The following is a 144,179-nucleotide window of genomic DNA, read 5'->3' as shown; positions in this document are numbered from 1 at the left end:
GTCACCGGAGCTCAGTATCCTGTTAGAATGCCTTGGGTCCAGAAGCATCTTAGATCTTGAGATATTAAAATTGTAAACATCATAATTGGTTAATCTTGTTCAATTCAGCTACTCGATTAAATGAAAATAAATGCATGCTTGAATGGCTTACTTAACTTAATCAAACTTTTGAAATAATGGGTCAAATTGTACAAGCTTCACATTATTTCAAAGCTTATTATCATTTAACGTGTACGTGCGTGTATTGTGCAGTAACAAAAATAAAGAACAAAATCTTTTTAAAAAACGGATTTTTTATGCTATGTGTGCGCAATACTTAAAATTACCTGAAATGTATGATTACAGATTGATTTTTTTAGCGTTTTTTAAATTTGTTCACGCATGTAACCATTACAGAAAGCTGACCATTAATATGAAAAAAATACTTGTCAAGTTTCATTTAAAACTGTTTAAGGTTTAAATTCTAGTTAACTTACAAAATGTTATACCTACACATTTTTTAGATACGCTGACAACACCAATTGAGGAAAGAAAGTAGAATAACACAATGGTTATCCGTAACTCAAAAGTTACGGATAACAAATAATACAGATTTTGTACAATATCAATAGTTGATCTTCTTTCTTAAAGATCATCTAATAAGCGTGTAAACTGTAGAAAATTATGTTATGACTTAAATGACCTCTAAAATATATGTTCCACTAAACCGATTTTAGTATATTTTTAAAATAAAACACTCCAATAAATGCAAAATCAGAAAAAAAAAAGTTTTGAAACTATTGCAATTTGTTTTGGGTCAATCCACAGATTGCCTGGACTTTTGTCAGACCACAGCATAATTCCTTTTTTTTAAAAATACAATAATACTCATACAATAATATACTCCACTAACAATATCGTAAACAAAAAGAATAAACGCTTTTAATTTATTTTGGTTTTCTGTTCTTCCATGGTATTAATCATCTTGTCTTTTTGTGCTTTGCTGTCCTCTTTTGTTTCTGTATGTTAAATCAAATATCAATATTATTACAAAATATCTTTTTTTCTTAACTGGCTAGCTGTCACAAGTTTTTTTTTTTAGATTTAAATTTGTATTTTTGTTTACATTGTTAGAGAAAAAGAAAATAAATTTATGTTTTTTACTTTTTCTCTTATTTATTTTTATTTATTCAAAAATCTAATATTTTCAAGCAGTCGATTTACAGTTATTAGTAATTATTCAAATTGTCCAAACTAACAAGTTACGTTAAAATGACTCTCCTAGAAATTGTCATGTAAAACGTTCCAAAATATAATTTATAATACAACAAGGCCAACAGCCATAAGTCGCGTGCTAAGCATAGTGATACCAGACTGACCGACCGACCGACATAGTGAACTATAGAGTCGCGTCCACGCGACTAAAAAGCATAGGTTTAAAAACTCAACTCTTCTGTTGACGATCTTGCTGGTTCTTTGATGGATCGTGGATCAAGATTTCAATCTTAGTGAATCTGCTTGTACCATTTGATACCTGACACTGGGATTCCTTTCGTATATATGTATTGGCTACCGTTAATAAAATTAAATGTCAGGCGTGAGTAAACTTTATCTTTAATTTGTTGTCGAGTGATGGAGATGATTTCTAGATTAGCCTTTAGATGTAAGGCTTTAGATTTATATATCTTGTGATTTTTGCATAGAAAATAAGTATGTTCTTTCATTATTCCATTTCTGAACCATGGTTTGTCTCTTACAATAAAGGTTTGTCTTTTTGGCAGAATAGGTGGCTGTGGGATTATTAAAATCAGTGACTACTGCCAAATTGTCAGACGGACAGATCATAACAAGCTTTTCGATATCTAAGAAATAGACTAATTGCTCGATTTAGATGCACGTTATCCATTAAATAAAAAGCATGGTTTGTAAAGAAAAATTATGGTTTCTCTTTTTATCGAAAGACAAAATAATGGTTTTTAGACAAACCATGTAAAATACGAACTATGATTTGTTAAAAAACTATGGTTTGTCTTTTGATCAAACTATGGTTTGTCTTTTGATCAAACTATGGTTTGTCTTTTACAAATCACAGTTTGTCTTTTTATTATAGACACAAACCATTTTTTTGTGTCTTTTTATCAAACTATGATTTGTTGTTTACAAACCATAATTGTTTTTTAAAAACTATTTTTTTCTTTAACAAACTTTATTATTTACAAACCATTGTTTGTCATTTTATTAGAGACAAACCATTGTTTGTCTTTATTATAGACAAATCATTGTTTGTCATTTTATTATAGACAAACCAATGTTTGTCTTTTACAAACAATAGTTTGTAGGATAGGATAGGTAGTAAACGTTACGTCCGTTTTAAATATATGCGCCGTTGGATTTCACGCGAGGTTGTTCACAGAATATTCTTAAAATGGACCTGAAATGGAATTTCGATTTTCAAGAAATTCACACATGTTATTTAAATGTATCAAATTAACACAAACCCACACAAATAAAAACAAAATGTATAGTATTTTGAGTAAAAACGAAATTTTAAGATACCATGGTAAATTAGCGAAAATTACTCACGCCATTGCAATATTCTATTTCAACGGCCGTCGGAAGCCTCTATATTCACGACGTCACATATACATACGATGATATCGAGAGCGTGTATGCCGCCCGATAGTCAGTGAATGATCGACGGCCTGGAATGATACGCGACGCGTTGACACTAATACTAATTTATTCAATATCTAATGTTGTTGAAATATAGGTCCCTAAAATGTACTTCGTTTGTTCTAAAACCCGAATTTAGAAGGCCTACCTCCCAAACCTTTACTAGGCCTAGGCCCCCAATCCAGAGCGCGGAGTCGATCCACCACCCACATCATGCGGCGAGGCTCCGTTTCATGTGTATCCAAGGACCAAAGCGATATCAACAATTTGCTGCGCTCATTGTCAAGCCAAAGTAAAATATGAATAAAATTCGTTTTCGAACTGCCTGATTCGTGACAAATAAATTATCATCTCATATTACTAATTTAATTCTGCTAAACTAAAAACTAAAGAATCTAACAAATTTTAGCAGTATAAATTACGAACGATAATACAAAATACACGAACGGAAAATATGGATACGCATCATTGCGCACGGAGCTGTATCCCGGACAACGTTGCCAGGTCAACTTCGGTATTGCCAGAAAAAAACCGTTGATTTTAAGATTTTAAATCGTCATTTACTCGATGAATAACCGTTTATACGGTAATAATTTTATCTAAAAAAATTCTAAATACGTTTCTGCAAATGCACAAGCATTTTTTAGAAAATACTCCATAGATTTCAAGAGTTATAGCCAAAAAACTGCAAATTTTCCATTGGAGGGATAGGAATATATTCGCAAAGTGACGTCACCCGCGATTTTTTTTTATTTTCAAATGGGGCTTTCCCCAAAAGGGCCAATTTATATTTTGTAACAATATACATTCTAGCAACACCTAATAGCCCCCAAAACATCATTCTAAAATGAAAAAAATCGAAAATCCATTTCAGGTCCATTTTAAGAGTTTTTCGTACCGTACGCGAGAAGATTTGTCTTCGAACACGGAAAAATGAAAATAATTAATATTTAACGATCGTTGAATAGTTAGAATTAATTAACATATATGGATGCGCAGGTTTGTATTATTAGTACGAATAACATAATCTATTCTTTTATCTTATTTTCCTCTATTTTTAGTCGCGTGGAAGCGACTCTATAGTTCACTATGTCGGTCGGTCAGTCGGTCTGTCGGTCTGTCGGTCTGTCGGTCCGGTATCACTATGCGTTTATCGCTTTCTGACCTTATCTTGATATCAGTTTAATCTAGCTAGGTCAATTTTTCACAGTATATTCCTTATGGCCAGGAATCAATGTGGTCAAACCATCTATTTAAACTCTCATCAACTGCTAGTCAATTTGACGACATCGACCCGGACAATAATTTTTTTAATGATCAAAATATTTCTAATTACTATTTACCAAATGAATTCACAAAGAAATTCAATAACAATGAATTTGAAAATCGTTTCTCTTGTATACATTTTAATGCTAGAAGCTTACAAAAAAACTTTGAATCTATTTCAAGTTGCATTCAATCTCTTAATTTTGACTTTGATGTCATTTCGGTAACTGAAACTTGGATGGACTCTGTTAGTCCACTTATTCATTTACCATTTTATTCACTAGTTTTCAAACCCCGTTCATATAAATGCGGAGGTATCAGTATTTTTTATCAATAATAAGTGTCATTATAAAATTAGAGATGACTTAACTCCTTTAACCTATTTTTGTGAATCTCAGTTTATTGAAGTTAAAACCGGAAAAGAAGATATAATAATCGGAACTATAATATATAGACCTCATGACATTTCTATTCCTTTCTTTACGCAGAACTTTGAACTCCTTATTAAAAACTTAACGAAAGAAAATAAAAAAATATTTCTCCTCGGTGATTTTAACATTGACTTACTCAAATTTGAATCTGATAACAATATTAATGATTTTGTTCATTGTCTTTTCAACAATTCTCTCATTTCGCTTATTCATAGACCGACACGCATCACCGAACATTCCGCTACCCTAATTGACAACATTTTCACTAATGATCTTGAATCGTCTGTTAGTGGTATCATTATTAATGATGCTACAGATCATCTTCCTGTTTTTAACATCAGTTCAAATAAACCGAGTAAGCGAGAAATCAATACCAATCTTAAATTTAGAAATACTAGTGAACACAATATCCTTAATTTTCGTAATGATTTATCAAATTTTCCATGGAATGATGTCGTGAGTACGCAAGACACAAATCTGGCATATGACACATTTATTAATAATTTTACCACCTTATATAATAAACACTTTCCTTTAATTGAACCATCCAAAGCTAAAGTTAAACTTAAACCATGGATGACCGATGGACTTTTGACCTCGATTTTGTACAAACAGAAACTTTATTCTAAAAGTCTACGCCATCCAACACTTTCTAATATATCCAAATATAAGCGTTATCGAAATAAATTAAACAACCTTTTAAAAACTGCTAAATTGGATTACTTTTGTGAAACTTTTACTAAGCTTAAGTTCAATATCAAGGCCACCTGGCGTGTCATCAATTCTCTTCTTAAGTCAAATAAAAATGCACCTGCCGATATTGAACTTTTAGCTGATGGAAAATTAATAAAAGAACCTTTAATAGTAGCAAATCTATTCAATGACTACTTTACAAATATTGGACCCAACCTTGCTGGAAAAATAAACAATGACTCTGATAAAACTTTTCATCACTTCTTACATCCCCCTATTCCTAACTCAATTTTTCTTTCACCTGTAACCGAACAAGAAGTGCACAAAATCACAAATTCATTTAAAAGCAACAAGGCCTCTGGCATCGATGACATTTGTGCTAAAGTTATTAAAAAATCCATTGACACTATTCTCTCTCCTCTCACTTACATTTTTAATTTATCTCTTACATCTGGTGTTTTTCCCAACTCCCTAAAAATTGGTAAAGTTATTCCAATTTTCAAGAAAGGTAGCAAGTCCGATCCAAATAACTATCGTCCAATCTCCATCCTTCCCTTTTTTTCAAAGATTCTTGAAAAGATTATTTATAACCGCGTCTATGATTTTATAAGCAAGCACAATATTCTTTATAATAAACAATTCGGATTTGGGAAAAACTATTCTACGTCTTTTGCGCTAATTGATTTAACCAACAACATTATTGATGCAATTCAAAACAATTCTTTTCCCTCTGGCTTGTTTATTGACCTGTCGAAAGCTTTTGATACTATTGACCATCATATTCTGATTACTAAACTTTCAAATTATGGTATCCGTGGTGTTGCTCTTAAACTTTTAAACATTTACTTATCAAATAGATTTCAATGTACTTCTGTTAACAATCATACTTCTGATCTTAAGCCCATTACCTGTGGTGTTCCCCAAGGGTCCTTGCTTGGCCCTCTTTTATTTCTAATTTACATCAATGATTTACCAAACGCCTCAGATATCCTTACCTTTTATCTTTATGCAGATGACACGACTTTATTTTATAAAAGTGTTAACTTTCAATCAATTTTTCATACTTTTAACCAAGAATTAATTAATATTAACGATTATTTTAATGTGAATAAACTTTCAATAAACCTAAGTAAATGCAACTTTATGTTGTTTGGAATACGTCATCAAAAACTGACCGACGAGTCTCATAAAATTCTGATTGGTGATCAAGTAATTCCCCATGTTAAGCAAACCAAATGTCTAGGTGTTTTAATTGACCAAGAGCTAAATTTTAAAAATCATATAAAAGAAATTGAATTAAAAATTTCTAAAAACATTGGCATACTTTATCGTCTGTCTTCCTTTTTGCCGTCTCAAATTTTACGCAATATTTACTGTTCCTTTATTCTGCCTTTTATTAGTTACTGTAACATTGTATGGGCCAATAATTACCCTTCAAATCTTAATAAAATACACGTTCTTCAAAAGAAAGCTGTCTTATCTCGGGTAACTCACGTCTTGCTCATACTAATATCCTTTTTTATAACCTTAAACTCTTAACTGTGCACGATATTAATAAACTCCAACAATGCATTTTCGTTTATGAACATATTAATTCCAAACTGCCTTCTAACTTTTCCTGTAATTTTTTAACTAACTCTGAAATCCATTCGTATAACACAAGAGCATCACGGGACCTTCATCTTCCTCAACCTAAACTAACTAAAATGAAACATAACATTCGCTATAGTGGTTCTAAACTATTCAATAATCTACCTCCCGAAATTTCATCATCGTCTTCTAGCAAAATGTTCTCTTTTAAACTTAAAGAATATCTTATTTCAAATTATAACTAATTGTTTTCTCTATTTTGTAATATTTTTTTAACTTTAGAAACTTTTTCGAAATTGCTTCCTTTACTGTTGGTGTTTGTGTGTGTGTCTGTTGATCTATATGTGTTTGTGTAGTTATATGTTTACATTTATATATATAAGTATATTATCTTCTTACATGGCTTCCCAACATACAAGTTTCAATTGGATTTTTTTTTTCCAATTGATCGATACTTTCTTGATGTTTTTTGCCTCTTTCATTTTGTATATAACTGAATCATCTTTTTATACATTATGATTTACTGTATTATATCTCTAAAAAAAAAAAAAAAAATATTTATTTATAAAATATCAGAAATTATAATGTTTTTTACTCAAATATGAATGAAAGAAATAAATGTTTATTTGAATTGAATTGAATTATGTTTTCACGGTGCGCAATAAAAAATTACGCGGTCTACGCACGATTTAACGAAATCACGTTTGTAATTATATCTTCACAACCATGAATCACAATTAAATAAAATTTGGTACTCATAAATTTCAGGGCATAAATCATCATATATGGCAATAAAATTACGTGCGTAGCGCATGTAACGCATGCGTACGCGCGCTTAAAATTTTAAAAATTTATTTTCGATGAAATAAGAGTACGTTTCAGGCAATTTTAAGCGTTTACAAAATTGCCATGAGTGCGCATATTTTTGCGCACGCACTGCGCGTTAAATGTTATTGCGCACTCTTTTTGCCCGATTTATGTTTTCTTGACTTACTTTTCAACTCGAAATTACGTTATACGAGCACGTCAAAAGTGACAGGCTACGCACGTGTAAATTAAAAAAATATAAATGCATTTAACATTTTTAAACATGTTCAGTAATTTCGGTCAGTATAGTTCACTATGTCGGTCGGTCGGTCTGTCTGTCTGTCGGTCTGTCTGTCGGTCCAGTATCACTATGCATTGTAGCACGCGACTTAATGGCTGTTGGCCTTGTTTTTTCTCTTTTCGATAGTGTGTGAGTGAGACAATGAGATACTTTAGCTTCTATTATATTTAAGATTATGACATATGAATGTTCATGTGTGTATTATTATTAGTACGCATAACATCATCTCTTCTTTTATCCTATTTCATATATTTTTTTCCTATTTTTGGTAGTACGTGAGTGAGACATGTTAAGAATATGATATATGCCAGTGAGGGGGAGGGTGGTGGTGTTGATGGTGGTTTAACTGCAATAATATAGTTGATTGTACATAATAGACGGCGACTGGAAAGGCTAGCTCATTATGCGTTAAAAAAAAAGATTCCACAGATTGGAAAAAAATGGATCGAATTTCTGTTATGACTGTACTTGTCTTTACGACGCCTGAGGGAATAGACATTTGTGGAACAGAGATTGGAATGTTCCATTTATCACAGATCAAAACATTTGTATAAACGTATATTAAATCTATCAAAATAGTATTTTTTAAAGACAATCGGCCTGTCTTCAACATTATGATGCTGTACTCGAGCTGTTCAACCGGTTTTCAGCTATTAAAAACAATTATCGTAGGAAGAGATAGGAAAATGCGAAGCATCCTCGCATTATTGTCTGCGGGTATTTTTCAAGTTGGACATCCATTGGACAGGGTATACTATTTGGAGCAAATCGTTGAACCTAAATTCGTTTTAAATGTCAATAACTAATTATCTAACTCAATTTAATTAATTAATCACACAGATCTGATAATGGACGTCGCGGTGGTGGTGTAGCCTTTTATACACATAATGAAGTTAATATTATAAGTAAGTGATGTTTCTATGGATATCCATGATAATTGTGAATTTGAATGTTTGTGGAAAAAATTTGACTTCCGTAGTGTTGGTGTAGCAATTAAAACTATGTTCGTTGGCGTCATTTATTACCCTCCCAATTCGGCTAATGCCACTGAGCTTCTCAGTCACATTACGAGTAGGCCTACCGTTGATAGCATTAGAACTAGTGATTTTTCAGCAGGAATTATGGCATGTTGTGATTTCAATTATCTCAATACATCAGAATTAGAGTCTAAGTTGTTTTTGAAACTGGTGGTTAACTTTCCTACTAGACAAAATGCGCAGCTCGATAAGATATTTGTTAACATTCCTAATATCTTTAATGAACCTATGGAACTACCACCAGTTGGTCGAAGTGACCATTGTTGTATTTTGTTGGAATTATCAACCAATCTTGCAGATGTAAATCACAAGCCAGCACATTTGCTGTTTCGCCCACTAGGAGACTCCTCGATCAGATCATTTGAACAATGGATGACTTTGCATGATTGGAATCATCTTAGTGCTTATGAAAACTCTTCAGATTTTTTGGAAATTTTTTATCAGGAGCTCAACAGTGCTTTTGAAGAGCACTTTCCTCAAATTTTCACTAACAAGAGATGGAATGACAAGCCCTGGTTTACAACTAAATTAAGAAAATTCATTTTGAAACGCCATGTGGCTTACCGAAATGGACAGGATATCCAGTGGAAAATCTTACGTCGTAAGATACAGCAGGAAGTCAAACGAGCGAAGGCTTCATTCTATGAAAAGTCTATTGCTACCTTGAAAGGGAACCGACCTGGGAAATGGCACCGCAGTGTCCAGAAGCTCTGTAATATGAGGAAGAAGTCGTATTCCTGGCTCTGATGTTGACCCTATAAACACCGTTGAATGCATCAATAGCCATTTTGCACTTGTATGTAATCAGCTTCCGGCTTTGACTATCAACAAGCTACCAGCCTTCCTTCCAGCAAGTGAACCACCAGTTATACATGAATGGGAAGTTCGTAAGGATTTGACTAAAGTGAACTGTAATAAATCAAGCCACCCATCACACTTACCAATTAAAATAATTAAGGAATTTGCTATTGAACTTGCTAACCCGCTAACTAAATTATTTGATACGTGTCTCAATGAGGGAAACTTTCCACGTCAGTGGAAAACTGCTTCAATAGTTCTTTCCAGCTCCAAAACAAAACAAGATCCGCTCTTTTGATGATCTTCATCCAATATCATTGACGCCGGTCTTTGCTAAGATTTTTTTGTGTTTTATCAATGTTTGCATACATAATGCGACTAACATGTCTGTAGAGACTCAAATGACTCGGATACAGGTTTCTTATAGTCGGCATAGGATCGCTTTGTAATTCCCAAAATAACATCATTGCCACACACCTCGAAAGTATGCAAATTAGTAGTACAAATTACATAAAATATGCAAATAAGAGGGTGAAATTACAGTCTTTCTATATCTCGAAAACCATTAATGCTAGAGAGTTGATTTTTTCAAAGCATTATTCAGAATGTACATATTTATATTCGCTATAATGAAACATTGTACCCAAAAATTATCAGAAGTTTGACATTTGACCCTCGACCCTATTTATTATTTGCATATAATGCAACTAAAATGTCTGTACAGACTTTGTTTTAGCCTTGATACCTATAAATATATATTTTGTTAAAGCTGACAATACGCTATAAATTTTTAAGAAGTGGCAAAAAAGAGAGAAAACATTGATAACATAATTTCAACATATTCCCTGGATAACATTCAAAATGAGAAATTAAAAAAAATATCAGGCTTAAAATTAAATATAGGCAAATCGCAGGCTATATGGCTTGGTTCAAATAGGCGATGTAAAAACAAACCAATACATATGCAATGGCCACAACAACCAGTAAAAGCATTAGGAGTTTATTTTTCTTATAATGAAAGACAACGGGAACAATGTAATTTCGAAACGAAAATTAAACAACTAAAATTAATATTAAACATATGGAGAACCAGACAACTAACTTTAGCAGGAAGAATTAAAACATTCGCAATATCCCAATTTATATATTTAGCATCTGTCATACATATATACCGCCGCATGTACAGTAGTTAAATCAATTGAAACAATTCTATTACATTTCTTATGGAACGGTGGTAAAGGTATGATAAAAAGAACAACATTAATTGGGAATTTTGAAGAAGGCGGTTTAAAAATGGTAGATATCAAAAGTATGTTTAAGGCATTAAAGATAAAATGGATACAAAATTATAACATAAATGTTAATGCAGCATGGAGATCTCTACTACATAGTTTTTTGAATAAGCAAGGAGGCGACATTATTTTTTATTGTAATGTAAGCGCGGACTGTGGCCGTCGTTGGAAAATATTCCTTTGTTTTATAAGGATATGTTAAACGCTTACTTCGAATTAATACATCCTGATACAGTAACGAAGGGTCCCAATATATATGGTTTAATAGGCACATGCATATACATGACAAGCCATTTTATTACAAGAGCCTTAGAGATGTTGGGATGTGTTTAGTAAGCGACCTTTTTTATGAAAACGGTAATGTCATTCCCTTTAATATGTGGATAGAGAGAGGCTTATCGACAAGTAATTTCATGCACTGGAGAATGACGATATCTGCAATACCCCCACAGTGGAAAGCAAACATGAAGCTAGGGTTTTTACGAAAAAATTAAAAAAATATATATACAAACCTTAATTGAAACATTTTTTTAAAATACCAACATCTCAAAATAAATTGCAGGATGAATTAGGTGTAGATAGCGATAAATGGGAAAATATCTATGTATTACCGTTTTAATGTTCTCAGGAGGTAAGAACCAGAATATTTCAGTATAAAATTAATATGAAACTATGACCCATCTTTTGGTTGAATGTATCATTGCAACCAAACTATGGGATGAATTCACGACTTGGTGGGAAAATATTTCAAAAACAAAGATTAACCTTGATAAGACATCCATATTATTTGGTTACAATACAGAAAATCATGATATGCTATTACATTTATGAATTTTGTTGATTAAGAAAATTATATTTAGCCAAAAAAGTCAGTCTTCCAGGTTTTCTTCAATTTGTTAAAATTTAATTATAATATAGAATAAAAATTGCTTCTAAAAGAAGTAAATTGTATAATTTTAGACAAAAGTGGAGATTAATAGAAGATTATATTTAATAATTTTCTGATACTTTTACTCGAGGATATGACTTTTTTGTGTAATATTATTATGTCTGCTATTTATTGTATTTAATTACATTGAAACCAAGAAATTATTATTTGCACTTATTAGATATTTTTAATTATTAACTATACCATTAGTTCCTTGGTTACAATACATATAATTAAAATATATGTATATAGGCCTATATATTATTTTAAATAAAAAAAAAGGATTAATAATCTATATTTTTTGTAATTGTTTGACCACTGAAAGTTACTTATATTCAGTTAGATTGGTTACAGCATTTACCAAATTAATTATTGATTAATAATTAATAATTAATTATTATTTACATAAAAAAAATGGAATTAATAATTTATAGTTTTTAATATTGTTTGATCACTGTAAGTTACTTTATTTAAACGTTCATATTTCTTTGATATCTATTACTTTATTTTAAAGTGATTTTGTGTTACGATTGTATTTTTTTAAATGAATAAAAAAAAATGTTTATTTTTTTTTTCAAATTGTGTCAACCTTCAACCTTTTAAAGAATGTTTTATAGAAGCATGTGTTGAAATTAAATTATTATTATTATATTTTCCGATTTGAACTAAAATCTAGAATCAATATGTTTGTAACATAAACATGGCTAAAAATAAATGTGATAACGTGAACGAAAATTTGTTATTAAAATCACACATATTAATTGTTTTATAATACATTATAAGAGAGAGAAAATTGTAAATTATATGTTATAGATCTGCTATATTACACTCTTAAATTTTGATTCTACATGTAAAATTGAAAGATCTTACAATTTGAAATAAAAGTGGCTGTCACCACTCCCCCCACACCCTGAAAGAGAAACAAAACCCCATGTAACATACATGAATGATTGTGGAAAAATAAAAATACAAAACTTACCAGAAGTAGGCCTATCACTACCAGTAGTTTCCTCTCTGTTGGCTCTGATTACCACCAACAAACAGAACATAAGTGCGATTTTCTTCCATAAAACCATTGCAATTGACTTCGGATAAACAGTAAAAAGGCCTATTTGGCTAAACACTAGGCATATATAGAAGATCTAATTTAGTCCTCTAAACCGGCTGTTGCTCAGTAGACCTACTAAATGAAATTAGATAGAGAATGTTTTGTCGACGATTAAATAGTAGTATAGCGTGACGAAATTTAAATTGAAATATTGGCAAGTACAGTCGACCAATAACGTTCCCTTAATGTGAATACATCACAGCAAGGCTATCAGAGTGTTATCTGATTGGTCCGTTTGTTAGTTGGTCTTTCTCCTATGAACATTTTCGACTACCAACCACGATTACGTAATAGAAATACACCCAAAAAGGACCAATCACATTTCACTTGAGTTCAATTGTATGCAATTATAGTTAGGTTTAATACAATTCAAAGAAGTGAGAACGTGACTTTTTACATAAATAATTAAAAGAAATTGTTGGTAGTCAAATATTGTTTTTCCTACAAAACAAACATTTACTATTACCGTGAAAAACAGCTGTTTTAAATGTTTACTTTGACATTTTATAGATTGAAATTGCTAGCTTACTTTTAATAAACTGGAGATATATAAATATTTTATTTAGTTTAGAAAAATCATCATATTAGTATGTAGCTTTAACTTTTAAAAACAGTATTTACATCATAGAAAATATTGTCGTGGATCGAACTAATATAACATTAAATATGTAATAATATTATTCGCCTAAAGTGTTGTTTTTTTTTCTTGATTGTTAAAAAGACTACAGGGAGGTAATGTTTATAATCACAAGGGAGGGTATACGAATTCGTAAATTTCAAAAGAAAATTATGGATGAATTACTTTTGTTTATTTGCCTAGGTTCTTAATTATCACACACTAAAGCTTGGTTTCCACTAGAACGTAACGCAAGGACGTAAACGCAACGCAAGCGTTTTAGCCAATGACAAGCGAAGTCATAGACAGTTAGCAATTACAAGCGAATAAGCCATCGCTTGTGATTGGTCAATTCACTTGCGTTGCGTTACGTCCTTGTGTTGCGTCGCTAGTGGGAACCACGCTTAACGTAATAATCAACCACTAACGTAATACAAATCAACCACTAATGGTTCTCTCTAGACACAACACAAGGACGTAACGCAACGTAGATGAGTTGACCTATCACAAGTGATGGATTATTCGAAGTGTCACTTGTCATTGGTCAACACGCTCTTGCGTTGCGTTTACGTCCTTGTGTTACGTCCTAGCTTAACCACTATCGTGTAACAACGTAACACAATGTAACCACTAACGTACTAACAACAGAATGTTAAGAAATTTTAGACTTTAAAAACTTTATGTAATATTTTTAAGTTGGAAACCTAGGAATGTAGTTCTGTCTGTTTGTCTGTCAGTGTCAACTGTCTATTTTTAACTGCTATTTTTAAATGGATAAATGGTGTTAAATTTAACTAAAATTAAACTTTACTAAAATCTTTGACTTTTTATTGTTAATACAGACAACGTTTGTCTGTTTATCCTTCAATGTTTAATCCTTTAGACGTAGAGACCTATTTCCAGCTTGAAATATAAATTTTAATCTTAAAACTTTAGCCTATTATTCCTATTTTTATTCATTAGTCTGCCTGAGTGCACATCCGGCCATCAATGTTATAAGCGTAAGACATAACCCATTATTGTCTATATGTTGGAGTCTGCAACAACATTATTGTGATGAAAGCATATCCATTCCTATCCGTTTGTCCAACACTGAACACTAATGTCAATGACTGGACACGGTGTCCCCATTGTTGGCATACACTTTTAGGCTTGATGGAACTTAGGTTTTCTGTCAATGTTATGCATATCCAATATTAAATGGTTTAACTACGGGTTAAAGTTATGCTTTTGGACTAGTGAAAATAGCATTCGTTTCTTCAAGAGTCGGTTACTTTTCTCGGCAACAGTATGATTAGGATAATACAGCCTAAACAAGACTAAGTTTGCAGTTTGCTAATTGAATACTAGTTATGAGTCGAGTGGCTCAGCGGTAAAGACATGGGCGCCGCCGCAAACCATAGCTGCAGCAGCAGCTTTGCAATCGGCACAGGCTGCTCGACCATTCTTTCGGTGATAGAACAAGTCTTCTCGGTTAAGGACTTACAACTGGAGGTCTAGACTAGTGAACACATCTAGCTCATAGGCACTTTAAAGAACCTATTATATCTTTCGGAAGAGTAGGGGGTTACCTCGGTGTACTGGTCCATTCATTCCCTGTCGTTGTGGACAGACGAACGAGCGCCGTTTGGTGGCAGCACTCGACACGAAGGGACTCTTAGGGGAATATAATAGAAAGTTATGGTATGTGTTGTCCACACATGTACGCAATATAGCCCAGTAGACTACAAGTAACAGGTTATTCCCCCAATTACAAACATGTGGTTTTTTTGGGTTGAAGTTCTGTTGCACTCTTTTCCAACGTTACTTGATTTGGTATAATTAAGTTTTTTTTCTTGGCGTCTGCCCGATATGTTTAGTATTGTACGGCTTTCACTCGAAAATCAACGTTGCCTTCTATTTTCTTAATGCTCTAAATTATAGGTTTCTATGCTGTGTTTCTTCAAAAACCGAATTGTCAATTTTCGCTTTCAGGCTTTATACCAGCACCATTTTATTTATAAGCAGTTCTCAAATTTGTGGTTGTTGGATTCGTGATTTCTCGTGCGAGAAAGAAGGCGATTGTCTGCTGTACGATGCTGAACGGTATCGGTATATACATCGGTATTTTCCTGTGTTTGAAGTTCTTAGCCCTTCTTGCATATACCATCACCAACTGCGTTGTGCGAAAGGAAGCGGACCAAGAGCGTTACAAAAAGGTAATTATTACAGTTATTATTATCCACTAGACGACTTTATTCGCTCAAATCGAGTTTTCACTAATGAGCATGCGTATTAACATTTTAATTATTGTGACGTGGAAAAATGCGCAACCATAATATCATAACTCAGGAATGTTCTATTCGCGAGAATATATTCGTTAATGGAAAACATTTTGTAAAGATCAGAATATCGTTTATCTTGTCTTGAATCTACTCTATTAAACTAGTTTTACAAAAAAAAGTATAATGTGCCCAATATAAAGGTAGTGATATGGCCAAATATGGTAGTGATATGACATCATCATATCCATTTATGAGCACATTACATTTTGTTGTCACATAAAGTTTAATAGTGTAGACAGAGCTTAAGTTGTAGCAGAATGTCAATTCACTATTAATAAATATATAAACATTGTGTTTAGGTGTTAGGTGTTTAGATTCCCATGACACATATCAGCGATAGTCATTCGGAAGATCGCATGTGACGTATCATGAAGGGGTCCCCAACTTATGTACGAAAAGAAATATTGCGGCCGAGTGACAGGAACATTTCTTTAACAACTTTTTCTGATGCAGTTTGTACAGGTTATAAAATATGATATTATGTTTTTGATCAAACAATCGAGGTAAATTCGAACGTAATTTTTATCTATTGGCAAGTGCAATATTATTGTTGATATAAATGTTCTCACTCTAGAGAACGATCAAAGCATATTGATCGGAACGTCGACAAAATCAACAATTCTTTTCACAACTAAAATACGTGGTGTACCGCAAACTTATATCAACATTTGATTTCGCCATGCAAACCTTCAAACATATACAATATTATTTCTACGTTCTTATTGAAATGAAACGCATGACAGGAACGATTAACATGGATGTAAGAATTAAGTTTATTTATCAACATTTAAATTGAATAAGTACAAAAAGATTTAAAACTTTGATGTCTAAATAGCATATTTAATACGCAGTGTATAAGATATAGTGGTCACCATATCACTAATAAAACACCAAAAAGGGTTGTATTGAGGGAAAATATAAAGAACCATTGTGTAGAATATCACATTCCAGCATTCAAACGATCAAACTGCAAAAATCAACGATTTAAAGCCAAACCTCAATTATATACTGTAAAGGCTTGATAATGTAAATTTACATACTACTACGCAATATGAGCACGTGACACGTACGCTTTCGAATTCATTTATCAACTGATTTATAATATTTTTTACACAGAATAGTGAATAATAAAAGGTTGTGGCGGTTACATAACATTTTATACAAAACATACATTTACTACTAATAATTACCATAAAAATATTTTTTAAAATGCTTACTTTAATATTTTACAGATTGTAATAATTGTAATAAATATTTTATTTAGACGATGTTAGGTTTAGTGTTACTAATGTAACTTTAAAATTAAAAAAATGGTATTACGTCATAGAAAATATTGACGTCAGTGTGACGCTTTAAAAGAATATGCATTGATGCATTATGGTACGCCTTTTGTACCCATGCGTCGAACGATGTGTTATAAAATAATATTTTTATTAAAAGTATAGAGATGTAAATGTTATATTAAGGTGAAGTGTATACAGTGCTTAAGACTCGTAATACCGAAAAATAATAATTATATATTATCACTTAATTGTGTTTATAGGCATACACTGTATCCTATTCTATGAGTTTTTGCCTGAAATGTTGTTGCTTTCTTTACTTCGTTAAAAGGAAATCGTTAAACGGCAAAGTTTATCACATTATTAAGAAGAACAAACAATTAATTAATTAATTAATTGTTATATTGATTGCTTATACCAGGGTTTAAGGTTCACATGTAGAAAGCTAGCACAGTTATTTTCTTGTTAACAGTCCTTGTTGGTTGTTTTTGTAATTCATAAGTATGTTAAATATTCTTATTTACTATAATATACTTTATTATTATTATCATTTATTTATACTTAATAGTTTTTGTAAATTATAATTTATATATTGAAATTTGTTAAGCTTCCCAAACCTTGAATTACACAGACTTTACAAAGACGCTTAGTTAGATTAAATTAAAAATTAGTATTAGCTAGCTTGATTAATAAAATAAATGTTTATACTTAAGTATAACAGACTATTATTAGTTTCGGAGTTTCTGTTGAGTTATTTTTTCAATAAACCAACGGCACTGCCATTGCTTAAAATACAGAATAGCTCTATGTGGTTTATTCTGCAAACATTTGAAAAAAAAAACCCCCGTATAACTGGTTTTTTTTTTGTCTTAATGAAAATAATAATATATCATGGAGAAGTTCAATGACATCAATAAATGACACAACACTCTCTCGCGTACAAAATTAAACATAAAAAATCGTATTGAACAAAAAAATTGTTTATTGTTCCCTCTCTACCCAGAAAATTGGCCCGACATAATTTTCTTTTCTACATTTTTGCAATAATGACTATACTACCAAAAATAATAATAAAACCGCTCCCCCCCCCCCCAAAAAAAAACCCACAAAAAAACCTGACAAATGAAATGAATAATGGTAGTTAAAAGTAATACAATAATAATAATGATGATAATCTTTCTTCTGTCATATTGTATTTTTTGCTGTGTTGATATATTCCCACCTTAAAGATGTTGTAAAGTTCATAAGATACATATAGATGAGGGCGCTAGATAATTATTTTAGATTAGCCCTCTAGCGATAACCTTCGACATGATCGGAGGATGATGGCAAAAAAAAACCATGTGTTAAAGATGGTTTCGCAGTTCTATAGGGGAACTAAACATCCAAAGTGTAGTTTAAAGTATAGTTTCATAGGAAAACTAGATAGATACTTTAAGATATTGTTAATAGATAAAGGAAGATTTCAAGTGTACTAGGAAGGTTCAGAAGTTTCGAAACCTCTTAATCCTCGACCATACTCAAATTAAAGAAAGAAAGAGAAAAGAATAAAGATACTTTGACAGATTTATTACTGAGCATCGTGATTGTTGTTATCTGCCTGACTTATCCTGTACACCTGTTAACAGATGTATTGTCCCAAAAAAAAACATGAAAAATGAAGATTAATTAAATCAGACTTTGAATAGATTATTTTGTAGTTTTAATAAAGTTAATCACTTCCGTAGAAAAAAAAAAACTGAAAAAAATTATGTTTTCACTTATAAACTAACATGATAAATGATTAAATTCAACCAAAAATCCATCGGCTGGCAGCCAATTTGAAAATGTTTTGCTTTAAATTCCATTTTTTCAGGTAAATACATTTTTTTTCGATTCAATTTTTGGTCGAAGTCAATAACTATTATGTGACATTAAAATGGCATATTCAAAAAAAAAAAAAATGTAAACAAATTATTTCCAGGGGGACAATACATCTTTAATACTACCTTAGAAAAAGAACCGCCCCCTACCGACGCTTTTGAAAAAATAGGACGATAAACAATTTTTACCAATAGGACTTTATTTAAGCATTTATTGGGCACGTGCGTTGACTCCTTCTCGGTTTTCATTGAACAAAGTTTCCCAAACAATTTTATTTAAAAATTTAACAAAACATTTTTGATTATAATCAGTCACGTCTGTTTGTTTGAGCGCGAAACGCTTTAGTTTTTTTTAGTAATAATAATAATGTATTTGAACATACAGTAACAGTGGCAGACTTCGTTATGAAGGTGCGTTCTAAAATCAAAATTTACTAAAAACACATTACAATGCTAACTATAAGATTTACAACAATAATAATACAAATGTAATAATAATGAAACCAAAGAGTACCCTGATATTTACGAATCCACAACCCCCCCCCCCCACCCCCAATCATCTAGCCTCTACAAATCCCCATTTGTCTTCAATCAACATAACATTAATAACATATGCATTTAAATACAAATAATATACAGTAATAATCAAAGCTTTACACAACAACACAGTCATACAGTTTTAATATAAGAGATCAGTTTAAGAGTATTAGTATTTCTGTTATCATTTTTTTCTTCCAGCTGGATAATTGAAACCAATTCAAACCATTTAGTCTTTAGTCTTCAATTCCAATTAATTAAAAAACATCAACAAATATGCTGACAAAAATTACTTTATTTATTTTACACATTGCATTGTCTCTTTATGTTACAGACGATTTTAATGTAGAACTTACTACAATTCTCTTATTCACGAATTTTTAAAACCTTTTCGGCAATGATTATCATTTGCAACCGATGTGTCCATGAATACTGATCTAAATAAAAACAATATATATAAGCAACTGTGTAGAAGTGAAGAAAAAAAAAACGGGCTATACCTTACAATTGAGGAATGATACATTTGCAGCTGTTTAATTTAAATGTATGTTTGATATTGATAATAAAGGTAATGATTTGTTCAAAATGAACTGCCGATGTAGGCCTAATGCTTGCGTAATAGCGACCTTTCGTTGCCAATGCAGCAGCTATTTGAGTGTAAGCGTTACGCGAAGAATGATTTACACTGTAACCCCATAGTGTTTGCTACTTTCGTAGTATTTCTTGCTAGGATCTTCATTACTGATATATCTACCGCTCCCAACGAGGCTGTACTTCTCACATGTACCCATTTCATTAAAACTAATAGACACGCAGGCTGGATCCAGCAGGCAGAAGGCGGTGCATCGAATCGCAGAACGAGAATTAACAACATGAGCAATTCGTAAATCAATGTTGATTTTTTCATTATGAACCATCATATCCGACAAATGACCGTTCTGTCCTTGACGTGTATCAATCCAGGTTGATTCTAATATTAAATTAATTAATTGAACAAAGCAATGATTTATAACAACACTTGTGAAAACAGAAAATAAAGTTATGTCGAGAACAGAAATAAAATATGAATAAAGAAAAAAGGACTCCTAAGGATGTTGTTAGACCTGAAGAAGACGAGCAGTTGATAGGGGAAAGAGAAGGAGGCCTATCGTTTTCATTTAATACCCCAGAATACAAACACTACATGTAGTTATACCTAAGTGGACCAGCGAGTATTGCGTAATTAATATGGTCGACTTCTGTCGATCGTAAGCGACAATGTCAATTAGTCTTACATTCATCTGAATGATGACTAAGCCAGGATTGTTTAAATCACCATTGGCTGGTCCCAAAATTTACCAAGGGCTTCTCTCGTGATCCAGTGCCCACCTTAACCGGAGGAGATTTATAAGCCAATACGTCTGAGGCAGATATTAGATGCAGGAGCTGCTTTAAGAGTCAGCAGTGCTGATTTCAAATGCATAATGGGACCCCAGCTCCATATACAGCACCCGGTATTCCCAGATGGTCTCCCATCCAAGCTTTAACCCCCAGCGTTGCTACACAAACAGATTAAATAATCGCCACATCTTGGGCTACATATACCAGAATTCTGACAGGGATTTGGGTCGCATGTTTACTGGGTCAGAAACTGAAACACAAAAAATGCCCTTATAAATTTGTTTTCTGATATACTGTATTATCCTTACAGCTGACAGCATAAAAAAATTTTGGTATACCCGCAAGGGTATTTAAAAACTTCAAAACTAAATACAAGCATGATGAATGATGATGCGACAATTGTTTTATTTTCTGAATATCGATGTGCAAAGCTTCTTTTAATTGAAGGGTAAGAGTGTATTTAAAGTCCAGAATTGTGAAACAACTTTTGAAAAGACTTTTTATGAGAGTATTCTGCGGTTTTCAAATGTTGAAAATGTGAGAGGACTTGTGACGGACTAACATGTACTATACTAGTCGATGTCTGGCATTAGTGGTTGATGGATTGTAACATTGGATGTTTATTTTGGTTATATTAGTGGTTAATGTTACATTAGTGGTTGTTTTTTACGTTAGTGGTTATTGTTACATTAATAGCTGATTGTTACGTTAGTAGGTGATACAGGCTCTATATAACATGATCAACGTTTCCAAGTTTCATTGAATTGCCTCATTGCAGGGGGAAAATCATCCTATTGGCTTTCGTTAAAAGAAGATGTCTTTAATGTTTACCTGCATATAATTGTACTTCGCATAGAGTGAGGGGTTCATTTCCAGGAAGATATACACTGACGTATTGTCCTGTAATTGGTTGGTTACATACCATTTTGATTGGATTTGAAAGAACTATAGATGGTGTTAAAGTAGCTACACATTGTGCATTTCCAGTAAAAGGTGAAACTTTGTTGTTCCCAACACGAACTTCAGCACCTACCAGCCTATCACCTAGTTACAATAAAGTTACACAAAATGAACAGATTAGGTACAATTATGTATATTGATGTACTAATGTGTTATTTCCAACACGAACATCAGTACATAGCAATCACCTAATAATATAATGTATATACATATAACATTGCACCGTACGACCTCATCCAAGTGTCAACCAGTTCATCCTTGAATTTCACACTATTTTTTCTGCGTACCATGACATCTTATTCATCGAGCTTTACTTATGAATCAACAACAGAGGAAATATTTATTTGGAAATCTACACTCATTTTTTTCATCATCATTCATTTCCCGATTGATTATAAAATCTACATTACTGCATTGAATTAAAAGACTTCTTACCACAGCAGTCTTGTCTGTTATATATTACAATCTTTGAAATAGATGTCTGTGATTGTAGATCAACATACCACCAAGGATTGTTAAGTTCTTCAGCTTAAATAGATAAAAAAAGAACTTGAACTCAGGGGAAGGGCATTCTCATATATTTCAGAAAATACAATGCAAGAAATAGACACATAGAGCAGGTCTAGTACTTTATTTTACAAGTTCAGCGCAAGATCGATGTTCTAAAGTCTAACCTGAGAATGTTCTCGATAACGTACTTAAGGATAAATACAATCAAGTCAGAGTAGAGGGCAAACAATATTACTTATCTCTTCCACTCGACACAAAGCTACTTCGCAGTAGTTAAGCAATTCGTTTGTTGTTTATTTCAATAGTAATGAAGTATAGGCCTACTGTGGAATAGACACAGTACTTTACCAGCAACTGCTATAATTCGTTAATAAATAATAAATGTAAAAAAATTTACCTGTATGGGTACATGAATTTCTTAAAAAAAATCCATCTGTATTTCCATCAATAGCTTTATATGCATTAGCACCAGAACCATGCGTCGAACTTTGTTTAGCATCGGCAAATTGTGTCACTAAAATGTAAATGATTTAGTAACATCCATTATCAATTTTATTATTTTATTACACGAAGTTCTTAAAAGTTCTTAAAATATGTGACAACATGTTTTGTTTTTATTACAATGTATGATGTATGATATGGATTATATTTTGTACTATAATTTCACCATTTGATTCATCTTCATTTATTTCGTTGTTTTGACGAATATTATAACCCTATTTGCTTTAAAATAGATTACGTCTTTCTAGGACTTTATCCAGAGGATGATGTGCAAGGTACTAAGGTTTAATTACCAACTGATAGTCCAGCAGCCAAATGAAAGCACAAAACGATTTCAATCGATGGACGGAAAATTTACATTCAGTATTACTGGGTATACGCACCGCAGTGAAGATAGATCTAGGACACAGCGTCGCTGGACGAATTTATGGTACACAAATATCCGTACCCGGTGAATTTTATACCGCTTCTAAGAATTTACGACAAACGATTACAATTTTTAACCGAGCAACTTCACGACAACTATATCAACGCCCTTTTTATATGCCACGAGACACGTTTTTGTAAGGAAAGACGCAATCAGGAAACCGCTCGAACCCCCATATAAAGGACCCTTTAAAGTTTTATCACGGACACCTAAACATTTCAAAATTGATCTTGGTGATCGCACAGAAAATATTTCAATAGATCGCCTTAAATGTGTGCTTATGTTGACAGTTACACTAATGATAGCACAACTATTATTAATTCAGACTTCACACAAACTACAGCGGACGCTACTGTCACGAACTCCCTTTACGTATGTTTCCGAGTGGTTGAAAATACTTTAGGAAATCCACAAAGTTGTAAAATAAATTAAAAAACAAAGCTTTAATTTCAATCAATTTCAACTTACAACAATCCAGTAAGCACTTTAAACAACAGCTTCACAATAACTTTTACAATCTAATATCCAACAACTTTACAATAGTTTTACATCCATTTATATACAAGATGATCCTATCCTTCTAGATCATTCTTTATACTTCTTATTCTATTGGATTACAGTTTCTATTAATAGCACTTCTGGAATGTTCCTGATTGTTCTTATATTAATTATACATGGTTTTTAAAATCTAAACATACTTTTATTCTAGAATGTTTATGTAGTTACTATGTTACTGTCTATGTTAAGGAATGGTAATTTATTACACCCCCCCCCCCTCTTTCTAATCTCAAAACTCTTTGTTTGAGTTTTTGGGGGCTAGTATACACGGATGTGGCAAAAGTTAACCCACTCTTAGTCTATACAACTTTTAAATACGGCATAATAAAATAGAACATAATCTATATATATAAATTACGTAAGGCCAAAATTTGGTAAATCGCGCGTTATTTCTAGAATGTTTACTCGATGGTATATAAAGTTGGTTAGAATATCGGTACTGATTTTAACCACCTGATGTAACTCTGTTTAATAATTAAATTGAGTTAGATAATTAGTTATTGACCATTAAAACGAATTTAGGTTCAACGATTTGCCCCAAATAGGGGTGTTTTCCGATCGTGGAATACACTGTCTAATGGATGTCCTCTTGAAAAATACCTCCACACAATAATACGAAGATGCCTCGCATTTTCCTATTTCCTTCTACGATAATTGTTTTTAATAGCTGAAAATCGGTTGAACAGCTCGAATACAGTATCATAATGTTGAAGACAGGCAGATTTTCTTTAAAAAATACTATTTTGATTTAATATAGGCCTACGTTAGTACAAATGTATTGACTTGCGATGAATGGAACATTCCAATCTCTCAAACTCCCAGTTTGTAGGTAAATTTATGAGCCCTTGAAGAATAAACTTATTGCAATACTTTATTATTGAAAATATTGTATATATACGTATTAACCATTTTTGGTCGCCATTTGAATAGAAATTTTCTTACTGAGAATGTGGTTTCTATTAGACATATAAACACATTATACAAAGAACATTTATTACTGTGACTGTGGGTAGGCTCTACTGATGGATATATAAACACACAATATACAAATAAAAACTTTATTACTGACAGTTGCTTCTCAACGTTTGTATTAGTTAATAATTATACAAAATATAAACGTCGTAGTGGTGTATCGTTACATATACTTTACCGTTTCAATCGACTATAACAGGAACAGTTTAAAAAAAAGTATTAAATCGTAAATGTTTTACTGTGTTTAGTGGTATATTATTGATAGACCTATAAAACATTTGAAACAATATTTCGTTACTGAGTGGATAAAGAATATATTTAAACATTGTTCTTCCCATCCTCTTCCCCATCCCTCAACTCTAATGTTATTATAAAAATTGGACTCAAGTTTCACCTTCAGAAGTAGGCCTAATTCCCAGGGTGCTAATTTCAGTTGACTACATTAATCATCGTTTCTATTTATTCGTTTCTGAAGACAATGTATTTATAGTCCTGCGGTACGCACATTTAAAATCGCTATTTTTTTTACGCTGACATTTCTGTGTATTCGAGAACCATCTGTGGACACGACCTAGATGGTAGGCGAGCGAAACGTAAACGTTCTTGTTTTTCCATATCTTCTTGACGTAAACGTTCTTGTCTTTCCATATCTTCCTTATACTTACACAACGTTTTCTTTATCATTAGTTGTCTAATTTTGTTTCACGCCTTTGCCACCATGTTTCGTGTGTCATACCCATATGAAAGAAACGAGAATAGACTCTAGTGCTTGTGATTACTCAAGTGTTTATTAAAGCACATATAATAACACGTTCGCTAACATCTACGATGATCGAGAGAGAGCGAGCCATGTGTACATTAGATATGGTAGTGCGCCCTCAGGCGTAGCATCACGTAACATCGGCTGAGAGGGCGTTCGATTTATCTATGCGAGCTATAGACTACGGGATCGAGTCCGGTAGCCTAGAAAAATGTTCAGTGATTTGCAAAGGTTTGAAGCAGGGCCGTAGCCAGGATCTGACTAGGTGGGGGGGGGGGGTTCGGACCCAAAATATTTAAGCAATGACCACCAACCCCCTCATCCCCCCCAAAATTGTAGGGCCTGTGGCGAAGCGAATTTTAATGACACCCTTAGATGGCCGGAAATGGTATTCTCGCTCTCGCACATACAATTCAAGATATGGAACTATTTGGCCGGAAATAACACTTCCGTGTAGCATGCTAGCAGTACGCAAAACTATTTGTATTACTTTATTTCCGGTAAAAACACGTGAATAACTATAACATTTTTTTGGAAATTGCCGTATGTTAGATGCGCGTGTTTTGTGGGATTGTTTGATCATTATTCACTCGGAATTTTATGTTGCTTCGACGATAGGTGAGCGGAAGCCGGTGCACTTCCAGTGTAAGAAGGAAAAAATCAAATATATTATAGATTTGAATAAAAACAATTTCGTGAAAGCAATCAGGAAGCTTTTTGATTTGCGACGATTGGTCAATTCATTGTGCGCACGGCGGAGAGGTAGAATGCGCTGTTTTGCAGGTTCTCTCGACGACGACTGACGACACAGAACTTGAAATCTAGTAACGGTCGTGTCGCAATTATTCGAAATCTATTTATATGCTTTTATGACATCAGTTTGAACCTTTATATCTAAAACAATACAAACAATATTCTTTTAATTCTTTTATTCTTTTAAGAATGAAACAAATGTAAATTTTCCAGTTCAATGAATGACATTGAAAACTAAATCATTTTCCATAACATATACGGACCCTGTTTATACTCATGAATGATGTTTTTTAATTGCATCCTTCGTGGATTTAGCTGACTAAAGATATTGACTGTCTCTGAGACATCGATATCAATGTCGTAGTGGATATGCATGAGGGCTAATGCTGACAATCGATCCTCATTCATGGTACACCGAGTATACGTATTAAGTCTTCTTAACACACTTGCGCTTCGTTCACATTCACATGACGTTACTGGAAATGTACACGCCAGTTTTAAAAGAACAAAAATGTTCGGAAACATTTCACTATCGCAATGTTTTATTGCTGTAGCACCAGAGGATGGTAAGGCCGCTTTCTCCATGTTTTTGAACTTAGCCTTCCATCTGACCATTTCTGCAGAGACCAGTTCCGGTGATGGCAGATCATCCTCGTACAGAGCTACTGTTGCAGAAATATCTACTTGCTTTTCTATTATCACTGATGGAATTAAACCAAGCAGCTTTGAACTGTTAATTTCCAGCTCTGAAAAATATTGATGGCCATAAATATGAAATAACAACGGTAACAACTTTTGCTGATATTTTTGTACTTAATGTGATATATACATAGCTGAAAACTTAGCCTCTAGTTCACTTATAACGTGGTCAAGGAATGGTATGACCAAATTACGCCTGTAGTACTCCTCTGGGGAGCTCGCTGGCGCATTGGATCTGTGGGTTTGCCGTGCAACACATCTTGGCAATGATGGTTCTATGTTCACTGACCTAGCCATTCTGCACGCGGATTCATAACACTCCTTAAACATGAAATCACAGTCATCTCGTATCTGCTTGTACAGATTTTTTATATCCGTTACCTGTAATAATAATAAACGAATCTAAAATTGACATACGTCAATAATTTGAGCATCTGTATCCGCAATATACCTCTCAACACCAGTAGTTTTAATTATAAATAATGTTATGATAGATAATAATCGTAATGTTAGTACAAATAATATTTAGTTAACAAGTCCAAGAGTTTTTCAATGTAGATTTAATATACAATCTAAACATTGAATTGATCTTACCATTTCATGGGCTTCTAGGATGTCTAAAGACCGTTTCTGGAGTTTTATTGTAATGCCATGCAAATGGGCCAAGCCATGGTAAGCAAGTTTAAACGAGACAATAAAATTAAAATCAGTCATCCCTCTCAGAAGTGCTCCTGCTCTATTTCTGGACTCTGAACTCCATGGTCTTGTGTATTCAGCATACCTTTCTACATGCATTCTATGAGCTAGCTATGACCTCTAGAGATGTAACAAGATGAATAAATATGGAATTGAAATGTTGGTATGCTTCGTGGCGCTCACTCCATCGCGTCTTGCAGAGATTAAGCAGGGGCTTCTTTACCTTTGTTTTGGCATCTGTTTGAATTACCTGTATGTATAAAATAATTAGATTAAGACAATGATGACATGATAGTACAATCATGGAGGAAAAATTCAAATCAATGGTACGATTACCTCTTTGAGCAGACCTTCTCTCTTTGGACTATAGTTAAAAAAGAGGCAGCACTCTTTTAATGTGTCAAGCATGTTTCGTTATGCTACAACCGAACATGCCTTCGCAACAACCAAATTCAGACAGTGTCCTGCACAATGAGTAAAGGTCGCAAGTGGAGCATCCTGCTTTAAACGTGCTTGAACTCCAACTCGATCACTGGACATCGCAGCCGCCCCATCGTAGCCCTGTCCTCGTAAATTGGTAATTTGTAATCCTAATGACGCTATCATGTCCTTGATAGTGTTTGCAATAGATGCACCGCTGGTGTCTTGCAGCGGGTGGAAGGCCAGAAATTCTTCTCTGATTTGTTTGTCAATGTCTACGAAGCGAACACATAATGCCAACTGTTCTACATTATGGGAGGACACTTCGTCTGCCATGATTGTGAATATGCCACTCTGACGCACCTGAAAATGTTAAAGAAACATCGATGACTACAAAAATGTTTTTGTTGAATTAGCTGTATCAATGAAACATCATCTTATATTCTAATTGGGGAAGGAAAAACTAATTGTGACGATACATACAGTATGTTAAAAAACAATCATTTTTCTTTAGCACTTATCAATTATTCATCAACATTACTATTATTTTTCATAATATCTTACCTCTTCAAGAATGTTTTCTCTAATCTGTTTGAATCCGATAATGTTTATCAGTTCATTCTGCGACATGGGCGACATGTATGTTGCATTCTTTCTTAGTGGCATTTCTAAATGTTTCTTTAGCAGTGGGTCTGTTTTTGCAAGTTCTCGAAGAAATGCAATGACATTTCCTATTCAAAATTATCAAAATAAAAATCAATCATAGTACGTGCAAATTAATAATTAAGGCATTTCAAATTTTAGTTTTTAATCAATGCGAGAAGGCCTAATCTTTACTTAATTTTTGTTCATGTCAATATATGTTTTAATCAAATTTGAAAACACATTTATCCATCATTACCCGGATTTCCAGAGCTTTGATGCTCACAGTCTCCACGCAGTGGAATACACTGACGAGCACAAAACAGCACAGCTTGAATAATTCTTAATAAGATTTTGCGGTTAACTCTAATGGTCTCTGCTACTGTATCATTAAAGCGACATGGTAAGGTTGTTTGAGGGCTTTTGCTACTCCGGATGAAAGTTGACATGGTAGCCACAGAATCATTATGATATTTCTTGTGAATATATCCATTTTTGCCATTAAGTATGTCTGAGGTTTTAACGCATTTGCTAAACCGAAAGTTCACCAGTTGTCCCTTAGAATCTCTTTCAGTGCAAAATAAACTACAAGGTAAACAGAATAACCCATCGAGTTTAGGACTATAAACCAGCCAATTAGGATATTTGTTAAGCCATGTTGGTTGAAATCGTCTACGGTATCCATTCATGTAAGATACAGGAAACCTGAAATTGGCAGGAGGCTTGAAGTGATTTAAACAAAGATGCAACCTTTGGGCATGGCTGAAACCGTTCACCTTTGCCGTGACCTCTTCTGCGTTCATGGCACTGTCAATTGCATGTCCGATATCATTGATCAGAACTATGTCTTCTTCTAATGCTGCTGCGCGTCCTTCTTCAGCCTCGTTCTCTGATCTTTCTTCTCCAAAATCATCCCTTTCTTGTTGCTCTACCTCTTTTTCTCCAAAATCATCCCTGTCTTGTTGCTCCACCTCTTCTTCTCCAAAATCATCCCTGTCTTGTAGCTCCACCTCTTCTTCTCCAAAATCATCCCTGTCTTGTTTCTCCACCTCTTCTTCTCCAAAATCATCCCTTTCTTGTAGCTCCACCTCTTCACCAAAATCATCCCTGTCTTGTTGCTCCACCTCTTCTTCTCCAAAATCATCCCTGTCTTGTAGCTCCACCTCTTCTCCAAAATCATCTCTGTTTTGTTGTTCCACCTCTTCTTCTCCAAAATCATCCCTGTCTTGTTTCTCCACCTCTTCTCCAAAATCATCTCTGTTTTGTTGCTCCACCTCTTCTTCTCCAAAATCATCCCTGTCTTGTTTCTCCACCTCTTCTTCTCCAAAATCATCCCTGTCTTGTTTCTCCACCTCTTCTTCTCCAAAATCATCCCTGTCTTGTTGCTCCACCTCTTCTTCTCCAAAATCATCCCTGTCTTGTAGCTCCACCTCTTCACCAAAATCATCCCCGTCTTGTTGCTCCACCTCTTCTTCTCCAAAATCATCCCTGTCTTGTTGCTCCACCTCTTCTTCTCCAAAATCATCCCTGTCTTGTAGCTCAACCTCTTCTCCAAAATCATCTCTGTTTTGTTGCTCCACCTCTTCTTCTCCAAAATCATCCCTGTCTTGTTTCTCCACCTCTTCTTCTCCAAAATTATCCCTGTCTTGTTGCTCCACCTTTTCTTCTCTTGCCGGTAATTTTACTTCTGGGTTGTGAGTCTCATCATCATTTTCGCTGGTATAATAATAATTAAATAAACAATATTATGATATATAATAGTAATAATATATTTAATCCTCCAAAAATAAAAGTATAATAAAATATTACTTATTAATTATTACACCCTAAACATACTCCTTGTCAAACAATGTCAGCTCTACCAAATATACCATGGTACCACCGTAAGAACTTCCGGCGGCTGTGCGTCATTTTGTGCGGAATCTATCCCAGTATAGCTACCTCCTATATTAGTCTAGGAAGCTAGAGAAGTAGGCCTACGTAACTTGTATTTAATTACAATCAATTGATGCAACTAATACTAATTTTATATACTTACTTCGTATTGTTAACTCTTTTTTTCGTAAAAAAATCTGTTATTCGACGTCGACGTTTCATATTTATTATTTTTTTTAATCCCTTTATTCAAAAACGTTTTTCAATGAATGACGTGCGCAACGACGATATGAAAACGTTTCAACGCAATACGTCCGCTGATGTAGCCTACATAACACCAGTCACTGATTTTGACTTAATTTTAGTATATCTTTGAAATTATAAAGTTGTAAAAAGTATCATATTGAGTGACGACGTAGGCTCATACAGCAAGAAGGTACCATTAGTGGCATTCAGGGGATTGGGAGGTTTGGGGGTTCGCTGTAGTTCAAGGGGGGTTCGCTGTAAAGGGGGGGGGGAGGGTTCGCCCGAACCATAAAACTCCCCCTGGCTACGGGCCTGTGAAGAGTCTCTGTCTTCTGTTTATTGAAGCGATTTCGCGGTAGTGGGTAATGCGCTGCCACCACGGCAATAAAGACTAATCAACTTCATGTTTATTAATTAATTAATTAATTTTGGAGAAGAAGATTAATTAAACGAAAGTACTATCAATCGACACTAGGCCTACTGGAACCAACTAACACAACACAACCAACCACAATGTCGCTCGATAGGACGCAAGGTGGTGCACTGCAACAACAACAACGTACATACGAGGGCGTGCGAGTGTGATGGCGCAAACACTATTACAGTTATTAAAACATATTTACACTGGCTGCAAAATCCTTAGGTACAACTTCATTATTGCTATTTATTTAAATTGTTAGGATTTCTTCTGTCAAAATGAAAAGTAGAGCTGTCGAATTCCATTATTCATATTAGGCCCTACATTTCTGAGGATTTTTTTTATTAACAAAAGGCTTCACCTAAATTGAAGGTTTAAAGGGTGTGTATCATAAAATGTCTAGATACAATCGAAAACTATACAAAATATGATAAAAACTAAAGGACTAAAAAATTTAATAACATATTCTGCAATCTTTTACATAAATAAATAAAACAGATTCGATTTTGTAAAAATACCGCGCGGTAATTAGGAATTCTGATCAACCAAAGACGACATATTGAAATGACGTCATCTATCAACAACTTTTTGTGCGTGAGTGTCAGGTCAGTCAAAACATCTGGACTGCTATCGGTCAAGCTGTATTCCGATACAACCTGTATCAGCTACAATACTACCAAAGGTCTAGTTGTCATCAAGTCCGAAAGCTAAACTGGCGGGGACCTTGTCCCTAGTAGGTTTAACCAAGTCAGGCAGGCTCCAGGCTCTTCAGGCCTATGGTAGTATGAGCTCCGGAAATAAGTCGTACAGGGCCAGTTCCCCGTAAAGACTGCTAGGACCGGAGAAAACAATTCCTAGCAAACTTATGTTGACTACGAAAACTACAAGAAGAATCCGAAAACAATGGAAAGCAGCTGGGCGGCAGTCTACTATTAACTTCATGACGGGCCAACGGGAACTCGGCACACCATCACAAACTACTGGTCCTGATTATTGTCGCTTGTCTGCCTTCAAACCCCTTGTGATCTCAAAATATAACGTACGTACACTGTACCAGACTGGGAAACTGCATCAGCTCTTTACCGGCTGCGCAGATGCTGGTATCGACATTATCGGCATTCAGGAACACAGACTCATTACCACCAGCCAAACAGAAGAACACTGGTCAGATGATAGAAATTATGTATTTGTTTATGGATGATCTGCAACTAGCCTGAGAATAGGTGGTGTTGGTCTTGTCATGTCCAAATTAATCTACAAGTGCATCAAGAAGATTGAAAGCATCAGAAAGAACTTTTTACGTCACCTTCAATGGAAATCCCCAGCTTTGCATAACTTTTGTGTATGCTCCTACTGAATGTGGCCTTCATCAACAAAGGAAGACTTCTATGTTTCCCTTGCAGAACATCTGGAGCAAGTCAAGAGACATAACATCAACCTTGTTATTGGCGACTTCAACGCCAGATTATTGGTGCTGACAGCCATCTTACACATCCTGATGTTGTTGGGAGATGCTGTTATCATGACGAGACTAACGATAACGGTAAGAGACTGGTAAAGCTGTGTGTAGAAAACAAACTTTGTTCTGCACAGTCAAGATTTCCCCATCCACGTGGGAGGCAATGGACTTGAACTCACCCAGCAGGATCAAAACATCAGCTCCATCACATCCTTATAAACTTCAAGTGGGTAAACTCCCTGCGAAATTGTCGAGCCTACAACTCTGTCGAAAGTCTTAAATGATTTAGACTTTGCAGATGACATCGCCCTGCTTGAGTCTTCAATACCTCGTGCCCAATCACAGCTAACCAGAACTGCTAATGCTGCCGCTGACCTAGGGCTTATCATTAGTGCCCCTAAAACTGAGTATATGGTATTCAACTGCTGTTCACAGCCCCCACTTGAAGTTTATGGAAATGCAATCAACCATGCAACCAACTTCAAATACCTCGGCTCCATGATGGCATCTAGCAGTGGGGATTTTAAAAGAAGAAATGTTCTTGCCTGGATAGCAGTTTTGAAGCTAGAACATTTGTGGAGATGTTTTAACATCCCAATCTCCACCAAAGTAAAGCTGTACAATACAGCCTGTGTTACTGTCTTTGTGTATGGCTGCGAGTCTTGGGTCCTCTCTAAGGTGATGGAAAGTGAAATCAACGCCTTTGCACTTCATGCTATAGAATCATGCTAAATATCAAGAGAACAGATAGGGTGCCAAATGCTTCTATCTATGACCTAACCAAGACCAGACCGCTAGTGGAAAATATTAGATCCCGTCAATTAAAGTTCCTGGGCCACGCGCTTCGAATGCCTGATGACGAACCATGCAAAGAGTACGCTCTGTATGTTCCTCAACATGAGAAAAGAAAACGAGGAAGGCAGAAAACCAACTTTCTGAGATACATCCAACAGCTTTTAGGGGATGAAGGAGGTATGATTACAACTGATAAGCTGTCAGAGTTAGCCAAGGACCGTTGTGGCTGGAGAAAGCTTGTAGTCGCCTGCTCCGCAGCCGACTGATGATGATGATGATGATGTGCGTGATTGTTTGTATAAGGATAGTAAAAAGAAAATATATATTTAGGACGTTGCTCGAACAGGCTATTGAGTCGTGATTATCTTATTATGATGCATAAAATGTACGACAGTGTAATATGAAACATGCTGTGTGGTATTGCACAGAAAATTCCAAAGACAAAAGATATTTAAATGTAATTCGGCAATCTGATTCGCATTTGTAAATTGGTGAACTGTGAAATTTTGTTTTTGGATTTTGATGTGCTACGTTGCAAGATGATTCCCGTTTGAGGTTAGTTTTTTTGTGGACGTGCTTTTTGATCGTGACGTGCTCTACATGCTCTAATCTGATATTTTGAGTACTTGAGTTTACCCAGAACGTTAATTTCTTTGCCGTAAACGCCACCAAATACCGGAGTGGAGTGTCACCTGCCTCATTTAAATATCTTTTGTCTTTGAAAGAATATGAAATCATCTACACATGCATCACAACGATATAATTTTCATTATCAATTTCGTGGTTAAAAATCAATAGTCTACAAAATAGTGCATGCAAATAGAGAAGTGCCATTCTTCGTAGGGTCGTGCATGCCTTTGTGGTGGATCGAGTGTGGGTTGGACGGTCTAGGCTAGCTTTCGAAATAGTCCTGGCTGTTAACTTCTGGTTCGTTCTCCCGGTTTCGATATTTCATTCTTTAATCGTCTAACTAACTTGATGTATGATATAAGCAATTTAGCTATCAAAGTAAAAACAACTTGTTAAAGCTAGCGGTCAAAGAAAAAAAAAAAAAAAATCAAGATCACGTCAACGACCTCCAATCGCCTCTCCTTGGAGTTAATTGCATCTCTCCGGTTATTGTTCCTCGGCTTCACGATGACTGGTGTATTCAGGCACATATAGGCCTACAACGAGACAACCTTATTCACCAATCGCACCTATTGATATGTTATTTGGTTCAAGTGCCTCAAGATACTTGGTAGCCAAGATAATCAACTCGGAACATCCCATTACTCTGAGTTTGCTAATCATAATATCCGGTGATGTATCTCTAAACCCAAGACCAAACAACGTAACTAAATGTCTAAAATGCAAAAAAGGCTTCAATAAAAGAAGTAAAATAGCTGTTTGCAATATGTGCTGAACCACATACTATTGTAGATGTTAAACAAACTGCCTACAAACGCAGCTTCCTTTTCGCAATTTGCGTCCAGAAGATGTACAAGCACATGATACAGGAGGCTTGGAATTAAACGACCCGTTCCTTCGAACGCGAAAACCGAGAATTTTGATTGCATTAAATGTAAGGGCCTACATTTTGTACATGAACATTTGAAACGGAAACGTGGCTTCATGAAACTATTTTGGATCCAAAGGTGAATATAGATGGATACACAATACAGCGAAAGGACAGAAATAGACATGGTGGAGGAGTATGCTTATTATGTGAAAGAAGACTTTGCATTTAATTGTAGAAACGATGTGTCTGATGATACCGAAGCTATGCTGGTTGATATTCTCCTTCCAAAATCTAAACCAATCACTATCGGAAGTATTTACAGACCTCCTGAGGATAGTAAATTCTTGGAAAAATTAGAAAATATTTTTTCTCTTCTGAGGTCCGACTGCGAGTTATACCTATTGGGTGACTTCGATATAAATTTCAACCAGCCTAGCTCCGGTTTCTTAAATGGCGCAAAGCACAATTAAAAAAAAATCAACTCTAAGTTAAAATTTCTTTACCGTAATTTAAAATGCTTAAATAATCATACTAGAAAAATTCTCGGTAACGCTCTCATCCAAAGTTACCACGATTAGGGATCCACGTCATGGTTTGATGGACTTACTAAGGCACAATTTAATTACAAACAGCACAAAATAAAGCTGTAAGATTTATTTTAGAAAGAGGTAATCGATCACACGTTGGTGAATATGAACTAAATACTGTTGGCTATTTGAATGTTACAAACAGAGTAAAATTGTTACAACTTGTACATGTACATAAACTATATTATGAAACGTCCATTCCATATGTATACTCATTTTGTCAAATTAAGTACCGCCCATAAACATGAAACCAGATCCAGAAAACATAACTTTCAAATTCCTCGCCTAAATGATGTTGGACAAACCAGCTTCTATTATAACGGAATAACAAAAATTCTCTTCCAGATTGTATGCATTAAACCCACAACCTATACTAAGCTTTTTAAACACAAAGTCAAAGAATACTTTAAGAATGCGATGTAAGATTTATCAAAATGTTCATATATGTATTTTTTGCTTAAAGATATATAGTCCCCCTAAACAAATATTTTTTTAATTTTTTTTGTTGAATATGTTATTTTAATGTCACATAATAGTTATTCACTCTCACAAAAAATTGGGTCTGAAAAAAATTTATTTACCTGAGAAAAATGTAATTTAAAGCAAAAAAATGGTCAAATTGTCTGGAAGACAATGAGTTTTTGAGTAATTTAACTGTTTATTTTGTCTTTTTATAGGTGAAATAATTTTTTTCCCCTGTTTTTTTTTCTTATGGATGTGAACAACTTCATTAAAACTGCAAAATGGCCTATTCAAAGTCCGATTTTAAAAATCTTTATTTTTCATGATTTTGGGGGACAATACATCTTTAACATAATTGTGTTTATTATATTTTTAAATTAACTATAATTTAAGATGTCTAAAATGTTATCTCAGTTAAATGTACGTAAGGACTTAGATGGAAATAAGTTACACTGAAAATGTGAAACTTTATCTAATTATCTTTGGTTGATTTTGTTCTGTTTCCCTTGCTTGACGTCTTCTGTTTTGTGATATTTTTTCTGGTGTTGTATATTTTTGAAAATGATGTATTTGTATGTTTTTTACCATTTTAAAATGTATTTTATGTATGAACCGAATAAATTAAATCAATCAATCGTTATTAGGCATCAAGTCCCTTTAAAACCTAGGCCTGTGTGTGCGCCTACTGAGTCAGTCACATCCATGCCAGCAGTGACTGTAACATGCATTAGCCTCGAGGCCTACAAGCACCTACTTTTCGCCACACCGCTCGCGAATTCAGCGCGCTGTGTAAATTGGACAAGTCACGCGGTTTTCCGCTTACAATTACCGCTTAACGATACCGCTCGTCTGTGTAAATTGGCCTTAAGGATGTACAATAAAAGGTTAAATTCTTGTCACGTAACAATCTTTTTGAAATAACATAGCCTAATGCAACTTCGTTAATACATACTTTTAATAAATTTACATTTTGTCTATTTCTATGTATTATTTATTTATTTAAAGAAATTATTTGTTATGAAATGCGACTTTCTCTAGCTTAGCAAATACCCGTTTTCGAGTGGCATGCATACATTTAGTTTTGCTGGTATTAAAAATCATTTGGTTATCAGCCCATGTATTAAGGTGATCAAGATCATCTTGTAATGCCACTCCATCGCACACAGAATTAATTAGTTGGTAAATCAGGGAATCATCAGCAAAAAACACAATGAGATTTTAACAAAAGCAGCAATATAGTAAAGATGTATTGTCCATTAAAACACAAAAAAATGAAAACAAATATTCTAAATTTATATAGGCCATATCAAAGTAATATTAAAGTTATTCACTTTAAGTCGAAAATTCAAGGCAAAAACAACAAGTTTACGTAATTAACAGGTAAATTAATTTGATTACATTTTGTCTGGAAAATCGTCACAAGCGAAAGTAAACAAAGATTTCAAACCACGAGCATTATGCATGATGCTATTATTAGGATTGTTTACAACTCGTCGTGGTTGAGAAGGTGTTTTCACACGAATCGCAAGGAAGTTTTATGATTATGCATACAGAGTAGCGAAACAAGAAGCGCGTTACATTATGAGATATGTTTTGACTGGAAGTCAAAGTTATTTTTTGAAGAAAAAAAAATCCGTAGGCCTATTTCGGTTAAATTATTTTGTTTTCAACTAATTTTTGGTGAAAGTTAATACCTATTATGATACTTCAAAATGACCCACTTTTTTTCGAAATATTTTTTTATTATTTAAAGGGACATTACATCTTTAACAACAAGGTCATATACGTGGTTGCAGTCGCGTGCTCAAATTTGAGTTAGACCGATCGACCAACCGACCAAATAAAAAAACATAAAAAAGCAGAAAATGTTAAAAGAATTGTATTTACATGATATAAAAATATAAAAAAGGTAGCACAAAAAAACACAGTACAATATTATAGCAATAAAAAAAACATTATTGCCATTAAAAATTTACGTTCTGGGTCGTCGTCGTCGTCGTTTTTTTCGTCCTTTTTATTTTCCTTGTTATTCTTCTATTTCATTTTCTTTTCTTCTTCTTTTTTTCTTTTCTTCTTTTTTATTTATTTATTTATTTATTTTTTCTTTTCTTCTTATCTTGGTTTTCTCCTTATATTGGTCTTCATTCGGGATTTTTACATAGGATTATTATTATATTGACTCAATTTCATTAACAAAAGCAATAGGGTACAAGGTTTGAAAAAATAGCGCCGAAATGTAGTGGTTTTTTGTTTACCCTTGACTCGAAACTCATTAAACATACTGTTAAAATGTTCTTATCAACTACGTTTCATTTTAAACACTTTCTTTCTTCTACAACCATTAGAAAAAGTGTTGATTTCGATTAACTTACTTAAACGTTTATATTACTGTATAACAATTGCATCTGAATGGTGAATTTGCTCTATCTGTAAAACCCACGACTATTATTAATCTAAAATAGGTGTTGTAGGTATATCTGTCCTCATTTCATTATAGTTTAGTCGATATAATGAGCAGTCAATGTTGCAAAAAATGCATGGTTGTTGGGGGTGATAGCCCGTTAATTGCTGCTGCAAACATTAAATGTAATAATGAGAACATTTGAGTATCTGTAGTGAGAATAAATTATTGTGACGTCTGTATTATTATAATGATTAAGGTTAACCTAAGACCTATCATCCCCACAGTGAATAAATATGACGTAGGCCTAACGTTCATCGTCGGTCGTGTCGCAAACCGAAAACTCCATATACTTCTATACTTTTGCTACGTAAACAAGTTTGACACTTGAATATTAGTACAGGCAATCTATGGATTGACCCAAAAAAAATTGCAATAGTTTTAAAACTTTTTTTTTCTGATTCTGCAGTTATTGGAATGTTTTATTTTCAAAATCTACTAACATCGGTTTAGTGGAACATATTTGAGACAAATATGTCTAAAATTGGTAATAATCAATATTTACCGAGATAAACTAAACACCTAGACATCTACTACTGGATTTACTCCACAGAAATTTCCTCTGGGGTCTAATGTTAAGGGAGAAACCAGCATAGAACCTACAGTAGAATAATGTAGTCTCTCTCTCAAGATTTCTTGAAGGCAACGACTCTATTAACATTTTTCTAGTGTGTTCTAGAGGGAGAGGTCTCGTCTCTTCCTGCGATGAATTGTAAAAGCCCTACACAATATTGTGTTCTAGGTGGTTTCTGTTTTTTTTTATATAAATCTTGAATTGAAATATATTATTTTAAATGTGTGTTTGTGGACTTTTCACTATATCATCGTCATTCATATTAAGAGGAGGCGTACGCATGCTTCTAGCCTATCGACGACGAAAGTTAACCTTAATCATATATAATAATACAGACGTCGCATATGATACTGGAAACAATAATTTATTCTCACTACAGATACTCAAATGTTCTCATTATTACATTTAATGTTTGCAGCAGCAATTAACGGGCTATCACCCCCAACAACCATGCATTTTTTGCAACATTGACTGCTCATTATATCGATTAAACTATAATGAAATGAGGACAAATACACCTCTTTAGATTAATGATAGTCGTGGGTTTTAGAGATAGAGCACATTCGTCATTCAGATGCAATTGTTATACAGTAATATAAACGTTTAAGTAAGTTAATCGAAATATAAACACTTTTTCTAATGGTTGTAGAAGAAAGAAAGTGTTTATAATGAAACGTAGTTGAAAAGCACATTTTAACAGTATGTGTAATGAGTTTCGCGTCAAGGGTAATCGAAAAACCACTACATGTCGGCGCTATCTTTTCAAACCTCGTACCCTTATTGTTGTTGTTGATGAAATTGAGTAAATATAATAATTACCCTTTGTAAAAAACGCGAAAGAAGACCAATATAAGGAGAAGACCAAGATAAGAAGAAAAGAAAAAGGAAAAAAAAGAAGAAAAATGGAAGAAAAAGAAGACAAATAGAAAGGACGAAAACACATACGAAGACCCGCAAAGTAAATTTGTTAATGGCATTAAAGTTTGTTTTATTGCTATACTATTGTATTGTATTTTTTTGTGCTACCTCTTTTATATATTTATATCATGTAAATACATTTCTGTTAACATTTGCTGCTTTTTTATATTGTTTTGTCGGTTGGTTGGTCGATCGCGACTGCACTCATGTATATGGCCTTGCTGTTAATGAATTGCTGCTATTGTTAAAATCTCATTGTGTTTTTTGCCGATGATGCCCTGGTTTACCAACCAATTAATTCTGCATGTGATGGAGTGGCATTACAAGATGATCTTGATCACCTCAATACATGGGCTGATAACCAAATGATTTTTAATACCAGCAAAACTAAAGTTATGCACGCCACTTGAAAACGGGTATAAGCTAAAGAAAGTCGCTTTTCATAACAAATAATTTCTTTAAATAAATAAATAATACATAAAAATAGACAAAATGTAAATTTATTAAAAGTATGTATTATCGAAGTTGCATTAGGCTATGTTATTTCAAAAAGATAGTTACGTGACAAGAATTTAACCTTTTATTGTACATCCTTAAGGCCAATTTACACAGACGAGCGGTAACGTTAAGCGATAATTGTAAGCGGAAACCGCGTGACTTGTCTCATTTACACAGCGCGCTGAATTCGCGAGCGGTGTGGCGAAAAGTAGGTGCTTGTAGGCCTCGAAGCTAATGCATGTTACAGTCACTGCTGGCCGGGATGTGACTGACTGTCAGTAGGCCTAGCACACACAGGCCTAGGGACTTGATGCCTAATAACGTCCTAATATTTTCTTTTCACTATCCTTATACAAACAATCAGTCACGTTGTAGTTTTATTTCTGAATAATATGGAAAACTAGGATAGGCCTAAAACGGCACTCGAATTTATTGTCATCTTTGCTCGACATTAAGTCGTCGTTGGTTGACCAAAATCCATAATTACTAGACATTTTATGATACACACCCTTTATTGTTAATAATGAAAATACTCAGAATGTAGGGCCTAATATGAATAATGGAATTCGACAGCTCTACTTTTGATTCTGACTAAAGAACTTTAAGTTAATTCAGTTATTGATACCTGAAAATGTATTTTTCGAAAGCTGACAATAAGCTATACATTTTTAAGAAGCGGCAAAAAAGAGAGAGAAACATTGTTATCGGCGAAAAAATATAGTCTTAAGATAAGAAAGATAAGAGACATATTCCCTGGATAACATTAAACATTTTAATTTTTTTTTTAAATTGTTTCTGTAATGTAAAAACATTCATCCTTGTTTGAGCTGTGCTGTGCGGCTATTTTGTTGCTATTTCCGGGATTTACTGTATATTCTTTTTCTCCAAATCAAGAACTTTGAAATGACACCAAACACGGGTATGTTACGACGAAAATCGTGGCACCAAGGTACCATCTTCGAGACGTCATATAGCTGCATCAGGGTTGAAATAAAAATCGGGTTCTATAGCTTTGAGGAAATGTCACTGTAGTATATTCATGCCAAATTCCAGCTCCATACTACAACGAATAAGAGAGTAGTAGTACTTTATAAATTACTTTTTTCGATTGGTACCAGGTTTATGACGTCATAATTCTGCATCCCTGCGAACATTTTTTCTCTATTATATAGCTTTGTTCACCTATTACCCTAGTATTTGCATGCCACGTTTCAGAGCCGTCAGACGACGCGTAAATAACTACCGTAGTATGACTTGGTTGGCTCAATAGTGTCCAGATGGAAGAGGAGAAGATGAGAAAGTCACTCGAGGTGTGCCCCGAGTAAATAAATGGGGTAACGTGAACGAAAATTTGTTATTAAAATTACACGTATTAATTGTTTATTATTACTATTATTTTTTGTACTGAAAATATTCAAACGAACATCTTAATATTGACGTTTTAATTTAGTTTAACTTCTTTTTATCATATAATACATTATAAGAGAGAACAAATTGTAAACTATATTAGGCTTATAGATCTGCTATATTATACTCGTACATTTTGATTCTAGGCCTACATGTAAAATTGAAAGATCGTACAATATAAAATAAAAGTGGGTTCCCCCCACGAAAGAGAAAACAAAACCCCATACAGTAACATGAATGACACTGTGGAAAAATAAAAATACAAAACTTACCAGAATAATAAGTAGTTTCGTCGGCTCTGATTACCACCAACAAACAGAACATATGTGCGATGTTATTCAATAAAATCATTGCAATTGACTTCGGATACACAGAAAAAAAAGAGTTATATATAATTATACGCATGGTTTTCAAAAACTTCGATTCTTACTGAACGCATTAAAAAACAAATTACATAAGGAAACAGTATAAATATCATAATAAATACCATAAACGAAATAAATTCTCAAAAAGAACGCCACGAAGAAGCGTACGTAGAAAATTGAAAAACAATAATTGATGTAGGCCTATTTAGCAAAACACTAGGCCTATATATAGAAGGTCTGGATTGGTCCTCTAAACCGGCTGTTGCTCAGTAGACCTACTACATGAAATTGTATAGCGAATGTTTTGTCGACGACTAGCGTGACGATATTTAAGTTGAAATGTTGGAAAGTAGGCTACAGTCGACCAGTAACGTTGCATGGATTAACAAATAGAAGGATATGCATCAGTTTGAGATCAAAGCTTCCATAACTCCAGCCGACAGAAAGCGGACCGCCCATAATGCTACATAAACACAGTGTATTAACCGTCGTTAACAACGAAAGGGTCGCGTGCGTTATATATTATTTACTGCATATGCTCAACAAACTTTAACCTTGTTGGCTATGCTTTTGCACGCTCTTATCTTGGTGGCATGATTAATATTTTATATTTTTAGTGCTGGCTGCTATGGCGACTAACAAAACTTTATGCGAATTTATATAAATTTTCCGAATTCAAATTAAACGGTCTCCTAGAAATATTACAAGATTATTAATAAATGTAATTACAAGATCAAATACAAATTGTTTGTAAATTGTAGTAGGTTTTGGTTTAAAAACATTAAATTTGCCATGTTCGAAATCTGCCGCTATTGATCTACGCTAATGTTTTATGACCTTAAAGGCCAGGTATGGGCAAAACATTTCTATTGATCATACATTCCAATAATTATCGATATATAGTTTCCCCTATGTTTCATCATTTTTGGGATTTTATTTGTGTTACACGAGCTTGTTGAAAATAAGCACTTTCTTATCAGTGGGGGGATAGTTCAAATTACACAGTAAAATATCTATTCTTTTTTACACAAATGTTGTAAATAGAGAGGCATTTTAAAAAGCTATCAAAAATAAACGGTGTGGTAAAAAATGTTATCAGATGACTAAATAGAGGTAATATAACTTGAATTTTACATTTCGGGTATTTTTATTCAGATTTTGATTTTCATGCTATAGCAAAAATTATCCACCGTATATCCATCTTTTTTCACCTACTAGGGAGTCACCAGGAATGTTATTGCATTAGATTAAACTACCCAACTACTGAAAAAAAGTCTTCCTGTTTTTTATGGCAGAATTTTGCCAAATTTTGTATTTGACCATATTAAGGGAAATTCATGTTTTTTCGTCTTGATTTCTGTTACAAATATTTGATTTATGTACAATTAACCGGATATTATATTTAAAATTCATGCCTGTACCTGAGCTTTAAAGTAGCATGTTATGACCAGTAGTAGCCCTACATCAACTACCGGTAGTTGTTGTCTCAGCCTACGTGAAACTACTTCTAGGCTTACTAGTAAACCCTATGATTTGCCGACGTTGATAGGCCTAGGTAGGCCTATTGTTAGGCAAATCTTAAGTGTAGTAGCTACAACGTGTAATCATGATCTATATACTCATCGTTGTCTACTTCTTGTGGGAATAAAAATACAGTAATAGACAATGTACTTTTCGTTTGTTCATGGTTAAGTTTGCCTTGCGTCTACTAACTTTCAAAACGAAACGAGCGCTAGTAGTAGAGTCAGTGGTGACGTATCGAAACTATACATAGCCAGCCAATCCATGGAAATACCATTCTGATATTTTCATACAGCATTTATAGTATAACATTCTAGGAGGTACGAGGGTGGGAAAAATGCATGCAATATCTTCTATATCTGAAAGCACAGCTACAACCATCAGGAAATATAAATGTTTTAAATTAAAATACAGAACTGTATGCCTACTGTGATTGGTTTGGAAACATACGTACAGATATAACCTTAATCACACTAACCAATTTTAATTTTCTAAAACAAAACATTTGTAAATGTTTTGTTTTAAAAAATTGTTATCTAGAATACGAAATCCTTAGGTCTCTCATAGGATTTATAGATCGACCACAGAAGAGCGAGAAAAATGCCGTGAAGTGGGCAGAGGGTCCCATTTAAGAAATAATAAAATAAATGTTTTACATAGCATTATGTTTTACATAGCATTAATTGGATACGCGTCAGCTGCCATGAGTACGAGTTGGTATGGGTATAGGACGGGGTTGACCTGTATGGGGTGGGGGGAGGCATACTGGCTCACCCGTAACCAAACAAACTCGTACCCAATATACGAACATTATACTAGGCCTATTATATACATCTCTAGATATTAAAAATTAAATGGCTGTTATTTTTTGTCCGGCATAGCATAGGCTAGGGCCTATAGGCCCATGGAGTAAAGATTTAATTCTTATTCTTTACTTCCTGGTAGGAGTAAATGTAAATATATATATCAAACTGCAATATAGAATGTACTTTATTATATAGCATTTGATTAAACTTGGATATGAATTATATATAAAATGTGTTATAATGTGTATAATGAGGCCTGGCATAGCTAGAGCAATCAGCTAGAGCATCTTGAGGCGTATATATGGGTAAACAATCACGGCTAGTCTAGACTACTAGATAAGGCCTAGGCCACCACTAGGCTAGGCCTTGCCTACATAAAAAGAAATCTAGGTATTTATTTATAAACCGTGGCTAAAGATACGGTACCGTATCCTAACTTCCGTTTAAAGGTACGGTAAAATTGCATTACGTTATAATCAGCCAATGGGGTGCTGGTACGTGTATGACGTCATCGTATAAGGACTTTTTTTTAGCATGGCGTCTGTAAAGAATGCTATCAGCGGCCTCAGGCTTAGAAATATCTATGCCATGTCGTTATTTAGATGAGAAAAACATGTCAAAGGTTAAAATTACACAACAATTGATGGCAATGGCAATTTTCAATCACTTTTTGAAAAAACGTTGCATTATGGCAAGTTTAAACATAAATATTGTGAACAATTTGACACAAAAATTGGCACCCTACGACAAATATGTATTAATTTATGTTATTACCTCCGCCAAGGAGGTTATATTATTTATAATATAAAATAACATTATTAAATTATGTCAAAAGTCAATAACCACATTTCCAAGCAATATCATCTGTTAAACTGAATATAAATGTATATATTGGGAACAATTTTCTCCTAAATTTTAATGCTCTCCGACCTGCCGTTATATGATATAGCGAAAAGAGGTCAAATGTCAAAATTGTTAAAATTGTGTTTCCGGTCAATTTTACAAAACAATTTCTGTTAGAGCTAATAAACATATACATTTGAACAATTTGACAACAAAATTATCTCACTACGTCATGTTTTATGAAAATAGCGGCCATTTTGTTTATGCTAATTATACAAATTCTGACCGCCGTCCAGTAAAAAAAATCTTCATTCTGATGGTATCGAGAATCAAAATCCATAAAAAATAACTATAGAAAACATTGCAAGGTTATGGAAAAATAGGCATTTGGCTGCCGGACTACAATCACTTATTAAACACCAACGTAACACAATTTAACCACTAACGTACTGACAACAGTAGAACTAGTCCAGTAAAGATAAGTCAAAAATAGGGTGAACCTAGAACAAATTGCAGAATTTTTTTTTGTCTGGTAAATATGGTTCAAATGAATATCATATCCAAAGTTTACTAAAATTGGACATCAGGAAGTGGGTTAATTAGCATAAATTCAAAATGGCCGCCATTGCTATTTTGAAGCCTTATATCTCTCTAACGGTTGGATTTAGACCACCGTAAGTGCATTACGAGTAGATGTAAATGTGATATCAAACATTCTAATTAGCATATTTAAATTTCTATATGACGTGCCTATGGTAGTTATGACGTCATATATTAAGTTATAACTGTTTTAATGACATTATACTATGCGACCAATTTAGGAACTGCAAGAAAACATGTTTTTTGACATTATCCTTGTTGAAATGAACATTATTTCCAAAGTTGACCAAAAACGGACGTCGGAAAGTGGGTTAATTAGCATACATTTAAAATGGCATACCATTTTGAAGCTCTATATCTCCTTAACGCTTGGTTTTAGACCACCTAAGTGCATTGCGAGTAGATATAAATGTGATATTAAACTTTCGAATTAGCATATTTAAATTGCCATATAACGTACCTATGATGTCATAAGACATATGACGTCATATTATGTCACAATAATGCTCAATTGGCATTATTCTAAGGGAAAAATATAGAAAACGAAAGGAAAAAATGTTTTTAATCTCATGAAAATAGTACAACATTTACCACATCCAGGTTAAGATCATGGGTATCAGAAGTTATTCGGCAACCCTTCACAACATGCAATAGAACATTCCAGTTAATTTTCTGCAACTGCAACTTTTTATAACTGCATATATATCTCATATATTTAAAGAAACAGGATTCTTAATTCTGTAATGACTCCATCCTAAATATGAAGTTGGATCACAGTAAGTTTCCCATCCAAATTACATACATAGAAAATGTAATGTTGGCGCCGTCAAAATACTTCCACCATACATGTAGGCACAGCATGTCTACTTCATTGGCTTTTCTGATGTCTTTTTAAATTTTGGACTGAACAGTTCTTGCTTCGAATATAATGCATCCGCCTGTTTCTTTGCAAGTGCAGAGCATTACAAAGATGTTGCAAATTTGCTCCTTAAAATGGACCTGAAATGGATTTTCGATTTTTTTCATTTTAGAATGATGTTTTGGGGGCTATTAGGTGTTGCTAGAATGTATATTGTTACAAAATATAAATTGGCCCTTTTGGGGAAAGCCCCATTTGAAAATCAAAAAAATTCGCGGGTGACGTCACTTTGCGAATATATTCCTATCCCTCCAATGGACAATTTGCAGTTTTTTGGCTATAACTCTTGAAATCTATGGAGTATTTTCTAAAAAATGCTTGTGCATTTGCAGAAACGTATTTAGAATTTTTTTAGATAAAATTATTACCGTATAAACGGTTATTCATGGAGTAAATGACGATTTAAAATCTTAAAATCAACGGTTTTTTTCTGGCAATACCGAAGTTGGCCTGGCAACGTTGTCCGGGATACAGCTCCGTGCGCAATGATGCGTATCCATATTTTCCGTTCGTGTATTTTGTATCGTTCGTAATTTATACTGCTAAAATGTGTTAGTTTCTTTAGTTTTTAGTTTAGCAAAATTAAATTAGTAATATGAGATGATAATTTATTTGTCACGAATCAGGCAGTTCGAAAACGAATTTTATTCATATTTTACTTTGGCTTGACAATGAGCGCAGCAAGTTGTTGATATCGCTTTGGTCCTTGGATGCACATGAAACGGAGCCTCGCCGCATGATGTGGGTGGTGGATCGACTCCGCGCACTGGATTGGGGGCCTAGGCCTAGTAAAGGTTTGGGAGGTAGGCCTTCTAAATTCGGGTTTTAGAACAAACGAAGTACATTTTAGGGACCTATATTTCAACAACATTAGATATTGAATAAATTAGTATTAGTGTCAACGCTTCGCGTATCTTTCCAGGCCGTCGATCATTCACTGACTATCGGGCGGCATACACGCTCTCGATATTATCGTGTGTATATGTGACGTCGTGAATATAGAGGCTTCCGACGGCCGTTGAAATAGAATATTGCAATGGCGTGAGTAATTTTCGCTAATTTACCATGGTATCTTAAAATTTCGTTTTTACTCAAAATACTATACATTTTGTTTTTATTTGTATGGGTTTGTGTTAATTTGATACATTTAAATAACATGTGTGAATTTCTTGAAAATCGAAATTCCATTTCAGGTCCATTTTAAGATGTTTTCTTTAAGTACCAATTATTCCACTATTTTTTGCTTCGTCTGTCTTAAAACGCAATCGCTTTTTTTAATTATGGCAATATAATATATTTAATAGATCCCCATCTGCATTCAAAATTACTATTACATTTTTTGACATTTTCTGTCAAGGAAGTTGAATACTGTCTGTTGTCGAAACATTAAATACTGTAATTACTAGTGGTTTGAAAATTACTTTATTACCTTAACAACCTCTTTTGGATTCCGTTGATGTGTATCTTTAACTAATGGTTCTTCATCCTAGTTGACACTAGGATGAAGTACATGTCCTTGTTATATGCTCATTGAATCTTGGAAACAGCATTCAAAAGATAAACATTATATAAAACATCATAAAAAGTTGTTGTCTCATAAATGATCGACACCAAACAGATGCAATTTCTGGCAATGAAATAGCAACTTTAAAAGAGCAGAATGGAGATGCTGACTATACCGAAAACTACAGTATGACATTTATCATTTTATGTATCCCAGTTGGGGAATTGAGATGAGTTTGTGGAAATGATGGGTTTGAATAGCCTGACCCACAGACAATCGCCTCATTACAATATTTTTTTATTCCTTTACCAATTTAAAAAGATGAAGTTCTAAAAGATGTAGTTTTAGGAAACACAAAACAAGATGTGCGCGTGAGTACAAATCAGTTTCGGAAATACAGTTGATGATCACCTTTCATACGGTTCTGTAGAATAACTATTTTCATAAGATTTTGTAAATGGAAACTTAATGATAAATTTCAACGATTTTTACATATATATATCTACTCGTAATGCACATAGGCTGTCTAAACCCAACTGTTAAGGAGATACAGGGATTCAAAATGGTATAGTAAATAACAGCCATTTTCAATTTATGCTAATTGACCCCCTTCTTGAAGTCTGATTTTGTTGAACTTAGGATATCATGTTCATTTCAACAGGAAATTGTTAGATAATTGTTTTCCTGCAGTTTCTACATTTTTTAGCATGGGATAATGTCATTTAAGCAGTTATAGCATAATATATGACGTCATATGGTAATTTAAATGTGCTAATCGGGAAGTTTTATGTCACATTTATATCTACTCGCAATGCACTTTGGTGGTCTAAAACCAACCATTAAGGAGATAATAGGGCTTCAAAATGATATAGTAAATAGCGGCCATTTGGAATTTATGCTTCCTGACGTCCGATTTTGGTAAACTTTGGAAATTATGTTCATTTCAACAAGGAAAATGTTAGGAAACTGGTTTTTCAGCAGTTTCTAAATTGTTCTCATAGTATAATGTCATTTAAGCATTTATAACATAATTTATGACGTCACAACTACCATATGACGTCATATGAAAATTTAAATATGCTAATTAGAATGTTTAAAACAAAATTCTGTTGCAATTTGTTCTAGGTTCAACCATATTTTTACTGGACTAAACATTTTAAGAAATCTTAGACTTTAAAAACTGGTTTTTATTTTTGAAAGTTGGAAATCAAGGAATAGAGTTTGTCTGTTTGTTTCTTTTTTAACTGTTATTTTTAACTGGATAAATAATGGTTTTAAACTTGACTAAAATATTTTAATCATCAGTCTGCCTGACTGCTTGTCCGTCCGGCGATCAATGTTTTAACCGTAAGACATAACACATTATTTTCTGTATGTTGGAGTCTGCAACAACCTTATTGTGATGAAAGCATATCCATTCCTATCTGTCTGTCCAACCACTGTTCTCTAAATGTCAATATGAACTTTACAAAACACGACGGTTAGGGGAGGACGACGATCATTATACAGTCGACATAGTAGTTTTATTAGTTACGCACACTTGCGCCAAGATGACGAAAACCACCGGCAGAGTAGGCTATCTCTCTTCCTCCCCTCCCTGTCTCGCGGCGCGGGGCCCTTCTGAATCGCTTGGCTCTCTGGTGATACAGCATAGCCATAGCCTTTTAAACGCCGCTTTTAACACAGCCAATTTAACCCAATAAAAATGATATTTATTAAACAATTAAATTAGAAGTTAAAATATTATTTAGAGTTTTGAAAATTCCAGGTAAGTGTAATTTGAACTACTAGATGGTACGCTCGCTTCGCTCGCGTACCATCTAGGTCGTGCCCACAGATGGTTCTCGAATACATAATAATTTCAGCGTTAAAAAACTGGCGATTTCAAATGTACGTACCGCAGGACAATAATACATGTCGTTTACAGGAACGAATAAATAGACACTGTGATTTATGTACTCAACTAAAATTAGCACCCTATTACTTCCGAAAGAGAAACTTGTCACAAAATAAGACCAATTGTTTAAGTCAAATTTAAACAAACTTAATTTGTGTTTTGTATGTAACATTAGGGTTGAGGGATGGGGAAGAGGATGGGTGCAAAGAGGAACAATGTTAAAATATATTCTTTATCCATTTAGTAACGAAATATTAATTGCTTTCATGTTTTACAAATAATATACCACTAAACACAGTAAAACATTGCGATGTAATACTTTGTTGAAACTATCACCGTCCTAGTCGATTGAAATAGTACAGCACATGTAACGATACATCACTACGACGTGTATATGTTTATAATATAATGTAAAACAATTTGTGAAAACCACCTCTATTCGGGGAAAATCATAAATTCGATTTAATCGTCATAAATATTAAATTATCTAACTCAACTTAATTAGTAGGCCTAATGGTTTTCAATTGTTTCTTAGAGCCAATTCATACTTAAGTTGGTTCCTACCCTACCCACCAAAGTTGTTCTGCGTTTAAGGCATGTGATGTACCGTAGGCCTATTCTCTACTGGTTTTACAACGCTACTCATGCCAGTGAGGGAAAGGTGATGATGTGGGTGGTTTAACTGCAATAATAAAGATTTGTACATAATATACGGCGAGTGAAAACGCTAGCTCATTATCCGTTTACGACGCCTGAGGGAATAGACACTTGTGAAACAGAGATTGGAATGTTCAATTCATCGCAAATCAATACATTTGTATAATCGTATATTAAATCTATCAAAATAGTATTTTGTTAAGAAAATCGGCCTGTCTTCAACATTATGATGATGTACTCTAGCTGTTCAACCAGTTTTCAGCTATTAAAAACAATTATCGTAGGAGGAGATAGGAAAATGCGAAGCCTCCTCGTATTTTTGTGGCGGGTATTTTTCAAGATGGACATCCATTAGACGGTGTATACCACGATCGGAAAACACCCCTATTTGGGGCAAATCGTTGAACCTAAATTCGTTTTAATCGTCAATAACTAATTACCTAACTCAATTTAATTAGTAAACAGGGTTACATCAGATGGTTAAAATCAGTACCGAAAGTATGAACCAACTTTATATACCATCGAGTAAAAATTCTAGAAATAAACCGAGATTTACCGAATTTTGCCCTTACCTAAATTTATATATAGATTTAAGGTTATACATTATTTCTATTTCTTCGTAAACGGGAAAATGGCAACTTTTGTCCTCAAAAATTTTAAGCCGACGAAATTTTACGCTAAACTCCGCCCACTTTGTTAAAGCTCATGCATAAATTATTCATGAGCACCGTCGTGTGGCTTCCCGTCGTGTTTCGTAAAGTCCCTAATAATAATGACTGGACACGGTGTCCCAATTGTTGGCATTATACGCTTGTATAGGCTTGATGGAACTTTGGTTTTCTGTAAATGTTTTGCATATCCAACAATATTTAAGTTGTTTATCTATGGTTTAACTTTATGCTTTTGGGCTAGTGAAAAAAGCATTCGTTTAGCTCTCTCTCGGCAGCAGAATGATCAAGAAATACAGTCTGAACAAGACTAAACATGGACACTGTCGATTTGTAGTTGTATTAGGCACACATTGTTAAAATCACCTGCTTTAATGACAACATTTAAATAATCCTCCGCTTCCATACCCAGTTGTGAATCCAATGTAGTTCACCTCCAGTGGATCTGGATCCTGCCATTCCATGAATGGATCCTCGTCTACCAAGCCAACACCGATTAATCCATTTTTAAATGATATCCAGAATTTGGTAAACTCATACGGAGATAAGAGTCCAACATGGTAGTAAGATGCTTTATCAGTACAGTGCTGGCATCCAGTGGTGGCGCCAGGATTTCCCCGACGGGGGGGGGGGGGGGGCGAATTCCCCGACGGGGGCCGAATTCCCCCACGGTGGGCCGTACGCGTGAAAGCGGGGGTGGGTTTGGGATTTTCAAGAGCCTCAGAAAATTTTGAAAAAATAGATGCTTACACATTGTTAATAGGCTAGAGCAACTGTTTCCATTACATTTAATAACAATGTCACATAATCTATATATAAATTTACGTAAGGGCAAAATTCGGTAAATCTCGGTTTATTTCTAGAATTTTTACTCGATGGTATATAAAGTTGGTTCATACTTTCGGTACTGATTTTAACCATCTGATGTAACCCTGTTTACTAATTAAATTGAGTTAGGTAATTAGTTATTGACGATTAAAACGAATTTAGGTTCAACGATTTGCCCCAAATAGGGGTGTTTTCCGATCGTGGTATACACCGTCTAATGGATGTCCATCTTGAAAAATACCCGCCACAAAAATACGAGGAGGCTTCGCATTTTCCTATCTCCTCCTACGATAATTGTTTTTAATAGCTGAAAACTGGTTGAACAGCTAGAGTACATCATCATAATGTTGAAGACAGGCCGATTTTCTTAACAAAATACTATTTTGATAGATTTAATATACGATTATACAAATGTATTGATTTGCGATGAATTGAACATTCCAATCTCTGTTTCACAAGTGTCTATTCCCTCAGGCGTCGTAAAGGCAAGTACAGTACTGTATACTCGAAATTCGATCCATTTTTGTTTTTAATCTGTGCTGCAGAGGTTGGATATAATTTTTTTTTAAACGGATAATGAGCTAGCGTTTTCACTCGCCGTATATTATGTACAAATCTTTATTATTGCAGTTAAACCACCCACATCATCACCTTTCCCTCACTGGCATGAGTAGCGTTGTAAAACCAGTAGAGAATAGGCCTACGGTACATCACATGCCTTAAACGCAGAACAACTTTGGTGGGTAGGGTAGGAACCAACTTAAGTATGAATTGGCTCTAAGAAACAATTGAAAACCATTAGGCCTACTAATTAAGTTGAGTTAGATAATTTAATATTTATGACGATTAAATCGAATTTATGATTTTCCCCGAATAGAGGTGGTTTTCACAAATTGTTTTACATTATATTATAAACATATACACGTCGTAGTGATGTATCGTTACATGTGCTGTACTATTTCAATCGACTAGGACGGTGATAGTTTCAACAAAGTATTACATCGCAATGTTTTACTGTGTTTAGTTGTATATTATTTGTAAAACATGAAAGCAATTAATATTTCGTTACTAAATGGATAAAGAATATATTTTAACATTGTTCCTCTTTGCACCCATCCTCTTCCCCATCCCTCAACCCTAATTTTACATACAAAACACAAATTAAGTTTGTTTAAATTTGACTTAAACAATTGGTCTTATTTTGTGACAAGTTTCTCTTTCGGAAGTAATAGGGTGCTAATTTTAGTTGAGTACATAAATCACAGTGTCTATTTATTCGTTCCTGTAAACGACATGTATTATTGTCCTGCGGTACGTACATTTGAAATCGCCAGTTTTTTAACGCTGAAATTATTATGTATTCGAGAACCATCTGTGGGCACGACCTAGATGGTACGCGAGCGAAGCGAGCGTACCATCTAGTAATGTAAATTTAAATAAATCCTTCCTAAATACTCTAATAATACGGATCTTTTTCGACGAACTAATAATAAACTTTGATCCGAAAATGCCTCGATAGTGCATGTGTTTAGTGTACGACTGTGCTTTGGTGGTCTGTTAACCTCAGATATATACCCTATAGCCGGGTGAATAACTCAATGTAATTTAGTATACAGTACAATGATGATTGCCGTAATCGCCGTGTCTATAACACAAATCAATAAAATGCCAAATACGCCACACACGTTTTTTCGGCCGTGTACAATAGAACAAGACATTTCATGTTTATGCTATGCCTATGAAATAACAATAAAAGAAAAGCATGTTTATCGTTTTTTTTATCGTTATACTGCATACCATTATATAAAAAACCTTCATACGCGAGGAAAAAGTTCACGATATTACACTCTAATCTGTACAGGGGTGTAAATATACAGGTCCACGCTAACGCTTGCACACGGACCAGGGCGGAAAATGGTGTATTTTTGGAGAGTGATGACGTCAGCATTCACACGAACAGCAAGCTAAGACAACGTGATGCTGGTAGTGGGAGTGCATGTGTTTTGAAAATAACTCAGTTGTGGGTATTTTCCGAAGATTTCAAATCGCTTTTTCTTTTTAAACTCTTGAATTCATAAATAGTAATTAAACTCTTAGCTCTTTCACTATGTAGGCCTATTTACACAACTATAGCTCTAGCCTACTCTTCTTAATTAAAAGAGTCAAGTGCGTCGAATCCGCGTCTAGCGACGGTCACGGGTTTGGTGCGTCTTTTTTTCCCCTTTAGAATTAAGGGAGGTGGCTAGCCACCCTATTCATCCTCCTACCCTAGATCGAGATTTATGCGCGAAAAGAAACGTGACCAGACCCTCTTTTATGGTTCTGGCCAACCGCTTCCTTTTCCCAATCGAACCCCCACCCAAACCCCTTTAATCGACAGCGAACATATACGCGGTACACCAAGGGTTATTGGTAAATTGAAACAATTCGTAAACTCAACCGTGAGAACATAACTCGTACCTTTATCCCTGTATGAACGTACGTCGATGCGTAGTTGCAAATGAATTTTCGATTTTCGCCTCGAATCTGAAGAATACACATTTTGGTCCCTGGATGTAATATGATACAGCCCAGATATGTCGACGCGTATACCGCAGTGAGCCATGAAAGATTCGTGCAAAGAGACACCGCCAGACAAATGCGTACCACATACTGTTTACTTCGCTCTCAGTATATCGTACGTACGTCAAAAATGGAATGCCGCAGTTACTTAAAATATATAGTAGTACACTTAATATGGTTTTATTTTTTACCAGAAAAGAAATGATCATATTTTTCTCCCAAATATGGCCAATACTCCCCGACGGGGGGGGGGGGGGGGGGGGGGGGGGCAGCTTTGCCCTGGCCCCCCCCCCCCCGGCCCCCCGCTGGCGCCACCACTGCTGGCATCGGCGGATTACAGATTTAACATTTCCCCAACCACCTATGGCGATCATACTATTCTGAGCCTCTGGACTTGACGTTAAGACGAGGACAGCATCGTTGTATGCAATGACACCGAATTCTATTCTCGTCATTCCTTCAAGGAGTTAGTAATCAAACTGATAATTGTAATTTGTTTCCGATGTAACGTATTCTTCGAAAACTACATAAAATAAATAGTGATAATTAATATACTTCCCAGCTAGCAATCACACGTTGTACCGACGTTGGCGTAAGGTCAACAGTTACGTTGGGCCAACAACTTTAGGCGACGTAGGCCCGACGTAATTTTTTCCATCGGCCCTTAGTGGGCCCAACGCGTTGTACAGACATCGGAACAACGTGTTGGGGCGACGTCGGCCAAACGTCGTCGTTTATGGTTGGCTTGACATCTTTTACCGACGTAGGCCCGACGTTACTGTTACCAACGTAGGCCCGACGTAATTTTTTCCATCGGCCCTTAGTGGGCCCAACGCGTTGAACAGACATTGGAACAACGTGTTGGGGCGACGTCGGCCAAACGTCGTCGTTTATGGTTGGCTCGACATCTTATACCGCGACATAGGCCCGACGTAATATTTTCCGTCGGCCCTTAGTGGGCCCAACGCGTTGGACAGACATCGGAACAACGTGTTGGGGCGACGTCGGACAAACGTCGTTATTTATGGTTGGCTTAACAACTTTTACCGACGTAGGCCCGACGTTACTTTTACCAACGTAGGCCCAACGTTATTTTTTACATCGGCCCTTAGTGGGCCCAACGCGTTGGACAGACATTGCAACAACGTGTTCGGGCAACGTCGGACAAACGTCGTCATTTATGGTTGGCTTAACATCTTTTAACGATGTTGGCCCGACATGTGTTTGGTTGACGTCGGCTTAACGTCATATACATTACGTTGGTCTAATAACTTTTGATGACGTTGGTTCAACGTATTTTTTTATTTGTCGTGTCTAGGTTGGCTCAACGTGTTGGGTTGATGTCGGCTTAACGTCATTTATATTACATTGGTCTAACAACTTTTGATGACGTTGGTTTAACGTAATTGTTCTTCGTTGGGCATTAGTTCGCCCAATGTGTTGGGTCAACGTCGGCTTAAAGTCATAGATTACGTCGGTCATCGTATTTTGTATTCGTCGGTTATGCGTGAGCACAACGTGTTGGAGTAGCTGTGTTAATTTACATCGATTCACCGTAGTAAATAGATTGTACCATCGAATGAATATGAATGAAACTTAACAATTAAATAATGCCGGTACTCTGCAAATATTGGATTGGAAATTGTTTTTATTAAAGGTATAATTATTTAATGATAAACAATTTAAGTAAAACATTTAAAAACTAGACAATTAAAAATCAAATAAACTATATAGATTTGAACTCGTCTCTTAAGAATGTAAAAATGTATAATTAATTGCAACGTTTGATTACATTTTAATCAAGTTTTTAACATTTCATCAATTCGGAAGTTAATTTGAGCACACATTTAATCATGAGGGCCACTTTTCATCCTGAGGGGCTATAGATTACAATTTACTATATAGATTAAATTAATTAACCCATGTTGTTCAAATGTTGAGACATAATGAGGTCATCAAAATTAAAAAGTTTACTACTCATGCGAGGAATGATTTATTGAATAAGAAAATATTTAAAGCTGGGAGAAATGGGGTATCGATAAGCGAGATGCGCTCTTTTAAATATGAATAATAGTACCAAAGAAAAAACAAATCCTATTTTACAAAATCTACTGGCAATATGATGCCGTAAAAGCATCCAGTATACGGATAACCAACAATTCAAATAAAAAGTTCATCATCATCATCTATGGTATCTTCGGCTTCGTCGGTGTTTGCTGCTGCTGCAGCTGCTACAAAGAGAAAAGAAAAGCAAGTTATTGTCAATTAACTGTAAATTATATACGTTTACTAAATACACACATAGTGATTACAAACCATAAGCTATAGTAGAAAGCTTATCGCATTGCAATTTATTTAACACAATGTTAGTTTTTAGTAAAAGTTGTACAAATTTCAAAAAGCGCGCACCGCCGCCCTTTTACGTGCCCAATTAATTTTATTCCAAATCTTTTATCTTTTTGCTCAATTCATCATCTTCATGTTTACTTTGATAACGCCATCATACCAAAAAAAATAGAACATAATGTGGGTCCCGTAATTTCACCTATGCTACATTGTATATAGATGTACATATGCTGTAGATAATTATAACTCAGCACTATAAGCGTAAATGCATCAGGTCAAAAGATGCCATAATTATACAGTATCAACATTTTGCGATGGTATTTTAACGTAAGTGCATGATTTGTTTTAAAATAAATGTCAGTAAAATTATAAAATGACATCACTTATAATTCGTTAAAGAGACGAATTAAATTCTAGTTTGAAAATTAGTAGTCGTAATAAATAACCACCAGCATGGATTATTGTTGTTGCCGTCATGATGGTGGTTTAAAATGACTTGATACCTGATTTACAAGTAAAGTACAAACATCTTTAAATACTAAATTTAACTATTGAACTGACCTTTCTTCTTTTGTTCCCTAAGTTTTCTTCCCCCAGCTCTGTCCTTGCTGTATTTCAGCCAAGATTTTATTTTATTTTCACATGTGGCCTCCGTCATTCCGGTCCATGATCTTCTAGCTGAAACTGCAAAGTGTACAAACATTGTGCATCAACAGAATACTTTATCTCATGTGAAAAATATATAATCAAAAGCCTCTTGCTTCCCTATTAGCAAGATAAAACAAGCAATTATGCATTTGAAATAATTATTTTAATAATACTAAATAAGATTTTTAAAATATTATTTTGAAAACGAGGAAGAGACATCCAATTTTATGTGTGCATCTCCGTCCAAAATCAGTCAGACGGTAATTCATATACACACTTTGAAACACCAGTTCTCGTCAAATCACCGAAGCAATGTTAGGACCAGTGTATATCTTGGAATGGCGGGTGCTGTTTATTAGAGTATTTACCTTTTACAATTTTTGAAAGCTTTAGTCCTCTGAATCCCTTCTTATCCCCTCTTCCCATCCAATTAAATTCTGAGGCAAGTGTGTTTGAAAGCAGATGACCCATTATCCTATTGAGGACATCTGTTTCATTGTGGCCACCAAGACTGCATAATCGCAAAATCTAAAATATAAAAATAAAGAAATTGTTAAAACAAGACATTTTCAACATAACGTAGATGAAAAACATTAGTTAATATTGTTGATTAAAGTTTGCGGCACACCACGTAAATTAGTTCTTTTTTTAGTTAGGCTACAACTGGAAGTAACACTACTACTACTTGCTTTATTAAGACTACTAACACTCTGGTCATCATGACTAGTAGTACTAGTAGTGACATTGTCAGTTTGGCTATTATCAGAAGGAGGTAGAGACGGAGTAATATTGACACTTCCGTCGTCAACGTGTTCATCATTATAATAACGTGGATTAATAGGCCTAATTACATTATCCGTATCAAAATTCACATTAGGCCTAGGCCTACCAATTTGCCCTACAATCTCATTAGCCCTTCTTTTGGCTCTATTGCGGAGAGTTCTTTTACAGTAAATTTTACTATTTACATTCATAGTTACAGTAATACAGTACTGTTTTAATAATTGTAAAATGTTGTTCAAATTAATATAATACAAATGTTCTATTATTACTCACTGTATTTGAAGAAGTCGAACAATTGATGAAACAGAAAAGGTCAATCAGGAACTTTTAAATAATATTTCAGTAGGCCTACAGTTTCGATGACAAAAAGTTTTTGAGCAGCAAGTTCTGAGCGTGATACAGGGACGACAGCGTGTGCTAGAATGTTTTTTGGTCTTTTCAATGGTAAGCTACCGTCAAAATCAATCACGCTTGTAAATCAAATTCCAACAGGCAAGGACATTCGCGGACTGGAAAGTCAATCACAATCCGTTCATGATAAACGAATGCAATGTAAAGTAGTTTGACAGTAAGGTACCCATGTTACCCACATCATAGAATTTTGAAGAATGTTGGATTTGTATTCTATATATTATTATACTGTACTAGGCTCATCAACTAGATGACACGTACAAATAATATAGGCACTCAGTACTAAAAGTGTATATACTGTATATGCATCAGATATGCATCAGGTCATATCATAGTATATCGCAAACATTCAATTCAACATTTATTTCTACCAAAATCAAACATCAACATATGTATATTTAATAAACAAAAATATAGTAATAAAAATAAAAACAAAAACAAAAAGCATCATTTGGTCGAGGCAGAGATTCCATACAAAAAAGTATTACATCAAGTACACATAGACCCTGATGATTAAAGATTAAACGAACTGTTTGACAAAAATCCTAGCCGAATGAGAGAACGGAATAAGAGCAGTATGTATAGATACAAAATAGAATCAAATTAAATTACTGCAGTTCCATCACCACCACCTTGTCCCAATTCTTCTCAATTATTTTCTTGAGTCCAGATAAATTATGATTCATTGTAGTATAGGCTTACAGTATTCGTTTTTCCCGCGATAACTCCTATTAGGAGTTGCGGGTCGGAAAGTGTGAGTTGCGAGTCGGAAAGTGCGAATTGCGAGTCAGAAAGTGCGAGTTGCGGGTCGGAAAGTGCGAATTGTGAGTCAGAAAGTGCGAGTTGCGGGTCAGAAACTGCGAGTTGCTAGTCGGAAAGTGCGAGTTGCGAGTCGGAAAGTGCGAGTTGCGAGTCGGAAACTGCGAGTAGATATCGGGGTTGACAACATGCAGAATAAACACAAATACATGCTTTGTTCAAGTACACGTACAGTACATGATTGTAGGCATATGTCAAATGTATTACGTGTATTTAAAGTAACTTTAGCAGAGTACAGGGCCCACAACTACAATGTAGAAGGGATTATTATTACTTATACAGTATTGTTTGATGAATGTGTGATACAGTTGTATTTTAGTTGTTGTTCAACTCGATGATAAAATGTACACAAACTAAGATTGTAAAATGGGTGTAGCAATTATGACCTCATCGCATAACTTTGATATATATGAGTTAGTTTTTGATCAAACTGAAATAACTCATCATCTTTAAGAAGAAATTTAGATTATTATATTTTATTTTATTAATTTCGGCAAAAACAATTATACAAACATAACAATACAAAAAATAGCTAGATTTTGCGCCATGGAGCAACAAAAGAGGCTAACACAGCTTCTGTCGCCAATTAGGCGTGCCACAAAAAAGATGACATCTTACTTTAAGTCACAATCCCTTAATTGGTATAGCACACAACAAGTGTCCATGACAGGTAAATTTATTGGCCCTTTGGTTGGGAGAACCTAGTACAAAAGTCTGCATATAGACTTATTTATTTATTATGATTTATGAAAATGATTGTACAATAATAAAGTTAAAAGTAAAGTATAAAATAAAAATGCATTAAAATCATCTGGTATGCTAAACTGTCAGACTTCTTATATTTATTAGAAGGTAGCAGACACAAATACCTGCCCCAGGGTGGGAGTTATTTGCTTCATGGAGACCATGCATGATTGCAATGATTGAAATCACAGGTTAAATCCTTCACAGAAGAATTCATTTTGATTCATTATCTCTGAATCCCCATCTAACCACCAACCCCACCTCAGCTCATCCTCTCATTCTCAACCAACATCCACATACCATACATCCTTGAGATGGTTCAAATGTACACTTTAAATCAGATTATTTTGATACAACATTACCCCTAAATGCCAGTTTTTCCTTATTTTTGTACATGAACCTTTAAACAAAGAAAAATCTGCGAGATCTATCTTTTTGTATGGATGATGGTTATTTCTTTACCATGAAAGAGTTCGTCGTTTTTTTAATATTTACGGTTTAAAAACAAGAGTATATCCAATAACAATAAGCAATACAGCAGACGGAATTGTAATTTATAAACCGGGTTGGGGTAAGAGTCTCCACCAAGTCACATATAATTATACACCATCATTATCGTCGGTATAATGTTAATGTGAAATGTAAAAGAATATTTATATCAAGCACCTTGATTGAATTTGTTGTATTAAAAATCATTGTCAATTCAATGCAAGGTTTCGATTTTACATGAGATTATCATTCTTCATTGATCATCACATTATATATTGTTTATCTATCTATACATTCAAATCTACGAGTAGTGGTGTTCACAGAATGTCTACCCAGGGAGTTGTATACCTATGTACATTCTCCTTTGTGTTTAAATTAAGCATTTTGTAATCAAAATGTTGAGCTATTTGCTAGTTCACCATTCATATCATAACCTTGAATGATCTGTCTTCTGGGACTGTTTAGTGACCTTTGAGATATAAACACAGGATTTTATGAGAATTCTATGCAAATCATGCTTATTACAGTGTATTCTGTTTTCGTAAATGACCGATTGGACTCCAGGACATTCATATCGGCATGTGAATAAAGTAAAAAACAGAGAGCTATGGAAAGTTACAAATACCCAAATCAATTACAAAAAATAGACCCTTTTATCATTCATCATTGCAAAGTGTTAAAACAAAAATCAGTACATTGTTTATTGGAAAACATATCAAATAATTTACATAAATACATAGTCAAATATCGTATGCGGATAAAAAGGTATACATTCTGAACTCATTAAATTATTATTAACCAAATAGGTTTGATTGAATTTCAAACGGGCTAAACGGATGTTCACTGGTATTTGATATGGCCTAATTTTCTATTTATAATTAAATAAATAATTTCTATGTATAATATTAATGACCATTTATTACACTATCCAATACTGATAAAGAACCAAACTATTATGTATAAGAAAATCCTAAAATTGATTGTATTTGTAAAATAAAATATCACTGTATTATTTTACGAAACCTCATTAGGGCTTTTGTTTGTTGATTATGCCCAGTCGAATTTGAAAAACACTATGAAAGCACCAGCATATCAAGCGAGGGTTCCTAAATTTTTCTTATTCTCACAGATTTCCTCATTACATGATCGTTTTAAAATAATTAGTTAATTAAATTAAAGAATGCCTACAGTAATGCATTTTTGCACGCTGGTAGGAGTTTTTTTTTTATTTGATTTGAGTATTTAAAAACTTTAATTACTCTCTGTTTTTGCATACGCTGTTTTTGATACTTTATTCACATGCCGATGCGAATGTCCTTCAATCCTGTCGGTTGTTTACGATATAAGCATTGGCATTCGGTTTTCGTAAACAACCGACAGGATTGAAGGACATTTACATTGGCATGTGAATAAAGTATCAAAAACAGCGTATGCAAAAACAGAGAGTAATTAAAGTTTTTAAATACTCAAATCAAATAAAAAAAAAATCAAATTATTTTATCATTCATCCTTAAAACACTATATGTTTATTTGGAAATGAAGTAAAAAACATGATGGGCCAATGTCGTGGAGACTTTTTCGCACCTCCAAATATGTTCAGTTACATCCATCAAAACTTAACATCCGCGTTTTCGAAACGGCCACCCGCACACACTTTTTATGTATCTTAACTGAAGGGGTATACGAATGTAATTTAAATAAAATGTTCTGCTGAATGAAATACATTAATAGCTAAAACGAAAACTAAAGAGCATCTCATCAATTATTTTTTAGAATTAATATGGTGTGAACTTTTAATTCGCTACTGCCCACAGTCCCACGTATCCCTCCAATTTACTGCGGACTGTAGCACCCCACACACCATTCCCTATTGTCAAACTATAATATCAGCTCACAGAGTTTTAACACGTCACGGGTCTCGCATTTTTAATGAAACACACATTTCGCACAAACACTGTGTAGGCCTACGCGCATCTTTTGTTGAACTTACGCATTACAGTATCTGTTGCTCCGATATTGTAATAAACGTCAGGTTGGTAATTCCCCCTCCTCCCCCAACCGGAGCCAATGCGTATATGTAATGTTGCATACAGCGCAAACAGAGAGCAATTTAAGTTTTTAAACACAATGTTTATTTGGAGAAATGATTTAGTACAAATATCGTACAGTACATATGGATAAAAGTAGTATAATTCGTATTTAATAATTTCAAAATCCAAACAAAATAAATAGTGAAATTAGTACATTTTAAAGAGAAGTACCAATTACGAAATCATTTTTTAATATATCCCCGCAACATGTGTAGGCCTAAATATTTTTTCATTCAGCTTTTTTTTTTATCATTTTCAATTTCGGTTTTTGACATAGGCCTAATAATAAGTGAAAATATGCTCAAAATGGTCTAAATGTACTTCATTTCATTTTCTATATATATGTTTTTTGTTTATAATATTTACAAATAGTATACATGTATTAAGATACGCGCCTGTTGTTTATTTATTTTGCTGTCAATCACCGATTTAAATGTGTGTTGAAATAAATAAATGAAATTGATTATTGAATTGAAAATGCAGAATTATTAATATGGGTGAAAACATGGTAATGCTATACAATAATAGGTGTACTATTATCGGTATAAATTATAAATGTATCGATCAAAGTAAATGGCTAAATATTTATGTTAAAAAAGTATGAACCATATATTTCTATGAATGTGTAAATTAATGTATTCCCAATAAAATAGTATAATAATACAGTATGTTGAATAAACTCGGGCGGAATAATACCGTACATAAAAAACATAATCATTTTCTTATCGAAATGTTTACATTTATAATGTAAGTAAATATTTATTCATTTTTTTACATTTTTTAAAACAAAAAAGTGCACTTTTCTGTTGTTTTTTGTTTAATCAATTTTAATTAAAAATTATTACAACAAACCTATCTAACCTTTCTATTATTGTCCCTGATAATATGTTTTGAGTCAGATTGTTTTCAATAAAAAAAGTTAAAACAATTCATTTGACTTTCAATGTACTATGTTGGTTCAGGAAGTGTGTGTGCACATTTAAGACCTAAATCAGATGTTGAATCTGAAGAAAAGAAGTATAAGCGGATACTCTTTCAAAGAACTCCAAGAAGATTCACACAAAAATATTTACTTTCCAATAAAATAGTATATTACTGTAGTATACAATACAGTATGTTGAATAAACTCGAGCGGAATAATAACGTACATAAAAAACATAATCATTTTCTTATCGAAAAGTGCCCTCTCTAGTTTTCTATTGATTTATTAATTATTTATAATTAATTAATGGGTAAGGTTAACATGTTTTTAACATTTAATGTAGGAAGTTGGATCTACTCCTAACAAAATTTCATATCTCCAAATTTCAACAACGTTGTCTAATTACTTCAATAAATATCATATTTAACATCACAAATTAGGGTTATTGAAGGAATTTTTGCCTAAAAACATATATAAAAAACGTCGATAAAAAATACTTTTCGTATTTAAAAACAATTGAAACTCGTTTTATATGTTCAATATAGGTTGCTCTATTCACAGAAACAAAATTGCTTTCATAACCCTTTTCTGTTGGTTTTTTTTTTTTAAATCGTTATTAGGTTGAAAAAATGAGTTGGAATTGTATGGTCGTTCATAAGTGTAAATTTTGTAAAAACGTAAATCACAACAATCAGTGAATTATGGTTTGATATTTATTTTTCTTTAGCAATATGGATAGAGCAACTTATATTGAATATTCACACCAAGTATCAAATGTTTTTAAATACGAAAAGTATTTTTTATCGAAAATTATTAGCAAAAATTCAATCCATAATCCTAATTTGTGATGTTAAATGTGATATTTATTGAAGTGCTTTGTCTACCTTGTTGAAATTTGGAGATATGAAACTTTGTTAGGAGTAGAACCAACTTCTAACATTAAAAGTTAAAAATATTTTAATATTACCCATTAATTAATTATTAATAATTATTAAATCAATAGAAAACTAGAGAGGGCACTTTTCGACAAGAAAATGAATGTTTTTTTATGTGCGTTAATATTCCGCTCGAGTTTATTCAATGCTCTGTAATGTATACCATTATACAATTTTATTAGGAAGTAATTGTTTTTGTGTGAATCTAGGTTAGATAGGAATTGTTGTCATAATTTTAATTAAAATTAATTAAACAAAAACAACAGAAAAAGTGCACCGATTTGTTTTAAAAAAATGAATAAATGTTTACATACATTATAAATGAAACATAATATAACTATTTTAGTAATGCATACACAAGTACAGAATATTATATCAGAAATCAATGAATCATGTGTCTAAAAGTGTCTTTAATTTGCTTTGAGACAAATTTGATGCCATTGGCCTATACACAAAATCAAGGCAATTAGACAAAATATTTACTTAAACAATATTAATACTATTAATAGGCATAAAATAATAGGGTATATCAACTTTCCTTAAAGAATAACAGTATAGGGCCTTACAAATTTATTTAACAAGACAAATAATATATAACATATGAACTATATTAATACTTTGTTCAACAATTTATACACTGCTTACATAATAATGTATTATTTTAATTTTATGTCTTGCGCATTATTTCTTTCTTTATCCACATTTTTGTATCTCATCATTTTTTGTTTTACGTTCGGTAATTTAGAACATAACATAACATAAGTTTATAAGCCCAAATAGTTCATTAACATTCATGTACAATTTTTATTTTTACATAAATTAAATTTGAAGCCTCTGTAGAATTTAGTTACTTTGGAGTATATAATATAATACACACATATATCTTACTACGAATTAAACTTAACCTATGCCTACTTTTTAGTTTTTATAATATCAGCGAACATTACAGATCATGAACGTTATAACATCGTTTTCTGAGACCGTTTATTGTTTGACCATTTGTCAATTCGTTATTAGCTTCTCTTATATTGCGAAAAAATGGAGGTGTATTCCCAATATCTATCTTGACAAATGTTTTTAAATAAATTTAATGTTAGGCTGTTGAAATGAAAATGCAATTAAACGTATTATCAGTGGAATGAACTTAATCGTTTTTCTTTATTTTGCATTTATGATGTATGGTGGTATGGTTGCATTTTTCCGTTTAGAAAAATAGCCAAGTACATATTTCAATATTTATCTTTTAATACCAATAATTGGTTCCTTGTAAATTGTAGATTTTGTATTTTCATTAATTTTATAAGATCTTTGATTACATTCAGTTTCTTGAATGGGGGCGCCATTTATTTTAAATGGAACCATAATTAGGATGACCATCATTAAATCAATCATTCCATTTCAATAGCTGCATTCAAACGATAAGTGTAAAGACATTCTCTTAATATATAAAGTTAGATGTCCTAATTAATGTTCAAAAATATTTAGAAACAATCTAAAGAAGAATATAGGCCTACTTTTCTTTAATATCCATATCAAAACATAATATTGCATTTTGTTTGAATCAACTTTTCTATGTGGGGTATTGTATTATTTAGTAAGTTGTCAATCAGTTACTCTATCAAGTTTGGAATAAACACGATATGTTTGTAATATTTAAGCGTTGGTACGACGTTTAAAATCCGACTTAACCAGTAATACAATTGTTACTATAAAGTCAATGTGAAACAAGTCAATGTAATGTCGTTGACAATTGCTGACGTTGGCTTAACAAACTTTTATTTGACGTTAAACTGACGCTAGAATAGTGACCATAAATGATTGTATTTTGCATCAATTTCAAGCGTTGGCACGACGTTTGATATCAGACTTAACGTATACAACTATAAGCCAACGTCTGCATGACGTGGAACAAGTCAATGTAATGTTGTTGACAATTGCTGACGTTGGCTTAACAACTTTTATTTGACGTTAAACTGACGCTAGAATAGTGACCATAAATGATTGTATTTTGCGTCAATTTCAAGCGTTGGTATGACGTTTGATATCAGACTTAACGTATACAACTATTAGCCAACGTCTGCATGACGTGGAACAAGTCAATGTAATATTTTTGACAATTGCTGACGTTGGCTTAACAACTTTCATTTGACGTTAAACTGACGCTAGAATAGTGACCATAAATGCTAGTATTTTGCGTCAATTTCAAGCGTTGGCACGACGTTTGATATCAGACTTAACGTATACAACTATTAGCCAACGTCTGCATGACGTGGAACAAGTCAATGTAATGTTGTTGACAATTGCTGACGTTGGCTTAACAACTTTTATTTGACGTTAAACTGACGCTAGAATAGTGACCATAAATGATTGTATTTTGCGTCAATTTCAAGCGTTGGCACGACGTTTGATATCAGACTTAACGTATACAACTATTAGCCAACGTCTGTATGACGTGGAACAAGTCAATGTAATGTTGTTGACAATTGCTGACGTTGGCTTAACAACTTTTATTTGACGTTAAACTGACGCTAGAATAGTGACCATAAATGATTGTATTTTGCGTCAATTTCAAGCGTTGGTATGACGTTTGATATCAGACTTAACGTATACAACTATTAGCCAACGTCTGCATGACGTGGAACAAGTCAATGTAATATTTTTGACAATTGCTGACGTTGGCTTAACAACTTTTATTTGACGTTAAACTGACGCTAGAATAGTGACCATAAATGCTAGTATTTTGCGTCAATTTCAAGCGTTGGCACGACGTTTGATATCAGACTTAACGTATACAACTATTAGCCAACGTCTGCATGACGTGGAACAAGTCAATGTAATGTTGTTGACAATTGCTGACGTTGGCTTAACAACTTTTATTTGACGTTAAACTGACGCTAGAATAGTGACCATAAATGATTGTATTTTGCGTCAATTTCAAGCGTTGGTATGACGTTTGATATCAGACTTAACGTATACAACTATAAGCCAACGTCTGTATGACGTGGAACAAGTCAATGTAATATTTTTGACAATTGCTGACGTTGGCTTAACAACTTTTATTTGACGTTAAACTGACGCTAGAATAGTGACCATAAATGATAGTATTTTGCGTCAATTTCAAGCGTTGGCACGACGTTTGATATCAGACTTAACGTATACAACTATTAGCCAACGTCTGCATGACGTGGAACAAGTCAATGTAATATTTTTGACAATTGCTGACGTTGGCTTAACAACTTTTATTTGACGTTAAACTGACGCTAGAATAGTGACCATAAATGATAGTATTTTGCGTCAATTTCAAGCGTTGGCACGACGTTTGATGTCCGACTTAACGTATACAACTATAAGCCAACGTCTGTATGACGTGGAACAAGTCAATGTAATGTTGTTGACAATTGCTGACGTTGGCTTAACAACTTTTATTTGACGTTGAATCGACATAAATGAACAACCCAAATGCTTAAAGTCTTGTATCCAATTTCAAACGTTGGTTAGACGTTAAAATGCCTACATAAATTTTACAACCATTAGCCGATGTCGGTGCAACGTGAGGAAAATGACTTTAGTGTGTCGACATTCGCTAACGGTGAACCAACGACTAATGGCGACGTTAAACCAACAATAATTTGCCGACTTGATAAGTTGTCATATATTGGCAAATTGTCAACGTTGTGACGACGTTTGATTGTTGACAACTCTTTACAACGTTTTGCCAACGTTGATGCGACGTGTCAAAATTACTTTAATATGTTGACGTTTGCAGACGTTGTGCCAACCAATGATAACGACGTCAAACTGACGTTGGATTTATGTAATCGCAAGGCACATTTTTTTGTCAATTTTTCAACGTAAATACGACGTCGGCAGGACGTTAGGTTAACAACCATTAAATTCACGACTTATAGTACACGTTGTAATAACGTTGTAATAACGTCGGCAATTTGCCCGCGACTTTGTCAACGTCTGCCGACGCTTGCCGACGTCGGGCCAATGTCAAATTGCTAGCTGGGTTTAAACATCACGTTGGGTTTTTATAAGTGCTAATGAACTCTCAAAAACTCAAGAAATAGAAACTATTCGTATTACTAATTTCGCTGAAGCGAAAAACTCAAGGAACTCTGTTAGCTTACGAAGAAGGGGATTTGAAAGATAGAAATATGAAAACGCATGAGCATAACATAAAGAAAGTTTACCAGCATATTATTGTTGTATTCTTCTATCTAAAAAACAACAATTGATCATAGACATATTCATCAGTCGTGTCAGAAAGAAGTAGACTGTTTATGATGACAAGGTTATTGTACATGAGACCAACTAACCAATCTCTGATTGTACACGTCATAATCTCTGGTTCATCGTGATTGCCAATTGAAACTTACTAAGATTTTGGCATTCAGGAATCTCGTTAACATTTTCGGCAATCTTGCAGCAGACGTGTCGTTGTTGGCACGAGTACCCAACCTGCTGATTTTCATTGCAACCAGTGTGTCCATGAATAGCGATCTAAATAATAATAATAATAATACCGAAAAATAATAAAAGATAAATTTAACGCAAGCAACGGCGCAGATCCATTTGTAATAGTGGGTGGGTGGGGGGGGGGGGGGTGGCGTATAAAAATGAAATACATTGCGAGCGAAGCGAGCAAGCTTAGGCTGAGGGCCGTGGTCGTGGTGGAAGCTCGGCTCTTTGAGTAATTTATAGGTGGTTTCAATCGATTTCTGAGCACATAAAAATCCCGCCCAGAAAAATATTATAATAATAATTATTTTGAGCTACGCATTTTTGGCACTGGTCCTGATGCGTCACTGGTTATATTCACGCAATATATATATATATTCTTTATCGTTTCAAATTAAATAATTAAATTTCAGTATATCACCGGGGCGGTTTAGAATTAATGTTCTTTGCCTACTGTGTTTATATATATATATATATATAAACACAACAGGCATAGAAATAAATTCCAAACCGCCCGGTGATACACTGAACATTATTTAATTAATTTTTGAAACGATAAAGATGAGGAAATCTGTGAGAATGAGAAAAAGTCACCCCAACCGAGACTCGAACTCGGACCGTCTGCTTGATATGCAGTTGCCCTAACCATTAGACCACTCGGGCTTTCATGGTATTGTTCTTTAACTCGATCGGATAACGACCCTTTAACATTCTCGGCGTGGTACGGTTGGAACACAACTAGTCCTCAGTTGTACGCACGCGCACCAGAGATCAAATTGATACGCCCTCATCTATAATTCAGTATATTTATTCACTAAGCGGGATCTCGAGAGATACTTTTATATATATATAAACACAACAGGCATAGAAATAAATTCCAAACCACCCGGTGATACACTGAAAATTATTTAATTAATTTTTGAAACGATAAAGATGAGGAAATCTGGGAGAATGAGAAAAAGTCGCCCCAACCGAGACTCGAACTCGGACCGTCTGCTTGATATGTAGTTGCCCTAACCATTAGACCACTCGGGCTTTCATGGTATTGTTCTTTAACTCGATCGGATAACGACCCTTTAACATTCTCGGCGTGGTACGGTTGGAACACAACTAGTCCTCAGTTGTACGCACGCGCACCAGAGATCAAATTGATACGCCCTCATCTATAATTCAGTATATTTATTCACTAAGCGGGATCTCGTATATACGGTGGCCCACAACTGTCACGCACACTATAAATCATATTCACACAATTAAAGAAGAAATCACACAATTAAAGAAGAAATCACACAATTAAAGAAGGAATCGCATATAAACAAAAGAAAGCATGAAAATATAAAACGAAATGCACAAATAAAGAAGAAACGCGCAATTAAAGAAGAGCTAAGCACAATTAAAGAAGTCCGCAACAAATTCGAAAGCTCCTCGCACAATTAAAGAAGTCCGCAACAAATTCGAAAGCTCCTCGCACAATTAAAGAATTCCGCAACAAATTCGAAAGTACTTCACACACAATTAAAGTACAGTAGTCCGTATGGAACGCCATTGCTGTAGTCCGTATGGAACGCCATTGCTGCCTCCGGCAGCAAATTTTTATTCTATTCGGCTTTTTTACCATTACGTTCGGCTCTTTTAGCATTCGGCGCATTTCTATTCGGCCCATTTACCATTTCATTCGGCTCTTTCAGCATTCGGCGCATTTCTATTTGGCCCATTTACCATTACGTTCGGCTCTTTCAGCATTCGGCTCTTTTTTATTCGGCCCATTTACCATTACGTTCGGCTCTTTTTAATTCGGCCCTTTTTTATTCGGCTCTTTCTGCATTACGTTCGGCTCTTTTTGATTTGGCCCTTTTTTATACGGCGCAATTCAATTCTAACCTTTTACATGGGATCAAATGGAAGAAAAACAACGGCTGGAAATGAGTCTATGAAAAGTTTACAAAACATATAGATGCAGCATGTAGATTGTTGGTTGAATTAAATGAATTTGAAGGCTATTTCAATATAACTAATCATTTTATTGACATGATTTACCATCATAATTACAATCGCATCAAACATTTTTATATTACATGCATTAAACGTTTACCTCGTTTATTAGTGAATATTAATATTTCGAACGTTTCAAATCCATACAATAGGCCCAATTTCTAGATTCACACCAATGTAAACCTATAACTTTAAAGTCTAGTCGCTGTCGGAGATAGTGGCACGGTAGGCCTATATAGGGCCTACATAGGTTTAATGTAAAAACAATCAAGATTTAGACAAATTTATCTCACATCGATTAAACAAAAAAGGACCCGGGAAAATAGGTGAATGTGTAGGCTTTTTATTTAGGATGTTTCCATTAAAAATGTATGCTTGCTTATCGGTATAAGCCCGAGAGCGTCTTATAGCACAGCATACGGCTGAAAGGAAAAAATCAAGGGACCTATAAATGATTTCATTTTTACGCATGGAATGTTTGCGGCTGTCGTTGAGAGTCTAGAGGTCGCATTTCTAAATCAGCTGATGACCTAACTTCAAAACAAAAACAAACGACGCAACATTGAAAGACAAAAGGTGAGTTTGAATGAATGAATTTATATCTCATAAAATTGTGCATGTTGAAATCATAATAACATAAACAGGTACAATCTTAATTTGTTTTTCAGAGTTCCTGGAATAGCTGGAAGCTGTAAATGGCTCAACAAAAGACTTTTGTCGACGCTTTGCGGTCAAAATATTGTGATGATTTTGACTTGGATAGCAGCGACTTCGTAGTGGACATCGTCATATTCGGTAGCCGTCCGAATCGCCGTTCTTTGAAGTCTACTAGGAGCATCAGCGGCGGCCTAGGAGACCAGGAAGATAAAGGTGTTGTTATAGATGAACCAGAGTTTCCGTATCTTACAAATGTGGTATGTACCGTGGCTAGGCCTAGGCATATTATTAATAATAATATGACTACTAAAATTAACTTTTTTCTCTATTTGTTTTTTTGTTTTAACCCTGCTTGGCCTTTCTGACTGTTTTGTGCACTTGTGACTTGTGTTGTGTAATTAACAGGAATTGCCAATTTATAGACAAAGTTAATCGTTCTGTTTCAATACTAACTAGGCCTATTACATAACGAATTTGTGATTTCCTGCTTTCCAATTAAGTAAAACAAAAGTTTATTTCTCAGTAACCTAATAAATTGAATTTACTTTACTTGAACCAATTAATGAATGGAAATGTTGTCTTCCTGTGGTGGAGTAACTGTAAAGCAGCAAAACAGCGATATCTGTGCAACCTTAATAACTTAAATATTATTTACGCATAATTAAGTTTTTAAATAATTAATCCAATGGTCAGGCACCATGATAAATTATGTTCTAGAAAACAGATACATTTGAATTAATACAGTATATGATCACAAACAAATTATGGGAGCGAATTAATGTTTTATAAAATGTTGTGTTATCCCTCCAGAAACAAAAAAGCAGACTTTAAATCTAGGCCAGTTTGTTATTTTATTAATTGTTGTTAATCACTTCCGTAGAAAAAGAAGTGTATTTCAAAATAAATTCAACCAAAAAACCAGTTATTGTTGTTTCAGGTAAATAATGTTTTTTCAATCAAATTTTTGGTCAAAGTGAATAACTATTTTACTATTCGAGACATTATAATGGTATATTCAACAACAAAAAATGTTAAGAAATATTTTTTTTTAAAGATATGTGGGATTGGTCACTATTCCATACTAAAATAAGACTAATTCTTTTTCTTATATTATTTCTACTTCCATTTGACCTTTCCATATTAACTACAGTATACTGTACATCACTTGACAAAGCTTTATTAACAAATTTTTAAAAGTGAAGGTATTATAGTACTGTAGCTTACCAGCCAAGGCTGCTTAGTTGAATTTGTAATACACCTATTGTAAAATCACGGAAATTGTACTTTACTTTAAGTTAATACTGCTGTCAAGGAAGTTATGTACTTTAAATAAATCCATTTAATAGTGACAGATCCAGATTTTGGTAAAGGGTATTTATAAGTGTCCTACACAAAACTATCTACATACAATATTGTACAGTGTGGCACATTTAAATTTGTTAGTATGGATGTTGGAATCACATAACATTTTATAGTATTTTTCATAAATTTGTATACGGTATATGTTAGCAAGGACAATTATCTGAAATAAGAAATGAAAACAAGTTTTTTTATGAATATTTATTGTTTGATTTTAAATTGGTTTTTGATCTGCCCATCTCTATTCTACATCGACTAATTCTGCTGTTAAACTTACAGTTACAGTCTTACTGTACTTTAGCATTGTTCTTTTGTTGATTGTCCACGTCACAATGTATTCTTGACGTCTGTTTCTACATGAATTTCCCTCATCAAATGCTTTAATAAACAATAATAAAGGCAAATTCATCGCAAAGACCTTTATTGCAGGTTATTGTTGTAAAAAACCTTCAGGTCATTGTTAACACATTGTTGTTCTGTACAGCTTTATGATTGTATGTTTAAAATATTTTAAAAAAGCCTTCGCTGAAGATTCATAATTATTATTATTAAAAAGTTGAATTACTGTATCATTAATATAAAAACAAGTTAAAAAGAAATAAAAAGTTATATAGATAGAGGTGAAATTGTCTGTATGAATGTAAAGGCTTGTCTACAAAGAGATGTGATGTGCCCATATATGGATGATTAAAAGCTTTAAGCTTAAAACAATTAAATGTAGATGACTACAGTCTGTTACTATTATTAAAACAACTATCCAATTTTATGTGACAAAAATATGATGTGCCCATATATGGACATGATGATGTCATACCACTACCATATTTGGGCATATCACTACCATAATTGGGCAGATCACGTATTTTTTGGCAAACTAGTTTGATAGTGTAGACATAGCTTAAAACCATTCAAAGTAAAGTATTTAGTCCTTTTCCTGTGTTTTCCATGACATAATAGTTATTTTTAGCTTTTACAAATCTTGTGCCAATGAATAATTGTATGGCCTTCCACGTCAGCCTATTGTTTTCAACCCAATGAGCACTGACAGCTAAAAGATGTGAATTAAAATACATTGTATATTTTTTACTTGTAATGTTTTTATGTCGTCTGTATTGTTAAGGGCCCCATTAAAATCAGCTTACAGTTTGCTGGCTGGGTCACCCTCTTGGAAATATTGTTGAATAAATAAAAATGAATAAATATTATGACTAAAAATTATCACTTAATATACTTATCTTTGTTAATTGTAAGTGAGCCTATAATTTAGAAAACTTTTCTCAAGATTATAAGTTTGTATGTGTTTGCTGGTGAGATTGAGATTTCATTTTCACCATTTTTTAAGCACAATAAGTAATTAATACAATAAACCAGAAGGAAATAAAGTAAGTTATTTGTGGTACTATGAAGGTTACAGAACTTTAAGATTTAGTTAATTTTATTACTATGAAATAGTATTTATTTATATATTTTGCATTGCAGATAAATTAAAATTAATATAATTTAGCCACAATTTTGTTTTGTACCCTGTAGGTGTTAATGAACTACCAAATTAGTTCCTGCGGATTTCCAACTATTGAAAATCAGAAAATCTGTCCGAATGTCGTTGACCTTGACCTTTCCGAAAACTTCATTGATTCTTGGTCAGAAGTAATATGCTTATTGGATAATCTACCAAAGTTGGAATTCTTAAATATCAGCTCAAACAGACTTCGACACAACCAGGTTGGTATTGCGGTAACAGTGGCGTAATGTAGAGGCCAGAGGCCCCTCCAATGCTAAAGGCCTTGGGCGTTTTTAGCCCTTTTTAATATATTTTCTTCTTGGCACTGCTCAGGGGCCCCCATAAGTTGCGGGGCCCCTGGGTTTAGCCAGTGAGTCTTCATAGCCGTCTATGTCACTGTGCTGTAACTGATACATTAGGTCATACTTTATTTTGGTTGTGATGTAATGCCCTTTTTGGTTGCCATACTGTTCATGCTTCCTATGTAAATTAGCTGTTTGTAGCAGTGTTGTTTAAATATGTTTTATGTGTACTGTATGTGCCTAATTTTTTGTGTGAGTTCTAATATGAACTGCAGATCAAGTTCTGTTTTTTTTTTTATGAATAATTAGTACCGAATAAATGGTACGAGTATAATCCTAGGTTGAATATAAATCCCACCTTACCTCACCACCTTACTCCTAATTTATGCTAAAATTAAAAATATGACTTTGGTAAATTCCATTGTTAATGAAATCTGAGTATGATCCCAGCCTAATTGTCCTTAAATTTCATACCCAGACCCACTTCTTGACCATTGTTCTGGTGGTGGGAGTTTTCCCGGCGGATAAGGACTTAAAACTAAATGTCCTGTGTACACATCTGGCTTGTGTGCACTTTTAAAAACCCGGTACATCTTTCGGAAGAGTGGGGGTTACCCCGGTATACTGGTCCATTCAGTTCCTGTCGTTGTGAACAGGCGCCATTTGGTGGCAGCACTCGACACGAAGGGACCCCTAGGGAGTAGAAAGTTGTGGTACGTGTCGTCCACACCTGTGTGTGCAATTCAGCCAAGTAGGCTGCAATTCACAGGTTATTTCTCTATTTATATTAAAGCTCATTTTTGAAACATTCTGTTGACAGCGTTGTCTGCAGAATCTTGACCATGATCATTGTAAGCTGAACTCAATCGTTTTGAACAACACAGGAGTACGTTGGCAAGAAGTTGTAAACTTAGCGCACCACCTACCTGCCTTACGAGATATTCATTTGTTCTATAATAGTAAGCAGTTATTATTTTGTACATGCCTTTCTTTTTATGCTAAATTGCATTATTGAGGAGAGGATGATCAAAGCATATTGATCGAAACTCAACAGTTCAGAACTAATATACGTGGTGTACCACAAACTTTATATCAACATTTGATTTCGCCATGCAAACCTTCAAACAATATAATAATGCCCTCTTTGTAGTTTTGTGGTGGTTAAGGTGCTAGGCTACCAATTCCAGGTTCCTAGATTCAAATCCTATCCTACAGTATGTCTTCTCATGACAAAAAAACTCCCAATAACTTAGTGTAAAGCTTGTCTACACTATCAAAGCTTATGTTACAAAAACATTTGATGTGCCCATATTATATGGACATGATTATGTCATATCACTACCATATTTGGGCCATAACACTTTCTTTTTGTCAAACTAGTTTGGTAGTGTAGACAGAGCTTAAGATTTGTATAGGAGCATCTTACTGTATGTTTTTCATGTGAACAGGATGTCACTGAGGATATTTGAATGAATTCTACTTTGGTTATTCTTGGAAATTTGACTAAATACAAACACTTTTCTTGTGACTATTGTTTCGTCACAACACGGATGTTGGACATGACAGGTGCCTGCATATTAAAGTGGTGTTATATCTTTTTTCTACACATTTTAAACTTCCCTGAATTTTCCGATAAGCATTTTCTTTTAATTTATTAAAGTATACAATTTAATTATTTTTGTTTACATTGTTTTGTAGATTATCATTCTATTAATATCGAACCAAATGAGCTTGCAAGTTGTTTTAAAGGACTGGAGTGTATGAGACTCAACCACAACTGTTTAAAACGGTAACTACAATAGACTCACTACAGCATACAAAATATATTTAATACTAGAGAGGTCGAGTACTACTAATAATAATTGTTATTTTCTATATTAGTGGGGGTCACATTGACAAATTATCAATCAAGTCAATTTTATTGAACCATGTTTCATGAGGGTAGCCTATCCAGCAAAGCTGATTATTGAGGCCCTCGACAATACAAATAGTACAAAAATACATACATTACAACATTTATAAAAACTACTATAAAGATACAGTAAAAAAATTGCAATAAAATTTCAAGTTCTATAAAATTAAAAAATAACTATAAAATGTATTGTCCTCCTGAAAAAATAATTCCTAAAAAAAACTTTGTTGAATATTCCATTTTAATGTGACGTAATAGTTATCCACTTTGACCAAAAATTGGGTCTAAAAAAAATGTATTTACCTGAAAAAAATGTAATTTAAAGCAAAAAATTGTCAAATTGGCAGCCAGCCAATGGATTTTTTATTGAATTTAACCATTTATTTTGTCAGTTTACAAGTGAAAACATTATTTTTTTTCCGTTTTTTTTCTATGGAAGTGATAACTTTATATTAACTACAAAATAAGGTATTCAAAGTCTGATTTAATTAATCTTTATTTTTCATTTTTTTACATCTTTAATTTATATCAATATACAAACAGGTTCAAATGCTAATGTATGTACAATTATAAAAATACAAACAATTTAGTAAAGTTCTTAAGTGAAACCCGAGGCTTTATTTATCAAACCTTTTATCTTATAGCATGGACTTCATCGTCTAGGATTAAAGAAAAGAAATATGCAAAAATATTTGCTTAGCTTATTTTGAAAACTGACTTGAGCAAAGTCATTTGCTTAAAACAAAGTTAAGATGAATTCTTTACTAAGCTCCTTTGATAAATCAGGTCCCTCCTAAAATAAATTGTGTAATAAAGTGTTTCAGAGCTTGGTTCCCACCAATGCAATGTCGTAGGAGCAACGCAAGTGAGTTGACTAATCACAAGCGACAGTTTGGATGATCCATTGCGTCATGATTGGTCAAACTTGTGATGGATGTTGACATTTGGAACCAAGGTTTACGAGAACGAAAAATATGATTTGTTTATATTGTAATTTTATTTGTTTTTTTTAGATGGGAGGAAATTTCAAAACTGTCTGGTATTGCCTCACTACAAACTTTGATTTTGTCTGGAAATCCTGTTCAAAACATTGTCTACAGCCCTGTCAAAAAAGTACAATCTCCAAGGAGGCTGACAGCTATAGTAAAACCCAAACAGATTGAACAAAAGCAGACCAGGAATATTCCATTTGCATTACAGAGGAAACAAACATTATTTAAAAATGTTTCGGACTCGGATTCATGTTACGGAAGTGCAGGGTCAGATTACGATGAAAAAGATTTGGAAATTGGTCAGCTTGTAGATGACCTTATAACAAAATGTGCTGCAGATTTTCAGGATGCCCTGGCTCACCAATGGTCTAGTCCCGAGACATGGATAGGAGAGCAAACATGTCCGAATCACTCCCTTTCACTTGATAAACACGTATGCATATGCCAGCAAACCACTGATAATTCGAGGTACCTACCAAACACGATTTTCACTGAAAGTTCTGTTGACTCTCAAGTAGACAATCCAGCTTCTTCTGAAAGAGCTATTCCTTTAGAGGATGACAAAGATGATGACCCACCCCCATTTCCAGGTCTCAAAGTTTTATGCATGAGTGAGACAAAAATAGCTAACTGGGTGGATTTGGAGGAAGCAAATAAGTTTCCAAACTTGTATTCTTTCAAGATACAGGTAAATAACTTAACTTTTTTACAATTTTTATTCAGTTTTTATCTACACTTTTATGACAGCGTCATTTTGTCTTAACATTTAATTAAGTTTTGTATACACTTTTCAGAATGTACCGCTGGGCAGTGAATTCACTTCCATGGAGGACAGAAGGAGAATGATTTTAGCCAGGTTTGTATCATTTTAACCTAATTTAAACCTAAGTATAGTTATTTGGAACCCTTAGGTAGTATAGGCCTACTGTAATTGAGGAATTTCTGATTAGTTTTTTACTATGTGTATTGCAAAATAGTGGTAGTGTAGAATAGAAAGTCACATATCAAGCAAACAATGTACACAATTAAGGAACTATAAAGTATCACAGAGCTGCCACTTTTACTTTCTTAGTCTTCCAAAAATCAAGTTACTCAATGGTAGTGAAGTCGGCCCAGAAGAACATGAAGAATCGGAACGGTTTTATATCAGGTACTTTAACGATAAAGCTGAACCTCCAAGTCGATATTACAAGCTTATTGAAAAGTATGGTAAGAAGCTATAATCTAATTAAAAAAATGTTTTTTGTTGTGTGATTGATACGTTACCTCACCTTAGTGTCTTGTTTAAAAATATTATTTGGTGTACATACATACATGGTGTACAGCAAACTCTATATCAACACATTGATTTTCCCATGCAAAACTTCAATATGTTCAATATGTATTTTTCCTGTTCAGGGGTTGTGGCCACAAATATATTATGTAGGATTTTTCAAACAGAGGGTGCATTATAACATAATATTAATAGTTTTTCAAAAAATATAAAAAATCAATATCATTCAATTTTGCCAAAACTAGAATGTTCTATTATTATTAAATATTATTATTCATTCTGACAGACTTTAATATTACGAATTCATTCTGACAGTCTTTCCAAAAGTGTACAGTATTTCTTATTTCATTGAAGTTGAGTTGGAACTTCTTTTACAAATCCTGAAACTACATTATCACATTGTTGTGTATTATTTTTCAGGTAAAGTAGTTCCAGCAAAAGACCTAGATCTCGCTAAGGGTTTCCAGTCGTCAGCCAGACTTTCTTTAATGATGAATGATAAATGTATCAAAACTATAGAAATGCAAACAAAAGATTCGGTTGGGAAACTGAAAAAAATCTGTGCAGGTACACTGCGAATGCCACCAAAGTAAGTTTGTAGAACTTAAAATTTGACCCTTTTTCTTTTCACTTGTACTATGAAGCACAAGTTTCTGGAGGTCATTGACCCTGTATACCTCATTTATATAAATGCTTAGTATAGGTTCTATATGGTGATTAAAATTAATATTTATAAAAAAAATATTATTGCACACATGGCGTGTCATACAGTACCTACAGTATATTACGCTTACATTCAGTTTTACGAATAAAAATAATATACCGGGTAATAGAATACTAAACAAAGAAACAATAACTGTAAATTTATGTATTTTTTTTTAGTATGATGCGTCTCTTCCACATTTCCAAGAAGAATTCTGCAGCAATGGAAGACGATGATTATGAGGAACTGTTTTTAGAGTCTCTTCCACTGAGCCGATACAATATGGTGGATGGCGATGAGATTCATATCGACATTGAGCTCAACTAAATAGATGGCTGTGTGTGGGAAATTTGTTTAGGCTCAAAGCAAACAATTGACTTGGAATGCCAATACAGATAGGAAGAAGTGTTTTTTTAGCCTGTATCTGAAACAAATATGAGTTCCAAACATCAGTGCATGCTAGTTCTCACATAAACTTATAAATCAGTTTGTAATTATGTTATCCCCTTCACATTATCTAGCAAAACTCTGGAGTTTACACATGCCGAGATGTCAACAGTGATTTGTGGGTGCACCTAGAGTATTGCTAGATTATGTGAAAGAGGTAGGCGATGTCAAGACCAGTGATCTGTATGGTTGGTGTGCGCCCAGTGTTTTGCTAGATTATGTGAAAGAGGTAGGCGATGTCAAGACCAGTGATCTGTATGGTTGGTGTGCACCTAGAGTTTTGCAAGATGATGTGAAAGAGGTAGACAATGTCAACACCAGTGATTTGTATGGTTGGTGTGCATCTAGAGTTTTGCAAGATGATGTGAAAGAGGTAGGCGATGTCAACACCAGTGATTTGTATGGTTGGTGTACACCTAGAGTTTTGCAAGATGATGTGAAAGAGGTAGACAATGTCAACACCAGTGATTTGTATGGTTGGTGTGCACCTAGAGTTTTGCAAGATGATGTGAAAGAGGTAGACAATGTCAACACCAGTGATTTGTATGGTTGGTGTGCGCCCAGTGTTTTGCTAGATTATGTGAAAGAGGTAGACAATGTCAACACCAGTGATTTGTATGGTTGGTGTGCGCCCAGTGTTTTGCAAGATGATGTGAAAGAGGTAGACAATGTCAACACCAGTGATTTGTATGGTTGGTGTGCACCTAGAGTTTTGCAAGATGATGTGAAAGAGGTAGACAATGTCAACACCAGTGATTTGTATGGTTGGTGTGCGCCCAGTGTTTTGCTAGATTATGTGAAAGAGGTAGACAATGTCAACACCAGTGATTTGTATGGTTGGTGTGCGCCCAGTGTTTTGCAAGATGATGTGGAAGAGGTAGACAATGTCAACACCAGTGATTTGTATGGTTGGTGTGCACCTAGAGTTTTGCAAGATGATGTGAAAGAGGTAGACAATGTCAACACCAGTGATTTGTATGGTTGGTGTGCACCTAGAGTTTTGCAAGATGATGTGAAAGAGGTAGACAATGTCAACACTAGTGATCTGTATGGTTGGTGTGCACCTAGAGTTTTGCTAGACTATGTGACAGGTAGGCCTACAGTGTATGTCTTTATGTTGTTCATTCACTAATGTATTCATCTACTGTAGTTTGTCTTCACATTGCTTTGTTCATTATTGAAGTTTTACTGTACAGTATATGACTGCATACAACTCAAGCGTAAGTATACTCCCACTGTCTAATGTAGTTTAAATTTGGACACAAGCCATTGTTAATGCACTGAGTGTAATCCCACCCCTTTAATTTTGCATATTTCCAAAACACATGGAACTATACTAGGTTATAATATAGATGTGTATTTTCATCAAATATAAAGTGCTGTAAAAATATAACAACTCATTTTGTTTTAAGGATTTTTTCAATATTTTTTTACTAGCTCATTGGGCTTGTAGCTATATATTTTACTGGCCCAACTATTACATGTAGTACATGTTAAATAAATCAGACCCTACAGTGCAATAATCTAAAGTGATCTAAAATCGAATACGAGGTAACCTTCTAATTCGTTCTTTCATAAACTGATAAAAATGCAATATGGCCCAATGTACTATAAGACATATTTGAAAAATCTCTGTCGCTGTTTACCTAGGAAATTACATGCATGTTTTATAATTTGTTTTATCAGGGAATCTTCACTGGTTTTATCAACACCTCTGTATTATTTGAATACCAATTTAAAAAGGAAAATAAACTTGTCTTTGTATATGACTAGGATTTCATCAAACAAGCATTAAAATATTTACTGTGCCAATATACAGTGCCATTTGGTTATAATAGGGTATAGTTTATTTTAGATAATGGTATGAATATTGCTGGTTTTTAAAACATATTTATATACTTTTCTTTATATTATTGAAGCATAAATTGTGTGTGTAAGGTATAAACATAACTTGTAGAGAATTATAATTTATAGATATTATAGTAAAGTAATTTAATATCAGACATTAATGTTTAGATTAATTTATTATACTTTTTAAATACAACAGTAAAATATTTTAAAATACTGCATTTAATAATTGCAATATCATGTTTTTTGTTGGAATATATTAAAAATTTCATATTTCTATTAAATACAATTAACATTGTATATATGCCTATATAGGTCATTATTATCTGTTTAATAATAAGTGTATAGTAATTACTTATTAATATTGCATTTTAATGTAAAAATAGAATTATTAGTAGAGGGTGCAAAATGAAGGCGCTTATTTTTAATGATCAATTTAAATATTTGGCTGTGCTAACAGTTATAACAGTACAGGTATCTATTAATATAATAATTGTATATAATAATAATAACAGATTATTCAGGGGCTGCACTTTTACATTATACTGCTACTATGTTTCTTTTACCAATGTTTTAGATTCGTAAAGATACCTAAAATGCAGCTTTCTATCAACAAATAATGAAAATAGTAGTTTTTGAACACTTTTTTAGAAATAAAGAGGGAATGATATTGAATTTGTCACTAACTGTATAGTACACTTTATTTCATGGTTAACAATTTATTTACAAAATGCTTATCTAGTATTTTATATATAAATAAAATGGGTTTAGTTGTTAGTAACAACATTAAATAACCTGTGAATATATTCTGCAACAAATTATCCTGTTTGGAAAACTACAGTAGTTGAATGTTATTTAGATACAGTATGTATGTACATTGAACTTATTCGGCAAACTCTGACCTTTGTCCTCTCTGTTGAAATTACAAAAATAATGTAGCATATTAATCATGTGACCTTTAACCTCTGACACATACATTTTAGTTTAGTATCCTATTCCTTTGTTCTTTAACCTCTTGACAAACGTGATAGGATCTTTGTTCTTAATTCCATAACTAAAAAGAATAAAATAGTATAATATTATTTAGCATATCAATCAAAATATAACGTGTGTAAATATAATGAGTCAATTAGTTTAAATTTAAAACTCACTCTTTGATTAATTTATTATCCTGCGTCAAATTTTGACCGCCGAATGACAACCAGTACGTTCTCCATATGTATCGCCTGTTAAAACAAAATCACGCATTGTAAAAATGTTTATCGATTTGGAGTAGTACCATATTAGATGATCTTAAAATCAGAATTTTCAAATTCTAAAAGTAATGAATTCTACTTTGATTTATATACTTTTATGTATTCAGTGGATTTGTAGGCACCAATCACTCTGCTGAGATATTTCCCTCAAATACTAAATATTTTACTAAATCTCCATGTGATTGGTGGATACGGTCAGAGAAGGTTTGTATTAATTAATTAAATTAATCATCATCAAACAATTTACCAACTAATAAACTTCTTAAGTCCTTCTCTGTTAAATTTTAAACTGATGTAACGAGCAATTGCTTTCTTCAAATCTAGAACTGTAGCTCCCTGTAAAACAACAATAGCTAAAAAAAAAATGAACACAATTTAAAAAAAAATTATTTTAGTCTTTCAAAAGGGTGTTTCTAAAGGAGAAAATGCATGATATATTAGGGAGTTTTCGCAACCATACGAATACGATAACGAAAACGGATACGTCACACATTTGTGAAACTTTTGAGCTGATCCCCATTTCATATTCGTAAGGCGTATTCGTGTTGACGAATATCACCAGTCATATTCGTAACTACAAAACGAGTATAGTTTTTGATCTATTTTGCACATTTTGCATTTAATGCTTCAGATAATATTTATTTAGATAATAATGAATGAATATATACAAAATAGAAAAAAGATATTAAAGTGAACATAGATAAAGCAGTAATTGGTAGTCATTATTATCATGGATCCCTTCTAGAAGTTAAAAACTTGTCTCGTAGGGACCCACAACAAAACACATTACTAAAAAAATAAAAAATAAAAATAACCTAGAATATATAATTATATAATTTAGGATAAAAAATTACAGTATAATAACATAACTAACATCTTCTTTATAAAAATTATTTAAATTATATTTCAATAGTTTCATGATAATTATAAATGAAATAACTACCGATATTGGTAAATGAAAAAAAAAATATGTATACATAAATTATAATTCCAGTATATATATAGTATATACTATATATACATTATATATAGTATAAATTAAAGATTGCAATAATAAACAACAACTAATATTTTGTGTAAGACATAAATAGTATATGAGTATAAATAATGATAATAAGCATATTAACAAGCAGTATAATATTTAGATATATAATGATTCTTTAACTTTTTTCGGAAAGTAAATAATGATATTGACGTTTTGATATTTGGTGGGATATGATTCCACAAATTAGGACCTGATATAGTTATAAAAAATTTAGTTTTAGTAAGTCTAGCAAAAGGAATGTTTAAATGAGAAGTTCTTAAAATGTAATTGTGAAATTTGGTACGTTTACAGAGCATATCAATCATAGAAATAGGAAGTTGGTTTTTAAAATAATTAAAAATAAAACTGGCAACTTGAACATTGTGGATATCCGTTAATTTTAATATACCAAGACGTTTAAAAAGGGGTTCAGATGAGGTTCTATATGGTGAAAAAGTAATAATTCTAGCTGCACGTTTTTGTAATTTAGTTAATCTAGCAATATTAGAAGAGTAATCTGCAGCCCAAATAATGTTACAATACTGGAAATAAGGAAGTACAAGTGTGTTATAAAGAGAAATTAAAATATTTAGAGGGAAGAAGTGCTTAAGTCTGTTAATAATACTAATAGATCTTGATATTTTTTTCGAAACGTAATTTTGATGACTGGTCCATTTGAGGTTTTCATGAATATATACACCTAAAAAAAGTGTTTCAGTTTTGTGTTCAATTTGAATTCCGTCAAGAAGTATATTTAGGTCATCAACTTTTAGTTTACGTTGAGAATTGTGAAAAATTAAATAATTTGTTTTAAGAGTATTAATAAGTAATTTGTTTGAAATAAACCAGTCACAAAATTTTGTTAATTGATCATTGAATGTAGTAAATAATAAATCAATATTGGAATTAGAGTAAAATAAGGTGGTGTCGTCGGCGAAGGATATTACTTGCAATTTGTTACTGACATTAGCCAGATCATTAACATAAATAAGGAAGAGCAATGGCCCAAGCACAGATCCCTGTGGCAGTCCGCAAGTAATATCCATCGTCGACGATGTACAAGATCCTAATGCAACATATTGTTTTCTATCTTTCAAATAACTATTAAACCAATTCAATGAAATACCTCTAATTCCATAGCACTCAAGTTTCTTAATTAAATTATCGTGATTAATAACATCGAAGGCCTTTGAAAGATCAATAAATAAACTTAATAAATTTTCTTTTGATTCAAATGAATTTGTAATATTATTAATAAGATCTAAAACGGCATGGGATGTAGAGTGATTTTTTCGAAAACCATATTGGCGTTTATTAAGTATATCAAATTTTGTGAGATAATCAGAAAGTTTAGAATACATGAGTTTTTCAATAATTTTGGAAAACACTGAAAGTAGTGATATTGGCCGGTAATTAGATAATTGACTTCGTTCACCTTTCTTGAAAATGGGCACAACTTTAGCTAGTTTTAAGTGTGTTGGAAAAGTGCCAGATAAAAAAGATGAATTTATACAATGGGGTCATTCCATACCAAATCACCCAAAAAAAATGACATTTTAAACCCTACTTTCTTCAAATTTGCTCAAATTTGGTTTTTGGGTTATTTTTAGCCAAAAAACCTGAAATGTTTAATTTGAGCGCCATACGACCAACGGTTCGCGCGCTACGCGCCGTCGTTTCTTTGCGATTTTGCGCAAAATCGACGCGGCGGGCTATACTTAAATGACCGTATCTTCGTAACGTGTGGACCGATTTTGTTTTGACAGGTATCTTTGAAAAGCTAATTGTTAAAGCTATCCAAATCTTCTATTTACTTTTGAGATAGAACTATTTAAAAGATGTATAACTTATTCTATTCCATTTGACCTAGGATTTGACCTTGTGGGACAAATTTTTTTTAGATGAAATTTTGTGAAAATTATCTCCTACATGATATTTACATAATATAAAAAAATTGGAGATATATTATTTTTGGTTTGCTTTCTAGCTCATTTCAAAGTTGGCTTACTTCAACAATTCTGGTATTTCTATACAGTGTAGATGTATTGTCGACATTATATCACTACCAAATTTACCTCTTAATACTATGGGTTTCACTGTCAGATTATTTAAGACTATAACAATGCTTTAATTATATTTTCATGCTCCATACAAAATAATTATTACTTAGGTAAACATCTGTACACCATTTGACTACCCCATTTGGTTAGCCAAGGATGTACCATCAGTTTATGGCACTCTTTTCACACTTTCAAGCAAATTGAATCTTGAATTTTTTTTGTTTGATGATATAAACTTTGAAACATTGATTGTTCTTTGCTGTTAATCATTATTTTACATTTTTGTTCATTGTATTTTGTTCACTTATTTCTTCACTCATAATTAGGCTATAATTACGTTATAAACGGCATGGACCGGGGTGACGATACGTGGGTTGGGACAAGTAGGGTCCAGTCATTTCAAGTAAAAATTGCCCCGGTCCATGCCGTCTAGCTGCCATTTTATGCAATTTTAAAACATTACTACAATTTTAACATTTTTATAAAAAATGCAATATAAATGCATAAATTTATAGGGCTATAATTACGTTATAAAACGGCATGGACCAGGGTGACGATACATGGGTTGGGGCGACGATACATGGGTTGGGGCAAGTAGGGTCCAGTTATTGCATAAAAATACCACTTGCCCTGGTCCATGCCGTCTAGCTTCCATTTTATGCAATTTTAAAACGTTACTACAATTTAAATTTTTTTTATAAAAAATGCAATATAAATGCATGATATATAGGGCTATAATTACATTATAAACGGCATGGACCGGGGTGATGATACATGGGTTAGGGCAAGTAGGGTAAACTCATTTCAGAAAAATACCACTTGCCCAGGTCCATGCCGTCTAGCTGCCATTTTATGCAATTTTAAAACATAACTACAATTTTAACATTTTTATAAAAAAATGCAATATAACCACATAAATTTATAGGGCTATAATTACGTTATAAAACGGCATGGACCGGGGTGACGATACATGGGTTGGGGCAAGTGGTAATTTTATGCATTGACTACTACTACTTGCCCTAACCAATGTATCGTCACCCCGGTCCATGCCGTTTATAACGTAATTATAGCCTTATAAATCATGTGGTTATATTGCATTTTTTACAAAAACGTAAAATTGTAGTAACGTTTTAAAATTGCATAAAATGGCAGCTAGACGGCATGGACCAGGGCAAGTGGTATTTTTATGCAATGACTGGACCCTACTTGCCCCAACCCATGTATCGTCACCCCAGTCCATGCCGTTTTATAACGTAATTATAGCCCTATAAATTTATGTGGTTATATTGCATTTTTTATAAAAATGTTAAAATTGTAGTAACGTTTTAAAATTGCATAAAATGGCAGCTAGACGGCATGGACCGGGGCAAGTGGTATTTTTACTTGAAATGACTGGACCCTACTTGCCCCAACCCACGTATCGTCACCCCGGTCCATGCCGTTTATAACGTAATTATAGCCTAATTATGAGTGAAGAAATAAGTGAACAAAATACAATGAACAAAAATGTAAAATAATGATTAAGAGCAAAGAACAATCAATGTTTCAAAGTTTATATCATCAAACAAAAAAAATCCAAGATTCAATTTGCTTGAAAGTGTGAAAAGAGTGCCATAAACTGATGGTACATCCTTGGCTAACCAAATGGGGTAGTCAAATGGTGTACAGATGTTTACCTAAGTAATAATTATTTTGTATGGAGCATGAAAATATAATTAAAGCACTGTTATAGTTTTAAATAATCTGACAGTGAAACCCATAGTATTAAGAGGTAAATTTGGTAGTGATATAATGTCGACAATACATCTACACTGTATAGAAATACCAGAATTGTTGAAGTAAGCCAACTTTGAAATGAGCTAGAAAGCAAACAAAAAATAATATATCTCCAATTTTTTTATATTATGTAAATATCATGTAGGAGATAATTTTCACAAAATTTCATCTAAAAAAAATTTGTCCCACAAGGTCAAATCCTAGGTCAAATGGAATAGAATAAGTTATACATCTTTTAAATAGTTCTATCTCACAAGTAAATAGAAGATTTGGATAGCTTTAACAATTAGCTTTCCAAAGATACCTGTCAAAACAAAATCGGTCCACACGTTATGAAGATACGGTCATTTAAGTATAGCCCGCCGCGTCGATTTTGCGCAAAATCGCAAAGAAACGACGGCGCTTAGCGCGCGAACCGTTGGTCGTATGGCGCTCAAATTAAAAGTTTCAGGTTTTTTAGCTAAAAATAACCCAAAAACCAAATTTGAGCAAATTTGAAGAAAGTAGGGTTTAACCCATTGGGTGATTTGACATGGAATGACCCAATGGGTAAGTTGGTGGATGATTAAGGGAAATACAGATTTTAAGACACGAGCAGTAATACCGTCAGATCCAGACCCTTTATTAGAATTTAGATTGTATATAGTTAGGTTAACATCATCAATTGAAACTGGGCTAATATAAAATGAGTTGGCAAAAGCAGAATGAAGATAAGATAATGGATCAGTTATATTAGTTGGCATACTATTAATAAGATTAGGACCAATTGTAGAAAAATAGTTGTTAAACGATTCACATATCTCTTTTTGAGTTTTGTAAATATTATCACCGTCTTTAATTAGATTCGGGTGCTTGTTATTATTATTACCTTTATTTAAAACAGAATTTATTACAAGCCATGTGTTCTTCAGATTACCTTTATATCTATCAAACTGGGAAGTATAATAATTCTTTTTAGTAGTGCGACAAAGATTAGTGAAAATATTATTATATTTTGTATAGTTTAATTTGTCATTATTACTACGTGTGTGCATATATTTGTTATAAAGTTTATGTTTCCGAGAACTACATTTTAAGAGAGCAGATGACATCCATGGTTGTTTAAACGTTTTATTTGATTTTATACTACTTTTAACCAAGTGTCTGGAGTGGATATTTTTAAATTTTTCAATAAATATATCAAAACTCAATCTTGGGTCACAATCAAATATCATAGACCAGTCTTCACCTTCTAAATCAATCGATAAGGCATTTAGGTCGTTTATACGAAATGAATAGTTGGCGCTATTATCATCAAGGTTTTGATCATTAATTTCTTGATCAATGAACTGAAATATAGGAAGGTGGTCGGAGATATCATTAAGTAAAACACCAGCAACTATTTTATAGTTAGATTGTTTGGAATAAAAATGATCAATCAAGGTGGCCGAAGTTGAGGTAATCCTAGTTGGTTTTGAAATAGTTGGAAAAAAAGAATGGGAAATTAAGGTATTTAGGTAGGTGTTTGTTAATTTATGGTTATGGAATTTTAATAAATCAATATTGAAGTCTCCCATGAGATGACAATTTTTGTTTTCACTGTTAATTTGGGTTACTAAAGTAATTTACTAAAATGCCAAGTCAATTTTGATAAATAGCAGTCCTCACTCGCTTTGATGTTACGCTAGGTATAGGCAGCCAAGCACCAAGCAACACGTACCTGCACTTCGCTCAAATTTACCGCAGTCATATTTTGGACGCGCCTCAATATTTCGTTGCCATGCGAACAGATATTTTTATGGCTTACGAAAACGAATACGTGTGCGTGACGTATCCGTTTTCGTTATCGTATTCGTAAGATTGCGAAACCTCCCTATTACATTATATAATACACAATATCTGTTGTTGTTTTTTATATATTTAGGTAAATTGCCAAAGATAGCCATAAGCAAATTTATTCATTATCCTTTTTAAAGGTGGCAATTCTGTTCACAAGACAAACATATACACACGATGCTGTACATAAACAGTCTTATTACAAGTCTTTGGGAGTGGTGAATTCTGACAAGACTTGAACCCAGAACCCTTTTATTGGTAGCCATGCATCATAACCACCAAGCCACAATTCCACTCAAATTGCTATGAAAACTTACGCATTACTTCTCCATCTTCTCTACACACATTTAACAGCATAGCCTGTCCGTACTCTAAGGCTACCTGAAGACCGACTTCCTCTGGTGTTACATCTATCGGCAGATCACAGAGAAGAGGATCATCTCCGATAGCTTCTTCAATGCCTTCCTTGATCAGCCGCATAGCATCTTGATGCGATACCTCTTTTGAAAATGGATCTACTTCCTCTTCCTCTCCGTCTTTTAACTTACATGTGTCATCATGGATTGTTTTCTGTGACTCCTCTTCTAGTCTTGTCTCATGTGTACCGACATTTGAATCTAGATTCATCTTGTTTACTAGATACATTTTATTGAATTAAAAAAATGACATATTAATAAATAAGTATAACTGCCAGTGTGTGAGTAAATGTTAAATATGATTCATAATGTCCTATATAATATAAGCCAATAATAGGTAGGTATAGGCCTAGCCTACTCATTGGTTTAAGTTTTTCAGTTAGCCTAGCCTTAGGTAACTTCTTAACCACCATGTACTAACTGCTGCGAGGCTAGACTATAGCCTTTATAGGGCCTACTAGGCTACTACTGGCTTAGGCCTCCGGGATCCAGTCAAGTCGCCCCATCGCAAAGTCGCCCCATACAAAGTCGCCCAATACAAAGTCGCCCCATCGCAAAGTCGCCCCAAAACAAAGTCGCCCCTGCACAGTCGCCCCATTACAAAGTCGCCCCATCGCAAAGTCGCCCCAACGCAAAGTCTCCCCAACGCAAAGTCTCCCCAACGCAAAGTCGCCCCAACGCAAAGTCGCCCCATCGCAAAGTCGCCCACGGTTTTATTTCGGAAGTGCCGCCGCTAGTAGTACGCTGTTTTAATCATATAGCGGTTGCGTTTGATATCGATTGCGTTGTTACTTTGGTCGCGCTAAATGTCGTATACATTATAATGTTTACCCTATTATATACATAATTTGTGTTTTAATTTTTATTTTACAGGTTTTAATGGAGTGATGTGCTTTTTAAAAATCATTAAAAAATAGTCCCTTGTTTGAAAGTTCTAAAAAGATTTCGAAAAGATTATCTCTGATTTATAGTTTCGAAAATGTTAATTTAATATGATTTTAAAATTAGTTACCAGAGCCACAATTACGAATCTTTCTTCAACCTACTCGTGGATACCAGCTCATTTTTTAGGGATAATATAATAAGTGTATAAATAGTAGGCCTTCGTATATTTACAGTAGTTAAAACAATAACAGCGTTGTAAGACAATAAATGTTATATAGGCTACTTAGGCCTATTGATCATTTTGCATTTATTGACAAGTTATGTGTCTATAGTTATTTAATTTTAATTATGACTTTTCAAAATGAAGAAATAAAATAAAGGGGATTTCTTCGCCGATATGATCGTTTTACACATGCAGGTATTTTAGTAAAATTAAAACGCTACATTTTGACCATGGAAAAGCCATCGTACAGTATGATTATCGTGTGCGTGTTTTTTAAAAAGGGGAATGAACGCGACTGATATCATCGTAAAACTCCGACGGGGTTTCCCCATCTTCAGATGGTGCGTTGTAGTGCGACAACGGCGGAGTAATTACGGGGGTTTCCCTCTCTGGTGAGAGCTAGCACTTTAGTGCGACCGCGGAGTGATTAGTTGGGGGCTTCCTCTCTGAGGATTGGGAGCGTGCCGATCATGTGACCTGAGACTACATGGCGGGGCTTCCCCTTTTATGCCTACACGTTCCGTGTTATTTTGTGTATCATTGCGACATTTTACGCACTTTTAAACTATTTTTTAACGTTTTGGGGCGACTTTGCGATGGGGCGACTTTGTGTTGGGGCGACTTTGTGTTGGGGCGACTTTGCGATGGGGCGACTTTGCGTTGGGGCGACTTTGCGATGGGGCGACTTTGCAATGGGGCGACTGTGTCAGGGCGACTTTGTTTTGGGGCGACTTTGCGATGGGGCGACTGTGTATGGGGCGACTTTGTATGGGGCGACTTTGCGATGGGGCGACTTGACTAGCATCCAGGCCTCCTAGGCCTATATAAATAGCTGGGGGGCCAAAGGCTAGGCCTAAATAGTTTGTAATCGTTAGGCCTAGAGCTAAGCTAGGCTGGGCTTAAGCCTTAGCTCTATGCAACTTCTATTTAAAATACTGACCTTCATTACTAAAATATGAAATAAAATTTAGAACAATTTAGACTGGCTTAGGCCTAGGCCTAGTAAATGTTAGTTGGTTGGTTGTTGTTGTTTACCCGAAACATGTTGATAAACAGCGCCACCAATAATAAAGGCGAATGACATGCATGATTGCACACACGTGTAAACATACAGCTTAAAATTGTACCTACACACGTTAATCCCGCGGCGGCAAACTAATCTGACAGTACGCTAGGAAAGCAGATCTAGGGCCTAGGCTGTGTGGATTTATCCCGACATACATTAAAATGTTTAGGTTTTGTCCTACCTGTGGCAATGTACTTGTCGTAGAAGAAGGTCCTCAATGCTTACGGTTTTCATGTAACACATGTCCTTTTATACAAAATGTTACAAGAAAGGTAAGACAGAAAAAAAGAGTATAAAAAAGAGGATATCTTATCTAGTTAGCCAGGCCTACTGCTAGCCTACTCGCATAGACCTTTAGTTAGCCTATTAGTTAGATTTGTATATCACTATCGGCGGTGCCCGGTGAATACCAATGTCTGTGACTAATACCTGACTCATACATGGTACAGCTCAGAGAACTCACTCGTTGAAAAGAAAACATTCTGTTAAAATTGATTGCTGAATATTTTAAACAATCACAATAACCACACTAGGCCTAATATACTTAGTCCAATTTTCGTTTTTTTCTTCAGGTTTCTTGTAAAGTTTATCCAAAATTAAAAGAACTAGATGATGTGCTGGGAGGAGCTTCAGCGTGGGAAAACGTGGACTCAACAGCAGGTATATATGGAAGCTGAATAATTTAATGCATTTAATTCTATTTCGTCTTAAACATGACATACCGTAAAACCTAGAAAAGAAGCCCATGGGCTTAAACCTCGAAAAGAAGTTCAAGTTCAAGTTCAAATTTATTCACATAATGCAAACATATACAAAATATAAAAGATACAAGTGGTTGGAAATTAAGTAAAAAATAGTTGCATTATGCCTGGAGAATACCATTTAAACCCCATGGGGCTTTAAGCCTGGATCCACCAGAAAGAATAAAAAAGTTAAAAATAATAATAATAAGCAAAGTGAAGGTACGCTACTGACAGACAGGGACGGACATGTACGACGATACAAACACGACAAGGACGACAGGAAGGACAAACTGAATTTATATGAGTTGCCTAATTAAATTTAATTATAAGTTATTAATATGATCAAAATAATTAATTTACTTTATATTTTGATATTAGATAAGATTTGTAGTTTATTTTTAGAGTATTATTTGTTTTGCTATTAGTTATTGACGGATTAAGAGAGTTCCAGAGTAGGGGACCGGTATGTAGTATAGAGTTAAGTATTTGCTTACTGCTATAGTTTTTGGAAATGTAGTTGTTTGCGTTCCTAGTGTTATATTTGTGTAGTTCGTTATTTTTATTGAAGAAACCGTTGAAAGTGGATGGTAGTTTGTTATTTGAGTACCTAAACATGAAGAGGGCAGTTTGCAATTTATTAATGTCAAAAATGTTTAGGGTATTTAGGGTGTGAAAAAGAGGTTTAGAGTGGGAGGGTATTTTGAGAGAGTGCAAATGCGAAGGGCCTTTTTTTGGAGTTTGAAAAGTTTGTCTATTTTGGTTGTTTCCGTGCTGGTCCATGGACAGAGAGTTCGATGTTTTGAGTTTGTGGCTGCCCATGCAATGTTGCAGTAAGAGAGATGTGGAAGTATTAGAGTATTATATAAAGAAAAAAGGATGTTAGACGGAAGAGTGAATTTAAGTTTATTTAGTATGCCAATAGTTCTTGAAATTTTGTTTGATATGTTATTAATATGGAGATTCCAGTTCAGTTTATTATCAATAATTACACCAAGAAAATGGGTGTGGTCGACTGGTTTGATGGGTATATTATCGATATAGATATTTGTATTTGTAGCATTATTGTTTTTATTTCCGGAAAAGTGAATGTAATTTGTTTTGCTGATGTTTAGTGAAAGCTTGTTGATTTTAAACCAGTTTGAAACGTTTCGGATTTCTCGGTTGAAAGTTTGAATTAAAGTGTTAGGATCTGGGCTGGAGAGAAAGATATTAGTGTCATCTGCAAATAGAACATAAGAGAAATAGTTTGAGGCATAAATCAGATCATTTATGTAGATTAGGAAGAGAAGGGGACCAAGAATAGAACCTTGAGGAACGCCACATTTAACAGGAAGGATGTCAGAGGAGTGAGAATTAAAAGAAGTGAATTGCATTCTGTCTTGAAGGTAGTTAGTAATTAGGGATAAAGAAATTCCACGGATGCCATAGTGGTTAAGTTTAGATAAGAGGATTGAATGGTCAATAGTGTCAAAAGCTTTGGATAGGTCGAGGAATAGGCCAATGGTGTGATGTTTATTTGATAGTGCGACAGAAATTTTATTTTGGATGTCAAGAAGTGCGAGATCAGTGGAGTGTTGTAAGCGGAAGCCATACTGGTTGTTTTGAAGAATGTTATGGGTAGAGAAGAAATGATAAAGTCTGTCATAGATAATGCGTTCTAGTATTTTAGAAAAGCAAGCCCATCTCGAAAAGAAGCCCCTCTCTACAGTTTGCAAAAGTACTCTCGAAAAGAAGCCCATCTCGAAATTAAGCCCCCTGGGCTTCTTTTCAAGATAGTATGGGCTTCTTTTCGAGATAGACTACTATAATATTAAGAATACATAGGTTTATTAACTGAACGTCAAAGGAACAGAAATAAACAATACAAACACGCGATGAAGAGTTACTGTAGTAGTAGGATAATTTAATGCCAGATACTTGTGATGCAGACTGATGATAATAATTAATATGTATGATCGCGTTTATCATACATTTATTTTACAGTTTATTGTCGTCAAAATGGTGCTTTGATCGCATCTTGTATCTTTTTCTTGTCTGCTTTGTATTGTAATAATAATTGATGATTATGTGATGGGTAAGATATGCGCAAGCGATAGGTGAATTCTTATAACAAAGTGGGTTGGCAATGCCTGGTCCATGATGAACACAAATCCATCGCTGCAAATTCGGTCGTTCAGAAAGTGTGAGATAAATGTAGCCCTTGATGGTTCTGAAAACAAAGAAGTATATGAGATGCCATCATCAACAGACGACACTCTTGAATATTCCATTGTGGATGATGACAACGATGATAACGAAATGATTGTATTTGACGGTGAATCATAGGACTTTTTTTTGCTTTTTATATTGTTTTTTAATTGGTATATTAAACATAATTTCATGGTTGAAAAAAGGTATCAAAAGTCATATATTATTGTAGTAGAAATTCCCAAAATTTACAGCATTCATTTCGAAAAGAAGCCCCCTCTACAGTTTGCAAAAGTAATCTCGAAAAGAAGCCCATCTCGAAAAAAATCCCATCTCGAAAAGAAGCCCACCCCAGAGCACTAAAAAAAGAATAAGCCCATGGGCTTCTTTTCGAGGTTTTACGGTATGCAGCAATAGAGTTATGATTATTGTTAGGGTATAAAAGGCTATAATAATAGTGTAATATAATTAGTGTTTGATAATTATTATTATTAATGTAAAATGAATCTTGTTAATTGCTACTGCAGTACTGTACTATACAGAAATAGTTTCTTGTTGTGCCATTTTAATAATAGCATAGACAGTGATACTGGCAAGTGAAGATATTTTGCCACTTGCTATAAAATCAATTATTACAGTATTAAATAACGATGACACATTTCTATTGCAAATAAAAATTGCCAGTTAGTAATTACGATAATTCTGCTTTGAAAGATCGCCTCTTCACAATGTTTCCCATACTATTGATAAATAAGAAATGAATTTTTTTTATAGCGACATTGACTTAATTATTTTTTTTACATTTTATAAATTAAGGGAAGTAAAAACTTTACTTCATTTAATTCTAAACAGATCAATTTTGTTTGAGAAAGAATTTACGAAAAGAGAAACTTTATTATAAGGTCCCATTTTTAGAAATGGCCTTTGTAACTTTCTTTTGGTGTAACTATCGTATGAAGAATATTTGATCTCTTAGTCTTAATGTATGATACAATAATGCTCTGCGCCATATACTTAAAGTCTCTTAGAGGTAGTAGTGCCAGTGCAATGTTTATTGAACATAGTGTCTCTTCCTTTAATAAGTATTGTACATGCGGAAATCTACCTATGGTTTCATGCAACGTATGTTGAATAGTGGTAACATCCTTGTTGCTTGTGTTTGCAAAGATGCTCCATAACACTTCAAAATGTATTGTAGATGGAGAAGCATTCTATATACTTAAGTTTAGAGTTAACGATTTTTCTTTTTCTGTTTATATAAGTTTATTAACATGGATGATATTTCCGAAATAAAAGAAATTGAATTGAAAGGAGTCGAGCTTAGCTTATAATGAAGGAATAAATGTAAAGTAGATTTTTACTAAATTAAATTTAAGAAAAACATATTTTAATACAATTATTATATTTTTCTTCTTTACTGTAGAAAAATGTCCAAAATGTGAACATCCTCGTGCCTTTTTTATGCAAATTCAGACAAGATCAGCTGATGAACCAATGACGACATTTTATAAATGTTGCAGCAATGAATGTGGACATAGATGGAGAGATTGAAATTTCCTTTCGGATTTTACCATATTGTGGATATTACCAAGTTGTGGTAGTGTTGCAATTTTGTGGACCTACCATTGTGGAAGTGTTACAGTATTGTGAAAGTTTTTCACCATGCCTGATTTGAAGAATCATGGTTTAGCAATATTCTGCAATATTATACTTTTCTAATTTGTGTTTTTAAAAAACAGTGTCTTGGAAAATTGCTATTCCGGCCATACAGTATAGTAGATTGAAATCAAAATTTGGATCATACAGTACTACGCGTATTGTTGTTGGAATTTGGCATTTTGACCATTGTACGATACCGTTGTTATAATTTGGCATTTTGACAATACTACGATACTGTCATTGGTTTTTTTACTGCACTACAAGCCTGTCATTCGTTCGGGATTTTGTCAATTCTACGAGACGGCCATTTCGACCATACCGCATGTCATTGCTATTGGCTTTTCGACAATTACTAAGATGTTTTTTTGTTGGAAATCAACCAAACTAACTAAACAGTACTGTTGCTGAAAAACGGAATTTCAACAATTACAGTGTTGCTGGAAACCCACATTTCATACAGTATACTGTACTTTTTTTGGAGATCAGCATTTTAACCAGTACTACGGTACTGTTAACTATTGGAAACTTGTATTTCAGCCATACAGTATGGTACTGGTTTTTGGAAAAAAGATTTTGAATTCATTACCGAAGTACTGTTGTTGGGTCAGCATTTCGACCATGGATACTAAGTACTTTAATATGAAATCGGCATTGCAATCATTTATAACACTTCTGTACGGTACTGTTTTTGGAAACCGAAATTTCAACCATACAGTACTATGGTACTGTTGTTGGAAACGGGAATTTCAACCATTCAGTACTAAGTGTACTGTTGTTGGAAACCGGAATTTCAACCATACAGTACTAATTGTACTGTTGTTGGAAACCGGAATTTCAACCATACAGTACTACGGTACTGTTGTTGGTTACTGGAATTTCAACTAAACAGTATATGGTACTGTCTTTGGAAATCGGCATTTTAACCATCCAGTCTTACAGTAGGCCTGTTGTTGGAAGCAGCATTTTGACTATCATTACCGTACTAAGGTACTGTTGTCGAATTTTTATCATACTACAACACTGTCATTTGGAATACAAACTGCAAAAGTGTCATTGGAAATTAGCATTTTTACCATAAGTATTGTCCTTCATCATCATAAATTTGGAATTGGCCACTTTTTACTCTACATGGTAAAGTGTTGTTGGAAACCAGTCCACTGTATTTTTAGTAACTTCCTACCTGTATGACACTGATTAAAAATTTAAATTGTTAACCACTATAATTTATTGAATTCTTGTTAACCTGTACTAAGACTTCTTGATTGGACATCAGCATTTTGACCAGGTACTGCTTACTGCAGATTGAAATTAGCATTTTTACCATACAGTACTACGGCAGCCTAATTGGAAATCAACACATTGACCATAGTACTGCCATTGGAAAAGGCATGTTGCTGATACTGTACAAACAATATGAATGTCATTGTGAGTCACCATTTTGACCAGACAATAAACTTTCAGAGAACTTTACTTTGTAGTGGAGCTGTAGCGTGGTGGTTAATGTGCTTGCCTTCCAATCCCAAGGTCCGGGGTTCAGTCCTGACCTATTGTCGAGGTTCAATCTTGACCTAGCCAGGGTTGTAACTCATGACTCTTTCAACTCCACTCCCTAACCCTCAAATGAGACTTAGTTTATAAGCACGGTAAATTATGAAAATGGTTTATCCATCCTGTAATTTGCGAGTTTGTGCTCGCTGTTGGATGAAATAAAAAAAATATCTTGCTATAAAACACATCACAACACATTTTTGTACCTACTACAATACTGATACTATAGTTGCGTAACGTTAGTACAGTACCCTGTTATACTAAATGTTTTTGAAAAATAGTTATGAAGCTGAAGCAGTTTTTCCACATACAGTAGGTCTACATTGTAGCAGCAGTGTAAACCACATTACTGCATACACGTATTATCTAGGAAAACGTAATTTCAGCAAAGATAGATTAAACTTTCTTCTGCTCATTGATATACGTTTTGCTTTACCAAATAGTTTGTATTACACATATTAAGTACAGTGACATTGAAATAAAACATCGACATTGTTGATATATTTAAATTACAATTTATTTTCACCCTTCTGATTTTATATAATAATACGAAAACTAATAAATTATATTGATATTACTAGTAATGAAAATAATTGTTGGAGTTATTTGTAGTTTGTTGTGATCGACGTTGTGCAGGTAGTGCCATTGGTGTTGAATACCATTTTCGATGATCTCCTACTGCTGTGCTCTTTTCGGCTTTGATGTGATGTTGTTGGCGATGTTTAATTAAATCTTCTTCGTTTCGTAAGACTCTGATTTCGATGTTGTGTTGCCGGTGTGGTTTTGTTTAATTCTGTTGATGTTGGCGTGGTTTTATGATGATGTTGTATGCTGCTGTTAGGACGTTTCGATTGTCAATGAGTTGTTGTTGATTGGTAATGTATTGTTCTTTTTTTTATGTCGGTGTTTCGCGTGTTTACTTCTACTGGTATTGTTTGGCTTTCCTGATGTGATGATTGCAACGTTGTCTGCTTTGTATGTATATTTATTATTTCGTTGTCACCGTTAAGCTTGGTTCCCACTAGAACGTAACGCAAGGACGTAAACGCAACGCAAGCGTTTTAACCAATGACAAGCGAAGTTATAGACAGTTAGCAATCACAAGCGAATAAGCCATCGATTGTGATTGGTCAATTTCACTTGCGTTGCGTTACGTCCCTGTGTTGCGTCGCTAGTGGGAACCACGCTTAAAGGGCAATACATATTGCCTTTAGCATTATGATGTTTTGCTTAGCTTATAGTTTTACGTAGTATTGTATTTCCAAGAACTATTGTTTTTTTTTTCAATTGTCTTAATATGATCACGTTACTACTGTAAATATTCTCGTACGTTGTCATCATGCCGAATCATAATTCGTTGTCTTATGTTCTATATCTAAATTAGGATAATTTCCATTTGTAGTGCTGCTAGATACATTATTCGTCTGACTAACTGTTTCAATAAATTCATCATCTGATTGGTTATTTCTGGCAATTAAGCAGTCTTCTAACCAATCCTCTACTCGCTTTCTTTCAACAGTTGGCATTCTATAAATTATATTATATGGCTTATAATTTCCTTTATCGTCTGAACTTCTCCTACGATTTTGTAAATGTGTAGAACAATCTAATCTTTGATTTATATCATCATTTGTATTTCTATGCAACGTAGTTGATTTGATGTTTGTAGGGTCGGTTTGTTCGGTAAAATCGTGTTTTGGTGTTGGCTTATTTGCTGCTGTGTTGGGAGGAACAGTGTCTGGCAAGTGGTCGGCTTGTAAAGATAAATGAAATCTCCGAAATTCCTCTTTCTTATCTATTGGTCCAAGCAGTTTCTTTCCAGTTTCTTCCCGTCTTTTTGTCAGTACAATAGGACGACTTTCTAAAACATTATTACCTGATATTTTTCCGTCTGTACTATCATTATGTAAACTACCCGAGCGTTTCCGATTTATCGGAGCTAATTTACGGTGTGTTTTTGGTATTGGAAGTGTACGCTTAGGAAATTGTGGAAGATCAAAAGTCGATGCGTGTTGATGTTGCATGTCTGATAACGTCGGTAAAGATCGACTTGATAGTTCAAGACTCGTAGCAATTTGGAGTGGTTGCTGTTCATTACTGTTCTTTTCAAGTAATTCACCAAGATAGACAGCCTCTGAGTTTATCTTACTGGAATGAATGGACGGTAATACCGTTGGTTCTGTCATGTTGCGACGAAGTTTGCGTTCTTTACGCGTTGATGATGTGATTGTCAACGCGTTGTCTATCTTGTCAGCTTTCATTGTTTGTCGGTTCATTTTGTCGGGAATATGTCCTTTCTGTGAGGTATGGTGACAATCAATCTTGCCTATTAAAGGTCCACCGACTTTGGTTTGTAAAGTATAGATCCATTTGTTCATTGTTTCAATACGCATTGAACAGTAAATAGGTCTTCTGTTTTAGTATTCATCTAAAGATTGGTGTTTAGTACGGCCACTTTCTAAAAGAAAAAAAAACATGTACAGTAATATACACACGGATAGGTAGACCTATATTAATGTCAAGAGTGACCGCGTTTAAACGGTAAGCTCAGAAAAGTGTTACCTTTCCAGGATGTTACATTATTTGCTATTAGATTAGTTCTGTACACTTTATTACACATTTTATTAAGAAAGAGTAAAATTGAAATACAATTCGCTTAAAGGAAGTGCTGCTGTTCCTGTAGTAGTAAGAACTACGTTATTTAGTTTTTACAGTAGTCAGATGTATTGCGTTAATTACGTACCTTGTGATTATTGTTATATACAGTACTGTATATCCAAGTTCGTCGAATGATTTCGAATTTAGCTGTTGCTAACCTTCTACTGTACTTCGTATAACGTATAATACGTTATTCCATGGTTTAATACTTTAAGCTACCATACAAACCAATGGTATATTTCTGTTGTAAAAGAAAGAATACATTAGGACAAAATATTAACAGAGCGTGTCCGTTTCAACTAAACATATATTGTTCCGGATTTGGTTGCTATGGATGAAGGTCTATGAATTGATGCAAAACGTTTTATTATAATAATTTACTAGTTGGTTTCCTCATATGGAATATTACAAGTAACGTACTATTGCACCTGTAATATGTGTTTAAAGCGGAAACCGATTCAGCTGCTTTCTTCACTGCATGTACAATACGTCAATATCACCATCGCGATTCATGTCAATCTTACACGGGCTGTTGCGAAGATCCAACATTTTACTTAGATAAACCGAATAATCGCACTGCTATCATAACCTAAATATTCGTAATAAGGCATAATACAATTGTAATATATTAACACAGTTGATAGCGTTCCATAATAGTCTAACAAACGGTTGATCAGTTTCCATCCATAAATTACTGTAGCTGGTACCGAATTTCAATAAAAAAAAATTCGATGTTTCCCCCTTAAATTTTATTTACCGACTTGTGGCATGTCCCAAAATATTGAGAAATTTACCATTGAATATTTAGCTAAATTTCCTTACCTTGTTACGATCATCACAGTTTATCCCGAACAAAACCTTGACTTAACATATTAATTTCTAATCCTAAATTAACATGTATATTTGGTTTTCTAGCGAACTAGTTGATTTAATTGTAATGCAGTGACGGAGTGTATTCAACTATACATGACAAGATACGCTTACGTGACAAATTATATCGTTCGTCCTACATTTTGGTACCGTATTGCTAAATACACTTTGTTTCATGTGGTGCGTTTACAGTTTAAATACACAGTGTTTTCCGCTCAGTTTATGGCAGCACGATCTGTCTTTATCCCGCCTCTTTATAACCAGGGATTTTAACAAACATGTGAATGAGAGAAGTTGCCATAGCAACATGAGACGCCTTAGAACAATCTCATAGTCGCTTGTCGTTGTCCCTCTGGAGACCTTGAATACACATTGTATTGTTAATAATGTTTAATCTGAGTTATATCTCCGCACATTTCAATGCAAAGAATTATGTTTATATATGGATTTTTTTTAAATATGACGTACGACTTGACACAACTGAATCACTGAATAGTTGCTATTCTAAAAAGTCAGACACCCGATAGGAGTAACTTGAAGTACTTCACTTTTCTAAGTGTTTTATTTTACAAGTGGTTATTGATATAGGCCTAAGTGGTGATTATATAAAGTACAAGACTACTGGATTTCTTCAGCATTGGGCTTATACTAAGGGCGTATCGGCATAAGACGATGCACTGCTATATGAAGAAATGATTGTATAACCATTACATTGATTCAATTAAACATTCGTAGGTCTATGTGCCGTTCCTGTTCATTTTCTATAGTTCCGTAAATATTTGTTTTGAGTTGTGTCATTATTTACATATACATCTCAGTGTCACAGATGGGTATGTTTCTATCTAATAAATTTGAATTTAGAGTTAAGTTTTTTTAATGTGATCATCACGCTGTAACAGGCTTATCACTTCCCATTTCTCGTGGTCTTTTAAGCTATTTGCCCATATTCACGTGAGTGCCATATTGAACGTTCAATTTCAGAAGATAATGTTAATAATTCCGGGAGGTTCCACATACTTTCTGGTGAGCCAGGAAGTCTCTATGCTAATAATTACGGGATGTTCCACATACTTTCTGGTGAGACAGGGAGTCTATATCATTATGTAAAAGGTTCTTTGGTATTGCACAGCTTTACTAAAAAACTTTGTAGAGGGCGCCTACACCATCATTCTGAAAACATACCATAAAACAACAGTATACAATGTTGAATTTGCAAAAATGTTTTTTTATTATTATCAACCCGGGCATTAGGCCTATTAATATTAATAAGCTTAAGTAAATTTCAAAGTACAGTAGCTTAATATACAATTAATTATTTTGTATAATACGTTTACAGTATTGTATTATTTCTTATATGATTTTTATTTAGGTTATCGACGACAAATAATTAATGAAATTTTGTTTCGTTGATTGTATTATTCCGTTAACGTTTATGTAAATAAGTTAATTGATTTTGAATTTAGGTTCAGTAGAAAATGAATCATTTTAGGTGAATAGTTATCTGTAATATTGAGAGGAATTTGCTTTATGCCTTATGGTTGATCGATATGTACTTGATGCCGTCGGCTTCATTATGGCACATCAGATCATCCCCACCATCTCCATTCACATCTGAAACTAACACATCATTGCCAGATGTACACCAGTTTTGTTTACGGGTCCAGCTTTTAGTTGATGAAAACGAACCGTTGTACAGAGAGAATGCTATCCAGTAAGGACCATTTGTGTCGCTGCACATGATGTCGTCGCGGTTATCTTTATTGAAATCTCCAATGCTGAGCTTAGAGTTCGAATGCTTGCACCAACCCATACTTCTGCTCCATGTGGCAGAGGTGAATCCACCAGTCACTGTGGCTACTGCTACATATATGTAGCCATTTGAGTAGTCGTGGCAGAGCATATCAACCCTTCGGTCTCCGTTGAAATCTCCAGTATACACTCTTTGATATGTACCTCTGCACCAACTCATACTTCGTGTATAGCGATATGTTGTAGAGGTAGAAAAATAACCAGTGTATAATGCATAATATATTGCAATGTAACCCGAACTTTGTGTATGGCAAAGAATATCATCCCGACCGTCTGCGTTGAAGTCTCCAATATATACTTTATCAGTAGTGGCCTTGCACCAACTGGGACTATACGCCCACGGGTTAGCAGTGAATACACCCCCGGGTTGTACCAAAGCAACCCAAATCTGACCAGTCTGAGGGCGATGACACAGCATATCAGATCGACCATCGCCGTTGAAATCACCAATGTATAGATCATATCCACTTACGTAACAAAAATTCATCTCTCTTCTCCACGACCTGTCACCATTAAAAGAGCCGTCACAACTAAAAGTAAAAACAAACAATACTGTATAAATAAAAAATCAACAACAATAAAACATAAAATGATCGTTTCAGCAAACTGTTATTGTTATTACTGATAGTTTATATCTATTTTATCTGTATCTAGGCCCTAGATATACATACATTATGGCTGTACATTTTAATGTACTGTACTACATTGCTGCTTTTTACATAACTGATTGTTGACTGTAATAGTTTTGTTGTTACTCTCCTGAATCTATTGTGTATTTCGATATCATACTAGAAGACCTATCCTTCGCCATCGAAGTGTACACTACATTGTTGTACAACACTGATTCAACACTAAATGGGTGGTGCCTTATTTCTCGACCACCAATGGTTTTAAACCCTGTGCTCATTCGACGGTACTTTCTGGCAGATGATTTTTTCTTACCTTGCATAGTATATCTTTTTCGAGCCAGTCTTGGAATTGTGAAACATAAGATCTTCATTGCCATCACCGTCGAAGTCTCCTGTAAACGGTTTGTGTTCAGGTCCTACGCAGAATCCCATCTCCAGTGTGAAAGTTGTACCAAGGAATACATCACTGGCAGAAACTGTGAATTATACGATTACATTCAGGTACATTCATTTTGATTTACACTTACTTCTCCATGCTCCACTATTACTTCAGAGTAGAGTTTGTATTGTAATCATGATTTTTTTAAATGAGACTGTAGACTATTGTTATATTGTAATTTCATGTATTGTCCACACCACCTGTGTGCAATTCAGTTCAGTTAGGCTGTGTGCAATTCAGTTCAGTTAGGTTGTGTGCAATTCAGTTCAGTTAGGCTGTGTGCATTTCAGTTCAGTTAGGCTGTGTGCAATTCAGTTCAGTTAGGCTGTGTGCAATTCAGTTCAATTAGGCTGTGTGCAATTCACAGTTAAGCTGTGTGCAATTCACAGTTAGGCTGTGTGCAATTCAGTTCAGTTAGGCTGTGTGCAATCCAGTTCAGTTAGGCTGCAAGCCACAGGTTAGTCCCCACATTAACATTTATACATTTTTAAGGTATTACTTGTTGCTCAACCATTACATCATATTCATAATATACTGTATAATACGGACTTTGACAATTTAAATTTAACGACCTACCTGATTTTGTAGAAATACTTGTTTCGGTTAGTTCTTCTATTTCAGTTTCTGGAATAATGAAATGTTGATATAATAAGTTTTGATAATATATAAATAATAACAAGACATTCAGGATGTAAATTCGCTATATTGGGAATTTAGAGGGCTAGCCGTGGTGTACCATACAAATTATTGTTTTTTTTTAAATCTGTTTTGTTTGTTTTCTTTGTATGGTATCGGGTATCGAAAAAAATAAAATGACAATTCCATCTTTTTGCAAGATTTTACTATATGTTGGTTACCCCTGGACGCAACACAAAACGTCGTATGTTCAAGTAACTTGACCAATCACATGACTGTAGTTTATGTGATGATCTGTCGCTTGTGATTGGTCAAATGTCTTGCGTTGCGTCCTACAGCAGTGGAAGCCAATCTAATCGAAAGCAAAGAGTTCACGTTTTATGTGAGTATGTGAGTTTTTAATAAACTCAAACTATATTTGCATTTAATTTTGGTAGCAAACAAATTTAACTAGATTTAATTCGTCACTATGACGAATTATAGGTTATATGCATTGATTTAAATAAAGATAATTGATTTGTAAAAGATATATTGATTGATTGATTTTCTCAGAATCTTTAATTATTTATAATATATGATAGGATCTTGCTAACGCAAATACAATAGCCGGAACCACAATCCGATCAAAGATCCCTCTGCGTATAATGTCATAAACCACGTTTGTTACATAATAATAAAGACATAAGTTAAATATGACCTGACATTTATGAGTACCAAATTTTGTTTAATTGTGATTCATGCTTGTGAAGATATAATTACAAACGTGATTTCGTTAAATCGCGCGTAGACCGCGTAATTTTTGATTGCGCACCATGAAAACATAACCACATCGATTCCTGGCCATAAGGAATATACTCTGAAAAATTGACTATAGCTAGATGAAACTGATATCAAGATAATTGACGGGCAAAATAGTGCCAAGGAAAGAATAAATAAATAAATAAATAAATATCCTGACAGAATCAAGAGGTTATATGCATGATAATACATATAACCTAATTAATGAGGGAGAGGAGAGGAGTAATTTTACATTTATTGTTTACCTTCTTTGGTAGAAGTACTTTTTTTGGCCGGTTCTTCTTTCTCATTCGCTAAAAAAAACATTTAAATAACAGAATATTAATTAAACAATCTTTGAACTTGCTCTTTACATACAGGTGGCAGTTGTTGATGTTTTATTGATTTCCACAAATAATACATAATATATTTCTTTATAAATAATTAATTAGGCTAAGTATAAATGTGGATGGTGGTAAAAAATAATAAAAATAGACTTTATGGAGAGACCACCATTTACAAAATAGAAAAAACATTAGGCCTACATTGAGGTTATAGTACAATAATTAATTGGAAAAATAAATAAAACATTTGTGAATCTAATTTCTATTATTTACCTGCTTTTGTTGAAATACTTTTTTCGGCTTTTTCTTCTGGTTGACTCTCTGAAACAATTGAAAAAATGACAAATTTATAACAAATAAAACCAATATTTTTGCCTATGACTCCAGTATTTTTTAAAAATATGTTTGATATTAGGCATACAGTCTACAAATCTGCTCTTATTTTGTTTTTCATAGTGCTTGTATATATTGTGGTAACTAATTGTTGGTAAGGAATAATGAATAGTCCTAATAATGCACGAGGCATTGTTTACAATAATAAAAAATCAAAAAAATCATCAACTTATTATTAGTACCTGTTTTTACTGAAATGCTTTTTTCTGCTGTTTTTTCTTGCCCACTTTCTGAAATAAATAAATAAACATTAGGATTGACACATTTGTCCATATATATTTCAAATAGGACATTTAACTAAAATGATTACGGTATCGAATAAAGCTAATTGTTATTGCCGTGAAAACAATGACTGTATGAACGTAGGAGGTCTACATGAATAGTATCTCCCGATTGCCATTGAACAGAACTCCATTTTGAATACTTTATACATTGTATATCGGATTGAACTGGTTCTACCAAGGCAGAGTTTACGTGGAGAGTTTTAAATGGCAACATTTCCTTTATCCGGTTTTATGTACAACGTTTTCACCATAATTACATGAATACATCTGTTTCCACTAAGCCATATATATTTTTTTGGAGACCCGATTGATAAACAAATGCTTTTAGAAAATAAGTATAGTAACAAGTGTACATTCTAAAATGTCTTATGTGTTTACCTGTTTTGGTGGCAGCACTTTTTTCGGCAGGGTGCTTTGCCACACTCGCTGAAATAAGTAATAAAGTGTATTATTATTATTATTATTAACAAAACGTAATAGAAATTGAATTTACAAAAAAGATATTAAAGATGAATTGTACCGTAAAAACATGGAAAATGAAGATTAATAAAACATATTTTGAATATGCTATTTTGCAGTTTTAATAAAGTTAATCAGAAAGATTAAGATTTTCAATAGAAAAAAAAATTATGAAAGCACTTGGCAAAAGATATCAGGGAAAACTATACTCGGGCTCACTACTTGATATTTCGGTCCATGTTAAAATATTTAATTTAATATCTCATATAATGGAAGATACTGTTGTAAGTCATATTTTAATATAATAAGCTTTATTGTGACACGTCCAATATATCAATTTTTCTGAAAATTAATAGGCATGTTATGTAAGTATATACCAACCAACCCACACACAGTCAGGACGATAAATTAAACAGCGTGAACGCCATCGTGTTAACAAACAAAGCAATTACTATTTATTATTTGGCGAAATTCTAAAAAAAATCGTAATCGTAATGGTTTCACTTGTAATAACACAAAATAAACGATTAAATTCAAGCAAAACCTTTTAACTTCCAGTCAATTTGACTATTTTTGGCCGGCTTTAAATTACGGAATGAATAAATAACGGAAATCAATTTAGAGCAAAAAGTATCAAGACATGAAATGAGATTATCCTGCAGATGTGTTGGCGCAGAACCAACAACTAAAACTAGAGTGGATATGTTGTAGATAATACACTGTTCAATTCTAAGCCCATGAAGTCAAATACGCCCTTGTAATATTATATTGTTGCATTATGGAATGCGGATAAATTCTTACCTGCTCCAGATGTATGCAGAGTGTATATCAGACAGAGAAGCAACACTAACTTTGTTGAGAGATTCATCTTGTAGAGCAATGTTACAGCTTCTGAACCAGATCCAGAAATGACATTGTATCGTTTTGGAACCGTTTATATGTTACTCACGGATTCTGTTGAATTGATTAAGAAGATGTTAACGTTGATAAGACGTCATTTATGATCACACATCCGGAGTTCTTCATTCAATTTATACAGATAAATAATGATAAAAGACAAACACTCATAAAGAAGGGGAAAACCAAATACCATGCCTGACAACATACCCTTTAATATATGGGAGAGATAACGGCAAAAATTATATTACTACTAATATGCTTATATAGTGTAGGCCTATTATGAAGTAAATGAATAATAAAAATGTTCTAGGTGAACAGTTCGTGCACATATGCCGAAAGTACCAATAACCAATGAAATTACCCAGCAGCAACATTGCACTGGGCGACTTCGGCTATCTTCTGTCTGCGTAGGCATTTTCTAAACAATGATTTGAATAATGATAATGGATCAAATATTAAAGGTCTAATTGACGGATACTACATAATGCAACGTAAAAGGGGTTTTACCCATGATAGGAACAGATAATGTTAACAGATAATAGATAGAAAAATTACCTCCAAATTGAAAGCGGACACAAGTAGTGTCCGAAATGATTGGTTCTTAAAATAGCACGATTGCCAATGGATGACCCGCCGGTGTTGTACTGGTTAAATATACCACACATAGAAAAAAATAGATAAATAAGATGACAACATCTTCAAAGGTAAATTTTTTGTAGTAAAACAATAATATACTAAATAAATTAAATAGATATTAAATAAGTAACAATGTTCCTGGCACGCCAACGTAGGGCAAATAACTTACCGATTACTGATAAATTAATTAAGTATTTACATTTATGCAGTTCCTTGGGGGCTAGAATTTAACACTATTTTCATCTGTGTAGAGGTATGAACTTCGGGGGATATTGAGAGTGGGGAAAACACCTGTCAAATAAATGAAATGTATATCTCTGTAGCAATATAAATATTATATTATACTGTTTAATACACAAATCGTCTTGGCGTAATAAACGGGACAAATGTATAACACTTGCGGTTGAATGGCCTTACAATCAGAACAATTCTAGAAAGAAAGTTATATTTTCTGCTTATATTTTTGATAAAACGAAAGAACACATTTTTAAATGTTAACTTCTCATAACCGATACACCAGATCATGTCATATATATACTTTTATACAAATTCCAAAACAATAGGATTCCGTTATCTTCAAAAGACCTTTAAAAGGATGTTCTGATAACTTTTAAGATTATAGAACTTCTAATGTTTGATTTGGTTGATCGGTTGATCTTCTAATGTTTGATTTGGTCGATGAAAAAACAACATATTAATGTTTTTTTTTCATCCACGTCATTATAATAATATAATCATATATTATTTATACAGATAAAGAATGTAGCGTGACTTGCTGTTGCTACCTAGTGTTTACACATGTCAATGACCTTATACCTTTATGATTTTATTTACACACCGCTTGTTACCAGTCTAGGTAGGGTAAAATCACTGATAATTATTCTGTCTTCTATTTCTCTACTCATAGAACCCAAAGACATGTATGTGTTATGGAATTAGACTTTGAATCACAAAATATTTACCTTCGTCGACATTTTCGTCAGTTTTTTGTTATAGTATTATCACCAAAACACAGATGTAATTTTATTCTAATACCTTTTAGTTCTTATTGGACGAACAACCTTTCTTAATAGTACTGACGCGAGTCGACTAACTTTGTCTTTAGAAAATGCTAATAAAGTTATGAAAACCTTTCAATTTCAAAAACATTGAAAAATGATGATGTATTATTTCCTTCTAGAACGTTGTCATATGATAATGGCTGTTTGAATGTTATGATTCTTATTCTTACTCAACATGCACCTAATTCAGGTTCTGTTAATTCTCTCAATTATCTCATCATCTCTAAAAAACACTCTCAGTTTGAATTCTTTGATATGCTAACTATGCCGTTGCTGTTTATGCCTCTCCCATTGTCTGAATTTCATCTCGCCTTTAAATACCACTTAGGCCTATAACATTGCTTCATTTTTGTATACTATATACGATATTGAGTAAATAGTATATTTTACATATATAGGTATTTTTCCAGTTAAAGACTACTTTTGGAACAGTATTGCTTAAAGATATTGTCCTCCTGAACAATATTTGTTTCCCATTTATGCCATTTTAATGTCACATAATAGTTATTCACTTTGACAAAAATTAGATGTAATTTAAAAGCAAAAAAAAAAAAAAAATAAAAATGGCTGCCAGCCAATGCTTTTTTGTTGTTGAATTTAACCGTTTATTTCGTCAGTGAAACCATTATTTTTGTTTCATTTTTTTTTTCTATGGAAGTGATTAACTCGGTAAAAACAACAAAATGGCTTTATTCAAAGTCTGATTTTTCAGACTTTATAATTCTCTCAACTAACCAGGTTATAACTGAGGTAGGTATTTTGAGATAGAAATTTTCATAACGGTTTTTCTAGACCAGTTTTTGACGAGGAATCAGAGTATGTTAGGTAAATGGGCCGTAAACTGAGAACTTTTGCGTGAAAGCGCTTTTTTAAATGGCTGCCAAAATTAATTAATTAATAGATTATTAATATAATATTCAGTATTGTTTTGTTTCTGAAATATCTTGAGTATTAATTACACTACATATATATAATAATTATTAGGACAGAATTTATAAACCTATATTTTCAATTTAAATTTAAGATTATGCTATCAAAATAATGTTGTAACGTGCCTTTTTCGATAGGTTTAAGAATTAACCGTTATTTCAAATTTAATGGTCTATTATTGAATATTTAATGTTATATCGACACTGGAGTGACCCACACGCTTGTTAAGTTATATTACCCACCGTATTTGGTTTATTATTTGCCAAGTATAAGCGATGGCAGTTTTGTTTGGCCATTTGCAGGCAAACAGCCACCCGGTAATAGAAAGTATCGATATAATGATGGTATGCTTTTACAAGCTGATTCCTAACTTCCGGTGTTCATGCTTAGTTAATAAACCGGGCACGTCCCTACACACTAAACGTCAAATCCACTATTATATATATATATATATATATATATATATATATATTATATAGAAACCGTGTAATTAATAATAAAGATGCCTGTCTTTAGTTGTTGGAGGGATTATAATCAGAGACCAAAACTACTAAAAACCACTAAAATCTGAGTTCCAAAAGTGGTCTTTTGATTCGAGGGACACCTGTGTAGTACCAAGGCAATATGACAACAGGGCACGTTTCGCCAAGCTAGGAACTCGTAAAAGTTATCTGGTCTGGTTGCGACAAATACAAGCATTACTGTACCATGTACATATTCTCCGCATCGCGCGCTTAAAGCTTGGTGGTTCCCACTAGAACGTAACGCAAGGACGTAAACGCAACGTAAGCGTTTTAACCAATGGCAAGCGAAGTTATAGACAGTAGTTAGCAATCAAAAGCGAATAAGCCATCGCTTGTGATTGGTCAATTCACTTGCGTTGCGTTATGTCCTTGCGTTGCTTCGCTAGTGGGAATCACGCTTTAGGGGTGTGGAACTGTCGTGTCGTGGCCACATACAAACCCTTTGATTTTAGGAGGTCAGCATCCTGTTGTTAAATTGCCCCGGTAGTACTACAGTATAACGTAACCGTCCCTGAATGAACTCACGTTGACATTTTATTATCGCCAATCAAATAATTGTATTTGATTATGGGTAGTGACGTGTACATACTGTTATATTATGGAACCGTGCCTACTTAATGTAGATAAAAAATATAATATAAAGTCAACAACATGTTAGTGTAAAGTGTTAGCACGTCATATAGGTGAACGGTTCTCTAAAAACATAATTGTGCTATATTGGATTATGCTGATAATCACGACACACACATACTTCACACTTTTATTCGAATTATTCGAATTATTACTGTATTACTGGCTAGGGTTATTATTGTTATGGAAGAAATTTAGATAAAGTTTTGGGAGGTGGAAACTACTTCAATTTAATTTTTTTGAAATAATTTTTAAATGATGGGGCTATAATTCTTTATGAAATTTCATTGCTGAGAAAATTATATATTTTGAGAACCAGTGACTGAAAATTTACGTTCCATTTTGTGGAAAACACCTATACGCACTGTACCTATAAGTTGTAGAAAAAAATGTTTGTTTCAAGAACACAAAAAATAAATCAGGTGATAAGATAAGAAGCATTGTGAACGAAAGGAAGACCAATAAAAGCATAGCTCGTAACAGATGGTCACCTAAGAAAAAACAATATAAAAAGTAAAGTTTGGAAAAGTTGTTCCAGATTTTGTTGGTATAACTGTTAGGAAGGGTCACTAACATATGCTAATTTTGCACCATTTAAATAGAATTGTTGTGTTGTTACAGTAATCTACTGTGTCGGACCAACAGAGACCAGTATATTCCTTGGGGAGGACGAATGTAATCTTCTGACATTAAATCTAAAACAATGGAGATATGTATACTAATGTTTGAAAAATCAAGATTTTCTCGTTTGGAAGTTAGCAACTCAGCCAATCAAATATCAGTTTGATGTCATGTGACCCTTAAAAATGGCAGCTTCCAATAACAAGGACAATAGGATCAGATAGTTTCATATTGTAGATACGCAAAGGTCGATTTTTGGGGACGATAACGTTGGCATTTTCCCGTTTATTACGACTAGAAATAAGGTACATTTTACCCTAAATATAAAGTTCAAGTTAAAATTAAAAGTGGAAATTTCGAAACTCTAAATAACATTTGAACTTTAATTTAATTGTTTACCGAAAGAACATTTTATTGAGTAAAATGGATGTGTTAAAAGCAATACATTTTGCGCGGCGTTTGAATGCGAGGCCCCTAACTAGCCTTGTAGGCTTACCACCAGGGCCAAGCGATTCAGAAGGGCCCCACAAAACAGTGGAGGGGAAGATACTGCTGTAAATAATAAAACGGCTATGTCGTCTGTTTATGTTACGCTCTAGTGAACACAGAATCGTCGTCATTTCCCTAACCGTCCCGAAACAACGTACACTTTGTACTGCCCAGAGAGGGCTTGAATCTGGAAATTATTTATGATCCACAATTGTTTTTCCATTTTTTCCGCCTATCCCAAAATAAAGTATACATTTTGACTGTAGATACAACACAACAAACAGAATTTGAACATGACTTGTTGCTGAATGCTAATTTTATTGATACTGGTTAAGCATAAAATGAATATATAACTTATACTTTAAACATTAGTATTTTATAATTATATTCAGTAATTGTGTTCTGGAATCGTAAATTTATATAATAATAGAAATTACGCATTCCTTTAATTTAATGATTAAGTAAGATTCATAAAATCTAAATTTGAAATTTCACCCAAAGGGAATATTACGTTAAACTATTGAAATATTTATAATTTGTTAACTTGTTATTCTTCATTATACTTTGATCAAATTGCTTATAAGCTTACTGTGTAGTAGCATGAATTTTATTTGGGTAGGGCCTAATCAAGTACATCATATTATAAGAAATGCTTAAAACCTTTTGTTCAAAGATATGTACCTAACGCCAAAGGATGAACTTTCACACAGCAAATCGTCGCCACCATCTCCATTCACATCGGCAATTAACAGCTTGTTACTGCTGGACGTACACCAGGACGTCTTACGCCGCCACCCTATAGTTGTAAATAAACCACTGGTTTCAGAAAAGGAAATCCATTTCGGGCCAGACGCATCGCTGCACATCAAATCGGCTCGTCTATCTTTATTGAAATACCCGATTCTAAGCTTAGTATTCGTCAATTTGCACCATGAATCAGTATGCACATGCTTCTTTGTTGACAAAGTAAACTTGCCGGTCGCGGATGCTAATATGACCTCAAGGTGCCCATTTGCCAAGTGACAGAGTAAATCAGCCTTCCTATCTCCGTTGAAATCTCCTGTAAAAAGTTTGTCAGAACCTGTGCACCAATTCATTTTTAGTTGCCAACCTACGTTAGAACTGGTGCCGCCATATATAATCTGCGTGTATTTATTGGCGCTACTACTGTGACACAACAAGTCATCTCGGCCGTCTCCATTGAAGTCAGCTACAAATATTTGATCATATTTACACCAATAATAGTTATAATGCGAGGTAGTACCGGTGAATACACCTAGACGTTGGGCATAGCTAATCCGTCTGTAACCAGTTTTCCTATCTTGGCACAGCATATCAGATCGACCATCACGATTGAAATCGCCTATAAACAGTTGTTCTCCGCTGTGATGACACCAATCCATTCCACTTGTCCAGGACTGCTGGCTATTGAAAGTACCTTTGCAACTGAATAAAAAAAAGACACAAAAACACACATAAATGAAACACAAATCTTTTGTCTTTCAAAAACTACTTGCATCATTCATTTTCATTATTGTGTTTATAGTGAAGAAATTAAGCGAACATCTCCCGAAAGCACACTTTTTCTGATTATGAGAGATTAAAGTTTAAACTATAATACGCGCATCGCTTTCCTCAAATGCATTGGTCAGAATTTGTTAGTTACCTTGCATAATATATTTGCTTTGAGCCCGTGACCGTATTGTGACACATCACATCTCCGTTACCGTCACCGTTGAAATCGCCAGTGTATGCCTTCTGAGAAGATGATGAACACAGAGCTGAAATTCTGGTTGTTGTACCCACGAATACATCAACAGTGTGTTCTGCTGTATAAAACATGACATTGAGTTGAACGTTAGATATGTAGCATGTGTATTGAGAATGATTCCTTTAAAATGCTCTGTAATTATTCCGCCTTGTATCAATAGGTACCACGCATCATCTATCTTTTTAAAACATTTTCTTGGTAGGGTAATTGTTACAAAAAGCACTATACATTTAACTTTTTTATTTTACCTAAAGTGTTTATGTATGCCTACTTAAATAAATCAGAATCGATGTTTAGTTAAATTTTGTTCGAATTTTAAAATGTTTACAAACCTCTGAACGTTCAATTGTACCGTTTATTATCACCATGAAATATCACTTTCCTTTTCAGTAGAACTATACTAAACAGAATAAGTAACAAATCAAACTGACATTTACAAAAAAAAATCGTACCACTGTACTTACATAATTCACACACGTAGTGCAGGTTAGTGCTACAGCTTAAGTCATTCCATGTGTACTGATAGCCTTTGTAAAGTTCAACACAGCCATTCCCTACATTGCTTGGTTCACCTGCTCTGAACTCTTTAAAATAATAATAAGAAAGGAAAGATAGTAATATGTTTTATTATATCTTGCCATTAGTATCTATTGGTGCACTGTCATGTATATTTGTCTTTCTGGGGGCCTACTCTTATTGTAATTCTTAATATTTTAATAAATAAATTATTATTTTATTATTATACTTTAATACATGATCATTTTCTTTTTCCAACTCTCGCTCTTTGTTAACAAACTTTACAATATACATAATGTTTATATAAGATTTAAACAAAATTAAGATTCCCTCAATTTAGAATTTTAAAGATAACGTAACAGATGTGAGTGATTTAAATTGTATACCGTAACAGTTATCTTTATTTTTTCCCTGTTTCATATATTTTTAAAACTGTCTTTCAAAAATGATTGTATACCTTAAGTATATATTCGTTCTTACTTTTATAAGTTGAACTTTCGCCAGTTTCTACCCAAGAAAAGGATCCTTTCGAAACTTCCTTCAAACCAATCCATGAGCTTTGTACAATAAGGCTACCGATGAAGTTATTTTCATAGATATCCTTGATGACAGTAAGATCAGCTCCGTAACTCTTGCATCGAGATCTAGCTGTTTGCCAATTTGTCGGGCTATTAAAGTATCTATAACAGCTTCCCTTATATGATGTCCAGTAACTTGGGCATCCTTTAAATAGCAATAAAAAAATAAAAAACACATGTAACACAGTAGATTTTACATTAAATATTGTACTCTTTTGCAAAACAACAATTATTGTATTGTGTCTTTTTATATTTAACAATAAATGAAAATAAAAAGAAGTTGACAGGATAAGGTAAATTGTTTCTCATAGAAAGAAAAACAGAGAAGCAACATTCGGTCGAAGATCAATCTTGACAAAAACGTTGCTCGGCAGTGTTCCTACATCGGTGGCGTAACGGATATAAGCGCTCACTGGCTATACTCAGGGGCTCCGGAGCTTATGGAGGCCCCTGAGCAGTGCCCAGAGGAATTAAAATATGTCGAAAAAGCTAAAAACACCCAGCTTCCAGAATTGGAGAGCCATTTAGGATTCCTAAACCGGGGGCCTCGGGCCTCTGCGTTACGCCACTGCCTACATAAAAATACATATATTATTAGTTAAAACTTTTGCAGTAAACAGTAATTCAACATGGATTGTTGCTATCTGTTTGTTTAAAACTATATAAAATACATTACCTTTAGTTACGCTCTTTTGTACTAGTTGACTTTCCAAAGCTTCTGAAATGAAAATATATTTTTTCAGAATTTTGCTCTAAATTTTACGTGTTTTCCATAATTTCATAACTGTAGTTCATGATTTTTATCCATGATGGTATCAAATCTGTTAGCAACTCTTTGATAGTTTTCAGTTTTAGGTAAAAAGCATGACAAATGTGTCGGGAAGCATTGTCAGAGTAACCTTTGCACTAAGGTTAAATTTATATTTTGTTTACCTGCTTTTTCTGCTAAACTGTCTTCGGCCTCTATTTCTTTAGTTCATGATATTTTTACTTGTCATGTTTAATAATTTGTGTTGTCTCCCCTCCCCCCCCCCCAAATACATAAAAAATAAAGATTAATAAAAAAAAAAGGTAGATAGGACATTTCGCAGTTTTAATAAGTTAATCACTTCAGTATAAATAAAAATTATAAAGTAATATTGTTTTCACAGTTACATTTAACCAAAACCCTTTAACTTCCAGTCACTTTGACTATTTTTGCTATTACAGTTTTTTAGGTAAATAATTTTCTTTATCCAATTTTTGATGAGTATCGTAACTATTAAAACCATTTTTTTTTCAGGGGCACAATATATCTTTAACAATAGGAAAAATTTAATTGAGACACAAATATTGTCAAATTAAAATTACTATTAAATCCCCAAAAAATATAAATCAGAAATTACGGACTTTACAGAAATTAGTATGAATTTGTCGTAGCCAATCCAAGATGCAGAGTGAATTGAGTTCAAACCTGACCTACGAAAAAATGCAATGATCGTATAAAATCGTTTAGCAACTCTTTTATCGTTTTCAGTTTTAGGAAAGAAGCATGACAAATGGTTATGTGTCGGGGAACTATTTTAGAAGCATTGTCAGAGTAAGTTTTGCATTAAGGTTAAATTCTCATTGTGTTTACCTGCTTTTTCTGCTAAACTGTCTTCGGCCTTTATTTCTTTTACATCGTCTGAGTTTTCAGCATTTTCATCGACTGTTCGAATTTCATTACTTGTTTCTGCAACACCATTTTCGGTTATAACGTCACTTACTTCTTCGTCAACCTTTTCGATCGTTTGTTTTTTATCATCTGCTTTTTTAATACTTGTTGTTTTATCTAATTGTTCTTGCACGCTTGCTGGAGGAATATTATATATTAAAGTTGTATTATAAAATATACATACAACGTTATATGGTTTACAATGCTTTTTTAAGTAAGAAATAACATAATGAGTCTCTTTTGCTAGAATTCCTAATGGAATATTTAAGACTATACCCATCTAGTGTCTGTCAAGGCCTATACAAGTAGACGTACCAAGCAAATTCCAAGCAGGCCTAAAAGTAGACTATAAGCTAAAAACTTACCAGATCTAGAGCCATGTAGAGTAAAGCAGAGAAGCAACACTAACACAGTTAAGCGATTCATTTTTTGGAATAACGCAATGCTTCTTGAATCAGAAGTAATGTTCGACTGGTTTAACATCATTTATATATGCTCGCAAAAGAAAGGCTTGACCTAAATATATTATTCAGGGACGGAGACAGGCATTTCGGTTATCTTAATTTTCAATCTGTTTAAATTAGACGCAATAAACACATTGTAAACATAATCAATACATATTAACGTAAATCCGAAGTATTATTTATCCGTCATTTATGATCGCAACAGAAAGGCTTGACCCAAATATATTAATCAGAACAGAAAAAAAGGAAAAGAAATGGCAAACATATCTGTCTTATCTTAATAATATAATCCGGTTGAAATTGGTCCTTACAAACACCTTTTAAACAAATAAACATGTAGTCATATGTAATTAAAGAATGCGAGATTGTCTATAAAGGATAGTAAAACAATTTACATACACACAGGTCAATGTTCGGTTGTTAGCTTTCCCTCATATTTATGTCTGGTAAATATGACGCATTTGAAGCAAGACGAGAAGAACGTTATTGAATAGTACTGAAATGTTGAGGTCTTCAATATCTGCAATTGTTAAACTGCTCAATGATGATGTTTAATGTGGAAAATTGTACCTTAATCACTTCCTAGGTTTATTTCCCCGTTTTTTAGGCTGTACCGTATACCGAAATACATGATGGTTAATCGCAGCATGCTGTCTGTGCAATGTATTTCCTACGTCAAAGATGTTGTATTTTTGTCTGAGATATGTGGGCGTGTGTACACTAGGTGGGTGTGGTGGGGAGGGAAGTGGTGTTCGGGTGTTTGTCTGTTAGCAGGATAATTAAAAGACGGATCTTTACCACATTTAAACCACAGTGGAAGACTCTTATATTACATTTTGGAGGGAATCCGGACCAGGATCCTAATTATCGACGATTCTTGATTCTCCTTTTTATTCCTGGTTTTGCGAATGTTGCAACTCTCTGATTGCTCTTGTTATAATATGAAGGGTTTATTAACTTATAGAAAGGATGATCGTGGTACCCATCCGTAGAGAGATACGGTAGATGACGTGAAAGGGAGCCTTCCATATTTAGGACGACCCACAAGGACCTAGTCACGATAATGTATTGTAGGCCTACGCATGCTAGAGAGCATTGAGATCTTAATTCACTTGATTACTCGACACGGCTGATTGTAAGTTCAGACGACGAAGTTTTGGTTCTTGGTTGTTGCAAATAGAAAGTTCGTACTGCTACAACTGATGCCAATGACTGGCATTACTCTTTACTCATACCACGTTTATTATATGTTTATTGTTTTTAAAATGAATAACATAACAAAAGTATCGATTTTATAGGATAATTATGATTAGGTGGCATATAATTAATGTCGGAATATTTATTGTTTTTTGTTTAAGTTATAAAGGTAAATGACTTGTAAAGCGTTTTGATCAATGTAAAGGGGCTATATAAATGACAATGTTAATGTTAATGACTTGGCCAATTCAACAGCTTTGGAATTGGCCACAATGTTTTACTTTTCCTTTGCTGGGGTAGACACCCTTCCGCCGGTATTCAAATATAAAACCATTTACGTGGCCTTAGTAAATTTTGAAATATTTACACTTTTGGAACATTCAACCAATATAGGGATAAAATATTGTTTTAACGTGTCGTATATTTTTCCGTTTACAAACAGAGATGTACATTTTATAATCGAAAATGATATACAAATACAACTTTATCGATTTAGTTTATATTTATTATGGGTTAAGTATACTAGGTGCAAACATTGCATTTGCTTGAAATGTCAATGAAAATAATCAATTAAATAAATAGGCCTACGTTCCTAACGGGAGGAGGGGCTGGTTTCCACCAAGACATTTTCTCCCACCCCCGGACATTTTCTCCCTGTATTTTCCCACTGGATATCCCCCTCTCCCATTAAACCCCACAGCATTATATTTTATCATTATTCAAACACAATTTTTCTGAAGAGTAAAGAGTAAACTCATCAACAGTATTGATATAGTATAGTTTCCAATAAAGCTTTTCATCTTATCATTAATGCCACTCCCTCAAGTTGTTCATGGTTTTTCTCAATAAATACTATATTTACAGCGTTAACATGTGTCTCTTTAAACAAAGATGAATCATTTTTGATAAACATTGCATGTTACCTTTGGTTTTGCCTACGCTTTTGTCATTTCTTTTGCTATTGTGTTTATTTGTTATATAGATATATAGATAATGAAAGAAAATACACTTATTAATTTGTGTACTTTGAACAACCAGTTAATATCTAACAATACTACATTTTTATAGAAACAGTAACAGTAAAATCTGTTTAAAATACTATCAGTCCTTGAGTTGTGTAATGATGTCTTATTCGGCTCTTAACAAATTAGATTAAAAAAAAATAATGATGAAATATAACGCTGTGGCGAAAACGGTGCGGGGGAAAATGTCACGAGGGGAAAATGTCCGGGGAGATAAATACCGGGGGACAATGTCCTGAAGTCAAAGGAAGGTAACAAGCCTTTACCAATCGTAAATACGTACACATACAAAGAAAATAAACAGAATATGTATTTAAATCAATGTTAAACTAAAGAAGAAAGTAAAGACACATCAGATATTGGATCAACATTATGTAATATTATTCATATTTTATGTTTATTGTTGCTGTTTTTCTTTCTTAAAACAATAAACATCGTAAGTGTTAGTCTTAGCGGGGTTCCCCCAGCTTTTGATGCCAGGAGGTCCGTCTCCTCCGCATCCCGGTCGTGGCATTGTGATCGGGTATCGAACGCTGCCGTCTGATAACCACCCAGCGCTGCATTGGTCAAAGCCAAACGATTGTGCTGCTTTTAACTGTTCAACAGTGGCGATTACTGCACCGTTGTCAATGCATATTTGTTTGGCTTGTTCGAAATTCAGCGTATACCGACCAACCGCCAAGTGGAACACGCCATAGCGCTCTACAATAAAATAACATAGTAAGTATTATTATACAGTACATAATATGTTCGTTCAGTCAATTTCTGTTTGTAAAACTTAAGCAAAAAGATGATGGCCGATGATAATGTACTGTATATGGCAATCCTTGTTTGCAATAACTGATGATTTCATTATTAAGAATTATAGTAATAATAATTTGACATTAATTACCAGAACACGTGCATTTCCTTATGTCGTCCACCTTCTCCTCCACTTCTTCTATTTTGTCAAGGATTTGTTTCGTCTGTTGTTGCTGCTGTTCCGCTAAAGCCTCAGACAATTTTTCCAGAAGCCTATCTACGAAACAAGTGCCGCCAGTGTCTTTATCGTCAATGGCCCTTTCAAACGCGTTGTGCGACTGTGTCTGGAATTATGGGAATTCCTCAAAATGTAAGTATATCATTCGAAAAACAAAAGCTATAGCTATATATAAATTATGGTTAATTCTGACATAGGCGAGCACAATGGAAAAACTTCGGTATAAATCTCCGCCTTGGATACCTACCTTATCTATCTTAGATGTAATTTACCAAACATTTGACATTTATTTTAATAAACGCCTCCCCAATAAAACATCACTTTGAATAATAATCGCTCCCCCCAAACCCAACTATCTAATAAATACCATCCACATTTATACACATTGTATTATATATATATATTTATAGTAAAACAATGATACTATTTGTAGTTGAATTCATCGCACTGTTTTCTACAATTTACCAAGCATTTGTTATTCTTTTTTTACCACTTTTCATATATCTATTAGAGGATTTTATTTGATTATAAATGTTACCATATTACTAAAACTAAAAAATTAAACATATCCCTTGAATAAGCACCTCCCTCAAATGAATTCCACCTCCCCACCTCGGCACTATAAGGGCCCTACCAAACAATATACACTATAGGCCTACTTTAAAATGTTATTAATCATCTAAGACACTGTGAAACAGAGCAGGTTTAGTTTTACGAATGTCAAGAATTATCAATAATGGTAACCGACAGAAAACGTACAATGAGAACGTCCTTTTTACAGTCATTATCATTCCGAGAACCATCGTCTCACCCTCTAGTATATATAATAATTAAAAACGCGTATCAGTGGGTTCTTCATACCATGTACATTGTGGTTGATCACAATCCATAAAATGACAGTAAATGCTTTTTATATGTTAAGCGTATCTCCCAGACCCAACGCAAGGACGTAGATGCAGCTCAAGTGAGTTGACCCAATGCAATCTAACAACAGGGATCCGGAGATTGTTTATCTGTGGCTGTGTCACGATCAGTTCCACGCCACTTTCTAATATTTTGTTTCCCAAATATCAGCCATATCTCAAATATAATTTAAGGAATCCACGCACACTTCATGTTCCATTTACCAAACTTACTAAGATTCAATTATTTATAAGTGTTGCTGGTCATAAACTATGGAATGAGCTTGATGCAACCTTGTTTTATATATAGAAATATTCTACTTTTTAAAAAGCATGTTAAACGTCACATTTTATCTAAGTATAATTAATATTATTGGGTTTATAGTTTCTGAGCAAACAATTCTTTTTATTAAATCTTCTTTTAATCATTCGCTGAATACGTCAAACTTTTGAACATCAAATTATTATTATATTATTGTATCCGTCCCTGGGTCATTTTGAGAATTCATTCATTGAACTTCTAATTATGATCTAGACCGATAAGAACATTTCATTGTATCCAAATGTATTGTTTAACTTGATTTATTATTTATGTTGTTATTATTGACAAATAATATTTTTTGTTTCCATTATATTATCTTCAAATTATTATTACTAGATGGCACGCTCGCTTCGCTCGCGTACCATCTAGGTCGTGCCCACAGATGGTTCTCGAATACACAGTATTTCCAGCGAGACAAAAATGGAGATTTCAAATGTACGTACTGCAGGACTATAATACATTGTCGTTTACAGAAACGAATAAATATACACAATGATTTATGTAGTCAACCAAAATTAGCACCCTGGGAATTACTTCCGAGAGAGAGAGAAACAAAATGAGTCAATTTTTTTTATTTGGACTCATTTAAACAAACCAACTTTGTGTTTTGTATGTAACATTAAGGGTTGAGGGATGGGAGAAGAAGGTACAAAGAGGAAACATTTTAAAAATATTCTTATCCACTCAGTAACGAAATATTGTTTTTAATGTTTTATAGGCCTATAAATAATATACCACTAAATACAGTAAAACATTTACGATTTAATACTTTGTTAAAACTGTGTCTGTCATAGTCGATTGAAATAGTAAAGTACATGTAACGATACACCACTACGACGTTTATATATTTTTAAATTATTAATTAATACAAACGTTGAGAAGCAACTGTCAGTAATAACGTTTATTTATTTGTATATTATATGTTAACAGTAGGGCCTACCCACACTCACAGTAATAAAGTTTATTTGTATATTTGTTGATATTATATCTAACAGTACCAACACTCACAGTAAGAAATTTGCGATTCAAATATGCGATTAAAAGTGGTTAATACCTTAACAGTATTGTACAGCATTGCAATACTATTTATGTTTATTCTCCAAGGGGGCCCATAAATCTAAATCTATACCTCTATGGTTAAACCAAATAATTTGGAATGTTCCATTCATCACAAATCAATACATTTGTAAAAACGTATTACATGTATCAAAATAGCATTTTTTAAAGAAAACCGGCCTGTTTTCAACATTATGATGCTGTACTCTGGTTTTCAGCTATTAAAAACAATTATCGTAGGAGGAGATAGGAAAATGCGAAGCCTCCTCGCATTTTTGTGGCGGGTATTTTTTCAAGATGGACATCCATTAGACAGTGTATACCACGATCGGAAAACACCCCTATTTGGGGCAAATCGTTGAACCTAAATTCGTTTTAATCGTCAATAACTAATTATCTAACTTAATTTAATTAGTAAACAGGGTTACATCAGGTGGTTAAAATCAGTACCGAAAGTACGAACCAACTTTATATACAATCGAGTAAAAATTCTAGAAGTAAGGCGCGATTTACCGAATTTTGCCCTTACGTAAATTTATATATAGATTATGTTTATTATTTGTCAAATAAATGTTACCAAACACTTACCGCCACGGATAAATATGTACATAGTACAGGACGGTACTGTTGGTATTTTGTCGCAACCAGACATAATATCAACAGACTATTAGGAGTTCTTGGTAAGGTGAGCTAAGTAAATTGTTATTAGATTGCCTTGGTACTAAATACGAATTAAAAGACCACGTTTGTGTCCGTGTTGTTAGATTGCATTGGTTGACCAATGACAAGCGACATCGCTTGTTAGTGGTCAAATCACTTACGTTGCGTGACGTCCCGTCCCGGTGTTGCGTTTCTTACCTTATTAATTGTAAATAAACACACCAGGAATATAATGGTCTTGAGATGCATTATTTTGGAGTTGTTGATCCTAAAAATTCAAGACTGATGAGATTTAATTAAAATACCCTGATATATAAGATGAACAATACATTTGAAGAATATCTGTATGAGTTGTTAAATGTGTTTACAGTTTTAAAAATATGATTAAATATTATTATTTGATAAAAAAAAAATATTCCATAGTAAAACCATACAATTCTTTTTCACGCTGCTGCTCTAGCCCGCTACGTTACAAGAGATAACTCATTTATTACCTGAAAGCAAGCAGCAGTTATAGTACTAGACACTGACGTTTTTGTGAAAAAGGATTCTCGACTATAGTTTATAGGTACCAACTGCTGGACCCAAGAAACGTCTGGGAAAAGAGTCTAACGGTTGAACGACAAATCCTAAAGCATTTCATTTATGAGTCCCATGATATTATAATACTGTAATTCGCTGTCAGATAATCATTGAATTATTATCAAAACAGTCCATTGAAGTTTTTGTTTGTAATAGGATACTTCACACTTGAAATATCTAGGCGTGATGAAGTGACCCCCAGAATTGACCTTAGCAATAAATTAAACTAAAGGGACAGAAATTGAGTATGTGTTTCATATCAAAGTTATTCACTTCTGTAACAAAAACAATGTTTATTCACATATAAAAAGAGAAAAGAAAAGTTTAATTATAACTAAAAAACCATTGTCTGACAGACAATTTAAGTATTTTTTTGCTTTAAATTACATTTTTTCAGGTAAAATAACTATTATGTGACAATAAATTGACATATTCAAAAAACGAATTTGAAATAACAAAATATTTTTCAGAGGGACAATATATCTTATGTTACGTCAATAAGCGAGCAGTGTTTTTTGTAAGAAATATTTCTTGTTTACTATAGAAGCTTGATTGGGGTTTCGGAGACTCGAGCTAAAAATAAATAATATTAAATTAAGTATTATTATAGTTTTAGTTATTAGTCTAAAGAAATGCCAATAGAGGACTTGTCGCAAGTCGTCGTAAAAAATGGTCAAAATATATTGATGTGTTATACTTACAGCAGTGTTTTCAATGTTCTTGTACCTCAGGAGAATGGTGATAGTATTGTTTCAGGTAGCACTACAATAATGTTTTAACATTTCTCTTTTTATAGAGATTGGTCAGGAAACCCTCCAGATGTTTATCTAGTCATGGATTTCACGATTAAAATTGTATTTCGAACGTTACTAGTATTATAGGCATATTAGTATTTGATTTTCAGATACATTTATTTAGTTAATTCATTCGTGAACGAGATGTAACTGGCGGTCTGTAAAGACATGATTGACAATTATAATTAGCTAATGGATTCGTGAATGAGATTACCAAGTTTACTATGGGCACCTTACGTTTTATTGAGTATTGATTCTTTTCTATTTCACAACATTGTTTTATACATTATGCGCTAAAGTTGTTATCCAGTGCTGGAAGAATTCATTTGCCAAGTCTGTTCATTACACCCAATTCTGCAGTTGTAACTAGGTAGATCTTAACTGACAAATGACAGTCATCTACATACGAGTCTGTGTGAATTGAAAACAGAGGAATGCTAACCAATTGTATAGTGGAGTTGATTTGTTAACCTTTAAGAAAGTCATCAAGTCAATAATCCACAAAGGAAGGCAATAAAAGGCAATACAAACACTTTAAGTGATTGTGATTCGTCGCAGTTTTTACATGCATGGTATCATAATGCGTAAACATACACAAGAAAAAATAGCATATTTAATTCTTGCAATCAATGTTTATTAATGAATAAAGTAAACGTTTATTGAGTGTACCAGGCAAACAAATACAAAATGGTGAATATAAGCCTAAATTCTAAAATAACATATAATAATTATCAATAATATATATAGGTTATTAGGGTTTGTGAAAACAATATAATAACATCGTAAGCTGTTACTAGGTAGATCTTAACTGACTATTGACAGTCATCTACATACGAGTGTATGTGAAATTAAAGCAGATGAAGCAATACAGTGCAATGCAGTGTGGCAAATTCGATGGCAAATAGATTTTGATTTTTTGAAGTTTTTGAAATAAATTATATGGTACTACGTAAACAAATATAAACAGTATGTTTAATTCTTGCAATCAATATCTATTAAAGAAGAAAGTAAACGTTCATTGGGTTTATCATGCAAACACACATTCAAATCTTGGAACTTTGTTGTAATAGTGACTATACCCCTAAATGCTAATATAACGAAGATAATAATTATCAATAATATATTTTAAGTTTATTGTTCCTAGTATTAGTTTGGTTTCTTAAAACAATAAACATCGTAAGTTTTAGTCTTAGCCGGTTTCCCCCAGCTTCGGACGCCAGGCGATCCTTCTCCACATCCCCATCGTGGCATTGTGATCGGGTATCGAACGCTGCCGTCTGATAACCAACCAGCTTGGCATTGGTCATAACCACGTGCTTGTGCTGCTTGTAACTGATTGGGAGCGGCGATTTTTGCACCGTTGTCAATGCATTTTTGTTTCGCTTGTTCGAAATTCAGCGTATACCGTCCAACTGCCACGTGGAACACCCAAAAGCGCTCTAAAAATGAATACAATACAATATAAAATTCACATTCCATGGTTTCATGAGATCCTATTTGTTTGTTATATAAATTGTATTTTTGGTGCTTAAAGACGAAATATAAACCGATTGTGATCCCGAAAAACCATGACCAAATCACCATTCTATCTGTCACTTAGACCCTTTCCCGCTTTAGAAAGATACTTAATTTGAGAACAATTTACTTACTTGAGCATGTGCATTTCTGCATGTCGTTTACATTCTCCTTGACTTCTTCTATTTCATCGAGGATTTGTTTCGTCAGCTTTTGTTGCGTTTGCGCCAAAGTGGCATTCATTGTTTCTACTAAAGCAGCTAAACGGAATATTTCATCATTCAGTCCAGGTTTTACATCTTCAAATAGGATATCCAAGAATTTGCCCATAGCCCGTTCAAACTTGTCCTGCCAGGGTGCCTAAGTATGAAGTTTTTAAATGATTGTTATTTTTTTGATAATAACGTTTATATTTTGCAGGTCACTCACTTTCCTGGAATTCATGTTGTTGACCATATTTAACCATGTATACTATAGTTAGGAATTGCGAAGAAATTGTTGTCTAATAATTACTTAGGCGGGACCTTAATGGTTCTTGGGAGAGGACAAGTATAGGGTCACTAAACTGATAATTCAGTTCACTGAACTGTTCCTCAAATTGTCGTTTATGTTCTGTAATTAACACATTGATATACACAATTGGGAAATAACTTGAAATGATAGCTACAACTTAATCACTCTCTGTGTATATAGTGTAACTAAACTACCGTTGAGATAATTTAACAACAACATTTGTATATATTGTGCTACATATATAATTAAAATGCATTATACATGGTTGGTTAATCTCTTATTCACTTTCTAATGGAACAAGTATAGTTTTTCCCAATGGAAATGATTCCCCAACTTACCTTTGCTTGCGTCAGCGAGACAAGGCAGCAAAGAACAAATACTGTACACTTGAAGTTCATTTTTAGAAGTTTCTTCGCTCACCTTCGAAGTTGATGTAATTTGGAAATCAAACCGATGGTATTTATATATTCTACTACATTTGAACAGGTGTCGTGCACATTCAATATATGCTTCGTAACATTATTTTTAATTGTATTAAAAATTCTATTGATTTGAATATATAATTAATCATGAGTGACAAAATAAATAATCATACTTTTTTTTTATTGTGAATCAGTGTTTGCATTTGTGTTTTGTAATTAAAACCTGTCTAATATGTCTTACTGGTTATGATGAAATATTGTTTTGCAAATTAAGTTTTGTCAGATGTTTCTCCCACAAAAAACACAATGCAAACAAATTTTGCTTTATAATGAAAAAAGTTCAGTCAACTTCCTTACGCCTACAGTACTTCGTAGTAGTTGCTAATACAATTATTATATTTATTGTTATGTTGGGCTCGAATCTATTTTGTTGCGCCATTTCAACGATCATTGCTCATGGCACTGTCAACAGAAATGAAGTGAGGTTTAACTAGTGACTTTAAACTGTCTGATGATGATGTTTAAAAATAAAAAAGCACCTCATAGAAAACCAACTTATATATTCGTTTTCAATTAGCAATATAAATACAGATGTTCGTGTGAAGATAATTTAATTGAAAATAATTCATTTAATCTTTATTTCTTGAATAATTTATTTGTTTTTTTTTCTATTTTCGTGAATACCATTCATGTTTAATATTTAAAATAAGTAATTATTCGTAGCACATGTGGAAAAATAAAAAAGTACCTCATAGAAAACCAACTTATATATTCGTTTTAAATTAGCAATATAAATACAGATGTTCGTGTGAAGATAATTTAATTGAAAATAATTTATTTAATCTTTATTTCTTGAATTATTTATTCGTTTTTTTCCTATTTTCTATTATCACATGATGTAAACCGAAATCCAGTATCGATAATAATCGATCATGTGTGGAATAATGTCATGATAGAAGGAACAACGTATGATTGTCTTTGTGTTCGTATATATTAAAAATGTTTTTAATACTTGAAATTTTCTGATGCTTTTGTATTATTATTGTATTATATGTCGAATTGTCTGTATCTTTAATATATGTTTTTTTATGCTAAAAGATGTTTGTATTTTATTCTACATACATGATGATACTGAGAGCATCGTGGTTAAGATTATAATACTAAAGACCAACATGTCCTTAAATATCGACAACCACTGGTCACAGCAAGGTAATTTTGGTCTCAAATTGATCAGAATATATACATTCTAATAGGACCGAAAATGCCATTTCTGACCTTTGACCCACAACCAAGGGCATGTATCTATATATAAGTTATGGTTAATTCTGACATAGGCGAGCACAATGCAAAAACTTCGGTACAAATCTCCGCCTTGGATACCTACCTTATCTATCTGAGATGTACCGCGAAACGTAGATTTGATAACATTAGTGTTCACGCCGACGCTATTGTTCCATATTTCTATCTTAGGAAGATATTATAAAGAGTTTTTTAACACAATTTATGATTTCAACATTAGATTTTCATCTCAATTTCAATTCTTCCCGGTCAAAGTAATTTCCGGGTTTAAGATAAGTTCACCTTGCAACAACCTGGTTTCAAATATTTTCTCTCTTTTATACACAAGGGAGCAGTTAAAATAATAGATTTGACCCTAAAGGTGACTGGAAACAGGCACTTTCCATCAATCAATACAGTGTCCCTTTGGAAGACGAAAAAAAATCAGATATATCCATTTCAGTTTTTTGTTTATTTTAAAACATACCGCGCGCATGTGTGAAGGTATTAACACAATTTATGATTTCAACATTAGATTTTCATCTCAATTTCAAATCTTCCCGGTCAAAGTAATTTCCGGGTTTAAGATAAGTTCACCTTGCAACAACCTGGTTTCAAATATTTTCTCTCTTTTATACACAAGGGAGCAGTTAAAATAATAGATTTGACCCTAAAGGTGACTGGAAACAGGCACTTTCCATCAATCAATACAGTGTCCCTTTGGAAGACGAAAAAAAAATCAGATATATCCATTTCAGTTTTTTGTTTATTTTAAAACATACCGCGCGCATGTGTGAAGGTACAGTAGTTAAATAATAGGAATTATACTGCAAATTAATAAAGATCAAATTAAATATACGCCATAAAGAATCAGAATATATTGTGGGGAATAGTATTATAAAATAACAAAGGGAGATTTGATGATAAGACATTTTTCGAGAGAAATCCCGATAGCTGAGTTTTATTGAGTAAGCTTGCAGGAATAACTGTAGGCTATCTTCCTGTGTCCCGTTAGGACCGAGATGTCTGCCCATGTCTTCTTTCTTGGGCCCACTCTGTCACGGCAGTTAGTTTCAAAAGATGATTAAATTAAATAATGTATTAATAATTATTAGGATGGTATTCATTTGAATAAACGCCTCTCCAATAAAACATCACTTTGAATAATAACCCCCCCCCCACCCCCAACCCAACTATAAACGTCCATCCACATGTTTATAATAACACAATTATACTATTTTTAGTAGAATTCACCGCACTGTTATCTACAATTTACCAAGCATTTGTTATTCTTTTTTACCACTTTTCATATCTATTAGAGGATTTCATTTGATTACAAATGTTACCATTATTAAAACTAAAAAATTTAACATATATCCCTCGAATAAGCACCTCCTTCAAATGACATCCGCCTCCACAAAGGGCCCTACCAAACAATAAAAACTATACTTTCAAATGTTATTAATCATCTAAAACACTGTGAAACGAAGTAGTTTAGTTTTACGAATGTCAAGCATTTTCAATAATGGTAACCGAGAGAAAACGTATAAGGAGAACATTATCATTCCGAGAACCATCGTCTACACTTCCTAGTGCATCTAATGGTCGTAGACACATAAATTTGGTCTTAAATTGTTCAAAATATACATTGTGCTATTTGTTACACATTTTGAAAAACCATGGCCTTGTTGTGTATATGCATGTGGCAGGGCGTTTAAATCGAAGGAAGGGGTGATTATATTCAAAGCGGGTGTTTATTTGAATAAATACTCAAATTTTAATAATGATATATAATTCGTTTCTCACTGATAAAAGGTACTTTACATGATGCATTTTCCTCGTTATGCTTTTGTAACAAAATGTTTCTGTCTTTTAGAATAAAAGTGACACTGTCTGTCACAGGCTCCATTTAACGAATCCTCTCCAGGTGTCAGTATAATGATATAAAACAATGAAACATCATTATACGGAGACACTGTATGAGACACGATTTTACAATTGTTCACATGGACCTTCATTCTATCATCTGTTTGTTTGTGACTACAATTTGTCAACAGTCAACACTATCTTTTGCATATATATATGCCAATACATAGTCTTTCATTACTATTGTACAATATGTTAAGCTTTCCTGAAAACACCCTTGTGTACTGTAGTGTGTTGTAGTATGATTTTATCATGATCTATAACATGATTTTAAAATACACTTATGATGCTTTTATTGTCAATGCATTTAATGCTTAAAAAGTTAAAAAAACCTAAGTTTCTAGTGGTATTGATAATAAATCTCCAGAAATTGATATTGTTTTATTATGTACACTGGGGACAGACGTGTATATGCATGATTTGTCGGTGACATTCAAATATATTCTACAACAGTGTCATACAGATCTGGCAATGAATTGGTCTATTATAGTTGCCTCCGATACCTTTTCAATATCATGATTGTACTTGCACCCGGATGAAGTAGGGTTAATCCAGTTATTCTTATTACGATATTAATTGTGTTGTATTTTTTAATATCTAGGGTGTATTTATTTGATTATATATGTTACCATATTACACTAAAAAAAAATAAATAAACGCCTCCACCGAAGAAACACACCCCCACCCCTAAACACCCCTCTGAACAATAAATGCCCGAGGAATTTATTCGGATAAATACGGTAAGTTACTTCTAGCATTCTGAAAAGAACTTTTGAGTTCGACGTTCCTATCTTGATCGTCCTCGGGGGTCAACCATATTTTCTAGCATTATTATTTATAAGCAAAAGTACACTTACAAACAGTAAAGGAAATTATTTGTAATTCTTAACATTTATATAAGAACAAGATGTGTAGATGTTTTTTGATTGAAACATTAGTAATTAATAGTATTTCTGATCATCCTTTCACCAAATTTATCTGTAGAATGAATGTAAATATGTATATTTCCAACAATTTGATACCAAATTTAAGTTTCTACGACCAGTACTTAAATAGATATAAAGATGCCCTGATATGTGGGTCAAAGGTCAGAAATGGCATTTCTGATCATTTTTCACTACAATGTCCCATTAGACTGAATATGAATGCATGCCTTCTCAACATTTTGAGACTTTGGTTGACGAGATAGAAGTATCTATTTGTGTTTGTTCATATAACCCTCGACCCTGACATTTTGACCTTTTGTAAAATTTTTCAAAATGTGCAACAAATAACAAAATGTATAATTGCGAACGATTTAAGACCTAATTTAAGTGTCTACGGCCATTAGTTACGGAGATACATACATGCCCTAGGTAGTGGGTCAAAGGTCAGAAATGGCATTTCCGGTCATTTTTGACTAAAATGTCCCATTAGACTGAGTATAAATGTATACCTTCTGATCAATTTGAGACCAAAATTACCTTGCTGTGACCAGTGGTTATCGAGATTTAAGGACGTATTGTTGTTTGGTATTATAACCTTTCACCTTAACCTTTTGACCTTTCACCATATTTTCAAAATGTGTAACCAAGCCAAAAATGATTGTTTGACCATCCTAAACCAATTTCTGAAGTCAAATTTTGTGGACCTCAAAGTGCATACGAAAGTTGATCTAGCTACTAGAGTATTTTGTTTTCTTTTGTTTTTGTTTTTGGTATTTTCTATGCTGTTATGCTTAAATAAAAGATTATTGATTGATATTTACACATATAACCTTTTACGATCGGTAATAACAAGATATCACAACAATCCTAGCGATGTTCTGCATTTCGAGATATTTAATTTGTCCGCGTTAAGATGGTCCATGTTGTTGAATTATGGAAAGAAGTTGATGTCCTTCAGATGTCAAGATTTTACCAAATTTGATGGCGAGTGAAGCTCTTCTAGCTTTTAAATTAAGACTACTACGGGTATTACACACGCTGTTGTAGGATGCGCATGTCCGCTTTTTAGTCCCGTGCAAACGCGACTCTACAGCTCACTACGTCGGTCGGTTGGTCGGTCGGTCGGTAAACACTAACTACAATTGGTGCACGCAACTGCAGCCATGTACATGGCCTTGTTTTCTTTTTATATTAAAAATTCATTGTTCTCTAAACAAAAAAAAAAAAAATAAATAAAAAGACTAAAATATTGAACAGGCTATTTTGCAGTTTTAATAAAGTTAATCACTTTGGTAGGAAACAAATGTTTTCACTTATAAAAAGACAAAATAAATGATTAAATTCAAGCAAAACCCCATTGAATTCCAGTCAATTTAACTATTTTTGTTCTAAATTAAAGCTTTTTTTAGAACAACTCATGGAATACCTAGGCTTGTTTAACCATGCATATTGCCTGAAAAATTCCGTTGAACAATTCTTATTGTTTGGCTTAAGTAAAAACATAAATTAGTATTTAAATTTATCATTTGTTTTCTTAAACAGTTTGCAGAAATGTAATGATTCTTCCATGTTTCCTTTGGTTAACGGTTTTCATTGACGCTATTTTTCAGAATTAAGGTTCGTATAACGTAATTTCGAGTTGAAAAGTAAGTCAAGAAAACAGAAATCGGGTAAAAAGAGTGCGCAATAACTTTTAACGCGCAGTGCGCGCGCAAAAATCTGCGCACTCATGGCAATTTTGTAAACGCTTAAAATTGCCTGAAACGTACTCTTATTTCATCGAAAATAAATTTTGAAAATTTTAAGCGCGCGTACGCATGCGTTACATGCGCTACGCACGTAATTGTATTGCCATATGATGATTTATGCCCTGAAATTTATGAGTACCAAATTTTATTTAATTGTGATTCATGGTTGTTAAGATATGATTACAAACGTGATTTCGTTAAATCGTGCGTAGACCGCGTAATTTTTTATTGCGCACCGTGAAAACATAACCACATCGATTCCTGGCCATAAGGAATATTCTGTGAAAAATTGACTTAGCTAGATTAAACTGATATCAAGATAAGGTCATAAAGCGATAAAACGCATAGTGATACCGGACCGACAGACAGACAGACAGACCGACAGACAGACAGACCGACCGACAGACAGACAGACAGACAGACAGACAGACAGACCGACCGACCGACATAGTGAACTATAGAGTCGCTTCCACGTGACTAAAAATACAGGTCAACCCGTACCAATTCCAACTCGTACCCAAATTTTGGTTGGCTCACTAGCACTCATCAAGGGCTGACTCGTACTCTTCATGGGCTGACCAGTACCCATGTTTAATGCTATTAAAAGTTTGGGTACAGGTTAGCCAAAGTTGGTACGATTTGACAAATTATTTGGGTACGGGTTAGCCAAATTGGGTACGAGTTGGCATGGGTACGGGTTGACCAGCACCCTAGAAAATGATAAGGGTCAACCCGTACCACTGTGCCAACTCGTTCCCATGCTAGAATACTACTTACAGGTAAGTTTAGCCTAGCTGGGCTAACCTACCTCACCTCTCACATGCCTCCTGATAAGTAGGCCGAAAACGCGACCGAAATTACTGGAACACTACCCTACTAGGCCTAGATAGTAATGATCCGTAGTACCATGGAACTATAATAAATGGTAGACGTCCTAGTACTGTGTAGTACAGGCTAACACCTCTGGCTCTACGAGGCCTTTTTATGCTCATAGGATGGCTTTTTTGGGCGTCCCAATGTAGGCCTATGCCTATAGCTAGGACAGATTTCCCATTCCTGCAGGCCTGTAGCCTATGCTCTAGTAGGGCGGCAGGGTGTACCCTGGTCGATTCGCCCCTGGTCGACTCGTACCCACGCCAACTCGTACTTAACTTCCTACCCTAAACTCGTATCCAACCAAATAATTGGTTGATTTCCCGCTAGACTAGTAGGCCTAGCCTAGCTACAATATTCATTATGCCCTGCTAAAAAGGTAGATGAGCTACTAAACTAATTACTTAATTCGTATAATAATAATAAAAATAATTGACTAGAAGGCCTAAAAGCGGCGGAAAAGACCTATCAATTCTTTCATGGCAGTACGAAAACCTGCCTATGGCTGTACATCATTGTAAATTGTCAACAGACACTGTGCTACAGACAGTGTACCGTGTGTTAAAAGTACAGCATTTATAGCAGACAATAACGTGTATAACTTGCTATAGTTTTACAGATAGCACCTAGGGACAGTAGCAGAATCGGGTGTTATAATAGTCATTGTATAAATAATATGATTGCCTTGTATTTTTGGTAAACGTGAAATAAGTGATTATAATTAAGTAATTGTTTTTTGATTTTGCACCTAAAAATGTACCACTTTGTAATTAAAATTAGAATGTTTGCATCACTGTGTGTTTTTCCAAAACCAAAACATATACTTTCTTTGGTAATAATTAAGTTATTGTTGATATTTCGATACACAAATTGTTTTAAATTTTCCCATATTTTCTTTACTAGATCACATTCAAAGAACATATGTAGCAGTGTTTCCTGCTTTTCCTTGCAAAAACTACACATTGGTGAATCGACCTTTGACATCTTAAAGAGCATTGTATTTGTATAAATTATACGATGAATACATTTAATTTGAACATTTTTTAGCATAGTGTCATTTGTACAGGCGTGTAAATTTGAGAAAAGGTTTTTCCAATTAAGTTCGTTGTCAAACTCCTTTTCCCATTTTGATTCAATTTCAATTGACTCTTCAACATTTTTTAATATAATATGTTTATAGATATCTATATATAAATTTACGTAAGGGCAAAATTTGGTAAATCGCGCGTAATTTCTAGAATGTTTACTCGATGGTATATAAAGTTGGTTCGTACTTTCGGTACTGATTTTAACCACCTGGTGTAACCCTGTTTACTAATTAAATTGAGTTCGATAATTCGTTATTGACGATTAAAACGAATTTAGGTTCAACGATTTGCCCCAAATAGGGGTGTTTTCCGATCATGGTATACACTGTCTAATGTATGTCCATCTTGAAAAATACCCGCAGACAATAATACGAGGATGCTTCGCATTTTCCTATCTCCTCCTACGATAATTGTTTTTAATGGCTGAAACCCGGTTGAACAGCTTGAGTACAGCATCATAATGTTGAAGACAGGCCGATTTTCTTTAAAAAAATACTATTTTGATAGATTTAATAAATGTTTATACAAATCTTACTTGAATCTTACTTGAATCTTCGGGCTCTTGATTAAGGCAAATGCCTTTTAAACGCCCTCCATTTCTTCTGTATTTATCTAGAATTGGTAGCAAAATTTATCTCCCATTGCTCTGTCTTTGTTTAGTTGATCCTTGAATGCATTTATATTTTCTGCTTGTACTGTAGTGTGGTATAGATTGTTCCATGTGTTGACGATTCTACATGAAAAGGAGTGGCTTCTGATTTTCAGTCGGGCTCTTGGCTTTCTTAATTTGAATTGATGGCCCCTTGTTCTACTGTCCTCTCTAAAGTCAAAAAAGGTTTCGGCTTCAATATCATCCAAGCCCTTGATAATTTTAAACACTTGTATAATGTCCGCTCTCCTTCTTCTGTAATTCAGTGTAGGTAATCCAAGCTCTTTTAATCTCTGATCGTAAGATTTATCTCTTAACTTTTTGACAATTTTAGTGGCCCTACGCTGCACTCTTTCAAGCTTATCCAAATCACCTTTTAGGAGAGGGTACCATATACAGCTTGCGTATTCCAGATGAGGTCGAATTATACTTTTATAAAGGGGCAGGAACATATCCTTATCCATGTAAGCAAAAGATCGCCTTACCAATCCAATGAGTCTATTTGCTTTATTTACAGCTTCATTCGTATGTAGTGAAAATTTTAAAGACTGATCAAAAGTAACTCCAAGGTCCTTTTCAGTATTGGCATTTGGCAGATCCTCGTCACCTTCCTCTGTTGGCATAGTGAATTGCATTTGTGGATTTGAATTTCCATAATGTATTACTTTACATTTATTAATGTTGAATTTCAGCTGCCATCTTTTAGACCAATCGGATAATGCCTTGAGATCATTTTGAACAGTATCATTTCTGTTTTCATACACAACATTAAACATCTTAGTGTCATCTGCAAACATCCATACTTTAGATTTAACTGCATCAGGTAGGTCGTTTATGAAAATGATAAATAATAAAGGGCCTAACACGCTGCCTTGAGGGACTCCGCTTTTAACCGTAGACCATTCAGAAAATGCTGCGGCCACTCTAACTCTTTGTCTCCTCCCTGTCAAAAATTGATGTATCCATCTCAGTAGGTTTCCTTTTATTCCGTACGCTTCCAATTTTGTTATTAATCTCTGGTGGGGGATAGAATCGAATGCCTTACTAAAATCCAAATATACAGAATCAAAGTTTTCTCCCGCATCCAGCAATTTCGTCCATTCTTCCATCACCTCCAGCAATTGTGTGACGCAAGATCTACCTTTCCAAAACCCATGCTGTGCTTTTATAATAAGGTTTCTATCATTTAGAAACTGTATAATTTTGTCTCTCACAATTGATTCCAAAAGTTTGCATACGACAGATGTCAAACTTACTGGCCTGTAGTTTCCAACCTCCGTCTTGTCCCCTTTCTTAAAAATTGGTACTACATTTGCACATTTCCAGCACTCCGGTAACTGTCCAGTCGATAGTGATTTGTTGTATATTGACGTCAATGGAGTTGCAACAATTTCTTTAAGTTCCTTCAGTACTCTTGGATGCACGTCATCTGGTCCAGCTGATTTATTTGAGTTCATCTGCTGAAGGCATGTAAGCACTTCCTCCTTTGTCACTTCAATTGACTCCAAATGGTCATCCACGTCAACTCTTGGTGTAACTTCTGGCAATGACTCGAGGTCTTCATTCGTGAATACACTTGTGAAAAATGCGTTGAAAATTTCCGCTTTATGCTGATTGTCATCAGCCATATTACCCTTTCCATCCTTCACCAATCCAATAGATTGAGTTGTTTTGGTTTTCTCTCTTACATATTTCCAGAAACTTTTAGGATTTGTTTTTACTTCATTGCAAATTTTCCGCTCCAGTGCAATCTTTGCTGCCCTTTTTTCACCTGTTACTATATTTCTTGCCTTTTTGTAACTGTCATAATCCTTCTGTTGTCGAGACCTTGTAAACTTTTTCCATGCATTATGTTTCATTTTAATTTTCCTCTGAACGTCACCAGTCATCCAGATAGGTTTATTTTCTTTTTTTATGTTTGACTTGGGAATACAGATCTGAACAGCATTTCTTATTGATTTATTTAAAGCTTCACAGGCCTCTTCAACATTTGTATTTTCAAATTGGTAGTCCACCTCAGTAATCAGTTCTTTCATTTTAATATAGTCACCCTTGTTGAAATTTAGCTTGTATTCCATTTTCTCTTGTATTTTAGTTACACAGTCATATGAAAACAAGATTGTTACGTGGTCGCTTTTTCCTAATGGTGGACCTATCTCAATTTCACTTATTTTGGTTTCATCCATGGTGATTACTAAGTCGAGTATGTTAGGTGTTTGACCATCTCGAAATCGTGTTGGTTGCTGTATACACTGGCATAGAAAATTATCTCTAAGGCATTCTATAAACCGATTACTTTTATGTGTTTCTTTTTTATTTGTACTCCAAGAAATCCAATCAATTTCAGGAAAATTGAAATCTCCTAACATGATGAAATCAGAAATACCATTTAGTTCACTTGCTTTGTTGATAGCAGATAGTAACGCTTGATTATTTTCGTCAATACTGTTAGGACTTCTGTAAATACATCCGCATAATAGTTGTTGCCTTTTATTTATTTCAATTTTGATCCATAGTGCTTCCACAAAATTTAAATTCAGTAATTCGTTACAGATACTGGCATTCAGCTCTTCCTTCGCAAAAATAACCACACCTCTACCACTTCTGCCAGAATCAAATTTTGTGTATCCCTTGATGCTTAACTCAACTTCCAATATGTCTGTACAAGTTTTGTTATTTACTTCAGTTATTGCAACCACATCAGGTTTCCTTTGATTTATAATATCACGTAACTCACCTATTTTATTTCTCAGGGCATCTGCGTTTGTGTAAAGAAATTTCAACGACTTCTCATGAAAATCAACAATATCATCGTTTCTTAAACTAGATTTCTTCTGCTTTAATCCTTCTATAAAAGTTTTAAATTTTTTCTTGTCCTCTGAACATTTTTTTTTTCTTATAAATTTTTGTTTCACTTTTCTTTCTAAGTTAAAATAATTTTCTTCAAAACAAAAAGATTCTATATTTGAAAATTCTTTATGATGATGAACTAGGGCCTCGAAAACGATCAAACGCCAGTTCGCTATCCCGCTTCATAATTTTACCTCTTCTTATAACAAGATCAATCTCGCCGTTATCTTTCCTTGATCTTAGTTCCTGTCTTAACTCATAGTTCATTTGCCTCTCTTTTTTTGATCTATCAGGATTAATATATATGTTCTTTAGAAATGCGTGATCCGTGCTTCTAAGTTTTTTTGCATTTACCATCACTTCCCTTTTACTTTTCAGGCTATCCAGAGAAACTCTTGCCATTCTACACCCGTCTTCCGTGTATTTCCCAAGCCTGATCACTTCTGTTATTTCAACTCCCTCTATCTCTAAACACTCATTGAATAATTTCTCAATAGCAACCCTGTCTTCCTTCAGTCTCTGCTGAGAACTTTGGTTATCAGATTCAGGTAGATTTTCGATCACAATATTTAATTTACGAGATTCTCTATCTCTATATTCTTCAATGCCTTCCTGAACACTCTCTTTAATTTTCCCATCCATTAGATCGTAGCTCTCTTTTAATTCTATCAAATTATTTCTTGTGTCGACCTGGATTTTTTCAATGACTTCAATGTTTTTATTGGTTAGTGATGCTCTAAGCGCCTGATCTTTTTGCGTTTTTTCCACAATATTTAATCTCGCATTCATATTTTCCTGCAATTCATTTATCTCCGCAATTTTCTTCAACAAAGGTAACTGTACAAGGCATGTATCACATGACCATAAAAAATTCTTTATTTCGCTGTCGGAGAGGAGAGCATACATTTTATTTGAGAGTTTTGAACATTTCAGGCAGAAACACCTCTTACAAATGTCACAATTTACGCCCTTATCCTTTTCGCCTATGATGGTTTTACAGATAGCACAAGCTCCCTCAACTGACTGTGGAGTTGCTTCCTGTTCAGGTTGGCTAGGCCTAGGCCTAGCATCTGCAGGCCTAAATCTAGGTTCCAGTTCCATATCCTTTCTATCCCTTGCCTTCCCTCTAGTAGTAGGCCTACCTTCAGCCATGGTTGTTAAGTTCAAGGAACACTAGGCCTAGCCCCATACACCTGCTTCCAGGACTCTATGCTCCTCTGTATGGATAATGTAGGCTTCACATGGGTCCAGTTGACTTACCCCGACTTAGCAAAGACGCTTCCAGAATATCGAAAAATATATCCTTTTTGATACAAATTTCTTGGTACTAGTACTTATTATCAATTAATATATCATATCCTCCACTTTGAAGAACAATTTAAATCCCGGTTTCAAAGATTTTAGCAGATTTAATTCATGAGGTTCAGAGCAAAATAAAACTACATGTTGCATTATCGAATAGCGCCACCAAATGTATTGATTTGAAATGAATGGAACATTCCAATCTCTGTTCCACAAGTGTCTATTCCTTCAGGTGTCGTAAAGGCAAGTACTGTATACTCATAACAGAAATTCGATCCATTTTTTTTCAATCTGTGCTGCAGAGGTTGGATATAGATTTTTTTAAACGGATAATGAGCTAGCGTTTTCAGTCGCCGTCGTATATTATGTACAAATCTTTATTATTGCAGTTAAACCACCCAAGTGACATCATCACCCTTCCCTCACTACACTGGCATGGGTAGTGTTGTAAAGCCAGTAGAGGATAGGCCTACGGTGCATCACATGCCCTAAACGCAGAACAACTTTGGTGGGTAGGGTAGGAACCAACTTAAGTATGAATTGGCTCTAAGAAACAATTGAAAACCATTAGGTTGAGTTAGATAATTTAATATTATTGACAATTAAATATTCGTATTCATATTCATTTATTATCCAGAAAAAATAATACAAAAACAATACAAAAAGCATATATAACATAGAACAACAACAAGCAGAGAAAAAGCGCAGAACACTATCCTGGCGGATTGTCAAAAAGCAAAAAATATCGCTATAAAAGACTCTCCTGATAGTGCTGGTGGCAAAATAACATTAACAAGGATAAACATTTAACAACCCGGTAACATAGAATTTATATAAAACAGAATAAAAATTGCAATCATTATAAATAAACATGTCTGTTATATATACCGGAATCTCATCCCACATCCGTGGAAATGAAATAAAAACAGAATAAAAAAAAGCATTAGTACGAGACTTCTCATGTCTGAAAACAAGTTTCTCACTTCTACGTTCAACAGGTTTAGGTAGCAAAGCACCATCAATTAGGAAATCTGTACAGAGGCACTTCACAACAAATTTAACACGGATGAATTTAAGTCTATTATAAATCGTGGGTAATTTTAGAGTCCGTAACCTTTGTTCGTATGACGGCCGCATGTCATAATCCATGTGAAAAAAACGTGGGAAGCATGATCGTGTAAAGCGTCTCTGAACAGATTCAATCTGATTGATGGTGCTTTGCAGAAATGGAAACCAGACAGGTGAAGCGTATTCAATTACAGGCCTAATGATAGACTTAAATAATTTAGGAAAAACGGTCTGATCATTGGTTCTAACACACCTCTTAATAAATCCTACAAGTTTATTGCATTTACCAGTAGTCAGAGAGATGTGTTTATTCCACTTCAAATCTGAAGACAAGGTAACACCAAGATACTTGTATTCTGTTACACTTTCTAGTACTTTATTATCAATTTCATAATGAAAATACTGTTTTACTTTCGATCTAGAGATCGAGATCTCGAATCGAATTTATGATTTTCCACGAATAGAGGTGGTTTTCACAAATTGTTTTACATTATATAAACATATACACGTCGTAGTGATGTATCGTTACATGTACTGTACTATTTCAATCGACTAGGACGGTGATAGTTTCAACAAAGTATTACATCGCAATGTTTTACTGTGTTTAGTGGTATATTATTTGTAAAACATGAAAACAATTAATATTTCGTTACTACATGGATAAAGAATATATTTAAAAAGTGTTCCTCTTTGCACCCATCCTCTTTCCTATCCCTCAACCCTGTTACATACAAAACACAAATTAAGTGTGTTTAAATTTGACTTCAACAATTGGTCTCATTTTGTGACAAGTTTCTCTTTCGGAAGTAATTCCCAGGGTTCTAATTTTAGTTCAGTACATACATCACAGTGTCTATTTATTCGTTCCTGTAAACGACATGTATTATTGTCCTGCGGTACGTACATTTGAAATCGCCAGTTTTTTAA

General features: G+C 33.9%; 7 protein-coding genes and 1 long non-coding RNA gene across 9 annotated transcripts; 2 read left to right on the top strand and 6 right to left on the bottom strand.

The window, feature by feature from the left end:
• Positions 1 to 26,577: 26,577 nt before the first annotated feature.
• LOC140044451 (52 kDa repressor of the inhibitor of the protein kinase-like) lies at positions 26,578 to 27,837 on the bottom strand. Its single transcript, XM_072088969.1, has 3 exons — positions 27,637 to 27,837; positions 27,237 to 27,423; positions 26,578 to 27,089 (listed from the first exon to the last, which is right to left on the bottom strand). The coding sequence occupies exons 1-3, from the start codon at positions 27,835 to 27,837 to the stop codon at positions 26,578 to 26,580; spliced, it is 900 nt and encodes a 299-aa protein (XP_071945070.1).
• A 44,527-nt stretch (positions 27,838 to 72,364) lies between these two features.
• Positions 72,365 to 83,483, top strand: LOC140046768 (tubulin-specific chaperone cofactor E-like protein). 2 transcript variants are annotated; one of them, XM_072092626.1, is made up of 10 exons: positions 72,365 to 72,390; positions 72,483 to 72,728; positions 75,361 to 75,552; positions 76,454 to 76,592; positions 77,332 to 77,422; positions 78,559 to 79,225; positions 79,332 to 79,393; positions 79,610 to 79,746; positions 80,231 to 80,399; positions 80,693 to 83,483. In XM_072092626.1, the coding sequence occupies exons 2-10, from the start codon at positions 72,510 to 72,512 to the stop codon at positions 80,838 to 80,840; spliced, it is 1,824 nt and encodes a 607-aa protein (XP_071948727.1). In that variant the 5' UTR covers positions 72,365 to 72,390; positions 72,483 to 72,509; the 3' UTR covers positions 80,841 to 83,483. The 2 variants fall into 2 exon arrangements, with proteins under 2 accessions (XP_071948727.1, XP_071947966.1); XM_072091865.1 differs by lacking the exon at positions 72,365 to 72,390 and having other exon boundaries at positions 72,405 to 72,728.
• A 43-nt stretch (positions 83,484 to 83,526) lies between these two features.
• Positions 83,527 to 93,332, bottom strand: LOC140049272 (U11/U12 small nuclear ribonucleoprotein 25 kDa protein-like). Its single transcript, XM_072094471.1, has 5 exons — positions 93,204 to 93,332; positions 91,057 to 91,374; positions 84,312 to 84,417; positions 83,960 to 84,034; positions 83,527 to 83,862 (listed from the first exon to the last, which is right to left on the bottom strand). The coding sequence occupies exons 2-5, from the start codon at positions 91,364 to 91,366 to the stop codon at positions 83,793 to 83,795; spliced, it is 561 nt and encodes a 186-aa protein (XP_071950572.1). The 5' UTR covers positions 91,367 to 91,374; positions 93,204 to 93,332; the 3' UTR covers positions 83,527 to 83,792.
• An 18-nt stretch (positions 93,333 to 93,350) lies between these two features.
• Positions 93,351 to 99,898, top strand: LOC140050114 (DNA-directed RNA polymerase III subunit RPC10-like). Its single transcript, XM_072095553.1, has 3 exons — positions 93,351 to 93,601; positions 93,902 to 93,989; positions 97,683 to 99,898. The coding sequence occupies exons 1-3, from the start codon at positions 93,491 to 93,493 to the stop codon at positions 97,808 to 97,810; spliced, it is 327 nt and encodes a 108-aa protein (XP_071951654.1). The 5' UTR covers positions 93,351 to 93,490; the 3' UTR covers positions 97,811 to 99,898.
• A 164-nt stretch (positions 99,899 to 100,062) lies between these two features.
• Positions 100,063 to 102,362, bottom strand: LOC140048246 (uncharacterized). Its single transcript, XM_072093420.1, has 2 exons — positions 102,210 to 102,362; positions 100,063 to 101,924 (listed from the first exon to the last, which is right to left on the bottom strand). Exon 2 carries the CDS (start codon positions 101,857 to 101,859, stop codon positions 100,804 to 100,806), a length of 1,056 nt encoding a protein of 351 aa, XP_071949521.1. The 5' UTR covers positions 101,860 to 101,924; positions 102,210 to 102,362; the 3' UTR covers positions 100,063 to 100,803.
• Positions 102,363 to 103,867: 1,505 nt separating this feature from the next.
• On the bottom strand, positions 103,868 to 108,154 carry LOC140044442 (uncharacterized). Its single transcript, XM_072088956.1, has 6 exons — positions 108,148 to 108,154; positions 107,902 to 107,949; positions 107,551 to 107,598; positions 106,448 to 106,495; positions 105,746 to 105,908; positions 103,868 to 105,333 (listed from the first exon to the last, which is right to left on the bottom strand). The coding sequence occupies exons 1-6, from the start codon at positions 108,152 to 108,154 to the stop codon at positions 104,520 to 104,522; spliced, it is 1,128 nt and encodes a 375-aa protein (XP_071945057.1). The 3' UTR covers positions 103,868 to 104,519.
• Positions 108,155 to 108,203: 49 nt separating this feature from the next.
• On the bottom strand, positions 108,204 to 109,774 carry LOC140049454 (uncharacterized). Its single transcript, XR_011845258.1, has 3 exons — positions 109,566 to 109,774; positions 108,684 to 108,731; positions 108,204 to 108,251 (listed from the first exon to the last, which is right to left on the bottom strand). It is a non-coding gene; the product is annotated as an uncharacterized lncRNA (long non-coding RNA).
• A 12,422-nt stretch (positions 109,775 to 122,196) lies between these two features.
• On the bottom strand, positions 122,197 to 129,548 carry LOC140044436 (brevican core protein-like). The gene is made up of 5 exons (XM_072088945.1): positions 129,461 to 129,548; positions 128,744 to 128,969; positions 128,244 to 128,533; positions 122,692 to 122,884; positions 122,197 to 122,501 (listed from the first exon to the last, which is right to left on the bottom strand). Exons 1-5 carry the CDS (start codon positions 129,518 to 129,520, stop codon positions 122,197 to 122,199), a joined length of 1,074 nt encoding a protein of 357 aa, XP_071945046.1. The 5' UTR covers positions 129,521 to 129,548.
• Between the last annotated feature and the right edge of the window lie 14,631 nt (positions 129,549 to 144,179).

The sequence above is a fragment of the Antedon mediterranea genome, chromosome 1, assembly GCF_964355755.1.
Source record: "Antedon mediterranea chromosome 1, ecAntMedi1.1, whole genome shotgun sequence".
In the NCBI taxonomy this organism is placed as follows: domain Eukaryota; kingdom Metazoa; phylum Echinodermata; class Crinoidea; order Comatulida; family Antedonidae; genus Antedon; species Antedon mediterranea.
Note: the sequence above shows the minus strand (reverse complement) of the source record. Positions and strands in the feature narration are given on the sequence as shown.

Coding starts and splice junctions, on each gene's coding strand:
- LOC140044451 (XM_072088969.1), bottom strand. CDS start 27,837: ATGCATGTAGAAAGGTATGCTGAATACACAAGACCATGGAGTTCAGAG. Junction 27,424..27,636: donor TCCTAGAAGCCCATGAAATG/GTAAGATCAATT, acceptor TTATTATTACAG/GTAACGGATATAAAAAATCT. Junction 27,090..27,236: donor CCCAGAGGAGTACTACAGGC/GTAATTTGGTCA, acceptor AATATTTTTCAG/AGCTGGAAATTAACAGTTCA.
- LOC140046768 (XM_072092626.1), top strand. CDS start 72,510: ATGGCTCAACAAAAGACTTTTGTCGACGCTTTGCGGTCAAAATATTGT. Junction 76,593..77,331: donor TATTCATTTGTTCTATAATA/GTAAGCAGTTAT, acceptor ATTGTTTTGTAG/ATTATCATTCTATTAATATC. Junction 79,394..79,609: donor AGGAGAATGATTTTAGCCAG/GTTTGTATCATT, acceptor TTACTTTCTTAG/TCTTCCAAAAATCAAGTTAC.
- LOC140049272 (XM_072094471.1), bottom strand. CDS start 91,366: ATGAATCTAGATTCAAATGTCGGTACACATGAGACAAGACTAGAAGAG. Junction 84,035..84,311: donor CTTAAGAAGTTTATTAGTTG/GTAAATTGTTTG, acceptor TTGTTTTAACAG/GCGATACATATGGAGAACGT. Junction 83,863..83,959: donor GATAATAAATTAATCAAAGA/GTGAGTTTTAAA, acceptor TATTCTTTTTAG/TTATGGAATTAAGAACAAAG.
- LOC140050114 (XM_072095553.1), top strand. CDS start 93,491: ATGTTTAGGTTTTGTCCTACCTGTGGCAATGTACTTGTCGTAGAAGAA. Junction 93,602..93,901: donor TACAAAATGTTACAAGAAAG/GTAAGACAGAAA, acceptor TTTTTTCTTCAG/GTTTCTTGTAAAGTTTATCC. Junction 93,990..97,682: donor AAACGTGGACTCAACAGCAG/GTATATATGGAA, acceptor TCTTTACTGTAG/AAAAATGTCCAAAATGTGAA.
- LOC140048246 (XM_072093420.1), bottom strand. CDS start 101,859: ATGCGTATTGAAACAATGAACAAATGGATCTATACTTTACAAACCAAA.
- LOC140044442 (XM_072088956.1), bottom strand. Junction 106,496..107,550: donor AAGTACTTCTACCAAAGAAG/GTAAACAATAAA, acceptor TCATTATTCCAG/AAACTGAAATAGAAGAACTA. Junction 105,909..106,447: donor AAGTATTTCTACAAAATCAG/GTAGGTCGTTAA, acceptor TATAATTCACAG/TTTCTGCCAGTGATGTATTC.
- LOC140044436 (XM_072088945.1), bottom strand. CDS start 129,520: ATGAACTTCAAGTGTACAGTATTTGTTCTTTGCTGCCTTGTCTCGCTG. Junction 128,970..129,460: donor TCTCGCTGACGCAAGCAAAG/GTAAGTTGGGGA, acceptor CTTCATACTTAG/GCACCCTGGCAGGACAAGTT. Junction 128,534..128,743: donor GCAGAAATGCACATGCTCAA/GTAAGTAAATTG, acceptor ATTCATTTTTAG/AGCGCTTTTGGGTGTTCCAC.